The sequence below is a fragment of the Sinohyriopsis cumingii genome, chromosome 11 (genome assembly GCF_028554795.1).
Source record: "Sinohyriopsis cumingii isolate HCF-2022 chromosome 11, ASM2855479v2, whole genome shotgun sequence".
Taxonomy (NCBI): domain Eukaryota; kingdom Metazoa; phylum Mollusca; class Bivalvia; order Unionida; family Unionidae; genus Sinohyriopsis; species Sinohyriopsis cumingii.
Window position 1 is genome coordinate 73,619,261 of NC_142971.1, and position 121,896 is coordinate 73,741,156.

Consider the following 121,896-nt stretch of genomic DNA (forward strand, 5'->3'; position numbering starts at 1 on the left):
TGATATTCTGTTCCGATATTGAGGGCCTCATGAATGCTTTAAAAATCACTCATGACCCACAAGAATGGAGACTATTTGTGGACTCTTCGAAACTGAGTCTCAAGGCTGTGCTTTTGCACAATGGAAACATTCTTCCATCTATTCCAGTAGCGTATGCTGTCCACATGAAAGAGACATACGATAACTTAAGGCAGCTACTGAATTCCATTGAGTATAACATGTACAGCTGGCACCTCTGTGGTGATTTGAAGGTAGTTGCCCTTTTAATGGGACTGCAGCAAGGATATACAAAATACATGTGTTTCTTATGCGAGTGGGATAGCCGAGCAAGGGAAATGCACTACATGAGGAAGGAATGGACTCACAGGCAGAATGTAGCCATTGGAGAGAAGAATATCCAACACCCAGCTCTGGTTGAGGCTCAGAAAATCTTGCTACCACCCCTTCACATCAAACTAGGTTTGATGAAGAACTTCGTGAAAGCCATTGACCGGACTTTGCCAGCATTCTGATACCTGCATGAAAAATTCCCTCGACTCAGCGAAGCAAAGATTAAAGAGGGAGTTTTTGTGGGTCCTCAGATTCGAGAGCTTTTCAAAGATGACCGGTTCAACAACTTGCTGGAAGGTGACGCGAAACAAGCATGGAATGCTTTTCGCCTAGTTTCTACAAACTTCCTCGGAAATGTTAGGGCAGAAAACTATAAGGAACTAGTAGAAGACATGTTGATGAAGTATAAGAAACTTGGCTGCAATATGTCTCTAAAGATTCACTTCCTTCATTCCCATTTGGATTTCTTTCCTAGCAACTGTGGTATTGTTAGTGATGAACACGGCGAACGTTTTCATCAAGATATCGCAACAATGGAACAAAGATACCAGGGAAAATGGTCCACTACAATGCTGGCTGACTACTGCTGGACACTCCTCAGAGATGCTCCCGAACAGCTGTACAAGAGACAGGCGAAGAAATCTAAGATGTAGTCAATGACTTGATTTTTTATAGGTAGGCTATTACAGTTGACCTTTTACTATTGGAATGCATTTCGTTATGTAAACATTAATTTCTTGCAGATTACAAAAAAACTAGAGCCAATTTTGCAATTTGACTGTCATATTCGTGTTCAGCACATAAAAATTGATAAGAATTGACTAATTTTATTTCAGTAACATGACTTTTGTAAAAATTTGTTGTCCAGTGTAATAAGTGATCAATTTCGATCTCCACTTTCTCTTTGAATTTGTCAAAGAGGGTTTTGATGTAATGGATTTCTTGAGTCCTTAATGGAGGACAGAAATGTTCACGCAAGTCTTTATACCACCAACGTAACACGTCTTTTTTAAACAGACTCCAAGCTTCGTCCAGATATTCGTTGAATTTTTCTTCTTGACTGATGTTTTGACATTCATAGTAATCATGCTTCATCCATATCGTAACTGTGTATGCCAGGTATGTAGCACAGTAGGAGACTAATTGCTGTTCTTGTTCTGGACATCTCGACTTGATCATGATGTCCTTTTCGTCTTTGTCTTGGGATTCTCCTTCCACGGTCTCCTCAAATTTCATGTCTAAAGTTTCTCCACTAGGCAAAGAGGGATAACAGTCTCCCATGGCTTCTAATAGTCTAGAATGACTTCTCTCAAACTGTTGATTTCTATGGTATTGTCGAATTCTGCATGCAGGAGGACGTTCACTGTGTGATCTGGAGGTGGATTTGCAAACTGAAGTTCCACACGAATCTGGCCCGATTTTATAGGGTGGAAATGTCCCTCGTCGCTGCCTTGGTCTGGATTGAAATCAAAACCCCACAAAGCGTATCCTCCTGCATAATCGTCGTACGAAATACCGTGACTGGTGTTGGTTCCTAACTGTCCCGTGGCCTCGTACAGGGACAAGTACGATCTCAAATAATTCTTTGCGACACCAAAGTTGGGCTCAAAGGGTCGGGTACACAAGGTCTTGCCGTCGCGACTGACTTCGATCTTGGACACATTGTAATGTTGAAACTCAAAAGAATTTTGATCGTGGGTTCCGTTGAAGGCTGAATTCCTGACGATACCAACAATCAAACGCTTGGGTAACTGTCATTGGAACAGATGATCTTCGATCATAGATCGCTGTCCAGCGGGAATGGTGAACGTTTTCACTTCTACGCGTCGTATCGGATACTTGGCGGTCGTTCTGCTCAACGTCTGACTGACGTCGTTTCCCACTTTAGGTAACACTTCCACACGACGCACGTAAAGTCGGGCTTCTTGAATGATAGTTTTGTATTCGTTGGCATGGGCCATCAGATGGAAAGCGGCACTGCTACGATTCAGTCTCAGACGGATATCCACTCCGTTCAGCAAATACTTTTCTTGTAACCACATGTCCAAATGCAAACGATCCATCAGTTCTAAACTTCGCCCTTGCAGAATTTTCTTAAGACGGTCGTTAAACCCCACATTGTGAGGATTGTCATCTTCTGTCAGGACTGTCGCTAAACGTGCCTACACCTGCCGTGTCAGGTTTCCATACCACGCAAGCATCCGGATGAGTATTCTTGGCTTCTTTTCCGTACGTCAAGAGATTTTCCAAGTAGGCACGATATGGGTAAGTATCCATGCTGCTGCTGACCAGTTTGTTATTCAAGTACAAGTCCACTTCGCTGAACAAGGAATGCATGAAATTGTTGACAGGAGCTACTCTAGCATCGCCTCCTGGATTGGTGTTGTCCGTTTTGATCACTTTCACTTTCAAATATAGGTAACTGCTATTCAGATCGATGTAATCTTCGGGTTGTCCTTTGATTTCAAACTCGATGGGAGCGGAATCCGTCAAAGAGGAGACGGGATGAAATTCCACCCATTGCGATTCTTGCATCGTCATCATGGTAGGGGGCATGGCAAAGAGATCCAGTTCCGACTTGGAACAAGCACAAGACTCTCGGTGCATCATTTTGTTCTGTGTCTCAATAATCGAAAACGTCTAAGTCTCGAACGGTTCTTCTTTGCTTTGTCTTTCTCGCTTTAGACGTGTGAAGTCTGGTGAAAGGGTGTTTTCTTCGTCGTCTCTTTCTGTCTTGTCCTTCCTGAATGCTTGACTCGGTAGCGTGCAGGGCATTTATAGGTGTTTCGCGTCGGTTCAAAAGGTCTTTGCCCGTTTGCACCAAGACATTTTTGCCTGCCCTCATGAAGGCTTCTTTAGGGTTTTGTTTGTCGATGATGACATTTTGGAGAAATTCTTTGCCTTGCGTCAGTGTCGCATCTTTCAAGGCGCGCAATCCGCGTGTCACCATCGGTTTCAACACCGGGGCCACCGAACGAAAGGCCGATTTTAACATATCTCCTAAACCGTGTCCTCGCTGTCGAGCAACCCCTCGGTACACTGGATACATGACTTACGAGTCGTGAGAGAACCGTTTTCGAAAATGGAGTTTCACCGTGACTTTTCCTTTGGTGAATGGAATATTTTGTCCCAAATCTCCTTTTATAGCAATGTTGACCGTGTCCAAATACGACTTGCTGACAGGCAAATAGTGAGGATGGACAAATTCGCGGTGAACGTGATAAGTGTTTCCACCTTCCTCGTCAGTGACCGTGGCAGAATCCACTTTGAAAGGAATGACACGCAGTAACGGTGCGGAGGTGTGTCCCACCACGTTGTACTCCACCACATCGGAATACACGAACATCAAATTCAGTCCTTGGTTCAGTTCTACCGGGGCACGAAATAACTTGCTAAAAGACTCGTTGTCGTAAACGATTGGTAATTCGTTTTTCTTGAGCATGGCCATTCTCATGTCCATGTCTCCGCCCAACATGTCAACCAATTCAGGACAAAATAAAATGGACAGAATTTTACTCCCGTCAAATTTCATCAAGAAGCGACGAGTTGCTTTGTGGTATTCCATGGTGACACTTTTTTTGACACTCTCCAAAGCTTTCAGAAACACGACATTAAATCTGGAGGTTATGGTGCTCACCAAATGTTGACCACTAAAATAATAGCCTGGAGGAATGAACAAGTGATAGGTGGTGTACTTTTGATTTTTTGTGCCAGGGGTTTTCTTGTCATATTTGCCATAGGTATACAAGTACTGTTACAATTGTTCGCCATGAACTTCTACATCAAAAAAATTTTGATTGGGAAGGACATTGAGGACTTGGGTCGGGTGAATGATTTCTACTAAAGCCACTTCCCAATGGGCTTCGTGATCTAAAGGGATGGTCTGAGGTAATTTGGCCGCGTAACAGCACAACGTGTTGTTGGGAAACACCTCCATGGAACTGTCACTGGGTAAGGTTAAGTAAAATTGGTTTTGGTGACTCATAATTCCAGAGTTCTGTGGCTGTCCGAGGGGTTACTGAACGTCAGAGGCGTGTCTCCGCCCAAAATGGGGTTCTGGTTGTGGTTGTTGTTTGAGTGGTGACTGGCACTGGCACTGGACACAAGGTTCCCGTGGTTCCCGTTCGAAGAGAATTTCAGGGAGGGATTAGGAAGCAGGTAACCAATGCAACTGCTCAATAAAATGGTCCACAATTGTTTGTCTCCTTCTTGCAAACTCAAATTGGCAATGGCTGCCCCGATGACACAATACACCACGAAGATTTGGCAGAAAAAGACGATTTGCGTTTTAGGCACTCGTTCTCCGCACCACACCCACAAGGGTTGTTTTTGTAAATCTTGCAGAGAAGAACTGGGTGAAGGAGTGGTTGACGTAGCTGCGTCTGTGTGAAAGGCCATGATGGTCACTTCTTTTTATAGTCGATGACTTGCGAAGCGTCGATCCAAGAATCAAAACTGGGTGGATATCCTTTCCAACGTACTTTGACTTCTTTGACACGTCGTTTGCCTACTTTACGGGTTCTGCGTTCGAGAATGCTTTCGATGTCGTACACGTCGTCTTCTTTTTTGGTGACACGTTGTAACTCGGGCAAATAAAACGTTCCTTTGAGCACTTCTCCGTTCATGTCTTCCAATTTATAGACGGCAGGATGACGGCCATGTACTCGTCCAGTGACACGAAACAATTCGGTCGTCCAGTTAGGTAAGTAACCTTTGTCGAAAGTGCGTTTGGTTTTGCCAATGCGCACCCAATCTCCTACGGTCAACTCTCCACTTTTCTTGGGGACAGCCCTCGTCGGGGACGTACCAAACAGGCGCTCAAACACCAACACTTCGTTGTCGGGAGTCACTTCTTGCGGGGCACGTCCGATGCTTCGATGGTAAGATTGGTTGTACGCTTGCACCAGGTGCGGTAAGATGTCGATGTACTTCAGAGTGTGGTGATGCGTAAAATATTTCCACATGCGTTCTTTCAAAGTACGTTGAAAACGTTCCACGATGCTGGCTTTGGTTTCGGGATTCTCGGTGGTAAAAAAATGAATGTCACGTTTCTTTAATTCTTTTTGGAAAGCTTGGTTCAGAAATTCGGTACCTTTGTCCGTTTGCCATCGAAGAGGGTGACGACCACTTTGTTTCAACACTCGTTGCAGGGCTCGCACTAACTCGCTGCTCGATTTGGAAGTCAAGGGCACGACCCAGGCAAATTTGGAAAAGACGTCGATGACACAAAACAAATATTTGTAGCCACGATTGTAGCTGGCCAAATGAGAGACATCGGCTAAATCGGCTTGCCATTGATGATCGATGCCTTCCACTCGGGTGCGACTTCTGGCAAACTTGCATCGAATGGGTTTGTGTAAAGTTTAGGTAGCTTGTTCTTGTAACCATCGTTGCACTTGAGGTAAACGGAGACTTTTCAATCGAGTTTTGGTAGCACGATACAATTTTTGAACTCCTGCGTAACCTGCAGGATGAGAGGGATCGTAGTAAATGCTGGCTAAGACTTTTTCCATTTTGTGTGTGTGTGTGTTAATAAAACACCCACTCTTGGAGGATGCTACTCTTTTTCTCTTGGGGTACTTTCTTGGATTGCAATGCTTTGCGTGTGCGACCGGCAATAGGTGTTGAAGATGAGGATGTCTGAGCGGGGGATATCGGTTCTTGTTTCACTTCTGTCTTCACTTCTTTCTTCACTTTCTTTTTCTCTTGTGATGAAGAAGGGGTGGCCATCATCTTTTTAATCCATCCAATTCTGGAGGCAGGTGGTGTTGTTAACTTGCGTACTTCTCCTGGTGGAGTTTGAAACCCTTCTTCTTCTTCTTCTCCTTTTTCTGTCTTGGTCACGGGTACTGGTGGTACTGGTACTGGTACTGGTGATGGTGCTGGACTTTTCATCAAGGTCTTAAAATATTTCAGAGTGGGTAGAGCTGTTTCGTCTAAAGCTTTCTGGTGAAAGAGTTGCAGTCGTTGCAAGTGTTGACCGTACTTTTGCGATTTTTCTGTTTCGGACAAATCTTGGGGATCCATCAAGGACTGCAATTCGTGTTGCAACTGGGACATCTCGCTCAAATGGGGATTGGGAGGTAAATGCGGGGTGCGTTGTTCTTGCAACGATGGTATTCCATCCATCGTTTGTAAGGCACTAAAGCTAGTTTTCGTCCTTCCATGGGGTTGTCAGGGGTCAATTCTGAGATCTTGGGACTTCCGATGGCCTTTTTATCTTGCTCCCACCAGTCCTCCCAACATGGTCCCCAAGACTCCTTTCAGTAAGGGACCTAACAAGAGGGGTAAAATGCCTCCACGTTGGACCAACATCTTCTTCTTTTGACGAATGGGAATTTTCTTTTGAACCATTTGGCGAAGAACGTGACGATGTTTACCTAAGCATTGTTTCTGGTGTTTGGACAAAGGGATCGTGCCTTTCAAGACGTTCAAACAACATTCGCACACGGTATCGGTGACCTCTAAGGAGACCGATTGAATGAGTTTTTTTCGTAGGGGTGGAGAAGCTTTGGACAGGACAGATAACATGTCCCCATATTTAACTAAACGAGGAGGCAGACCTTTTCTTTTCTTTCCTTGGGGCTGTTTAGCAGAGGGATGTTTTCTGGAGGGTGACATCTTTGAGTCTTCAGCACCAAAAACACGGATACCCTTACTTCGTCACAGACCTTTTCTATACTGGAACGCGTCGCCACTGATTGTCTTTACGTCGTATCAGTTTGAGGATAGGCATGACACGTGGTGCAGGGGTACGTAACGGACTAAATCGAGCCAGTTCTTGCTTGGACAAATCCAGTAAACTTTGTAACATGCCCGATCTTTCTTGGACTTTGATTTTGGGAGAAGGTACTTTGTGAGCAGCAGCCACTGCCGCTAAATTGGAGGGTCCTGCCACTGGGGAAGTTCTTCTTGGGGTCATCAACGGGGATGTTCTTGGTGTGATCAACGTCTCCAAGTACTCTTCAGTTCTTGGTGTCATCAAAGGAGAAGTGGATGAACTTGAGGATGCCGAAGACGCAGTCACCGCCGTGGCAGGTCGTGGTTTGCGAGTGTAAAGTTGCGTCCTGGCCGAAGTGCCTCTCTTGCGACTAGTTTTCTTCTGTGGACTTTTCTTTTTCTGGGGGCTTCTTTTCTTTTTCTGGGGTGGCGTCTGGTAAGAGGACGGTCCCGCCACTGGAGACGTTCTCCTTGGGGACCTGGTCTTTTTCTTCTTCTTGGAGCATCGTTGGACTTTTTTCTTGGGGAGAAGTTTGGGGGCATTAGGATCCCATCTTAAGAGAGAGCGAATGATGACCCCTCCTAGAGTACCGCTTCCTCCATGTTTCAAAATGATTTGTTTTTTGGTTTGAGTGTCGATGCGGGGATCGGCCAGTTGGGTCAAAGCGACTTTGTTTCGATCGAAAAAGCGTTTGGTTTGATGAGGAATCTGAATGATTCCTCGGAGTAATTGACGTGCCGTCACCGTGAACTATCGTAAGACTTCTTTGAGACTAGCTTCTAAGACACGAGCTCGTGTTTGTGGATTTTTTTCTCGACTGATGCCATACAAGGCACGAATCAATTTGACGGGAAGATGCGACTGAAGGGACGTCATGTTCAAAATGTGTGTGAGACAGACGAAAAGGATCTGATGTTTTTATAGATTTTTTTTGTTGAGTGAAATTAAGTCGAGGACGGAGACGTGTACAGGACAGGCCCTCCGTCTTGGCACCAGTGGTGAAACAAGTGGGTACGAAATCGCAAATCCTCGGGGGTCGTAGGTTTCAAATCGACGAGTAAATAGGCGTGTGGAGTTTGAGTGGCATCGTCATACGCCTGAGTCAGCCAAGGTGTCCCTAACTGTTTGGCTAAGACTTGCACTTGCAATTTATCTCGAGGGCTTTTAAACAAGACCACGTAATGCGCATTGAGACTGATGATGCGATGGGCTTTACTTTGTTGAAACAAATTTTGGGTGATGTAAACGACACTGGCATTACGGTGATGCCCTTTGCGCGTGAACCACAGTTTAATTTCTTCTTCGTCTTCTCCTAACATGTCGTCGAAAATGACCAAATGGGTTTGACGGGAGTCAGAGACGATGCCGTCGTCTTCTTTAGGAATGCCTTCCACAAACACGATGGAATCGCCTTGACTTTCTCGCAAGAGGCTGTACGCCGATTGCCACTCTTTGTAACACCACACGATCCGTTGAGGTGGCCGATCGATCAAATGATGTTTATGTTCGATCAAACGTTTGACGAATTCGGTTTTGCCTGAACCGCTAGGTCCAGCAATGAGCATGTTAAAAGGATGGCGAAGATACAAAGCCTCCCAACTGGCACGATCTAAGTGTTCGTCGATGACTTTGACAGTGGAGGAAGAGGGAGCAGAGACAGCAGAGGTAGGCATAGTGTCTGGAATGTCACTTGTGACACGAAAACAAACAAGACGAGAGTTTATATACTTTATTCAGAACACGTTTATTGAATGTTCCAAACATGAATACGAAAGACAAAAGAATACATAAAAGCCAAAGGCTTAAGTACAAGGATAAAAGGCACATGATAACCATCAACGTGGAATAAACACAAGTGTCTGTACAACATGTTTTGGGTAATGTTCTGACCAGTTCTATAGGGGGTAAGGTCACACAAGTGTCCTCCCGAAAGGGTCTTTCAGCCCTGTCCACGACAGTCCTGTCCTGCGTGACGGGTTCTTCTGGCACCGTCAATAACACAGGTTGAAAAGTCGCAAGGCTCACAATCGCATTCCAATTCAGAAGCCCCACACTTGAATTGTGCCTGTCTAAACTTGTTTTGTGTTTCTCTGAAAGTATTCATCTTGTTCGCTCGGTCTTGGTAGTCACAATGAACTATTGATCTTGCCTAGGGTTCCTTTTTATATACAGACCAATACCGACGTGTCCATACGGTAAGGTGAAATGATTGGAAAGTCGCACTCGCTTCTGGTACACGATTTGATAGACTTTTTCCAAGGGTCGACTGACGATGTGGTGAGTGGGTAAACGTACAATCTTGTTGGGTTGATAGGTGGTCACTTTAAAGTTTCCATCCTCTCCCGATTGCAAGGCTTCTTTCAATACCCCAAAGTTCACCACACGACTGGTACGATAATTCAGAGTCAATCCTTTCACTTTACACGTCGTGTGCAATTCTCCTTGTGGGTCCCGGTATTCGTAGCCGTAATTTTTGGGACCACCACTGACGAAACTTAGAATCTTGTCGTCGGGATGTTCGTCTGTCCAGGCTCCTAAACGGTCTCCTTCGATGTCAGGGTGCTGTTGACTAGGGTGATGGATGTAAATGCAACTGTCCGTGTCAAAGTACAGGACACGTTCCCCTAACAGTTCTAAAGCTTCGTACAATTTTAAGCGAGCATGAGCTGTCACGTAAGCCGCAATGATGAAATTTCCAAAGGGGTCGTCTTGTACAAAGTCCAGATCTTCTTCGTCATTGACCAAGATCAAATCCTCGCGAACGACGTCCACGTGTTTCATGTATTTGGTTTTGTCGTGAATCATCTGAAAGTAGCGGGAAGGTTCTGTCAAATATTCCGTCTTGGGTAAACACGGTCGTTGTGCCATTTTACCCCACAAGCAATTTAACATCACTTTGGCAAACGACCGCCTGCCTTCGTTTTTCTCGATGTGGTCTAAAGAGATGCCTTCTTGTTCATAGTATTTCTCTTTGAATGTCTTTTCGTCTTCGGAAGTGTGACACCATAAGGATAGCCGCTGGTTTCTTGCTTCAGTTTCAAAAAGGCATCCACGTAGTCGGCGAAAATGCCTTTCTGCGTGGGGTCACCCATGTGGTATTGTTGTGTCTTGGGAAAGTGGCAAATTTCGTACACTTCTAACAGTTGGTATCCCATGTCCAGAGCTTTGAACAATTCTACGCTGACCCAGGTTCCCGTCAAGGCACGTTCTTCCTGGGTGTGCTGACAAGGTTGGTCTTGGTTGCACGTTTCGGCACAAGTACGGAACAAAGGAAACATCAGTTTGCCTTGACAATGGTGAGGTAAGACGGGATGGTATAGGTTCGTGGGAGGCAAAACTTTACACTTGATCAAGCCTTCGTATTGTCGAATGTTTTTTAGATCGATGTGTTCCGTTAACAATTGTGGGTGCCCTGCAGGAAAGCGACAATATTTCCACACGTAAGGATACAGCGAACACACGTCCAAGTATTTGATTTCTTCTCCTTTCTCTTCGTCGGCTTGGTACAGCAAACAGGTGGCATTGGTCCTTCCTCCGTACAAACTATCCCTCGGGTTCAGCGGGTCCATGAACTGGTAACTTTCCACGAGGCGTTTAAACTCGGGATCGGTTTTCATACGGTGATCGTACTCGTGTTCCCACATTTCCACCACTTGGTATCCTTGCTGTTCTAACTTTAGGCGTCGCTGACAAGTGTCCTGGTACAAGTCTTCCATGGTTCGTTGTAAAAACTGATTTTTAGTGCAACGATCAGGGTAACAGACGGGACATCCGTGAAATAAGCAACCGTTAAACTCGTACACGATCTTGGGGTTTTCTAAGTCCCAGCCATCGACCGAATACGTTCCGATGGTCTTTTCGCCTCCTCCGTTGCGGGCATGCTGAATCCATTTATCTTCCTTGTCGCACACGTAATGTAACCAAAGTAGGGCTTTGACCGAGTATTGACGTTTGACATAGTGGGTCGTTTGAGGACTGATGACAGCCACGGTGTTTTCAGGCATGAATCGTTGTCGATACACTAAGGAACACGCTTTGGCAATGGTGCAAGCTTCTTTCAAAGGATCGACCCCTCCGTGTTCCATGAACAGTTTTCGAAATTTTCCACAGCAATGCCGTGAAATGTCCACTTCGGAACGACAATACTTTAGCATTTCTTCCTGAAAGTCGAAAGGGTCGGAGGCGTGAGTCTGCTACCAAGCGTAGAAAGCTTCTCGTTGTTCGGTACGCATGTTGTCGGGGTCGTAATAGTGAGCCTCAGGCAAATGGGGTAGAACGGCGTGTTGATTGGCTTCCGTATTGAAAAAGTGTGGAAAGTACCCTTTAGCCATTTCTGTCATTCCAAACGTTTTAGGCATTCGACTCAAAGGCATGGCCAAATAGCTCATCGAATCTTTAAACTGCACTTGTCCCACTTGCATGAAAATGATTTTGGCTCCGTTCAAAGTGACTTTAGGACGTTCGGTGCCTTGTTCCGTATAGTATCTGAGAAGAAACTGTCCATCGTATCCGGAGAAATTGTGAGCCATCACTGTGGCATGACGATGACAATCTCCGTAACGTTCGATGTCCTCTTGGCTCCACGTCTTGTCGATGGGATCTAAGACCCATTGGGCAAAATCGGCTAACGTGTTCGATCCTCGAAAGATTTTTTCACGCCCTCCGGGAATCTTGCTGCAGTGAGGGCAATGACTGAAGATAGGTTCTTGAATGCACTTCTCGCACGCTCGATGAGCCACGCAGAAATTAGGAATGTGAATGCCAGTCTCTTGCATGCATTCGAAATCGAAAAAGATGAAATTGCCTTTCTTCTTGTGACCGTCCTCTTTCTCTGGTGGGGGTTGGTATTTTTGCACGTAGCATTCGTGTTGCAGGTCCACGATGTGGTGACAAATGTGACATTTTTTTTTCCTGAACATACGTGTGTCTTGGTACTGTTGGTACGTAGGCCTTGTCGACACGTAGGGCACAATCTCAGCAGTTGACAAGCACATTTCTGCTGTGAACCTTGCGTCTTCAGATGTTGTTGGTAACAGGTAGGGCTGACAAACGTGCGCAGACAAGCAGGACAATGTACTCTTTCTTGTCCTTCGCTCAGACAGGGTGGAGAGGCCAAACATCCTGGGCATTTCCATCCGCAATGTTTGTGTTGCTCTCGATTGTTATAGCCATAGTCACATTTCTCACAGTAATAACTGTATCCCAGGAATCCAGTGATAGTGGTAATGGTATCGAAATGGTCATCATGATAATAGACATGAATGTATTTTCCGTCCTTAAAGTCTTTCCCTCGAAACAACAGAGGTCCGCGCATTTCTTGAGGGTGCACTTTCAAGATGTAGAGTGGAGCTAGGACATCTTGCAATTTCTGCATCTCAGGAATGCCACAGGGTGTGTCTTTGGACAGTCCGGCTTGTTGTAACAGGAGTTCTGCTTCGTTTCGTTGTTTGGCTCGGTCGGATCGTTGAATAGTTTTCCAGGCTCTTTTCCATTCTACCGTGTCGTTCTTGTTGGCATAGGTTCGTCCCACAACGATGGCTCGGGCTAAACACATCTGGTCTTGAGAATTGTGAATTTGGACGAGACTCTTTTTGGTGTTGCGAAGGTCGTTCACCAATAACACCTTATTGCGTTGTCCGGTCCCTTGAGGAGGAGAGACGTGGGCCATTTTCAGTGTGGCTTTATCATCGGTCATGTCAAACTGGTCATTAGATTGTTGTACGTGTTGAATCTTGTCCATGACTTTGGAAGGGGTTAGTTCTGCCGGTCTGCTAAACTCGATCCAAACAGGGGATTTCAAGCTGTCGTGATCTATGGATAGTGTCAAGCGATCGTCTTCTTTGGGTTGACATTGTCGCTTGAGTGCGGTGAGCAAAGAATCCCACATCTCGGTGATAAACCCTTCTGCTTTCTCCAATGGTACGTCGGACTTGAAATCTTTAAACTTCACTGTGTAGGTGTAAGCCGTGGTTCTAAATTTTCTAGAGGAGCGCTTTTCCGTCTCTCGAATGGAATAGTACTTTTCAGGGTTGACTAAGGGTGGTGAACTTTGTTTAGAGGGTTCGGATTCTGGTTCACTCATGTCCTCTTCAAAATCACTGGCATGAATTTGTGCCAAGACTTCAGCTCTGGTACGAGGCGATAGATCACGTTTCTGCCTCTTACTTTCTTCTTCTTTCTTCTCGAATGAATATGATCGTTTCATCTTGAGTGCAAAACGTCAAATGACTCAAGTTTAAACACCATAGACTAATTTATAGTCATGGCAAACCAGCGTATATAAAAAGGGTGTGTGTCTTGTCCTTTCACTATTCATTTCACTCTCAAACCGAGCACAACGATGGAAGAGACTACCCAGATGGAACGTTTCATCAGAGCTTTGCGAGGGGTCATTAGAAAATTCTCTTCAGACCAGCCGACGGACTACTCTCCTTCCTTTCGAGATAAAAGTCAAGATACTTGCTATATCTGTCAGAAGAAAGGGCATTGGTCTTCGGAGTGTCCAGACCGTCAAAAAAGAAAAAAAACAGGGGCTAGAAAAGACAAAAGTCAAGATACCTGTTATTATTGTCAAGAAAAAGGACACTGGTCTCCAGATTGCCCAAAAAAGAAACAACAGGATTCGGTAGAAAAGAGGGATTCTTCAGAAGAAGAGAGAGATTCTTCAGAGGAAGAAAGCAGCCAGGTGAAGAAAAAGAAACAAGAGAAGAAAAGAAGAAGGGAAGAAAGTGAGGAGTAAGAGGAGGAAAAGACTGTGACGGTGAAGAAATTGAAAAAAAAGAGAGAGTAAAAAAAAGAAACAGAAGAAGTGAATGTAATTCATAAAGTGTTCTGTTGTGAATTGTGAATTGGATTGTAACTATGGAGAAAAGAATACATTAATTATATAAGGTAAGTGTCTTTGAGTTTTGATTTTAAATAAGAAGCTACACTCACGCACTCATACACAGACATGTACTATAAGGGTAAAATGGGGGGGGGGTTGTTGATTTTTGAGTTATTGGCAAATTGAAAGGCTATCTCTTTTCGAGAGAAGTGGGTGGCCCTGAAAAGGGCCTTTTTTGGTGTAGGGGTGAGTTTAAGCAATCAACTTTAACTGCCTTAAGCCTTTGCCACGGCCGAGGCCTACTTCTGATGATGATGATTGGGTTGAAATCACTAAGGGTGGTACGATAGGCTTAGTCACAGGGTTGGCGTGTTTAGCTCGGGAAGGTCGTATTCTCTTCGGTCGTGATAAAGAAGTCTGATACATTTGTTTCAGACTTCTTAACTCCGCTAAAATGTCCAACAGTACCGTGGCCGTTTGATTTTCACCCTCTTGTTTCTTTGCTGCTACTTCTTCTTCTTCTTGTTTTTTTTCTTACCTCTTCTTGTTGCTGTTGCTGTTGCTGTAGGAGAAAAGCTTGTTCCGCTTCCTTTTGTCGTTGCATAAATTTCTCCAATTCTTCTTTCTGTCTCTGTCTAAAATTCTCCACTTGCGGTAATGAAGAATGAGACGAAGGTTCCGGAACAAATTCTTGCGAGGTAAGAAAATCCACAAAATCCCAATGTACCTCTTCTGAAAGTAAGTCCGGGTTCCCTTGGGCGGTCTCCACTGCTGGTGCACCCCAGTGAATCGTTTTCTGAGTTTCCGTCATGTTGAATCACTGTCTCGCATCGATTGACTGCACACAGGCGCTAGCGAATCTATATAGACCACGTGACGTCACAGACTGCTCTCTTCGGATTGGATGCGGGCTGACTGAATTTTGTCACGCGTGTTTGGATTGGTCAATGAACTCAATCCGTTTCAATCCTTACTCTCCCTATAAATAAGCGCAGTTCAGTGCATTGATTCACCTGTTCTCGGAGCCTCACGATGTGGACCACAGTTGAATCATCCACCCTTGTGTCTTCAATGATGTTTAGGACGGACATACCCATGTATGTCCGATCCAAGTGGACTGTTGTTGATAGGACAAATACTAGTCTATGGATGAGAAGAGTTTACATAGAAAGACAAGGATGCCTCAAGAGGGTACTTGTGTATGGACCTGCAGTTAGAAGGAGTTTAAGAAGAAGATGTGACAGATGCCGTCTACGTTAATATTAATATTAACATAAAACCAAAGGCCCTTTGCAGGGCCACCCACATTTCTCGAAAAGAGATAGCCTTTCGATTGCCTACCCCTTTTTTAATTTTTTTTTTACAAAAAATCCCATGTTCAATTCCCCTTGTCCCTAAAGTAGTTTTTTTTTTTTCTAACATGTTCAATTCCCCTTTGTCCCTAGACAAACCCAAACTCTATTCCCATGTTCAATTCCCCTTGTCCCTAGACAGACCCAAACTCTATTCCCCATGTTCAATTGCCTTTGTCCCTAGAATCGATATTTTTTTCCATTGTTCGAATGCCTTTGTCGCTAAAATGGATATTTCCTTTTTTTTCCTTTCTCCAATGTTAAATTCCATTGTCGCTAATCTTACCCAGGGTTTTTTGCCCATGTTAAATTTCCATTGTCGCTAATCTTACCCAGGGTGGTTAATGTTAAATTTCCATTGTCGCTAATCTTACCCAAGGGGTGTTTTTAATGCTAATTCCCATTGTCGCTAATCTCACCCCATTCACTACTGTTACATTAGAAAACACGTTTGCTTTAAAATGTGGAAAGTAAAGCAAGAAATACTGGAACTTTCAAAGGTCCGAATAAAGAATAAATTAAATACTCTATTTTACCTGTTCGTACAAAACCCAGCTATTATCAAACTTTTTAAATGTTTTGTTTCTATAAGTGCTTCATATTTCGACATAAACATTAAAAGCAGCAATATGTTTGAACTGAGATAACATGGGATTGTCTCTATTCAATTTGAATTTATAAATAATTTATGTTTTGCGTGTATAGTTATTTAAAAAATCATCAGCCTGAGTTCTGTTCATATTTCAAACGTATTTTTTATTGTGCAAATTATAACTTGTTTTTGCAAGCTCGCTTGCTTTGTATCCACTGTAAATGAGTTTTATTTTAAATTATTAATGTGATATTGTATCTGCATGTAACAGACAATATAAACAGAACTTTTTTAAAATAATTCTAATTACTTTGAGAAGTACATTCGTAGTCAAAATCCTACGTAATATTTAAAGCCGCAACTATCTGAAATTTTGACATTTCGTATATATATATATATATATATATATATATATATATATATATATATATATATATATATATATATATATATATATATATATATATATATATGTGTGTGTGTGTGTGTGCGTGTGTGTTCTGTAGCAAGTGGGGTCTTTATTTAACACTCTCCCCCTTAACTGGGGTCTCATCACGCAAAGACCCCAGTTACAAAAGACCCCACTTCCGAAAACCATAAAAATAAAATCTACTATCCCTGTTTTATTATAAAAAATAGTTTTTAAAAATGACCCCTATTTCACCTTTTACTTCGCTATGATCTCACACCGAAAAAAAGCATACCGTCTTCTGACCACAAAATTAGATATCCCGTCTTCGCGCATGCGCGTCTTTTGTTTCCGGCACCATGCTATGGAACTAGGCGAGAAGAAAATTTCGGAAATTTAGGAGCGGGTAGGTGCTTTTAAAGTCTTTTGTTAATACGCCTTCATTTAAAAAAAAATCATCTATGTCTGCCTCATTTTTTAATTAGGTTGATGTTCATTCAAGCGGAAGAAATTATATTTTGATATTGACTTTGAACGGTTCATACTTTTACCGGCTTAAAACATTTGCCGGGCGCAATATTTGTATTTGAATAGATTTCGTCGTTTTCAATCTGAAGAACAATAAAACATAATTTTAAAAAATGGTGGGTCAAATATTTATTAATATTGCTTTTGCAACAAAAGAAATGCTATATTATATGCTGGTTATACAAAGAGAACAGTAATAAATTGGGTTTAAGTGTGTCTGTTAAGTGTTATACAAATAATACAGCGGTTCCTAACCGGCAGTTTGATGTGTTTTGGTCATTGTTATGCATAATGTACATATTTATGGGATTTAGACAAGCTCAAAGCATTTTCTATACTTGCAGCAAAGCGTGACATAACTGTCAAGGAAACTTACGAAAACTGCATTATCAGCTACGTGATATCATGTGATATCAGTGGAATACAATGGCTGCTCCGAAACTATGTCATGATGATACTCAAAGACATTCATCAAATACACATATTAAGTCTATCTTTAGAGGTATATTGATACATGTAGACTAGATTTGAATCAGTAATTGATGAATGTTAACACTTTAAGTCTCCATTTTCTCAGTTGTTGACTGCTCACATGATTTGTATACATTATTAATAACTACAAGCATGAGACATATCTAATTAACAATTCCAATGAACTGGACATGGATTACTCTTAAGTTAATTAAAGTGCATGTCAACGTGGTCATGTAAGCTCATTTACTCTTATTAAATTAAATATTACTTATAATTCTATATATTTAGTACTACTATATTGTAACCAAATCAATTCAGTCATGATTGTTGAATGCTCAGCACTACCAAATGTCATCAAAAAACTTTAAAAGGAAATTTGTCATCATATAGACTTTATAGATACTACATTGGGTCAAGAAAAGAGGACGTAAAATATTGACTCCTGATAATAGATTTATATAAATAAAATATTTAATATTTAGAGAAGAAAGAGAAGGAATAAGACAGTTCAAAGATACACAATGTTATGCTATACAAATTAATACATAAAAATCAGAAAAGTTTGCTTTATCTTTTTGCTTATCCTTATCTAAAAGAAAATATATTTAACTGAGTTAACATAGCAGCCTTACAAGGACAAAAATGTTTTTTTTCCTAGAATGCTGGAATATATTCACTATTGTGATAAAATTTAAGGTATATGGATGGAAAGTGCGACTGTAATCAGATTCACCTTCATCCACATATGCTTAAAATGACAAGTAATATTATAAATTATTTTAGACTACATTTTTGTTTTACCCAACTCAGAGTAGTATCGTCTGCAGAAAGTTCAGTGGAAGACATTGAATTCCTTAACTTAAGAAGTAAATCTTTGATAAATAGGAATCAAATAACAGAAGTCTGAGGAGCGCTGTGTGGTATGCCCATATTAATATTTTTACTTTCAGAAAGTTGACCATTTAAAGATACTTTTCGTACTTGGTTAAGTAATAAGTAAACACGTTTAGCGTGTTTTCATTATATTGATGGATTTTCAAGTGAAAGTTCATGGACTGTAAGATCAAATGTGTTTCTTATTAGTCAGCATGAAATAGTAAATCTTAACAAATAATGAAAAATCCTAGCTATGAGCTAACAATTATTTTTTTAAACCTATTGACTATTGAGATTAGAATTTTGACTTGAGATTATTGGGTCAAGGCTCAAATGACATGAGAAATTTTAAATAGATTAAGGACCCTGAAGTGGTTAAACACCTGTCCATTTGCACAGTGAGCATTTATTGTGCCATAAGTGCAGAATGTTGGTACTACTCAATTAACACAATCAACAAGTTGATTTACCATTTAAGGCATTGGCGACTTGAATTTTATTTGTTCAGTCTGACCAAAGTTCACTTGTTAACTGTTGTTATAGTGACTGATATTACTTTTCACTACTCCATTGCATCCATGACGGCTGTGGTTATTATGATAAGTTGGCAAATTTAGTAGCCACAGATTAGCGTTTATTTTTATTCCAGCAGAGTTGAAAAGTTTTAAGCTGTCATTTTATCGTACATCCATCACATACTTGACGTTAATATTAGACTGTAGGAGTGTTTGGCAAGGAGAGAATTTCCATTTTGTTCAGAGGATATAAAGGGTAACAAAAGATTTGGCAGGTAAACATGGATATTTCAGTTTCAGACTATTTTGTATGCATCACAAGTTGCTACAATCTTCTAAGCTGGAAATTTCTTCTTTTCAGAATCAAAATGACAGAGGCACTTACACGTGGTAAAAAGGCTGTAAGTTGACATTTTAAAGTTTTTAATGTTTCTGCAGTTTTGAACTTGCAAATTATGAATGGAGGCAATATGGAGAATGCAGCTGTTTTCTTTTCCGGCATTATATGTTGTGTTTCAGCAACTGACAGTTTATACCATGATAACTCTGAAGAAGAAAAAAGCAACATTAAACTGATAATTGCAATTGTTCATAACTTTACTTTTTTATTATTATTTTGCTTTTTTAAAGATATTTCCTAACAGTTTGAGAGCCTTATTTAAGCATATGAGTTCATTAGGGTTTTGACATAGCTATTTTTAGAATGGGAGATTTTCCATTAATAATATAGTGGCTATGCCAGCATGGTCATCAAACATGTAATTCCACCGGCAGATTCTGAACAGTCCACAGCATTGTCTTAATATTTATAAATAGTGTAGATTAATAAAAGTAAACATTTTAAGTCTTCCACTATTTTTTTTACCTATGAAAATATGGACCACAGACCTGCCAACTCTTATGATTTGGCCATAAGTCTTACGAAAGTTACCTTTAAAATACAAGCTTAAGGCATACTAGCAAAAACAACGGGAAAATGATTGTTACCGAAAAATCCGGATAATTGGTTCATTTTTGTTACAGAATTTTAAAAAAATGGCGTCCAGAAAGCAATGCAGGTTTAAATTGAAAGAGAAAATAAACTTCTAAACAAGTGTTAACCCTTTACCTCATACAAGCGTCTTTTGACACCTCTACTCCATTGGCATAGATGCACCTTTTGACGCCTCTACAAGATTGGCATGGAAGCGCCTTTTGACGCCTGCTGTAAACAAAAGCCATTTTGAGCTAGTTTTCGTAGCGCCACCTTCAGGGAAACCCCCTATTAGATACTACATTCATTTCTGTGAATGACAGTTACGTCAGATCACATGGTCACTATTCATGCACTGGTCGATATCAGCTATTTAAAGTAACTGGGTCGTAATCTCCTCTCTCCAAAATGGCAGCCATGGATTTCATTCAGTACGTACAAAGTTTTCACGATTAGAATAACAACCACGAAAGATTCAATAAATTAGGTAAAGTCTCTGATATTGATGTAGGCAGCAATTAGTTTTTATAAATTATCAAATTCAGATGACTTAGTGATATAGACACACGTGAAAACCTTGTAAATTTTGAGTATCGGAAATAGCAGCTACAGTTGGTCACGCAGCCTCACTGACATGACGGTGAACAAGTTCTCTCAAGATTTTGAAGCTCATACAAAAATTCTTCTGTGAAAAATAATTACACAGCTATAACAATCGGACTTTACTCTTAAAGTTTTCCACATATAATATATGTGTACCAAAAATGTAAAATGGTTAAAATTGATTTTAAACGTAACATACACTACATTGCTTAACAGTTCACAGGCAGGATTTTATTCAGTACTTACGAAGTTTCACGATTAGAATCACAACCACGAAAGATTCAGTAACTTAGGTAAAGGCTCTAATATTTATGTAAGCAGCAATTAGTTTTTATTGATTATCAAATTCAGATAACTTAGTGATGTAGACGCAGCAGACGAAAAACATGTAAATTTCGAGTATGGGAAATGGCAGCTATGATCGGTCACGCGGCCTCACTAACATGACGGTGAATGAGTTCTCTCTCGATTTTAAAGCACATAAAATATTCTTCCGTGAAAAATAATTACACATCTATAACAATCGGACTTCACTTAAATTTGTCCACATTTAATATGTGTGTGCCAAAAATGTCAAATGGTTAAAATTGATGTTAAGCGTAACACCACTCATTGCTTAACAATTCACAGGCATGCGTATGCGGTCGGCTAGGTAACAGGTGTTCTATTTATAGCGTGCTGCACTTTGTCACTACGCTTTATGAGGTAAAGGGTTAATAATCAACACTGAAGAATAAAAAAGAATATTCAGATTCTTGTGAATAAAAGCTGGAAAGGACACAGTTACATTTATTGGACATCACATGCCAATTTGAGTATGCCTTGAGTTGGGAGATATGATTGCCGTCATCATATGAAATGGAAAATAATTTCCAAGAATTATATCAAGCTGAGAGATAGCAACGAGCCATTGAGCTGCATAGGATTTGGAACTTGAGTTTGTGCAACTGTACTAGTGGTAAATAAAGTCGACTCATACTTAACAAACTTTTCGGTTGAACATAATGTTTATCGTTGATGCGTCGAACTTTTAATTACGTTTTCCAGCTATACAGTAGCAATGATTGATATTTTGTTACACCTTACTGAAAACTGGTCGATCTTACAGAAAAATATCAACTGCCTTACTGAGATGGACTTGTCAGGGTTGGCAGGTCTGGGACCAGCAGGTCTTTTATGCAAATACATTTTAAATTTACTTGATGGTGGACAACTTGATTTGGACAATATTTCAGCACTCCTGCCACTGTTTTGGGGAATTAGGCAAAAAAGGATAGTGGTACTTGGTACATATAAAATGCTATTTTATAATTTTATAATATTTGCTTGCCCTTCCATTTGTTTATAAACACACTACCCCTTACCGATTTTAAGAATGAAAAGTATCAAGCATATTTTAAAAAATGTACAAAACTTGGTCATTTCATTCCTAAGTATATAATTTCTAATCTTTCACTCGTAGGGCCCTAACACTGTCATCTTCTGTGTGTTTCAAACCAAACTAAACTATTGCATGGGACGGTCTATATTTTTTCAGACAATAGATGTGATGTAGTTTGTGGTTTTTGGTAATTGCACTGAATAATTCCTTAACTCTTCAATAACTCGTCTTACTCTACTCCCGCTATGCACTCTTTGCACAGTTTGCATTATATCCAGGTCACCACTTTTGAGCAATAGTCTAAGCCTACATCCCGCACAACAAGTTAAAATGGCACAAAACATTGGTTGATTTCATGCCATTTTCTCATTATGCAGGCAGTTCAAGCAATCAGATTTTAAATTACATAGATTCATGAAATGCTGAAGGAGAAATTTACCTTAGAGACCCTTGAGAATCTTGTAGATCTTTTGAAGAAAATTGTAAATAAATGTTTTAAGAAAATGAATTGAGTTAATCTGAGTGTACATGATTCTGAGTTTGTTTCAAGTCTTTTACTTTTTAAATGCTCAGCGGAGATTTCCAGCAAAGAAAGGAATGTAATGGGCAAGAAAAATATGCTACTCTATTTGCAGTTTCACACAGGGTTAAAGGTTGCAAGAGACATGACAAGTGGAATTAAAATTATTTCTTGAGCTGAAGTTTTGAATTGTTCAGTGTGAAGTCATAATGGATTTTATGGATTATAAATGACACAAGAAGCAAAATGGTTAATAAATTATTATTTTTCTCTTTATGCCTGAGTTTTGTTTCCGTGTGTTTCATACAATTTATACCATTATATACATAATTTTAATAACAACGTCTATGACAAATTTCAGCTTAATTGAGGAATACAAAGCCAAAAATAGCTGATTTACTATAAGTAGCCTCCTCTATAAAGATAGGCAAGTCAAAGTGCTATCATTGAGACTAATGGGATACTGGCACTGGTAAAACTAACAATTCTCTATGATCTCTCTGCATGTATGCTGTTGCGGAGCACCTAGCAGTTTGCCTCTGGAGTTAACTTTTGGGAGCTAAATTCCTTAGAACACTTTTATGCAAGAGTTGCACTTTTTTTAATTGTTCAATTCCATTTAGAAAAATATTGAAACTAGACATTACAAATATTGGATGCAGATAACAGTTTTTCTTGACAATGGACTGTAGTTGTTCTTGAAACCTGCAAAGGACAGTGAGCTGTCTGTCTGGTTGTTTACAGAGACATATGTTTGGTTTTAAACTCAAACAAGATGACAATATTAAGGCCCACCTGGCAACAACCGGGTTAGAAATTATAAATTGATAAATGAAATGAATTGCCTTGTTCTGCATTTTTTATATCCTTGATTCATTTTGATTTTAAAATTGGAGAGTAAGTGAATACTAGTATTAACATTCTTAATATCAAGCTGACAAAATATTTTGCAGCTAAAAGAAAGTTTGATGAGAAATTCTGCAGAGCCAAGATCAAAGGTAACTAATGATTTAACTAGCACAGTATATTTCCACTTTTATTATGCACTAATCTTAGGAAAAAACTTACCTTTATATTTGCAATGTTGCTTTCATTAGAATACTTTAGGTTCCTTGTTGACTTTGGATAATACATTTAATACTTCTTGTCCCTTTGCTTCAGTACATGTCAGTATATTATTGTAACATGCATCTGTGTAATATCCATGACTCCTACTTCATTGTTAAAGATTGAAACCAGATATGTATGTAGATTGTGCCAGCATGTTTGGAATTTTGATATTGGCCCTTAGGGTGGGTCTTTGGGCATGTGAGCCTGATATCCTTTGCATATAATACTATATATGATCTGGTGGTATCTTTGAAACTTTTGGTATCCCTCCCTGTAACCATGTTCAGAGATACTGCCAGTGCAAATCGTTCAAAATTTGTACTTGTTCATACATTTGCCTTGGAGATCAGTGATGTGCAAGAACTCTTGCAAATTACCGCATATACTTGTGAATAAGCCTGTTCACATATAAGCTGAAACCACCACCCATAACTGAACAGATAAAAACATAAAGTGCATGACTCATGTATAAGCTAACCCAAGATGACATCGATGCACACAGTAAGTTCTATATGCATTTATTTATGCTACCGTATGTTTTCGGACTGCAACAAATAATTAACAAGAACAAAGTTACTGTTAGTTCACATGACGACATGCAGCCATGAAGTAAAACAAGTATATTGTCTAATACCACGGAAAGGATAATGAATGAAAAACGGTCATTACTTGCCTATTTTGTCTATCTGATACATGTCCATCCACCAGAAAACACAGCCATACCTGTATTAGAGCCACGATTGTGTGCATATTTTCCAAAAGAACTGCCAATTTAGTAATCTTGCAATCCACTGTTTAACTATCTGCTAATCAGTGATCATTAAAGTCTACATTACAAACGCACGCAAGCTTTATTTCTGTGTAATTAAGATATTAATACAAGCGAAATAAAAAGACTTTGGAATTATAATTCTTAAGATATTTAGAACAGAAACATTTTAGTATCGAGAGTAGAAATACTGGTACATGTATGATTTCTAATCTTAGAGCACCAAGGGTGAGAGGCTCCATATGGGGTGAGTTGTAGGCATGCCTAGCAAGGGTAAAAATAACAAGAAAGTTGAAAAATATGAGTCAACGTGATTAATATGTTGTATTTTTTAATAAAAAAAGTGATGTATTTGTTGTGGTTCTCTCTTTTTTTCCCCACCTAACCGAGGGTAGCTTCAAAGTGAGCAGAGCTGTGACTTGAAACAATGACTGCTCAAAGATTGTTTTGATGCATGTCCAAGATTTCAAGGTTTCTAGATGATAATTGTTAATAATATAACTTGCAGGATTTCTTTGACAGGTGTGTTCAGAAATAAAAAGCAGCCATCTGGATTTCATTAAAACAGCACACGATGTACCAAACATTTAGCACCCACAATCAAATTTTTTTATTGTCTACAAAGAGGTTTATTACCTGTAGAAAAATAACTATGTTTAAACCTTGGTATATAATGCCTTAGGGATAAGGGGTTTGTTTTGTTGCACAATGCCAGTGAATTTTACTAATCCATATCGACTCTGATGTATTGTTTAATGATATAAAGCAGAGATCATGGTTTTTAATCAAAGCCATAACTGTCACACCTGTTTAAAGTGGTTTCATGTGTAACAATGTCTACACTGACCAATCATATTTTTGTTAGCCAAATCAAGCTATTAAAATATAAAGTATAAATAAAATACCCACCACTATCAAAAGTTTATATACTGGATAGCTGTCATTGTGAAACTTAATATTGTTAGTGCTGTAATAATTGAGATGGATAAGTTTATCATACGTTATGCAACAAGCGAGGAGGCACTGCCTAGTTCATGGAGAGACTCTCCCTTGCCAAAATTGTCTCCAAAGAGGCCAGTAGGCCATCCACAGAAGCGACCTCGAATTAATGATTATGAGGATGCATCACAAAAAGAACTGCCTACTAAGAAAGCTGCTCTAGAGAGTGCTCGACCTGGTTCTGTATGTGGTCACTATAAACATTATACATTAAAGCAAAAGCAGGATATCATTAACAATGCAAAACTTATGGGAATTAGACCTACAACGGAAAAATTCAAAATTCCAAAATCCGCTGTGAGTACCTGGATGAAAATTGACTTTTCTGCAGATCTGAACTTGAACAGACATTTGCCTAAGTGTGGATGAACCATTTCATATGTACAAGTTATGGTTGATGAGATAGCTCAATGGGTGCTCACTCAGTGTGACTTACAAATTCCAGCCAGTGTTGAGGAAATATGTATATATGCCAAGGAGCTTGTCTCAACAGAATTTCCGGAGAGCAAAATTCCGTGGCGACCAAATGAAGCAAAACTTTGTATCAGTTAAATAAACGGCAAACATGCTGTGAATTTTACATATAAAACGATGCAGCATATCTTCCTAGATTCCGTCCGAAAACATAAATTGTAGAAAAAATTATAGCAGAGCAATGTCCGAAAACTTACAAGGCATTTAAATATTATATTTCCCCGAAAACAATGGTGTCTGAAAACATAAGGTAAATACGGTAACTTATATTAGCAAAATTTATGTCTATGCCTTTTTCGGGGATGGAATTTGTGATTATTACAAGAATGTTATAAGTTTATATACTTTGCTTGAAAAGTCAGAAAATTTATTTGTTTCTGCCTAATTTAGATTTGTGTACAATTTAATCAGATGATGGCAAGATTTGGGCATTCACAGGTTGCTTTAACAGTAACCCGTACATTTTGACTCTACTTAATAGCTTGTTTATGCAGTATTGCATTAGAATTTTGTATCAATGCAGAAGTAATTACATCTTTATTTGCCTTGAAATTGTAAATACCTTCCATATTAAAATGTGCTTACAGTATGACAGCAACAATAGGGTTTGGTTACCGGTAAATGCTCACATTCAGGCTAGTGTGCATATTTATATTGAAGGTTTAAAGTTGCGCTGAATGAAGTACAGCCCTTGGATTCAAATCATAGGTACCACTGCACTAAACTTAAATAATATCTCCAAGTACAATAATGAAGTTTCAGAAATAATGTCGCAGAAATTATTACAGCAAAACCTGTTACGAGAGACAACCCCTTCTGCCAGCAAAAAACGGTCTCTCAAGACTGGTGGTTTCTCAACAGGTTTGTACAAAAAGACCAGTTTCCAAAGTCCAGTTGCAGAACAATTTCAAGAAAAATAACCAGTCACTGTACATATTCTATTCTTTATTAGAAGATCTTGCTAAACTATTGTATGCATTTATAAAGCAATAAAGATATCCTTCTATCATTAAACATGAAATCCCATAAAATTTTACATTTGATGATCACATGCACATGCATATCATACAGTTAATGAAATAAAAGAAAGCGTTATCTCATCCAGAAACATAATCATTTAAACAGAGACGAAAGTCAAAAGCTTAATTCAAAGAAGACACACAGAGATCAACTCTATAATAAACAAAGTGTGTAACCCAGTTGCACCAACTTGAATAGATGACAGCTTGTTGACTGGGATGTAATCACTATCACTGGGAATATATTAAAAAAATCACAAGCCAAGTTTAACACTATCAATCGAATCCCGCAGACAATTCTCACTTACTGGTTTAATAGTCGAGACCTTAGTCATCCCCATGCAATACGGATTAACTCTAAAGGGTTACGTATTAGAGAAATCATTATCGGGGTTTCAAAACCACCACCCCCCATTTCCTATGCGTACGTACATTATCAGTAGACCCCCCCCCCCCCCATACACAGGCGTACGCATTTGGGTTAACATCCCACCCCCACCATGCGTATGTACTAAAAATGGATGGCCCCTAACAGTAGACAAAGCAGAATACCATGCATAATTAACCGTTTACCTGATATGTATGGCTTTGTAGACAGATAATATACATTTAGCAAAGTTATACAGTGAAGTATGCTATAAATAGAATACCTATTATTTTGTAACCTAATTGACTTCATACACATAGGCCTACCAATTAATTGTTGACAAACATTTGCCCAGAATACACATTTAAAGGGGCTGGGGGCATGTAATTTAAAATAAGTTATAGCCCAATAAGTGCTATAGCCACCAATTATGAAATCTTTAAAAAAATGTAGACTAGTCTATTATGCAGATAATTCTGGATTCTGACCATTAGATGATTTTAAGTCTAGTTTGACTCTTTATTGGACCTTTTTTTTGTTTTAGGCTGGCATGAGAAACCTTTCACCCAAAGAATGGGCCCGGTACTGGTGTGAGACGGGGCTGGATCAAGATGGGTTCGAAAAAAGATACATATCCAGTTATGTTGGTGAGTAAATTTAAATTTACCTTGTATGTGACTAAAGACAGAATAATATAAACCTCCATGGGTCTTTTATGGCCATGTGTGCTTTCAACACTAATACAGTGTAATGTGTTTTATCCATGTTCATGATGATTGGGTTTTTGTGCAACTGAGTCACTATTTTGGGGACCCCAGTTTTAAGCATGTGCATACACTATAGGCATTTGGGACCCCAATTTTAAGAGTGTTATGGGACCCCATTTTCAGCTTTGTGTGTCTGGGGTGATGGGACCCCAATTTCCAGTTTTAACAGTTTTTTTTTATACATTTGGATTTGTGATCGAACTTTTAGCACTGTTTGGGATTTAAATCACATTATTATACTTTTTTTTCAATTTTCATTTTGTATTCTAGGGAAATAAACTATTTGTGCATACATGATATGCATTTGGGACCCCATTTTTAACTGGCGTTTATGGGACCCCAGTTTCAGCTTTGTGTGTCTGGGATAATGTGACCCCAATTTCCAGTTTGAACACTTTTTGTTTTTTTTCTTTCTTAAATTATTGCTTGTGTTAAAGCAGATACCTATTAAAAATGTCAACAAATGCCATGGGCTGGTGACTACAAAATAATCACAAGCCCCAACTAAAATTCCACAAGCCCGGATTACAATTAAATGCCTGTCGAGTACGGATAGTTAATCTTTTAAACAACACGAAGCAACTGTTCAAAAAACAAGCACATACGTATTATTGTCTGTCAGCCAATCTATTCCATTGATAAAATCATACTGAAAAGCATAGGTCAATTAACTAATTGGAAGGTTCAATTCAATGTGTCGAATATCTTAACATAAAGATGGTCTCCTGTTTGATGGTACACACAGAAATGACATCATTAGCCAATAAATTGTTTGCCATATGTGTCCAGAATCAAATCCTCCTCTCCTCCCCCCCCCCCTTCTTTTTGCTGGCATGCTTCACAAAGAAAACTGTCAAAGAAAGCGTTCTGAAATTTAGTTTTACTTGTTTTGCTTCCTAAATCACCTTCAACACTTGGACACTATTCAAGCTACTCACTGCCATAAAAATCATGCTTTTCATTTTATGTATATGGGGTAAAATCTGACTTCAAAAGAAAAGTTGTCGCCATTGACAAACTAGTCAGTATTCTTTAATACAGTTTGCTTAAGCACCTGTTACCCAAAAATCAGACCCAGCATTGATGTGAAACTGGGTTCAACCAAGATGTGTTAGAAACAAATATGTATATATATATATATATATATATATATATATATATATATCTGGTTATGTTGGTGAGTAGTTTAAATTTATCTTAGTGGTTGAGACAAAACAAAATAATATAAAACTCCAGGAGTCATTTAAGGCTTTGTGTTCTTTCAGCATTAATCATGTGCTTTATCCATGTTCATGGTGATCAGGTTTTGTTGCACTTGAGGCATTGCATTTAAAGTATGTGCAAACACTATATATTCATTTGGGACCCCAATTTTAAGTGTTGATGGGACCTCAGTTTCAACTTTGTGTGTCTGGGATGATGGGACCCCATTTTCCAGTTGGAACACTTTTTACATGCATCTAGCATCTGTTTGATTTACCTTTTTTAGGTTGTTCCATTTGGTTACCTTTTTTACCTGTGCGAATTAGCACAGTGGGATCACCCACTAGTCTTCAAATGCACCACATTAGCTATTGTGAGCCAGTTAAGTAAATCATGCAATAGTGGTTTATACCTGACCTTTTTGCCTTTTAATTGCCTTATTTAAACTGCCAGAAGGAGTTTTACATCAACTTTAGTCATGACTGCTTACCATTTATACATGCTACATGTAATGGGTATATGCTGAAGTATTTATTTTTGTTCTATTTTCGAAGATTACTTAAAATCATATTTTTTAAAACAAAGTGTCAGGGGTTTTGGGAATAGAAATCCTGGTTTTAGCATGACATGCTATGTTATGGCAGGTCAACATCTTAAAAATAAATTTCTACATTTCATCAGCATAATCTGAGCTTTATCAGGTAAAATTAGATTTTTTCAATACACCTGACGAGCTCCTCGCTTATTTGAAATTAGAGAGGTCCCGGGTGTCAGGCTATTGGATTTTTGAACTATGTGTAACATCCTTACAAAATAATGCTTAATTTTATTACACAAAATATATCCTCATAAAATTCTAGTTTTAAGCTTTGGTTATTAGGAACACCTTTGCATGCTTATTTTAATTTTTAATTTGTTGCTTTTGCCTTTTGCCCATTATAGGTTATGGTGTCTTTGCAAATGTGGCATTCAACAGAGGTGATTTTCTACTTGAGTATGTAGGGGAAAGGATTGACACATTAGAGGCTGAGAGAAGGGAGAAAAGATATAGCAGGAAACAACGAAATCATAAATACAACAGATGTTATCTCTTTGGCTTTAAATATCACCAGAAGACACATTAGTAAGTTTCAGCTAATATAATTATTATATATCTAAGATTTAATACAATTATCAGGGCTGAAACTGCAAGGATTTGTGGGCTAAAAAGTCTACAATTAAAACCTCATGCAGCAAGTACAGAGAGAAATTCAAATAGACGAAAATTGCTGATAACACCTAAAATTTCTCCATGTGATAGTAAATTGTTCCTTGAATCAGAACATAGCTTCAACCTTGAAATTGCAGGATAATATGAGTGCTATATGTAGGAATATTTTTTTGTACTTATTATTTAGTGTTTAGCATAAAACAGGCTTTTTTTTTGGTCTGTTTTATGTTGCAAATGAGAAATAAATCAATGCACAAATTCCAATTTCTGCAATCAGTTTAGTGAAAGTTGTATTGCTAGCTGGAAATTTGAATGGAAATGGAACCTATAATCAGCAATTAAGCTTTGATTCATTAGTGTTTGCTATAAACTGCCACACTGCAGACATTGTAGCGATATGACTGAAAAATTGTTAAAGCTACGTTAAAAATCCAAATCACACACACACACATTAGTGTTTGCTTACAATGAGTACACATTTTCACCAGCAGAGTGGCTCCATTAACCTGTGCAACCAATCAGGTGAAAGTGGCTTCTTCCCTGCATGCCATTCAAAACATGGTATAGAGTAGAGGTCATATCAGAGACAAAAAACAAATCCTTTCAGCCAAGTAATTTGTTTGGGAATTGTGTACTAATTGTTGTATATAATAGTTGCAATCTTTTAATTCAGTCTAATTAAATTAGATTTTTTGGGGCATGTTTAAATTAACTGGCTGTGTGCATGATGTTGAACACCTTTCAAGTTACACTGAAAGTCTCTTCATGCAATTTTCTTACAGCAAAAAGTTTTATACAATTTATTTATACATAATCCCCAAATTTAGCTGAACAAGAGTTACTGTCCTTTTTCACTCCTAGTAGATCTTCAGCACTTAACATTTTGGTCATACTTAGTTTGAAAATAAACGGAGAATAGCTTCTAGTGGTACATTCATTTGATTTTTAGTCGGAATTCAAAAGAACACTTTTTCAGGACCGCTTTAATTAAGATGACTGAGTTCACAGACTGATTTCAGTTTATCAGGGTTGTGGGTGTTGGCAATAATAGACCTCCTTCTCCACCAAATATTGAACTTGGATAAAGAGATCATGGGCTTATTATTGCTGATGAATATTCAGATTTTCTCCAGATACATGTCATAGACTAAGAAAATTTTGTATTCAATCAGCGGTGTAGAAAATTGCGTATTAACACTGGAAAGGATGATAATGAAGTATTTTTACAGCCCATTCTCTATATATTAGGATTATTTAGGCAAATGCAGATGAAAGTGAGATAAGAATGAGTAATAAGGACCATTCAGATGTTCTGAATTCAGTAAACAAACTCACCACCTTGCAGTGGTCCATAGCATCATTGAGGTGTAAAGCCCAACACTCTAAGACTTGCATTGTAAAGACATCTGCACAGAGACGTAATTATACATGTACTAAATTGAACTATTTCAGTGCATTAAAGATCAGACAAAAGGCCACTAGTGTCTTGCAGATCTGTCCCTTAAAATTTGATGTAGACATGTGGGCATTGTAATTATAATTTAAGAACTTGTTATGTCATAGGGTGGCTGGTATTCCCTATTCAGCTCTAGTATCTAGGTTAATGTGACTTGACAGTTTTGTTTTAGTAGATAGCATGGACAGATCTTTGCTATGATTGTTGATCTATTTAGAGGATTGGAAGATGTAGCTTTTTGTAAGTTGCATTTTCTTTTACTTTAGTATAGATGCAACATCTACAAGAGGACACGTGTGCCAATTTGTGAATGATGCTGCAGACCGCACAAAATCATGCAATGCACGTATGAAATTGGAGGTGTACAATTCTTACCCAAGGCTTTGTCTCTTTGCAACCAGAAATATTGACAGTGGTGAGGAGATTAGATATGACTATGGAGATGGAAAGAACTTGTACTGGCGGAATAAGGTAGCGCATTCATATTTAATTTATCCCCATCCCGCAAATTGTTGAGTGATATATATATATTGGGAAACTTCTTCAAAAGCTCATCATGTCTCTCTATAATTTATTGATACAGTTATGGCATTTTAATAAAGTCTTGTATTCAAGTTTATGACCACAAGACCTTATATAAGTTTCAGGGTCTTTGTCCTCAAAATTTTGTTAAATTAAAACATTTGCACAGTGTATTAATACTTGAGTTGTAAAGTGGTGGTTCTTATCAGGCTTTGGATAATTATGGAATACATATGTACATGTGTACCATTGAAACAAGTAGACAGAATTAACTTGTCCCGAAACAAGATCAATATTGTCCAAGACATAACAAAAGTGTAATTCTCCAACAACATAATGTATTAAATTGATAAACAAAATATGCGACTGATATGCTGGAGTGAACAGATACTATTTGATGTTTGCAATTTCAGATTGGTGTGTGAGTTTTCATCACTGTAATATAAATAAAATAAAATATGTACCATTGCAATTACTAGAGAGTTAACTCCTGATGAAAATAATAGTAAAGATTAAGAGAGTAGTTTTGATAAACCCTTGATTTTGATGTTTGGTCATGTAAACCCCTTGAACATGAAAAGTTGAAAAACTTACATTTGCGTTCACATCTCATTTATTAAAAATCTTGAAGTTTTCTAATATCTGATTTAGTACTATTAAAGTTTCATATTTACCTATTTAATCATTTTGGGATAAGTTGATAACTAACCGTCATTCTAATCCTTCTTTGCATGACACGTTAATTTCTTCAGATAAACATTGTCTTATCCCTGGCCTTATGGCCAGACCAATAGGTTTTTACTTGAAAATTTTCAAACCTAGTTTAGGTCACTATCAGTTAACCAGTCCATGCAAATTACTGATGAAGCATTGTGAATATTGACTTAGCTGTCTGTTTTGATGAGGAAATGCGTGTTCAGTTACAAATGGATCATGGATCCCAAATGCTCATGGAAGTCCAGATCAATGTGTGGTTTGTGTAATAACCTGGCTGTACATGTTCCGATGTTTACTAGGAAACCTTGGACAAATGTTCCTAGGAAAAACCTCGGAGTATTGGTTGCTGACTTTCCTATGTAATAGTCCAAGGACAAATTTTTTTTATACTAATGTCCACGATTTTTACTCTCAAAAGTCTAAGGTTGACCTCGGACTTCTAAAGTTTTTTGTAACCAATACTCTGAGGTTTCCTAGGAATCCTCAGAGATATCCATGGTTTCCAAGCATTCTGAGAATTCATCGGATATATTGTACAAGGATTACTTGTACATAGCATCTGAGGATTCCTCAGACATATTGTCCAAGGAATTCTCAGACAAGACAACTCCCTGACATAAAACATCAGACCAAGAATTGAATCAATATTACAGAATATAAAAATACATTTTATTGTCAGAAAACACTGAAGTGTTTGGTGCATTTTTCCAAAATCATTTTGAAAGGGATTAAACTTCATTGTAACTGTGCTTATTATCAGCTGTCATACGAAAAATGATAATTAAAAATAGTGCCATGCTAAACATCCATGTAATTTTTGCTCAAACTACGTTGTATATTTATAATTATTATTTTTGTAACTAATGTGACAAATAAACAGTGCCATGCAATTTTTCAGAAAACATTTGTACACTAACATTGTAATAGTGCATTATCCTTCTAAACTGGTATTTTAAATTATTATTCCTGTAACTAACAATCAAAAAAAATTGCGAAAAATGTCATGTGACCCTTTAAGCATTGAAGACTTTACTTTAGATTCAGTCATTAGAAAATATATTTTTTACAGTTGTCATGTGTGGTTACAGGGCATTAGAATTGGGACCACTGTGTTAAACTAATGTGATTGTATGAAGTGATTATGAATACTAAGAATTTTTCTAACTGGGGGATTGCAGCATGTATATAGGTTTCGGATCTTTATCTCATATTTTTGTCTCCAAAAATATGTGATCTGTTTGGCACCATGTTGCCTGAACTGAAATGGTACACTGTAAAACCCATATCAATCAGTCAACATTACTAAAGCCAAGTTTTTACTCAAATCCCTGACTTGTAAGTTGTTTTGGTAATGACAAACATTATTCATTTTAATAAACTGTTAAAATAAGTTCTGAATAAATATGTAGAAATCTCTTAGTGCACAGTTAAATCAGACCGAGTCCATTTCCTAGCTAAAAAAATGTTATCAGTCTACATTTCCGAGCTATGTCCAAGCTACAAAATGACTAAGTTCTTATTTCCTATGATTTTCCGAGCCAAAAATAAACATTATCATGTCCAAGGCTTTGTCCAAGGTATTTCCTTCTTTTTTTAAATTATATTTGAGATAATGTCTGAGGGTTGCTGATAAAACCATGGACAAAATATCAGCATTGTCCAAGGTTTTCCAGGTTTTCCTAGGAAAACCATAGAAAAACCTCGGACTTCCAAGGTTTTAGGTCAAAATTCCAAGTATAACCTCTGAAAATGTACAGCTGGTTAGATCTCATTTTCAGATGAGAGGAAGATTGGGGAGTAGGCTATTTTCTTACATATGGGAAGAAGAAAAAAATAAACCCGTCACATGCAAACAAGTTGGAATCCTGAACAATTATTCATACCTTCCTTGCATGAAGACAGATTCTGAGAAAATTTCTGTCAGCAGCAAATCCCCTCCAGGTGCAGCTGGTGGATCAAAACTCACATTTGAGACTGATCTACCTCCCAAGCAATCACAATTAAATGTCTTAAGGACTGATACAAATGAATGTCTTGAATCAAATTTGTGCAAAAAGTTAAAAGGTTAGTCCTTTTCTACATTAATTTTTTGTACACTTTTCATCACAGAACTACAAACAGAGTACCTCAAGAAGCATTCATGATACAGGTGACTTGGATGGTTTTTGTTTGTTTCTGTCTTGTACTTGTTGCATTTCTAAGCATAGCTTGCCAGTTTACTTTTTGAGTTAATTGAATTTGTTGTTAAGTTTTTGCTTTGGATACAAATGGATCGTTGTGTGCATGTTTAAGACTGAAAAATTATTTTATATCAGAGGTGACCTATAATTTTGTTCTTGGCAAGGTTGTAAAGTTGGTTCAAGTAGAACGGCAGCAATAAGTTGATGCAGTTTCTTCCTCGCTCTTCCACAATACCTGGAAGACTATAAAAATCTATCATGAAATGCAGATAGTGAAATGTATTGTTTGACATAGTCTTTTCAGTGGCTTAGTTTTTCCTGCTTTTTTGTCAGACTGCATATTTTCCCATACTTTTTTCAAAATGACCCTTCCATCCCAGTTTTGGTATGATTAAATTGGCTGTTAAGAACCTGTTTTGATTGAAAGTTATGAACATAGTTCAAATGAGGGTTTCATTACTCTCAGCTGTTAACAAAATTTGCTATTCTTGATAAAAAAATATCCCTATTTTCCACTATAATTTCTCTATTTTATTTTAAAACAACCCCCCTTTATCCCTTTTATTTCGCAAAGGGTTGCTGGAAAGACTTTATGCATGTTAAGAATGTCGTATTTAGGCTCCAAGAGAATACTGTCCATCAAGAAATGTAGGTAATATGATTTACTGACTGCAAGCATCTGACCAATCAGATGCAAGTTTTGAAATGAGCACGAGTTCAAGCATGATGATGATTTATAATCTTGAGGCCTAATGACAAATTTACATTCTGTCTCACCTATCTGAACTCTTATACATAACATTATGAATTTTATTAATATTTCATATTACTGTTTTGAAAGATCATATCTGATAAACACTCTACAATGGAGGTACCATTTTTGTCCATGTTGACAAGTGTGACATTCATATTTTCAGATGATGACTTGGATAAAGATATTGACTTGGACCCTTTTGATTTAAACTCCAGTCAAGGTATTTTTTAAATGATATTCTGGTGTATTTTCAACAATACATGTCTGTTTCTAAAGTTAATTTAATAAGTGTTTAATTTGCTAGTTAAATTGTTAGTAAGAACAAATATAATAGTCACATTTTCCATCACAACATGACATCATATATTTTGTCAGCATACTTTGCAATCTTCTGTTTCAGTTGGGTCTCTGTGTTATATTGCTTATGTTTATATATATCTGACCCGTTGGGTCTTCTTCTTGACCTGCTGGGGTCTCTGCTGCTACTGACCAGAGGCTTATCTTCTGGCTTCAAGGTGAGGGAGTTCAGTAGTTAAATATTTAAAGCACTAAGTCATTCTGGCAAACAACTGTTTATATCCAGATATTCACATACTAAAGTTCTGTCACTTATCCAAGTTCTACACTACAGTTTAGCTACATGGTTTCTTGATATAGTTGTCCAATCTCATAATATCTATCACTCCACTATATCTATTAGGTATTCTATCTCTTTTATCAAGTTCCCATCTTGTATATATCTATATCTTGTAAGTCCTTTTATGAAATTTCTCTATTAAGTTCCCATTTTCTATTTCAGATCTATTCTCTGTCTGGCATCCATATATATATATATACTATATCATATACCAACACCCACTTCCCCTGCATATAGAATATGATTGGCTAACCCTTACTTTCCCCCAGTGACCAACATCTTTATATATCACCCAGTTAACCCAGATTTGTCATGATGATGATGCTGACCCATTTCCAGTTTTGTCATAGCTTCCTGAATTCCACAAACTTTTCCAAATTCTCACTTATAAATTGTTCAGTAGAAACCAGATACTGGTAACTGGTTAATGTTTTTTTCCTGTCCATTCAAACTTGTATGTTTTACCTTTTTCCCCACACTAAACATTCTTTGGTCATATACCTATCAGTTTCTGGTAAAGGGCAGAAGGTACTTGTATCATTTTTCATTTGGTTGCTTTCAGGGGAACGTATATATCATGACAATATCTTAATTTTGGCCACTGATACTTTAGGAGATGTATATTGCAAATCACTTTGGTGACCTGTACTTGCTTTAGCAGCTTAAATAATCTGTACAGACAGCCACACAGGCATCAGTATGCTATTGTACTTAAATGACAAGTATGAGCAGCCACATACAATAATATGCCGACAATCTTAAATGACTAGTACAGAGAGCCACACAGGCATTTATATGCCCATGAACTTAGACGAAGAGAATGAGGATCAAGCTGAAGTTTTAGAAATCTTTGTTTTGGCCTGATAGTTTCATTTTTTGTTCTTGAAGGCTAAAAACTCGGTGTTGGGATATTCATGGGTACTTTTCTATTTAAATGCTTGTGTAGTAATACTGTCTTAGCTGTTTTCGCTCTTCAAACAAATGTATCTGAAATATCAGTTAAACTCTTAGCAAGACACCCATTTTATGTCTGACATGTTTTAGGAGTAACAAGCAGGGCAATTGATGTACAAGGTGATGGTAAATGACATGATTGGCCTTGTTATTTCTACTAATAATGGACAAAAAAAGAACAGTTCCAAAAAGCAAACATCACAACTTGTTGACATTAAAGTACTTGGAATGCTAGTGAAATACCTACCAGATGTTGACAGAATTGGTTGTAGTTAAATGTTATTATAGAGTCTCGATAAAGTCTGTTGAAACTGGAAATTACAACAAATTCACTAGTACTTTATTGTTAGTAACTTGATGATCCTAAACATTTTTGCATATTCAATATAAACTGCAAAGTAATTCCAGATTTTTTTTAATGTCTTGGTAAAGATTCTATATCACTTAACTTCAAGTTTAGAGTTTTCAGAGGTCTGATATTAGTGTCTTTTTCTCTGATTATGATGAATCAATGTTAGAACCACAATGCCATATATTCACATTAACTACCATTTTGGCTACAGTGTAATCATATCCATGTTCAGTAGCAAAATATATTTATGAATATACAAGCTGCACCTGTCCATTATTGGCAGATGACGTTTCAGTTTTGACCATATAAGACAAATGTTAGAAATGTCCTATTGATTTAACCCAAGAGAGGACTTGTGTCCTGTACTCTTATAATTCCAACAAATTAAATGTTATGTCCAACCAGCTGCTTATATTCCCATCCAGTTTTTGTAAAATGTTCTTTGCTTTGTGCGAATGTTAAGTGAATGTGGATTGGGTGTGTGTAAGGCTGACTTTGACAACATTAAATTCATTTACATCAGACTTTTAGTATCGATTGTTTTCTTATATTCTGAAGTAGCACAATATCAAGATCTAATACTTTCTTGAACTTCTCATTTTCTAGTGTTATGCAACCAGAATGAAACTGCTAGAAGCAGTGAAAAACAGCCACAGATTATACTTCCAGCAGATACTGAATACAAGGGGGTAGAAGATGAATCTTCAGAAGATGACAGGTCAGGTGACAACTCTGGTATAGATACAAATGGTAAGGGATAGTTCACATGGGGGGAGGGTATAGGCATCATTTTGTTTACATATTCACAAGTATGTCTGTTAAGGAATATTGTACAGTGATTCATACAACATTGAGTGTTAAACTTGTCCATGCTTCTGTATTGCTTTTCATTTTAATAGCGTTTGAAAAACAACCAGTTTTAACCAGATTTGTTGGGGAGTTTTAGGACAATATCTAGGCCAGGTTCTGATATAAACATTTGTATAATATATTTTACTAATATTTTTGGTTCGTGTTTGACTTTAATACATAAAAATAACTCGGTTTCCAATGGAAAACTTTTGAAACACTTCAATAAATTTAGTCAGGTTTGATATAGAGTTTTATTAGAGTAATATCAGTCAGGTTCTGTTATCGTCGATATATTTTATTTGGAAAGGTTGAGCCTGCTTATTGGAAGTGAAACATAGTGCTCTCTTTTGTGTCATTTGTCCATCCTTTTAATCAGTGTTTAATCAACTGATCCAATGAAGATTATCAATTTTTACTTGCATTTGAAGTAATGCCACCTGTAGGCTTTTGTCCTTGTGTCGTGAATTTGACTTATAATTGTGTAAGAAGAAGCCCATACAAGAGATTGGCTTCCTGGATCCAGAGAAGGCCCTAGCACCTGGTTTGTTAGAAAATCCTTCCCCATTTCCAGTTTCTTTGTAAAATGTTTTTGGATTGAGTGGATGTTAAGTAGATGGGGAGGATATAAAAAGACAATTTAAAGTTAGTTAATTATATCAGTTTTTGTTGAAAGTGATTTTATTCTTATTCTTTTATTCCAAGATCTAATACTTCATTGTATGTGAACTTCTGTACTGATAATTTCAGTTTACAGAGTTGGGTCAAGTGACAACTGTATGTACAGATATGAATAGTAAAGGACGCTTTATAGTACCTAACTTAAAATGTATGTATTTTATGGGAAACATTCTTGTATATTACTAGCCCTAAGAATTCAGCCAAATTCAGATAGATTTGTGTGTACGTGGTTTATCACAAGGCATATAGTATTTGGTTTGTCCTTCTGTTGGTGATCTTATGGGGGGTGGTATTAAATGTGTCCTAATTTTGTTTTTACACAATTATGTCTTGTTGAGAAATGTCGTAAAATGATTTTTAAAATTCATGTGTTAACACTGCGTGCTTTTATTCGGGGGGGGGGGGGGGGGGCATCTAATCTAAAGCAAAGACATCCCTCAAATTTGCTTAGAACAGTGTAACAAAAAAGCCTTAAAATCCAGGAGCATAATTGGGATTGGATTCTGAGATAAGTCCTAGAACTGGTTAACAGCTTTCCAGTTTAAAATTTCTGAATAATAACATCAATTTTAATATTTTTTCTACTGTAGGAGTTGCATCAGATTCAAATATTTTCTTCCTTCTTTGTTAGTAAATCAATGACACTGTTCCTAATGGTTATTATTGGTCTTCTTTTAAGCTTCCATTCTCAAATGGTTTACATATTTAGCTCGAATTTTTCTTAATATTTGATAGACAGTGATGCTGGTGATCCTACATGGTTCCCTTCAGATGATGGTCAAGGCAGTTACAGTGTTGACAGTTGGGAAGAGTTTCCAGCTCTAAACGGTGACAAACACTTTATAAAAATACAATTTGATAAGTGATAATATACAGCTGCCATCATTTCCTCTCCTTACTCCAGATAACTAGCCAGGAAGTCTTTTAAAAGCTATTTTATGGTTTCACAGAGTTGAGACAAAGTTAATCGTTCTGTTAAGTTGCCATCCAGATCTGCAAGTGAACACATTGTTAGGTTTTTAGGTTAAAGTTATTTCAATTTTCATAGCTTCAAAACCCTTCAAGCGATTGTTTGAGTTGACTTCACACTCGGACCTTTCAAAAGGTAAAGCAGGTATAGCTTGCAATTATTATTGACACGTTGAACTATATACATGTGTACATTTGATAGGTATGTGGTGAGTTTGCACATGCATTGATAGGACAAGGTGAATGTCATTTAGAATCTTTGTTAAGTGGGTTAAAAGTTTGCGAATGAAAATTCTCATGGTTCATGATGGCTTTTGAGCAGGCAACACAATTCATGTTGTACAAAAATATCAGGGACAAGTTAGTTTAAAAAAATCAAATCTCCAACCTAAGTTAAATTTCAGAATCACAATATGGCACGCTGAAATCTCGATAATACAGCATAATATTCCAAAAGTTGGCTATGTCAGAACTGTGGACCACAAATTTGCTCAGTGTTATAACAACATGCTGATGTGACTGATATTAGTTCATCTGTTTACAGGAATGTACACATGTAAGGAGTGGGAGTTTCCGAAAATCAATGAAGAACCATCTCATTTGAAATATCCAGTTGATGTTAAGTGCAAAGAGATTGTTAATGATGACTCAGATGATAACTGTAGTACCATAATCAGTGGTATGGGATTCTCCAACCAATGCAGTGAAGATCTGTCTCATTTGAAATATCCAGTTGATGTTCAGAGCAAAGAGATGGTTAATGACAATTCAGATGACCACTGTACTACCATATTCAGTGGTATGGGATTCTCCAATCAGAGCAGTGAAGAGCAGTCTCATTTGAAATATCCAGTAGATGCTCAGAGCAAAGACATGGTTAATGACAATTCAGATGATGACTGTAGTACCGTAATCAGCGGTATGGGATTCTCTAACCAACCTGGAATCATAATTCAGACCACAAATACTGATGAATCCAAAAAGCAGAAATGGGACAAAAAACATGCTTGCAGTTTCTGTGGTAAATTAATTGGGAAGATTGCACGTCATTATGAAGCATGTCATTCAGATGAACAGGAGGTTGTAAGCATCCTTTTGCTTCCAAAGAATTCACAGGAGCGTAGACGAGGTTGGAATGTGCTGTGCAACGAAGGTGACTTTAAACATAACTTAGATGTGTATAAAAAAGGTGAAGGAGTATTGATTCCTAAATATAGACCATCAAATTGTGCTTTGCCTGGCAGAAAACGTGATGCATCTGAGCTTGTTCCTTGTCCTTCTTGCAAAGGTTTATATTGCGAAAAGGAACTGGCAGAGCATCAGAAACAGTATTGCATTACCAAATCTTCAAGGAGTTTAAAGAAGAAAAGAAGTGCTGTGAAGGAAGGGAAATTATTGCTTCCTATTCCTAAAAATATGACAGAAACATTTTACTCTAATGTGATCAACAGTATGAAAAATGATGAAATCTCAAAAATAGTGAAAAATGACCTTCTCATAATTAACTATGGCCAACGCCTTTGGAACAAAAAGGATATTGAAGAGCACACAGCAAATTTTGTTTCAAACAAAATGCGGGAACTTGGTCGATTTTTGAAAGAGGTGAAGAAAATGGTAGGTGTTAGAACTTTAGAAGAATGTTTTGATTCTAGTCAATTTGAATCAGTCACGAAGAGTGTGAAAAAAATGGCAGAATATAGTGAAAAAACTAACGCATATAGAAAACCTAGCGTTGCATTGAAGCTTGGATATTCCCTGAAGAAGTGTGCCCAAATAATTCGAAGTGAGGGGCTAAAAGAGAAAAATCAGCAGAAAGTGGAAAAAGGAAATACATTTGTCCAGTTGTATGAAAGTGATTGGGGAGATCTTGTTTCATGTACAGCTCGTCAAAGTCTGGAAAGCAAGAAATTTAATAATCCTTTAACCATCCCATTCTGTGGAGATGTGAAGGAACTTTATGATTATGTAAAGAAAACTAGTACAGACCTCAGAGAGGAAATCAAGAGCAATACAGATGTTTATGCTAGTTTAGCCAAAGTAACCCTATGTGAAATCAACCTTTTTAACAGAAAAAGGGGAGGAGAAGTGCAGAGAATGAAAGTGTCAGAGTTTGAAAGAGCAGGTGAAGTATCATGCGCACCACTTAATGAAGAGGTCAGGACATCATTATCCGACATAGAACAAAGACTTTGTGATAGTCTGATGAGAGTTGAAGTGAGGGGTAAATTTGGAAAAAGAGTTGCCATCCTTCTGACTCCAAACATGATTGAAAATATAAGAACTCTTCTCAAATATAGAAAGGCAGCAAATGTTGACCAGTCCGAGTACTTGTTTGCAAGGCCAGGTAATGCCCAACATCCTTACAGAGGTCCAGATGTATTACGAGAACTGTGTAACAACTGTAACCTTGAGTATCCGGATGCAATAACATGGACAGGACTTAGAAAACATGTAGCAACCATTGCACAGGTTATGGAAATTACTGAAAGTATGCAAGATCAGCTTGCTGGATTTCTTGGCCATGATATACGCATTCATAGAGACTTTTACCGATTACCCTTGTCAGTCTTGCAGAAATCAAAGGTGGCCCAAGTTCTCATGAAGGCCAGCTCCCAAGAAGACTTAAAGGAATTGGAAAAGAGTCCAAAGGAGTGGAAAATTGAAACTGGTGGTAGGTAAAATTTTAGTTTTTCTGGCTGTAAGGCAAAGTGGGTTTATCGGTGACTGTGTCTGTTGTACTGTGAATGTTCATCTTTCAACTATTGCTTGTTACTTCTGTCCATATTCGGATCAGATTTCAGTCAGATATGGAATATGGGTTTATTTCGTCAGATTGAACCTGATTAAATGACTTGATTACACTTCGTAAGCCATATTCCTGATCCGATTTTGTTGAAACTTGGACGACATGCTTATATCTTTTAAGATCTCTGAAGAGTTCATTAATAAACGAGGTTAACAGTTTTTACCTCTGAATGCTATTTATCTTTAAAATTTGGAACATATCCTTATATCAAGTTCTTGCTTTGATGCGTTAGATGCACCCATATCAATAAGTTCATGTTGCATCTGTATTTTAATTTGGTTTGTCTACCTTTTCTACGTTGCATTGCGAAATACCTGCTGAAATGAGGGTTGACCAGTATGCAGTCTGTTTTTGTCCATCCAACATGAACACTGGATTCATATTTAATATACTTGTTTGGAACAAAGTCACTCACTGGTATCTCATTTAACACTTTTCCAGTTCCTATAATCTGATATACATAATAACTTTAAAAATAAATTGCTTTCATTTCTGTGATAAGCCAGATAAATGTCAGAGAAAGTGGCAACATTTGTCATGTTTGTCAACAAAGCACTATTAAGTAATGTGTAATTGCTAAATAAGACGCAGATCTGATATGGAAATGCTTATAGTGCATCCTTTTCGTGTTTAACAAGGTAATCAAGCAGTATTTCTTGGGGCAAAATTTGGTGCCTACCAATCAAATTCTAGCAGTTTAGCATTAATACATTTCAATTCTATTTCAGATTGTACCCCCTGTTAACTTCAATAATTAATAATGTTCTGAAGGATTAGATTTTAATTGTTAAATAGTTTTACAAACAAGTAAGATAGGATATGACACCAAATCTGGCAAGACTTTCAGTGACAGATTAAAAACATTAAACAGACCCTGCCAACCCTTATGATTTTGCCTTAAGTCTTACGAAAATGACCCTTCAAATACGGACTTGTGGAATAAAAGCAAGAACTACAGAAAAATGATTGTTGCTCAAAAATCTGGATAATTGGTTCATCTGCGTTTGAATTAGAATTAGAGGAATATGGGAACCAGACTAACTTTACTGCAGTACCTCAGACACTTTAAACTGCACATTTTTTTCATGATATGATTGCTGTTGTCATGGGAAATGGAAAATAATTCCAGGAATTATGTCAAGTTGAGATACAGCAACAGCCCATTGAGCTGCATCGGGTTTGGAACTGAAGTTTGTGCAACTGTACTAATGGTAAATAAGGTCTACTTTACAAAATTTTTAGTTGAACATAATGTTTACCAGTAGTAGTTTGTGATATTTTGTTATACCTTACTGAAAACTGGTTAAACTTACAGAAAAAATAAACTGCCTTACTGAGATGGTCTCATCAGGGTTGGCAGGTGGGATACTAGTTAGACAATTGGGAAGCATCTATTTATCTACCAACATATTTATAAATGTCTGAATTTGAAGTTTTACAATTTTTCATTAGGCCTAAACTGCTAAGGGAGGAAAATATTTCTTTCTGATTTCCAGATCAACCCTATTTTTCCCCTGCTGTTGCTATACATGTTTCCAACTATGACAAAAAGAAAATGAAAAAATTCTGGACTTTCTGAATGTTGTGACCATTTTTAAGAATGTGCATGTCAAACTATATACAGTATCATGTTCAATAATAATGACAAGTTCTTTAACCAAAAGGTTTAAAACAGATCATTCATCAGTTATTGGTAAATGTCAGGGGTTTGGTGTGGTGTGAAAATTCATGGTTTTCAACCATAACAAGAGTGGGGGTAGTGGAGGCTTTGTGTGATAATTGGGCCTTAGGGGCCGTCCATTTAGTACATACACATGGTGGGGGCAAGGAGGGTTAACTCAAATGCATATGCCTGCGTATAGGGTGGGGGTCTACTGATAATGTACATACGCATAGGAAACTTGAGTGGTGACACCTTGATGATAATTTGTCTAATACGTAAACTGTTCAATTGGGTTCAGTTGGCATTTGAATTTTAGCAGACACTAGACAAACTTTTTTAAAGGTACGAAGCTTATTTCTTTGATGCAGCCAGACATTCAACATCTGTGGACTGTTTTATTAAACACATTAATATCATCAATTCTTGATCGTTTCTGAATGGATTAAATATAGGCTGTTCTGTAGAATTAGGGGGGCAGTGCATCAAGCGTATGCAGGTGGGGGTGTGTAAAAAAGTATGCATGTGTACATGGAGGGGGAGGGGTTAAGCTTTTGCCAGATTTTTGCATACGTACTAAATGGATGGCCCCTTATGGGAAAGATTAATAGCGGATTGCAGTTGGAAATAACATGTCAGCCCAAGTACCATCCATTCCAATGCTGATCCCTTCAGTTATGACCCATGTCCCTATGAATGAAATGAGGGAATGATTTTTACTGGCCCTTGGTGGCAGATAGGTCTAAAGTTATACTGGCTGCCATATATAGCCTATCTTATGCTGAGAAATAGCATTAAACCCCAAAGCAACAACACACCTTTACTGATTGACTGGCCTAAGTTTTAATTTTGTGTTTGTATGAAACAGGAAACATGTTTTAATCTTATGAACATTGCAAAAATGAAACCAGTTGTTTATGAATTAACATAGCTTCTCGGTGAGTGTTGCAGGTAGAATTTAAATTACAATGATCCCTCAGGGGGCTGAGTGGTCTAAAGTGCTCTCCTTTACTGATCCCTGCCACCACACCTCTGTCCACATGGGATCAAGGATCGACCTTGGCCAATGCAAGTCAGTGAGAAAACTTTTCATTAGCTTCTCATGGGGTATGTGGTTCTTGCAGGGGTTTCCCCAGGTTCATCCTTCACCAGTTATACTGGCCACCATGTATAGTCTATCATGTGCTGAAAATGGCACTCACCCCTCCCCCCAAAAAAACCCTCCTAATATAAAGAATGATCCTTATTTTTAAGGTCACCGTGGGATATTTTAATTCATACCAATCATAATTTAATAGTAACAAGAAGAATTAAATAATGCAAGTCTGTCATTTGTATCTTATATCATGAAAATTATTTTGTCAGATATTATTGTGCCAGAAGAAGAAAATGGAGATATTGCAAAAGAAGAAATTAAAACAGGAAATGGGCCAACAGAGCAAGGGGAAATCTCAGATGAACTTAAAGAGAATGCAGAAATTCCAGGTAAAATGTGATGATAATATAAAAATATTGACATTGATAATTTTTAAACTCATTAATAAGGATAGAACTTTGTGATGTCATGGTTAAGGGTTTGGCGATAGACATACTTGAAGATTGATTGGTAAAATCAGATGAGCAAATCATGGATTGCAATTTTCATAATCTGTTATAAATGACTGTGGTAGTATTGGTTCTTGGGATATACTGTTCAGATTTGCCATTATTTTTCAATGTGTACACAGCACAGAAGTGAAATTAATGTTAATTTTTTGCATTAAAAATGTAATTAAAAATATGTAGCTTCTGTCACTAGAATCAACCAATAGATTTGTGAGATAATGTTGACTGGATAAACTTCAAATATCATTAAAAGCTGATGACTTTAATAATTTGTGTAATGTGTTTCTATTTAATGAAATTTCTCCAGGGTATATATGTAGATAAATACTTTCTCCATTTATCAATTTATGTTTATGTATAGTTGAAAGTTACAAAAAGTGGGGCAGATGACATATCCAACAAAACAGCTAGTTTACACTTTATCAGCTCTAATTTCACAATCTATTTTTAAATAAATATGAACTTATAAAATTATTCTGATTTTTGTAATGTAAAGCCATTACCAAAGTCTCTGCACTGAGAAGACCTCTGATGCGTGTATTGTTTTGGTAATGAGGATTGTTTTGCTTCCATTCTATTGTACAGTTGTTGTTTTGGGTCTAATGCCTATTTTCAATGCATGATATGCTATACATGGCAGTCATTATAACTGATAGAGGAAGAGCCCCCAAAACCCCTGGTAAGAACCACCAAGTCACTGGAAGCAACTGACATTGGCTGGACTTGAGATTGAGTCTCAAAGGTGAGATGGCAGTGATTGGTAAAGTTGAGTATTTTAGACCCCAGGCCCCACTTTCATTCTGCATTTTGTTACTTAAAATAGAGAAGCTGCCAGGGTACATGAGTGTGCAAATTGTGCAAAAATTTGTGTGAATTTGAAAGCAGTGAAGCGCAAGAACTCCCGCAAATTAGCTCAAGGGTCATGTGTATACTCAGCATGGTATAGAATTTTATTCATCTTCTAACCCTTGAAGCATTCCACAAAATATATGTTGTGCTGCTGGTCAAGATCTTGTATGCTTACTTACCAATGTTGTTTTTCAGGTAGGTAACTATTACACATCTGGGTACTTCAGCTTGACATGAAGGGTGTTAAGCTTAATTTAATAGGTACATTAGGCTTTGGAACAAGCATTTTGCTATAGTTTTAACTTTGCATTCATCAAGGCAGTTATACAGATTCTTGTTTAAAATATGGGCCACCTAGACAACCCCACATGGCGGACTATCAATATGGTTCATCATTAGGTGATGATTTCCTTTTTGCAAATAGTGGCTGAAGTTGGTGATGATGACAATGATTTTGAAAGTTTGAAGTATTTCATAACAGAGAATGTGTTACTGGAAATGATGTTGTATCAAGACAAATGTACGTTTGGTTTGGTGTTGTTGGTTTTAACACCATTTCAAGCATATGACAGGCTATACGTGGCAGTCAGTATATTTGGTGGAAGAAGAACCACCAACCCATGGAAAGCTACACATGTTGGTCAAGCCAAAAGTTGAACCCATGCGGACAAATGTGGATGAGCTGTAAAGAGGAGCATTTAGGTCAATGAGCCATCTGGAGCTCCCAACCAAAAGTGCTTCCATGAGAATGGTGTAGAGGTATCAGAACAGGTCCATGTTGTTGTATTACTTACTGGTATTTTAAAACTCCTATCCAGTATTACTTTAATGTTACCTTTTTAAGCCGATTTCCAACACTTCTGATGGTTAAAGTTAAAATAAATTAGTTTGTCCATGTAATTAAACTTGCCCCCCCCCCCCCATTATCTTCTGCAGATATTTTGTTGTGGCATGTGTGGCACCAGTTGTAGAGGATATGAATCTTAGTTGCTGTTTCCTCAGGTTAGTAGAGCATCATTCCCTTGGTGGAATTTTGTTTAAAGTTTTTCCTTAGTCTTATCAACATAATTATTTTGATATCTCAGAAATCATCTTATATTTTTCAGTTCTTGAATCTAGAAAGATATGTACCAGCACTATACCAGTTGCAGTATCGACAAAGAGACATAAAATCACCAAATCAAGAACTCGACGAAGACCTTGGACAAGTCAAGAAAGGAATGCTGTGCTCCAACACTTGGGTTGCTTCATCAGGATGCTCAAAGTGCCTAGGCAAGAAGATGTACTTAATGTTCTTGCAAAAGAACCATGCCTTGGATCAAGATCATGGCGAAATATTAAGGACTTTGTTTACTATCAGATACAAAGGGCCAAAATAAATATGAAGTTGTAATGTCATTTGCACAGCAAGTGATTATTTGTCTTTTAAGTTAAAATTGACAGTAAGTCACATTCACATTTATTTAAAAACCTATTTATTGCTGCATGTTAACTTGGCTGTTAGTTTTGAAAAGGGGCCCCGAGTGGCCGAGTGGTCTAAAGCGCTCTCCGTTACGGATCACTGCCATCTCACCTCTGTCTGCGTGGGTTCGAGTCTCGGATTCGGCCAATGTGGGTATGTGAGAAAGCTTGCCAGTAGCTTCTCGTGGGTCGGTGGTTCTTTCCGGGGTTTTCCCGGGTTCTTCCTCCACCATTAATACTGGCCGCCATGTATGGCCTATCGTGTGCTGAAAAGTGGCGTTAAACCCAACAACAACAACAGTTTTGAAAACTCTAAAAAAAAACAATGTGGAAATCTTGTGTATAATTAGAGACATCATTTTAGTTTCTATTGATATGTGAGCTTTTTGATAATTTGGTAGCAGTTTTGAATGAATTTTGTTACTGACATTTTTAAATCAGTTCACAAACAAAATAAAATCACTGGAAATGGATCTAAAACTTGTTTTGTCAAAGTTTATCCATCTTGAAAAGTAATTGCACCACCATCACTGCAATGATGTGCCCAGCAGCTGAAGCAAAAGTTTCAGTTTTGACATAATCTAAGGTGATTCCCATGATGATGAAGACGTAAGCCATTACATAATATGTGTGGCAAACATGACAGCGCTGTGGATAAAAACACATACACACATAATCAGATTTTGGAGATAATTTTTTTTTTTGTTCATTTTAATTTTGTCAGTAGGAGATGGGATGTCCAGCACAACCATATTAATGTTTCTGCAACTGTGCAGTTGTGTATATTTGAAATCATTAAAATCTATGTTGGAAATTAAAAATTAATAAAATTAATCCATAAACAACAACATGAAATATTTGTATTTATACTAAGTAGTTTGAATATATTTATAATAACGGGTATTTAGATTTTAGCTCTACTAGTCATAGACCAAGAGAGCTAACTAGATTGTCTGTTATCTTCTGTCTGTTAAGCACAAGTTTGTCAACAAGATCCCTAAACGTGTAATAGCCATGAAACATTACATGCAGTCATCCCTAAGTCTAGTTGGTCCTAAATGAAAATGGTACTGCTGAGGCATGACCATCTTGAAAATCTTGTTGCAACTTAACCCGAATGGATGGTCAATATATCAATACGGGGATTTCACTAAAAAAAACTTACGTCTTGAATGAAAATCATGCATGTCTACTGTCCCATTTGGCAGTCATCTTGAAAATCTTGTTGCTACTCAAGAAACGAAAATTTACATAAACTTTATACATAAGGAACTTGTATGATGTCTAGGTAGTCATAACGAAGACAGTTCTGTTTCTTTTTATTGCTACTTCTGAACATCACCATGGGGTTTTTACTATAGGACATTGTATGATGTTGACTTGGTCCTAAATCTAAATTGTGTCAAACTGACATCCAATTTAGCCACAAACATGAGTCATCTTTAGTCGTATCAACATGGTATTTTCACAAAAGGAATTGTTTCAGTATCTAGTTGCATTGTTAAGAAAATTTTGAAGATCTGACATACACTATGCCCACCACAGTGGCCAGTTTGAAAATATTTGTGTCCTTATTACTCCTTGATGCAAAGCCATGCAAACATTTGGTTATTACCAGGTCATTTTGTATATGGTGCTAAATGAAAATGGTGCATATCTGTTATCCACTATCTTGTTATTGCGACTCCTCGGTAAATAGAAAGTCGTTTTGACTGGGCGTGTGTGTGACAAGATTAATTATAATATCTATTTGTCCTTATTGAAAATGTGCTGATCTGGCTTCAAATATGGCCATCATGATAGCCATCTTGAAAATCGTATCCTTACTCCTCCTAAATGGAATCTCTTATGGGGTTTCTCATCAGAAGAAATCTTACAAAATTTAGTTAGGCCTGAATGTAAATTATGTTGGTATGATATCAATATGAAAACTTTGTAAATACTGTTATCACTACTACAGAAGAATTGATATCCACATAGGGTTTTCATCAAAAGACTTTTTACGATATCGCTACATGCCAACCATTGCATTTTATGCTTGCTTGTATATGGCTATGCTTTTTTCTGTACATTAGAAAATAAAATAAATGTAAAGCAATAACAAGTTGTTTTTATCATTTTTATTATCATCTTTTTAATTCCACTCATATATTATTTGGAATTTGTCATGGTGGCACAAAGCATTCTCAATAGAATAAGTAAACTGTACTAGGTGACAATCGACGATAAAACTATTAGAATGGCTGAGTTTGAAATTGTGCTAGTCAAAATGGAAAACCATCAGCTCCGAGCATAGACACAGAAGCGGGGCATTAGCGACCAAAAACCAGTACAATGCTTTTAAATGGCTGTACTGAAGCTCCTTATACGAATTTCACTTACAAGGCTACACTCGTATAGTTGTGGGATTTGGAAAAATAATCATCAGTTGTGTGGTTTCATAATTGTTTATTTGGTTACTGAATTAGGTTAATGTCTTCCATCCCACACGACTTAGCATGGGGACCTTTTGGTAACGTTGCTTCACAGGCTCGCACGCACTCGTGTAAATCATGTAATCGAGTGTGATTCGAGCATAGTCATGGGATAACAGAAGACTTTGACCTATATCAGGAACAAAGGTTCAAAAGTCCCATAATGATGCAACTCACGCGATCTTATGGGTGGTTTAGAACTAGTGCTTGACTAGAGAAAAGGTACATTATTGATAGGCATTGTAAAGTATTTTCATATCTTGCCTTGTCTGACCCTTTGTCAAACATAGGAACAAAAGTGTTGCATTTTGCAAATGTTTCGGCTTTTGGGGAAGGTATATATTCATTACATCTCGTATGGTCCACAAGTCCTGACTTTAACACAAATTGTACACCTTTGATTACAGAAGTGTTCTCTGACTCGTGCTTGTGAAATAGCGTGCAAAAGATCACGTTCACATTCAATGTTTTCTCACTATATCAGAGCGATGAGAACAGATTTGATCATATACAGTTGAAATATTTTGACTCCTTCAGGTTCAAATTTTCATCCCGATCACATTTCTTTCCCATATCCATGGTGGTTAATGCTGTTTTGGATGTTATTAATTGCTAAATAGTTGATCAGTCGCGATTTATAACTATCAAATTTATTTTATTGGACTTTTTTTGTTCGTTCGTTTTACTACTGAATAATAAATGAACAAACTCGTGTGTTCTGGTTACTTGACAATTTTACATTCTTATTGTTCTATCCGTAAAAATACTTCTGTTTTAATCGAAGCTGCAATGGTATTGTTATAAATATATAATATAAAGCTAGATATGCACCGTCAATCGATTTAGTTGATAAAAGACGATTGATGACGTTTGGCTAGGTAGGATATGCCAGCAGTTTAAAATAGAGACTCTGATGCCTGAAATAGTTTGTTTGAGTGTAGATCACATCAAAAGAAAACAAAAAGTACATTATTAGCAACAAACGGCTAAAGCAAAAAATTAAAAATATTGAATTATAATTTTTATGGAAATGTGTTGAAACTGGGTAAGAAAGGGTATTTTTTTACATAAAAAAACATAAGTAAATTCACTGATGAATGTTGGTGCAGACTTCAACATAATTTGTTGAGATATTAAAAAGATCTTAAAATAAAAAGCCTAAATTTGATATGATCTTCTGATTAATACTTGAAAAACCTATAAATGTTGCCATATTTGGCTGTCTCTTGTAATCCATGTAGCAGTGATATTTGAGTAGAAAGTGAAATTCATTATCGTATTACAAAAACGCCATGTTCAATTTTCTAATTGTACTGCACGCGCATCTTCATGTTTCAACAGGGCGTATATGAGATGATGCTCTGAATTTAGTTCACAGGCTTACCCAGAAATAAATGGGGGATGGGTGGGGTTAAAAAAACAAGTAGGCAAACTCACTGGGATAGAACCCTCACATTTTGAGCGTTTTTAGGTCATAATTTGAACCATCTAATTGTAATAAAAACCTGCTCTTTGGGACGAAAGGCGGACTTTTAACACATTATGGCAGCCAACTTTTGATATCGGAAACAGCCGACCTTTGGATTACGAGTATGACATTCTACCAGCTGATCTGCCATTAAATATTTGTATTGTATGTGAGTGAGCATGGGCATCTTTAGGGGCTCTACAGTAACGTATGTAATTGTGATAGACATGAAAACTTCTTACTATGGCACTTGACCTTCATTTGGAGTTATGACTATTAATCTAGAAGTATGGGTTTGGTTTGTGACATGTAGCCTAGAGGTAATACATTTTTGGTGTAAACTTTCAAAAATCTTTATCATTTCAAAACCTGGACACAAAATACATAAAACCGCAAGTTGTGAAAAAATTGGCTTGGATAAGTGATTGTGACTGTAGCTGTGTGCCAAACAATCATATTAGGTAACGAATAAAACACGAGATTTGTATACAGTTTCTAGATGTCTGTCAATGTTTTCGGCTTAAATATGGAGACAAAATTTCGACCTGAGAGAGAGAGAGCAAGGTTCTTCTTTTCTTTTCCATGATAGTTCTATACTTCAATGTGTCATACAATTGGAACTTCATGTACATTTTTTTCGTATTTGGTGTTATACTGGATATGTGAAAAAGACGTGTATTTGTATTATTCTATTACGTAATGTTGATATAATAGTTTAAAAAAAACCCAAAAAATTACATTCTTGGCACCAATGATGCTTTAAAATGCCGTTGAACAGTCGGTTGAAATGGCACCCGCTGTCGCAGACTGATTGGTGTGTTCCGGTATAAATTTTTCCGAAATAAAGCTTGAAACTTAGTTATTTTATCAATATGTTACGACCTTCATTCAAAAACGGCAAGAAAAAGGTCCAGGCCCTCTTTTTAACACGAAAATATACAAATGGATCAGAGAAAGAAAAGAAAACTCTGACATTTACAACCGTCAGCAAAGCGGTTAACATTTTAGCTAGTCCGATAAACCTAACCCCCAAATTTGTTGATACTGTTGGACTATATGTCGGTCTGATTTCACCTGGTCATTAAAATGTGCAAACCTGCATAAACTTTAGACACATACCAATAATTGGTAGCAACCATATTCCATATCTAGTGTGAAATTCAAAATGGACATATGGTTGTGCTATTGCACATGAATTTACAAGTCACCAAACAGTATTTGCTCTGGAAATATTATGCACATGTCACCAAAAGAACTCTTCAGCCGATGGTAGCTCCACAGCCGTGAGAAATGCCGATAAGTCTAGGTTCCAAGTTTTAATGAATAGCCTACATCAGCCTCTAAACCACCAATCATCAAGGGTGAGGGGCTGATTCATTGGCGTACATTTTAGCGTGGCCCTTGTTAAGGTAATACATATATAAGAACGAACCAAATTCAATCATCTTTCATTTCTTCTACACTATAAATTGATTATTTATTGCATTATATTGTTGCATTCTAAGATGATTTGCTTCATGACCCCAGTTTCAAGTGAGTGTTTTTGGACCCCATTTCGGGTGCGAGAGTATATCACGTGATTAGTGACTTCCAGGTCCCCAATTTCCAGGACTACTGTCAAAATCATCAAGAGCTATTATTTTAAAAATACAAATAATATCTTTAAATTTAAGTGTGTGTCTAATTTCAGAAGGCCAGGTTTTTGTTATTTTTGACAGTATTTAGTAGATACGACAATAAGAAACATGGGACCCCAGTTTCAGAGATATCTGTCAAAGACCCCACTTTGACGTTAAAACATGTATGTGTGTGTGTGTGTGTGTGTGTGTGTGTGTGTGTATTACCTATGAATGATGGTAAAGTTTAGTCAAACCATCCAAAGAAGAGAGAGAGAGAGAGAGAGAGAGAGTTGTATAGTCCTTAAAAATGTTAATTAAAGCAGAATAATGACTTAGACGAACTGTCAATATATTAAAATATTTTAATTACCTCTTGTTGGTTCGTCATTTCGCTTAGTTTCTATTCCATGTTAATTTCTATAGTCCAGTACGTCAATGCCTGACAGCTCAGGTTCAGTGTAAAAGACGCTAACCGTGTTTGTAGTGCACTACTCTCTTCATAAAAACCATATTTCATGTTTAAATCACGATTGTGACTTGTATTGATTTAATAAATGTGAATAAAAATAGAAACTCAAAAAGAAAACAATCAACTTCTCAAGTTGCATATATAATCGTGAATAACAAGAAAAATCGTACAACTACATTTTGTAGCGGAAACAATCGCAGGGATGTGAAGAGTTCATTCACTCGGTATATCCACATTTGCCCGGAGGATATCGTAACTCCATTCAAAGTGCAAATATGTGTATTTGTATGTGATATAAATAAAATGTATGTAACATATATATTAGTTGTATGAATTTTTCAAGCCTCGTTTCCTTTTAATGAAAAATGTATACATCATTGATAATAGCGTAGATACTATATATATATATATATATATATATATATATATATATATATATATATTATGTAACTTTTAAAGTAATTTGTTGTGCAATTTTGGTGAAATTTGGAGTCAAATTATTCTTTTTTTTTTTTTAAACCAAACCACTTTACTCTGAAATAAAATTGCTATGGTGGCCAGCTACCGTAGAGGACTACCTAGTACTGCTATTACACGCGGGACCAACCATTTAATGCGGAGGCCGGTGGTTGGAAATCGCTTAAAAATACATTATTTTGGAGTGGGATGGCACATGTATTCGACATGTAGGTAAGCTGTGAAAACAACAGTCACGTTGATCCAGTAGCTGTTTTACCCACAATGCACAGCTTGCACCGTTGTTTAGATTAAGATGGAAATGAAATAATGATTACCTCAAAGCATCTTTTGTTGATAATGAAGGCCGACGCAAAAAATGCGATAAAATGAGTGCCCAAATTGATGCTTGTGATGAAGACCATAGTGATCATGTCGTTGATACTGAATGTTTAAATAGAAATAATGACAAACAATACAATTGTGAAGTCTGCGATAAAGCGTTCAATGCAAACAAACGTCTTCAAGCACATCTGAGAGTACACACTGGAATAAAACCGTACGTATGAGGAGTTTGTAGGAAACCTTTTACACTGCGTGGAAATTTGGGAAAACACATGAGAAGACACACTAGGCCATACAAATACGAAGTGTGTGGAGAAAGTTTTGACCAAAAAACCACTTAAAGGAACACGTTGGAATACATACAAAGGTGATTGGAACTGCAATGCCGGGCGAAGATGACGACCGGACAGGCCACACGCAAAATCACTCTGAAGAAATGGGATACAAGTGTGAAATATGTGGCAGATTGTTTAGTCACCAGAGTAGCTTGATTAGACACAGGAGAGTTCATGCCGACAGAAAAACATACCCATGTGAAAAATGTTATAAGATTTTTTAAAGAAAACAGGTATCTACAACAGCATCTAAGAACTCATACTGAAGGCAAACAGTTCAAATGTGACATCTGTGGTCAAAAATTTACATTGAATGGAACTCTAAAACAGCATATGAAGATTCACACTGGCGATGTACCTTATAAATGTGAAATATGCGGGAAAATGTTCAGTCAGTATTTAAGTTTAAAAGAACACATAAGAATGCACAATGGTGACAAACCATACAAATGTGATTTATGTGACAAAATATTCATTTATTGCAGAAGTCTTACTAGGCATATGATTGTACACACTGGTGAAAAACCATACAAATGTGAAGCATGTGATAGAACATTTACGCAGAAAGGAGATTTAAAGAGACACATTAAAATTCACACAGGCGATAAACCATATAAATGTGAAGTTTGTGGTCAACTATTTAGAGAAAGTCGATATATGAAGAAGCATATGAGAATACATACGAGGCAAAGTGAATCAATGCAAATAGAATAAAATGCATGCAGTATATTACAACTTTCTGTAAATTAATCAAATCCGGCAGAAAATAATATGCAGAATTAATTTTTTTTAAAATGTAGATTAGGAACGATTAAATAAATGTATTACAAAATTGCTAAATCAATTGGCAACAATATATTTTATAAATTTTTGTAAGAGTGGTTAACAACATAATTGGAAGCACATCTGATTTATCAGATATCACACACAATTGGAAGTATCAATGACTCCAGAAGGTAGGCTACCAGGCAAATTGGGCAACTGTCTAAAAATGCAAAGTTTGCCTTTTTCTTCTTAGGAAAGTGAAAGTTTCTTTGTCCTGTGATTTTGAAACATACAATAAGTAACAGTTGTTATGAAATTTCAGATGCTTCCTCAATGTAGGCAAGTATTTAGGTTAGTTCAGACAGTGCTGTATTGTAGCCCAAGGCAAAATGTATATGGTGTTTGTAACAATTGTGTCTGCAATCTTTTGCATATTCACAGGCAAGTGTTTTAATAGCTGACTGACCATTAACTTTTACTGGGCATGTTATCACTGCCCAATTTCTACAAGTTCACATTTAGGCCTACTGTTTAATGATGAAAATATACATACTTCTGATTTGAAACCTAAACATCAATATGTAAATGGTAATTTTGTGTTTAAGAGTAGATAAGCAAAGAGTACTTCAAATTTTAATGTTAAAAAAATGAAGATTTTAACTGCCATGTTTGCATTATTTTCTTTATAAAATCAGTTTGAAATCATTAAGTGAAACTAGGCCTAATGGTTACATCATTGTATCTTGCAAATACTGCTTCATTAGGTTGTCTCTTTTCGTAAATAATTGGGTATATAGATTAAGTAAATATAAAATTCACTGAAAGCAAATTCTAAATTTTGAGAGAAGATTAAGCCTTCAGAAACAATACTGTGATGCACAATCTGAAAAGCGCCATTAGTAAGGTCATTGTTGCTTTCTGACGTCACTCATTTTTATGTAAAAGCAAGGATGCAACAACTGTTTAACCAATGCATGACTTTACTACATGTACATTGGCAAATAATGAAAACAAATTTGCAATCCTATCAGTGGATTATTGTAAAAAAGCTAGAAAGTGGTTATATCAAGAAAATCCCTCTTTCTAAAAATAGATACACATGTTATGTATGGCACGATATGTGATTTTGGTTGTGTCGATTGAGTTGGTCAAGTTCATTCATATATTGAATATATTGCTTCAGTCTGTGTGTGTGTTTGTGTATGTTTGTAATATTTACAGTAATGTTCTATCGGAAACAATAAAATTAGGGCGAACAGTATGTACCAAGTAATTTGTTCATTTGCTGCTATGTACATGTTTCAGGGGATGTTTCAAATCAATTTAGACATCATTTGCCAGTTATAGTGAACTTTCAGAAAGTATAAAAAAAAACTTATTTCAGAGACTGTTAATTAAGCAATCTTTCCTGCTTGCAATTACAAGAATGTAATCTCATTAGTCCTATCACTTATAATTAATTAGTGTATAGTTTCAGCTGTGCTCTTTTCTAGTCATATGGTCAAAAAACGGTGTATGTATCTCTCCATCCAAACACACACCGTCAAGTACAATGACAAATATAAATATAATAAGTTTTATGCACGTACAAAATGTGTTAATAATGAACATATAACACAGATTTTTCAAGTTGAAATATATATAACCTTTCTTCCATTTCTCCAAAGGCAAGAACCCTTTACCACTCCACCACCTACTGCCCCCCAGAAGTTGTTAACTGGCTTATATAATTTCATAGTATTACAGTTAGTTGAATTTCAAATACTCTTCTTTCAGCTATGATTTTTAAAATAAGTGGATAAAAAGGTTTAAATAGATTACAGTTTAGAGCCTTTATCTATCACCTGACCAACTGCCACTGTATATCATATAAAAAAAATTTACAAAAATTTTTCATCAGTTTTACAGCATACCGGGTACTCTAAAATATGAACACTAATTCACTTGAGGTAAGTGACATCATAAAGTCCCCTAATTGTATGTGATGTTACTTAACATTAGCCATGGTCGCCTCTGCTCCCCCAATAGGTTAATTATGTAATGCCTAACACCTTTTGCTAGTGGTAACATTGGTAGCCAATCCATAGGTGGTGGTAGGAGTTTAACTAAATTACTTTGATATTTTATCAGTCAGTGAGCCACTGCAAACTCATTGGTTCATGACATTGATATTGCCATGTAAAACTGTAGTGCGACAATTTGTGGTACAGAGTTAGGGTTGTTCTCCATGGCAGGTAATATTACTTTACAGGGTTGTACCTTTAGTAGAGTACTTCAAAGCAGTAGTCAGATTAAGCTCTTACAACTCTGAACAGTAGAATGTAGCCACATATTGGGGGGGGGGGAGAATCCAATTCTGTGCAAGATATCAGTAAGTTGTGATAGGGAGATCTGTAGTACTAAGGGTACACAACCACCACCTCCCCACCCTCCACATCACCAATAATAAGTAGTACCACTAATGTCTGGTGTGAAGATCTGAGAAAGACATTACAGATTGTATAACTTGTTACTGTGGAAGTGATATTACTGGCAAGGAAGATTACCTCAAAAACTAAATTTTGGCAAAGCATGCACAAAGAAACCAATGCAACCATTATGACGAGAAAATCAAATACATGTATAGGTTTCAAACCCAAATGCTATGGAAACCAGAACAATGAAAAGTCAACCTGCATCGTGTTCAGAAAGCTTGCCCAAGGGATAAGTCTTACCAAGTTTATTCAACAGGTCAGCTGTTGAAGAGAAAATACAGGCAGTTTTTGAGGGTTGCAAAAATGGACCATGCATTTAGATAATAATTTTGAGCAGTATATAAATCAAGACACAAAACAAAAAAAATTGCACTGAAAGCACAAAGTTTATTCACCATTTTCTACATTATAAAATTACAAGCTACATTACTGGGATGTCTAAAATTTCTATTAGAGTACATAGTGGTGGACGTTTTTCAGACAAATACATACTGTCAAACGATGTAGATTTTGTTTGTCTACATTTATTTCACAGTTTTACTATAACAAAAATATATCTGATGGACGGACTAGTATTTACATCCATATATGAATCATAAGAACTTTTGATAAAGCGAAAACTGCTAGCAGCAAAAAGTGTTTTTTCAAATACAAAAGCAAAAAATGCATTATTTAACTTGAACTAATCTGTAGTTCTTGAGTATATATCTGTAGCAATATGAAGGCAATTGTATAAATAAGGCAAGCATATACTGACCTAAATCACAGCTGTAAAATCTATATAAACATTAATAAATTGAGAATACAAAAATTTGATTGTTTATGTAAATATTCCTGTAAAAGATGGTCTATCCAGACTTTGCAGTAAGCAAGCCGTTTTGGTATCAAAAATAATATTTTATTACATGCTATTTGTGTAAGCAAGTTGGTGATACAGTCCTTGATTAATAACAGGAAGATTAAGTTGTTATCCCTGATATAAGCTTCTTTACATTTACAAGGGACTTGACTGTTGGTATAAAATAATGTAGAGTTATCTCCCTTGACATATAGATTATTTTCATTCCATCAGTAGTGCATTTAATACTGAAACACTTAGTGGTCTAAATAATACTGACACTGAATCAGTGAAGCATTATACTGTGTTTGGGACTGCCAATGCTCCAACACTGCCTTCAGGCATCATCTTAAGGGGATGACAGTGCTTCACTGATGCCATTTGGCATTAAGTATCCAATTGACACTGCTGCAAAGATACCATTGAGCATTATTATTTATGGGAATGACTCTGCTTCAGCAATGCCTTTGGGCATTATAGATGGGAATGACACTGGTCCAATGCTGCCCACAGGCATCATGTATAGGACAAACACTGATCCAAATGTTCATTATGAACATTACTGCATGGGTTCTTTATTTATTTTTCTTGGTTTTAATGGTACTTTTAACACATTATTAGCTATATCATGCTGAAAAATTTGAGACAAAAGCCATTCCTAAGGACACATCAAGGCATCCAACCTGGGCTGGCTTGATGTTGAACCTGAAACCACACGCCAGAAGCATGAAACTCATCCAAACTGAGCTACTACAGCTCCCAAAATAAAGTCCATAGAGGGACTCAAACATGGATCTTTGGTACAACAGGTTACCATGCTTCCACTGCATCATATATGGAACTGACTCTGATCCAAATCTTTGGGCATCATGTATGGGACAGACACTAAGCCAAAGCCTTTGGGCATCATGTATGGGACTGATACTGAGTCAAAGACATTTGGGCATGATGTATGGGACCAACATTGTGCCAAAGCCCTTGGGCATGATGCATGGGACCTCATGTATGGGACAGAGATTGTGCCAAAGCCCTTGGGCATCATGTATGGGACACAGATTGTGCCAAAGCCCTTGGGCATCATGTATGGGATAGACATTGTGCCAAAGCCCTTGGGTATCATGTATGGGACAGAGATTGTGCCAAAGACCTTGGGCATAATGTATGGGACTGACATTGTGCCAAAGCCCTTGGGCATCATGTATGGGACAGATATTGTGCCAAAGCCCTTGGGCATCATGTATGGGACAGAGATTGTGTCAAAGCTCCTGGGCATCATGTATGGGACTAACACTGATGCAAAGCCTTTGGGAATCACTTATGTGACACTTACACAGTTCAAAAGATGCCCTTTAATATATAAATAGATATATCATTACATTTGGATATTCTATGAAGATGCATCAATGAGATCTTAAACAAAGAAACTTAACTCTGAATATAAATATACAGTTTATGAGGGGACTACATACAGTAATTACACAGAATTTGAAATCAATGAAATACAGTTTAGGAGGGGACTACATGCGATAATTACACAGAATTTGTAATCAATGAAATACAGTTTAGGAGGGGACTACATGCGATAATTACACAGAATTTGTAATCAATGAAATACAGTTTAGGAGGGGACTACATGTGGTAATTACACAAAATTTGTAATCAATGAAATACAGTTTAGGAGGGGACTACATGCAGTAATTACACAAAATTTGTAATCAATGAAATACAGTTCAGGAGGGGACTACATGCAGTAATTACACAAAATTTGTAATCAATGAGCAATTAGTAAACAAGTTAATGGATATGATAATGATGCTACATGCAACACATCTGTACCATTTATATTCACAAACCTTTGCATCCTCTTTAAACAATGGAGACAAAAACAAACCTTTGCATCCTCTTTAAACAATGGAGACAAGGCAACCATCAATTTGTTTTTAAACAACAGGTTTTGCATGTTGAGGTAACAATAAACAATGAAAAATGTTTTTTTCTTCTCACACTTCTAAAACTTGTAAAAGCACAACCACACAATCATATTAAAAAAATCTAAAATTATAACCAAGCTCAACCAAAAGTATATGCATGTTTAATAAGAATATTAAAAACCAAAGCCTGCAAGGTACAGAACCAAGAAAACCTACAAGGCACTAATCAAGAATATAATCCTAAAAAGCACTGATTAAATACAAAAACAAAAAAGCTGGAATATGAGATAATACTTGTCTTCATGGTTGTGATAAGTACAAATTTGTTGTTTTCATAGTTTAACAAGGGAGACAAACTGCACTGTTTCTTAAAACTCCAAAATATTTCTGTTTTGTAATCCTCTACCACTGGCTCGAGTTAACTTCATCTTAATGAAGATTCATAGCACACCTGTAGTACAGAACTCATTAGTTCACATGATTGCATTTAACCCTATATGAAGACCTGTAGTACAGAACTCAGTACTTCTCATAATTGCATTTAACCCTATATGTAGACCTGTAGTACATAACTCGGTACTTCTCGTGATTGCATTTAACCCTATATATAGACCTGGAGTACAAAACTCAGTACGTGTCATGATTGCATTTAACCCTTTATGTAGACCAGTAGTACAGAACTCGGTACTTCTCATTATTGCATTTAACCCTATATATAGACCTGTAGTATAGAACTCGGTACTTCTCATGATTGCATTTAACCCTATATGTAGACCTATTGTACAGAACTCAGTACTTCTCATGATTGCATTTAACCCTATATGTAGACCTATAGTACAGAACTCAGGACATCTCACGATTGCATTTAACCCTATATGTAGACCTGTAACACAAAATTCAGTATTCACATGATTGCATTTAACCCTATATATAGACCTGTAGTATAGAACTCGGTACTTCTCATGATTGCATTTAACCCTATATGTAGACCTATTGTACAGAACTCAGTACGTCTCATGATTGCATTTAACCCTATATGTAGACCTGGAGTACAGAACTCAGTACTTCTCATGATTGCATTTAACCCTATTTGTAGACCTACTGTACAGAACTCAGTACTTCTCATGATTGCATTTAACCCTATATGTAGACCTACTGTACAGAACTCAGTACTTCTCATGATTGCATTTAACCCTATATGTAGACCTGTAACACAAAATTCAGTATTCACATGATTGCATTTAACCCTATATGTAGACCTGTAATACAAAATTCACTATTTAACCCTATATGTAGACCTGTAATACAAAATTCACTATTTAACCGTATATGTAGACCTGTAATACAAAATTCAGTACTTCACATGACTGTATTTAACCCTATATGTAGACCTGTAATACAAAATTCACTATTTAACCCTATATGTAGACCTGTAATACAAAATTCACTATTTAACCCTATATGTAGACCTGTAATACAAAATTCAGTACTTCACATGACTGCATTTAACCCTATATGTAGACCTGTAATACAAAATTCAGTATTCAGATGACTGCATTTAGCCCAATATGTAGACCTGTAGTACGGAACTCAGTACTTCTCATGACTGCATTTAACCCTATATTCCCTCAAACTTTATTCCAAATTTACAAGATAAAGCTGATGTTCAAAACATTCTAAAAACATGAATTAAAAAACGATTAGGTTTGCAACCTAATGATGAAAAGTTTAACATTCATTAAAAGAATAGAAAATTATAAAACTTTTGGCACAAAATATGTAAAAGGTGGATCAGTAAAGTAGGAGTGGGTACCTAGACAGTTTGTAATGCAGTATTTCTGAATATATCACAATGAGTACCATGGTTTACTGTGGTATTTCTTAACATTTTTCGGTAAGAACCATGATATTCTGCAATTATATTGGGGACCAGCACCATGGTATACTGCAATTATATTAGGGACCAGCACCATGGCATACTGCAATTATATCAGGGACCAGCACCATGGCATACTCCAATTATATTAGGGACAAGCACCATGGCATACTGCAATTATATTAGGGACCCGCACCATGGCATACTCCAATTATATTAGGGACAAGCACCATGGCATACTGCAATTATATTAGGGACCTGCACCATGGTATACTGCAATTATATTGGGGACCAGCAATTTCATCTTCTGGGGCAGGGGTCTGACACATACAATTTTATAAAATTTCCATCAATCAATGGCTGGGAAACATCTTAATCTGATTTATAGCAAACTAACACATTATATCCATTATACTATTTGAAATAATAAGAAAGATCTCAGAATAAAAGAAAAGAAAATAGCTCAAAAGACATTTGCAGTTACCCCACTCCCCTCCCAAAAAAGATAAATGGACAGTACTGTATAGGTGATAAATTCATTGTTTCTAAATGGGATGATTAAGCGGCCACCCTGTACAATAAACTGTTGACATTACAGAGTTTGATAAAAGAAGGAAGCGTTGACAATGAAGGCTAAAATTTACTAGCTACATTATTCATATAATAGGCATGGTCACATTAAGTGGGATGCTCACACCTGAACCAGATATTTATCAGAGAAGGTAAGTAAACATAAAACACACTGATCAACAAACAAGAAAATATTAGAAATTACATAAAGTTCAAATAGAAAATAATTGTCTAAAAATTTTAGAATGATTTGCAGTCTTATAAAGGAATACATATTCTTAACACATTCAAATATGGTAATAAATGATCAAAAAAATGACTGGTTTCCCAAAATGTTTGCCAATTTTTTTTGGGGGGGGTGATCTTGACTATGAATATCTTTCACAACATCCTACTATGCACACTGCATTCGCATACATGACATATATCAAACACATTATTAAAGAATTATCACTATAATTATATTTAAAATATTCAAAATTAATTTGTGACAAAATGCAACTGTTTAGTTTAAAAAAATTAAAAAATCTGAATTTACATTATTTATTATTTTATCATTTAAAATTTAAAAAATATGCTGTTAATATCACTAAATTTGTAACAAGATTACTCTGGAATTTCCATATATTCCTTACTGACATCAAAGTTGTTGTTGTAAGGTTTAACGCCATTTTTCAGCAAAAGATAGGTTATATATGGTGGCCAGTATAAATGGTGGAGGAAGAATCTGGAGAATCCCAGAAAGAACCATCAACCCATGAGAAATTACTGGCAACCTTTCTCACATTTCCACACTGGCCAAACCTGAGACTCAAACCCACGCAGAAAGAGGTGAGATGGCAATGATCCATAATGGTGAGCAGTTTAGACCACTCTGCCACTAGGGGCCCCCCACTATCAAATTAATGGTACAGTGAAAAGTACCATGGTGTGTACCACTTGAGAAAAAAAAATACAGTGGTAAACCGGTATACCAGTAACACTGTGCACCACTACTGTCTAGCACATCTACAGTATGTCCTTCATACAAATGAAAAATTTACATGTCCGAGTCCCTTCTGAAGGATAACATTTAGATCATAACATTTTGCATTATACCTCATGTTTCAGATCTTTGCGTCAAGTGTGTAAAATCACACTAATATGGTAAAATATCATACTGCCTGTTGTACAGTGGCAACACAACAATATGGGGAAATATACTGCCTATTGTACAGTGGCAACACAACAATATGGGGAAATATACTGCCTGTTGTACAGTGGCAACACAACAATATGGGGAAATATACTGCCTAATGTACAGTGGCAACACAACAATATGGGGAAATATACTGCCTGTTGTACAGAGGCAACAAAACAATATGGGAAATATACTGCCTTTTGTGCAGCGGCTACCCAAATAAAAAGTTCTGACCAAAAAAATGTTGCTGTACAATGCACAAGCAAAGTAACACATTTCACATAGCTCAAGTTTCACCAATATAAATCTTTAAGCTATTTTTTTACCTTGGACATTTAAATGATCAAATTAAACTTAAATTTCATTTAGTCTGATTGCTGGACTCCAAAGTCAAGTCTAAATGTCTGTTGTAAATCTAGACTCTGATCGCGCCTGGTTTAATCTACCAATGCATATGATGTGGAACGGTTAATTCAGAAAACAGTGAGCTGACTGCCGTGACAGATTTCAGCTTTCTTCTGATTTCTCTCAGACATATATATGTATAAGACAAAATATAATGTACTGGAATTCACCAATAATAATTGCCCATGGCCTACTGTGAACAAAGTGTTAACTTTTTTTCAACAAAAGCTTGTTCAACATGGCTTTCACACTTTTTTCACTAAATTTATATAGAAGGTCTCATGAGCTATACAGAACTATTACAGGCATGCAAATTCCTATATATGTATATATCAAATAAATCTAGGATAAATGGCTGAATAATGTAAATTACAAATGCTTTAGTATATATACAGAGGGAAAATGACATGTACAAAGCGCTGGGCTCAAACTAGCAGGCAAAAAAGTGAGTGACATCAATCACTTTTTGTGATGAGAAGTAACCTTTTCAACACTTATCTCAATTTCTGTTTTGCTTTTAAATTTGAGATGACCCCCACCCACTCCAATGGCTATTGAGTTGTACCATCTTATACTTTACACCCTACCATGTTACTCTTTGGTCAGAGATCCCTGAAGCAATTTATCTAGCTATCAATGCAAATGAAATAGCCAGTAACATACAACAAATTCAAAGCCAGGGCCCTTGTGGTACAAATAGACCCATTTTATCCGTCACCTGTAATTGGCTTGGAACTTTCTTTATGGCACAGCAACACAAGCAGGCTGTTTAGTGCTGAGGCAACTGAAGTAATGTGTCTTGTCAAAGGACACACCATGATAACTGAACCAGGCTGATCCGATGAAATGCTGAGCCATCATGGCTTCACACCAGTAATTAGTCCCATTGATTAGCTGTGCTTACAGATGAGCTTGTCAGCTAAACCTAAGATCCACTACACTGAGGGCAAAATCCAAGGTATTCCAAAATGTAAATATACCAGAAATCAACAGTCAAAACTGAGTAATGAACAATACAAACATGCAATCAAAACAAACAAAATCAAATGACAACTTGATAAAAAGATGAAGTGAGTCAAAAACCAAATACATTGATAAAAATATGAATAAACAACCTACCTTTTGTCAAATTTCTAATAGCTTTCATCAAACACTTGAGTTTATTTTCTCTTAAGATAAATACAGGTATTGCTACAATTACCTGATTCTTTATCATCACATTGATGAGTAGATTCTGTTCCTAAATGAATGTAACTATTTTTCTAAATACTAATGATTCTATTCATTCAATACATAGAAGAAAAATGTGCTGCAAAGTCATCACTTTTTTAATTTTAAAACACATGCAGAAAATTTCTTTTTGTTTGTTACATACCAGCAAGAGTGAGAGCATTACACCTACCCTAATAGTCAAAGTTAATCCTATTTCTCCCCATGTGATTCCTAAATAAAAAAATCATTTGTAGATAACCTGCTCTTCAATGTAAGTGGATAAGTAAATTTTCTGAGTGATAAATTTACACATGAATACTCAAAACAGGAAATTATGTCAATGATACATTTACACCTGAATACTCAGCATAGGAAATTATGCCAAAGATACATTTACACATGAATACTCAGAATAGGAAAGTATGCCAATGATACATTTACAGGTTGATACCCTAATTTTGAACTGACATCACTGGCATTCACCAATCAAACACTGCTATCTGACTCATTTGTGCAGGTGATTGCTTTTATCCTTTCATAGCAAACAAAAATTCTTCTAGCCTGCTATATTTGTTTTCAAACTAAATATTTACAACCAATAGCACGTTGAAATGTATTCCCAATATTTTCCCAGATTCATTTTGAGAAATTATATGATGATGAAATTAGACTACTGTAAGACAAAATGAAGGATAAGACCTGAGCAAACCAAATATTTTCACCTAATGGATACAGGCATCAAGCCCATTGTAGCCCATATGTAAAAATGATCAATAGAAAATTGCGCCAATCATACATTTACAGGTCAATACTCTAAATAGGAAATTATGCCAATGATACATTTACATGTTAATACTCTGAATAGGAAATTATGCCAACTGCTTAAAACATTTCTATAACAAAATAATTTTAAAAAATATAGTCTGATGATGTATTTTTGAATAAAACTGATTACAGTAATAGCAACAACAAAGCTGAACATCAACAACAACAACAACAAATAATAATAACAATCAATAACAATAATAACAATAGTGCCAGATGTATAATTGTTCTGAGAATGATCACTGACCATTCATTCTGAGTTCACCTGTGTTAATAGACCAATTTGGCATTTTCCCTATTTACAGGTTTGACTGTATGCAGCCAATCCTGTCTTAACATCCACTTATTATTATCATCAACAGATTTAGTTTAGTTAACTATTCAATAATAATATGAAATGCATGTATATGTTGTTCTCTCCCAAATTTATGTCCCACACAAAATTAATGTGTCCTGCTTAATTTAGTCCAGCCAATAAATTTAATTATCACAGAAAGATCACTGATTTTTGTTTTATGCATCATAAAATACCACTAATTTCATTACTAAGTGGACCCATTCCGGTGGCATTGTGGTTAGAGCATCCACCTTGGATGCAGGAGGTCATGGATTCGAACCCCAACTAAGTCATAAAAAAACACTTATACAAATGGAACTAACAGCTGACTCGCTCGGCACTCAGCATTAAGAGGTTAGTGTATGGACTGGTCAGCCTGGTGTCAGGATAATTTGACTGGATGGGACATCATGCTACATGTCTGCGACATGATGCCCCAGTGCAAGACATCACTATGGACTGCCAAACTGCAGACATTGTCATGATATGACTGAAAAATCATTAAAGCTACGTTAAAATTCCAAATCACACATACCCTCACACATTACTAAGTGACTGCTTATATATGACTGAAACAAAGGTCTGCTTCTTTGTTTGGCTAACTTTTATAATTAGGCTTAGAAACAGCTGTTCAAAATTTCAAACAATATCTGGATTAATAAGCTGCTCTTTTGACCAAGATCAAATGATAGTTGGTTTTCGTTAGAGACCTGTGGTGAATAGGGAATGAAAAGAAGCTTTATGTGGCTGTTATTAGCAATGCCTCAACTAAGACATCACCTGCCTTTACAGACAAGTTTTCATAAATACTCACTGACTGGTAGCCCAAGTGAAAAGGGATGCAACTCTTATTTCTCCTCATTTAACTTTTTTCCACAGACATAGTTTTATTTTATGGACAAAAAAATAGTCTAAGATATCAAACTATATGCCACACAGGCAAAACAAGTGTACTCCCGTTTCATGCTATAACAATATTTTTTATCATCATCAAGCAAATAGAATTACAATGACAATTTGAATGGAGTAGTGTTAGAAGACGTGAGATAAGATGTTTTTATTAAGTCATGTGATATGACTTTATTTGTACAACGCCTTCAACATGAAACAAAGTTTAATATAATGCGTAAGGCAGTCATGGCAGATACACCCTAATGAACACTCAAAGCAGAGAGAAACCATTATTTGGTTAAGAAACACCTTGTTACTGACTGCACTATTAAATACATGACTTACATTAGGAAATTTAACTTGAAAGGGAAAAAAAACCACTGAAACCAAATGAGCACAATATAAAGGTAACAATCTGGACACATATGACTGTATACAAAAAGAAAAAGTTTACTTGACATCTTCCTCAATACTCTGCCCGACTCTTACATCCCCAAATTTTACCTAGCAGGGTAAGTCACTTCTTAATATTTCTGACCCAACTTTGATTCCTGAATGAGCAAGCTTAGTCAATGATTGAAGACAGCACTACCCAAGTTTGATCCCCGAATGAGCAAGCTTAGTCAATGACTGAAGATGGCACTATTCAAGTTTGATCCCTGAATGAGCAAGCTTAGTCAATGATTGATGACAGCACTACCCAAGTTTGATCCCCAAATGAGCAAACTTAGTCAATGGTTGAAGACAGTACTATCAGAACAATGACATATATCCATTTGTGTACTTCTTTCTTTGATGTCATAAAATCTACTGCTTTTTCAAACTAACTCAATGAATACTTTTTTGATGTGTTATGAATGTAGTATGTAAACTCTACAACAGTAAACATCTGCACAGTCTTACATTGGCTTAAAAACTGATGTGGACTGAGAATGATCCAAGGAGAAAAGAATGAACATGGATACAGAAAATGCAAGTGATAAAAAGCAATCCAATATTACAATTCACAAATCTTCAAATGCATGGGATGAAAGGAATGCCAGTAAATGTGATTAAAGTAAAGGTGAAATATGTTATTCAGTACAAAAGCTTCTTAACTAATGGAAAGTGTAGCATCTATGTTGGGCATTAAATACAAAGGTAGGTAACTCTGTTCTATATGTGAGCATTAAATCAAAGCTATGTTGCTCTGGATACATTCAATAAAAAAAATAGTGAAATGTTACTGACTTAGACATCCCTTTTTCAAATATCAATATTATGAACAATATTCAATTTTAATAACACTTATTTTTTAAAAAATCCTTTGGCATATTCACTGCCTTTATCACTGTCATCCTCATCATTTTTCTTATCATTATTGTCTTCTTCCACTCAGATTGGTGACAAATTATGTCGCTGTTGTTGTGTCAGCTCAGGGTGCCAGAAATCTACAATCAGGACAAGACGCAAATCCTTTCCATTGTGCCATACCTCATGTTCAAAGGAGTCATCAAATATGATAAATTTTCCTTCAAGCCATTCCCTTAAAATAAAAGTTTTAAATTTTAATTTTAAAATCTATAAAATACTGCACAGGAGGAGGAAACTGATAAATGAAATCAATAAAAATATAAAGTACAATTGACTCGATATAAAAAATACTGGAAAGTATATACAAAGAAACAATGTCATTCATTCTTTAAAACATTTTAAAAACCTTGGAGATAAAAGTTTATTTTCTGTAAGTTAAAATTCTAAGGCACAAGTATTTTCACCACAGCATTCAATTTTAATAAATGTCTCTTATGGTAGATTTCATGTCATGGATATTAGCTACACATGAAAAAATAATAAAATTTTAAAGGTTCTTTCAAATGGAACATGAAACTACATTTCATCCATGTTTACCTGCCAACTGTGCCAGAACATGATCATAACAGCTGACAGACAGTATACTTGCACAATGAAGATTACAAATCACTGGTATTAAATAGAATGTGGCCTTATTTCAAATAAGACTACAAATGGGTGGTACTGATTGGGGAGTGGCCTTATTTCAATTAAGACTACAAATGCGTGGTACAGTCTGGGGAGTGGCCTGATTTCAATTAAATCTACAAATGGGTGGTACAGATTGGGGAGGGGGCCCAGAGTGGCCGAGTGGTCTAAAGCGCTCACCATTCCGGATCACTGCCATCTCACCTCTGTCTGCGTGGGTTTGAGTCCAAGGCTCGGCTAGTGTGGGTACATGGGAAAGCCTGCCAGTAGCTTCTCGTGGGTCAGTGATTCTTCCCTGGGTTTTCCAGGGTTCTTCCTCCACCAGTTATAATGGCCACCATGTATAGCCTATCCTGTGCTGAAAAATGGCGTTAAACCCTAGAACAACAACAACAACAACAGATTGGGGAGTGGCCTTATTTCAATTAAGACTACAAATGGGTGGTACTGTCTGGGGAGTGGCTGATTTCAATTAAGGCTACAAATGGCGGGTATTGATTTGGGAATGGCCTGATTTCAATTAAGACTATAAATGGGTGTAATGACTGTGCAGTGGCAATATTTCAATTAAGACTAAAAACTGGGCTTTATTGACTGAGAAGTGGTTTGTTTAGTGGTAAGACTACACATGGTCTGTACTGACCAGGGAGCAGTTTAATTTCAATAAAGACTAAATTTGGGTGGCATTAAATAGGCAGTGGCTTGATTTCAATTAAGATTACTGATGGATGGCACACCACTCCATCTGTAACTCACATCTGAATAACCTGTGATCCCGTTTATGATGTGTAGTAAGTCATGGATCCATATTTATTTGAAGGGAAATGCCCAACAATTATTAAAGTAAATTGCAATCAAAATTGGTAAAAACCTGAACCCTTGATATATAGCTCATTTGGTCATCGAAAATGGTTGTTAGTACCAAGAAATTTGAATCAATGACATTAAATTGCCAAATCTTGATAAGAAATCATATACTTTCTTAACTTTTATTTTTAAACAACGCTTTCAGTACACTGTAAAACTAATGATATTTGACAAAATTGTATCAATGAAAATATAATGAATGCCTACTGGTGGCAACTCTTTAATACATAAATACTAATGTAATAAGTTTTGGGAAGTGAAATTCACATTTTAATTGTATCTTTTAATTCAGTTTCATATGCTATATGCCGTCTTGAATCCAAATGTTAAAGGTGTCAATCTACTGTCACAGCTATGTCAGTGAACATTCCTGAGAGAACCTAATTAATAAGTCCTGACAATGTGTTCATCTCCAACTTGCAGAAGGATTTGTTTAGTTACATTCAATTTAAAGCATACCTGATTTGCATTATCTCATTAATGGTAATTAGGTCTGTTGTATCAAATTGAACAAATGTTGTGGAATACAAGAAAGGTTCAAATACATGCAGAAGAGCTGGTGATCAACTCGTTTCAATATGGACATAAAGTTAGAAAGGGTGTAATGGCATAATGTATGAGTCTGCAATTTATCTGAAGAATCTTACAAATTTTAAAATAACATTAGACCCAGACAGTACCAGTCGTGAACAGTACTAGCAGGCAGGCAGCAATCTCAACCTACCCACAGGCAGGAAACAATTTAAACTTCTTGCTGGACATGGCAGATTTGTACTAACATTGTCATATTCCAATGCAGTCGTTAAAAGGCCATTTTTCATTATAAAGGCAATTTTGGCTGATCCCAGAGGAAAACTGTATCAAGCACAAGTACACCATCTCCTTCAAGTGAAGATCAACCATGATGAGGACAACCACAATTATAATCCACTCAATGACCTCCTAAGAAGTGCTAAAAAAATTCTTGTTGGGTACAGATCAAAAAATACAGATAACGGCAACATGTTACTGTGAAGAAAATAATGATTTGATGCGATTATGTGCAAAATTAATATTAATAAAATGTAAATTTGTTCAACAGCTGTTTTGACCATTTGCAAGCTGAAAATCTGGTCGATGAAAATCCTCACTCATATGAAGTCAAAATTCCTGGCCAAATTTTAGAAATCTGATCTGTCCTGACTTGATCTGATATTTCTGAGACATGCATGAATTGATATATACTTCTTCTGACTCTTCGTCCCCATTACAAGAGCATGAATACCACATATACAAATAAGAACAATTATTCAGTAGTCTACATTCATATATGCATTTTAATTAGTACAACCAGTTTGTCTGACTTACCTAGTTTCATTCACCACTCTGATTTTAGGTCCAGGTGGCACAACCAGCCCTAGATGGGCCCGTATTCGACAGTTAGTGGGGCCACAGTGGGGCCAAACATGAACACCTGGATTCATGACTGAGAATTTAATCTGTAAAAAAAAAAGACATTGATTTTTATAATGGAGTATATTCAGATTCCATCTCTGGCAGCAATTTAACAGTAACAAATCTGCATATTTCCCTTATGATAACACTGTCGTTCCCTGGAATTTTACTAACAGAAATTTGTTCGTGATTATATGTACATGTTAACAGTTTATTTCTAGAGAATTTTGAATGTAGGGAAATATGTACATGATTGTAAAAAAATTGATTAGATATGAAGTAAAGATTTATTTAATTTAAACATATGGTTTGGCAAGGGCAATAACTTCTTTAAGTCAAAGGCATGATGGACTGGTAAGGGCAATAACTTCTATAAGTCAAAGGCATGATGGATTGGCAAGGGCAATAACTTCTCTAAGTCAAAGGCATGATGGACTGGCAAGGGCAATAACTTCTCTAAGTCAAAGGCAATCTGATGGATTGGCAAGGGCAATAACTTCTCTTAGTCAAAGGCATGATGGATTGGCAAGGGCAATAACTTCTCTATGTCAAAGGCATGATGGACTGGCAAGGGCAAGAACTTCTCTAAGTCAAAGGCATGATGGATTGGTAAGGGCAATAACTTCTCTAAGTCAAAGGCATGATCATTAAAGCAACAGATGCATTACTATAATAACATGGCTGGAAACAAACTTAGTGCTTGTAACAACAGCTGTCTGTACTATGAACACTATTGTTACATACAACAAAAATCAAAAGGTTTGGTATTGTATCCATTTTTAACACATGACTGATATAACACTTGTTTCAAGCTGTACTGGAAAAGTGACATGATTAACAATACATAATACAACTAAGAATACAGACAAATTTAGTAATCTTCTTTAAGATAAAATGTTACAATTACAATAGTCTTGCATAAAGAAATCTCCTCATTAGTCGGTAGTTTTGAGATAATAATAGTCTTGCATAATGAAATTTCACCATCTAGCCCCAAAAGTTGTGTTTATAACAATAGTCTTGCAGAATGAAGTCTCATCAGAAGGCCAAAACTTGATTACCCCAGTGCTGACAACAATAGTCATGCATATTTTGTCAGTAGTCCAGTGTCGTGTTAACAATAGCCATGCAGAAAGAAATCTTGTCAGTAGTACAAAATGCCAAGTTTACAACAGTCCTGCATAAAAGAATCACATCATTAGCTCAAAGTATTAAGTTAATAAGTGTCTTCCATAAAGAAATTTTGTCATCTAGCTGAAAGTGTTGAGATAACAATAGCCTTGCATTAAAAAAATCTCATTAATAGCTGAAAGTGTTGAGATAACAATAGCCTTGCATTACAAAATCTTATTAATACCTGGTAGTGTTGAGATAACAACAGCCTTGCATTAAAAATTTCATTAAAACCCCGAAGTGTTGAGATAACAATAATCTTGCAAAAAGATATCTTGTCACCTAGCCCATAATGCTGAGTTAACAACATTATTGTATAATGAAATCTATTCCTCTAGTACAGAGTGTTTAGATAACAACATTAATGCATACAGAAATATCATCTGCTAGCCCAAAGGGAATCATACAACATTACTGTAACCTGAATTACAGTATTTTTGAAGACATTTTGTACTTTAATTTTGTGCTTTCATGTTTTTTCTCTTTCTTTAGCTTTCTAGTCTCATCATCGTTAAACAAAACTTTTTATATCAAACATGTTGTAGTGCCTCAGTTATTTGGCAGCACTAATTTTTTACATTTGAAGTTCTGTTATTATTTGGCAATACTAATTAATTTTAATGTTTGAAAAACTCAGTTATAATTTAGCAATCCTTATTTTTATGTTTGAAGATCTCCGTTAATATTTGGCAATATTAATTTATTTTATGTCTCACAATCTGTTATTATTTGGCAATCCTTATTAATTTTTATGTTTGAAGATCTCAGTAATTATTTGGCAATTCTTATAATTTTTATGTCTGAAGATCTCAGTTATTATCTGGCAATACTTGTAAATTTTTTTGTCTCACAGTCTGTTATTATTTGACAATTCTTATTAATTTTTATGTTTGAAGATCTCAGTAATTATTTGACAATTCTTATTAATTTTGATGTCTGAAGATCTCAGTTATTGTCTGGCAATATTTGTTAATTTTTATGTTTGAAGATCTCAGTTATTATCTGGCAATACTTGTTAATTTTTATGTTTGAAGATATCAGTTATTATTTGGCAATACTTATTATCTTGATGATCTCAAGGATTGAGAAATAATAACTGCTCAGTAAGGAAGACAATTTTTTCTGCAAGTTGGACCGGTTTTCAGTAACATATAACAAATTATCATGTACTGCTATTGTCATAGAAAAATGCATTTAAAAGTCCAGAAGTATGCTTCAAGACTGATGCAGTGATGGTAAACATTGTGCTCAACTAAAAAGTTTCTAAAGTTTACTTGAACCTTAATTACCTCTAGCACAGTTTCACAAACTGCAGTTCCAAACCCTACATAGCTTAATGACTTATTGCTGTCTCTCAACTTGATATAATCCTTAAAAAAGTTTGAATATCATGTGGGCCTTGGAGACGGCAATAATCTTTCCTGCCATGTGACATAAACAAATGAACACATGATGTCTACTAAACTTAACTGTTGCCCTTCCGGCTATTTTCCCCATTCACCTGAATATATCCATTTCTTATTCTGTACAATTAAAACTTTTAATAAGCATATTATCTCTTTCATAATGACCTGTCGCTTGTTGAATGCCATTTATTAAAAAAGAAAATACACAACAGCTTGATCAGTCAGATGTTTTGCATCACAAAATAAATGCAGTTTAAAGTATCTGAGGTATTACTGCAAAGTTAGTATGGTTCCCTGACCAACTCCAATGAATCTACTATGAAACCTGGATCTAAATCAAACATGGACAAGACAGTATCCGGAATTCACCACAAACAATCGTATTTCCATAATTTGTGTTTTTATTCCTAAGTCCATATTTTAAGAGTCATTTCCATAAAATTGTAAGAGTCAGCCGGTATGGATTTAGGGTTACTGCATTTAAGCATACGTGGTCCCCTGAGAAGGCAGTGTTTTAAAAATATATGCCAAGGTATTCTGAATACACAAAGAGTTCGAATGAAAATTACACAAAATTATAAACAGTACCTATTGGCGACTACTCCACATTGAAAGTCCATTCTCTGAGTCTCAGGTATGTTTTACCGGAACATTTAGTTAAATAGTGCTTATGGTCACTTTTACTCATTGTATTGTCACCAAAATAGGATGAGAAAACCACAAACTGGAGAACATCACTTTGGTCCAACTTTGTTTTCCTTCAACTCATTAGGCCACAAAACATGATCACTGTATCTGATCTACTGTATTTGTGAAAACAGGGTCAGGATGGCCTTAACGAAACATGTGCATTTTATCTTTTAAAGCATATCATGTATATAGTAATGGTATGGAGAGACTATACTGCTTGTCATCATAAAATGTGTCATATTGGTTCAATTCAAGGCAAACATTTTAAAATGTCTCTCCTGAAATAAATTCAATTCAAAATCTAGATGGTACACCAAAAGTACAGGTACATGCAGCATAGCTCTAAATATTTAATTTCACAAGAGTCGTCTAATTCTCAAAGACACGAGTAGAGTGAATGGTGCAATCAGATTAATGACCAAATCATACACAAACCAATCGAGTATTTGATAGTCTCGTTTGCAAAATACTATAGTCTTGATGGTTGACTACAGTTACCACATTCTCTTTTAAGTTTTAATTGTAACTTGTGACAAGGGACATATTTACCTCAAACAGAGCTAATCAGGTGAATGTTTTTTTCTGTGTAAGAATTCATATTTGACAATGTCTATGTATGGTATTCTGTATCAGAATTTATATTTGTTAATATGTATGTCTGGTTTTCTGTGTCATAATTCATATTTCATAACATACGGTTTTCTGCATCAGAATTCATATTTGTTAATATGTATGTATGGTTTTCTGTGTCATAATTCATATTTCATAACACATATGGTTTTCTGCATCAGAATTCATATTTGTTAATTTGTATATATGGTTTTCTGTGTCAGAATTCATATTTGATAATGTCTGTTTCTTGTGTCAGAATTCATATTTAATAACATGTCTGTGTTTCCGTGTAATAATTCATATTTGATAATATGTACATTTTTCTGTGTCATAATTCATATTTAATAACATGTACAGGTTTTTTTTGTCTCCAAATTCATATCTGATAACATATATCTTTTTTGTGTCATGATTCATATTTGATAATATGTATAATGTGGGTTTTTATCTGTGACAGAGATTCATATCTGATCATTTAGATTATACATTGTTAATGAGTAACTCATCAATTTCCAAGTTATTACCCTGGAGAGAATTTATGTGTAGGTATATATGAACCCAGGGACCAATGTCAGCTACATGAATAAGTTTGTCTTTCTATACCAAGCAAGTGTATCTATGCTTGTAAGTTATTACTAGTTTCCCTGTTTTGACCCTAGGGTTATGTCATTGGGGTCAAGAAAGATCCCAAGGCAAGACAGAGGTTCAAATCTAGTTAGTACATATTGACACTTGCATGACTGAGCTTGTATGCTGATGCTCAGACATACGTGAAATACAATTCCATAGGTATTTGAAATTTATATAAAATCAGCCCTTCCACCCCCAATTACATGAAGGATACTGAAATTACAGAAATATTGGAACAATATGCACAAACACTGAGTGAGTTTCATCAGTCTAGTTTTCGTGATGTAGAAGGATTTCAATGACATTACATGCCAATGCACCTATATACGGGTAGACAATGACATTACACATCTATGTATCTGTATATGGGTAGACAATGACATTACACAACTATGTACCTACATATGGGTAGACAATGACATTACACAACTATGTATCTATATATAGGTAGACAATGACATTACACATCTATGTATCTATATATGGGTAGACAATGACATTACACAACTATGTATCTATATATGGGTAGACAATGACATTACACAACTATGTATCTATATATGGGTAGACAATGAAATTACACAACTATGTATGAATGTGTCTATCAAAAACATGGGGATGAAAGCTGTTACAATATCTAAGTAAATGATAAAATTAGACTCAGTATCTAACCTGCCCTCGTTTACAGGTGGTGGCATCAGGAATTCTATCAAGCAAAGCACAGGTCTTGGGAACTTTGGCACAATTCTGCTCATTCTTACGACCTAAAGAAAAGATTTCCAAAAAGCATTAATTGGGTTCTAATTCATTATTAAAATCAAAAAAGGCTACATTTCATCAAGATTGGGGTGAATGGATTATACATGTATTCAATCGAATTTCTGTGGAGATTCAATTATATAACACATTTAATTCTAATATTTAAAGATTAAATTTGGTGTTTCAAATCTTCTTGAAGAAATGGTGGCAAAATAGAATTTTTATGATCAAGTCTGAAAACAAACTTGGGGGAAAGAAAACTTTAGGAATACATGCATTGTAATGCTACATTATCACAGTGCTACTTCATTCCCATCCCTGCTGGAAATGGATGTCATAAAAGGAGTTATCTCTCTTGAATGGGGGCAAAAAGATAAACACTGTACTATTTTGTTGTCATGCAAGGAGACATAATCAGTGTGTGACTTTTGTAAGATGCATCCCTCATGTGGGAGACACTGTAAGAAAAGACAATAAGTTCAGCAGGATATTGAGCTGTCCTGGTATAAGTTACTTTGTTCGATAAGAATGACTTTTATCATTCATTAAAAAGTGTTTTAAATACATGCTGAGTGGCTGCTTATATGTTTTTGCCTCAGTAGAGTATAAAAAAGCAAAACAGGTGTTGAAACTACCACTCACAGTGCTCAAAGAAACATGTTTCAGACACAGGCTCAGGGTTGGTGACACATCCTGACTCAAATTCCGTAAGCCCTGACTCAAATTTACATATGCTCAAAATTGCCCAATCTTGTAAAACTATAATTTGTCATACAAAGTTGCATTTGCTGTACTTCAAATGTGAAAAGGTAAAAAAACAAAATGAAATTAATGTGTTTATTCAGATCTCAAAATATTTCACATACAGCAATGATTTCCTTCAAATCCTGAGGTCTGACATGCCTAATTGTTCTATTAATGTCCTCATTACTCTATCAATGTCCTCACTGCTCTATCAATGTCCTCATTACTCTATCAATGTCCTCATTGCTCTATCAATGTCCTCATTACTCTATCAATGTCCTCATTGCTCTATCAATGTCCTCATTTATCAATGTCCTCATTACTCTATCAATGTCCTCATTGCTCTATCAATGTCCTCATTGCTCTATCAATGTCCTCATTACTCTATCAATGTCATCATTGCTCTATCAATGTCCTCATTACTCTATCAATGTCCTCATTGCTCTATCAATGTCCTCACTGCTCTATCAATGTCCTCATTACTCTATCAATGTCCTCATTACTCACCAGATCAGTAGTGGTTATGTTCACTGGCATGAGAAGTATGCCTTGCTTTATAGTTTTTCCTTTCACTTTTAATATTTTTTGCGCATAGGTCTTTTACCAGTGTTGCATTACACTAGTGTCAGCGTGAGCAAGTAACAGCTCAACTAATATTTGTTAAACTTTCACCTGAAACATTTTTAACAATGCAATATCAATTGAACAAGGCCATAAAATACATCATACATAAAACCTCCCATATTAATTACAGCAGTAAAGTAATAAATTAACAACTTTTTGTATATACATACTAGCTTTAATCCCATTACTCAGCCACATATGACTACTTGAACAGTTCTAGTTCCCACTAGACTGGTTCTGGCTAGTAGGGGTGAAATGATTCATTGATATATCGATGCATCAATACTTTTGTTGTAATGATACACATATCAATACAAAAGACGGAGAATTTACACAAAATGATACTTACATATACAAGTTAAGTTAGTCTTCAGTAGTCATGAATAATTATTATTAGTTTGCCTTGTTATTCTGTAATATTCTAATTCATCAGAAACAGCATTTTCAGTCACAGGCACTCATTTACATTAGCAAAAATGAAATAGACCATTGATAATACTTGCTCGCCATCTACAAATTAACACAAAATGACATGGTTCATAATCCGCCCACCCACCCCCCATTCCATACTAATTATCTTAACCCAGCAGTATGTTCAGCATATAATATACATTCCAAACGTGTTACACGTGTATAATGAAGTTCTTTACTCATTATTTAATAACCACTTTTACGCAACATTTCTTTGCCTACTGTGGATGATTTGTAAGCTACACTAATGGTGCATCGCATGGTGAAATGTGTTACATTGAATTCTCATTGATGGTCATTGTTTGTTCCGGTCCTGGTCAAACAATAACCTGCAATCAGAAATTAATGTAGCTTTATGCCCTGTGTGGCAAACATTAAGTACTGGCAAATCTACAGAGAGATTCTGCGCAGAAGTCATTAATTGATATGTAAAGTACCTAAAGAGAGATGCTGTCAGGATGTGCAATTGCGAGAATCATGCAAAATTTTTACACATTCTCGCACTTGGAGAACAGTGATGCAGGAGAACTCAAATTTCTGGAAGTCCCCCATATGAAAATGTGCTTGGTGAAGTATACAATTTTTATTTAACCGTTCTTGTCGCAACATGTTTTTTTTAGGTAGGCAATTGTTTACACATCTGGGATCTTCAAGCATTACACAAATGCTTGTTAAACTAAATTTGATTGGCACAACTTGCCCAGGAATAAGCATTATGGCGTAGTTTCAACCTTTCATGATTAAGTTTTACAAATGCATGTTTAAAATACAGGCCACCTAGAAAACCCAAAATGTCTGATTTCTGGCATGGTTCATTATGATTTCATTCAGCCAATACTAGTTGATGATAGTGATGATGACAGTATTTTTGCAAGTTGTGAAGTATATTGGATTATTGGAGCTGGGAAAGTGTTAATGGAGCAAATATGAGCACGAAAACGGTGTTAAATATGAGTCATATGTACATGTTGGACAGATAAAAATAGACAGCATGATGGCCAACCTACCTTAAAGCTGTATACAGTATTTCAAAATTATACGTAGAAAGAGCAGAATATTGAGCCTCATTAAAATACAGAGAATTTGAAAGTATAATGCAATTTTCATTTTTTTAAATCAATCAATTTAGCTCTGTGGATCATATGCTAAAGAACCATATATCCATATCACTGTTACAATAAAATGAATAAATATAGGTAAAAAAATTAAATTAAGAAGTAAAGATATTTATTTAAATACTGCTGTCTGCACTGCTGGCATTATGGACTAAACCCTAGTACAGCATTATGGAACAGATAAAAAAAATCTGGTATAATAGTCAGTAAACTACTGATTCAACAAAGTCAGTTTATGTTGGTAAAAAATCATATTTTGGAGCTGATGTATCCAAAAGTTAATATTGTGATGTCTGGTATATTGTACATAATAGCCATATTCAAGCTGACATAGCTAGCCATCATATATGCCCTTTCAGAAGGAAGCACAGAATAATATTCATACACAGATTAGGAACAGAGCATGCTCAGAATTAGTTAAGATTAATGCTTATACAACTAGAGGTGACATCTTTTAAAGATGTTGATTTCAGTAGAGCTCTAAGAAAGTGGAGCAGGAAGAAAGAGAGATACTGAAGTTAAGGTAAGTACTGAACTATGGCCGTTTCTTCCTCATTCTCTTTTTTTAAACTCCCCCTTTTATCTTTGACAAAGGGGAGGTCTCCTTTAAGATAAAATCCTGGCAGCATCTTTACTTAAATTGTGCATGTGGAACAAATCTGGAATTTCTCTTTTTATGCAGAGATATTTAATCAGTGAATGAAGGTGCCAATGGAATAAATAAAATTAGCAGAGAATCAGCAATAGGGCAGGTTTCAAACCGCTCATTTTTTCACCTTGTGTAATATTTTTTTTACATTATAGAATAGGACTGGGTGTTAATAGTTTTCATTTGTCACTAACAAATAAAAAGTACCTGTTGCTTACAGCAATCTTTTACATCTGCAGGAATGGGATAGATTTTGTTGGTATTCATCCTCATTCAAATGCTTGGATTAGTTCTTGATGAGATTTTCTTTCCATGATGAAATTGCTTTATTTCTTCTGTTTTGAAGATAACAGCGTAATGTCTTCCAGGTTTAAGTGAGACATGAAATTAGTTATAAGATGTTTTCAAAGCATTCATGCAGTGCAAAACTAGGGTCCTGGTGGCTAAAGTGAGTTAAATGGAGCCACCATTAAACGGCCTAAAATGATGAATAAAACTCACTGACAACCAACAGGTAGTCTGTTTGAAAGTATTTTGGTTATCTTCTCATTGATGTGAATCTGCATATAAATCAATAATAACATTCTGTCTGTAATCTGCATACTGTAAATATAACCAGAATGTCAACATACCTAAGAGGGCACCACCTACCATCCAAAGATGGAAAGACCATGAAGTTCATATGTGTATCGATATGTCGTATTGCAAGCTGTGTATTGTGAACTGTATCAATACACAGCACACATGTATCATTTCACTCATGCTGGCTAGTTTCTGTAATGCACATAAGTATCACCGCTCCGGTGGCCTAGTGGTTAGAGTGTCCGCCTCGGATACGGGAGGTCGTGGGTTTGATCCCTGGCCGAGTCATACCAAAGGCTTACAAAAATGGTACTAACAGCTACCTCGTTTGGTGCTCAGCATTATAAGGTTAGTGTTAGCACTGGTCGGCCTGGTGTCAGGATAATGTGACTGCGTGGGACATCATGCTACATGTCTGCGGCATGATGCCCCAGTGCTAGACATCACTATAAACTGTCACACTGCAGACATTGTAGTGATATGACTGAAAAATTGTTAAAGCTACGTTAAAAATCCAAAGCACACACACATAAACACATAAATATCCAAAACAGTATTTTGTCCTACCTCTCTGGTAGAATCACATGTATATTAAAGCCAAGTGAGCTCTAATCATAGGTAACCCGGGGAATCTGTTCCCCATTCATAGCTCACATGCTTCGATTTGTGCAAACAGTTTACAGCTTTTGATATAAGTATAATAAGCAGATGACCTTCATAATGGTTAGAGGCATATGTTGGGACAAATAATTTACTAGTTTTTCAACATCTTGAAAATAAATTTCAGCATTTCATCAGCAAAAGCAAAGTTTCCTCACATAAATTATGTTTGTTTTGACAAGCCCTATGGGCACCTCACTTGGAATACAGGCCTAATCTAAAATTAGAGAGGCGCAAGGCATTCATATTTTTGAGCACTGACTCAGAAAAGATCTACATCATTGTAACCAAGGAAACGAAATGAGCAAAACAGAAATTAATACCATCATATATACGGGTTCTTTCTTATCCACTAAACAATGTGATACTAAAATTTCACTGACACTTTCAAAATTTCTCGGAAATGCTTTACAAAATAGCTATCACGGGGAAATAAACTGTCATTTACAGGCTGAGTTCTCATGAAGAATTGATGTAATATATTTGTCTCAATAGAAACAAGGTCTAAAGGTTAAGATCTCAAGGTTGAGATAAAAAAGCAGACAAAAGACAAGACTAAATAAGTGCCCAAGTAGTAAAATATGAACAATTTCCATTGTGATTCTTCTTCCTTCAGAGAACAGAAATCAATGGTCTGGTTTGAATTGGTCATGCAGTCCTCAAGCTTTTCTTACCTCTCTGGTACAGTGTGAACTGTTTCCAATCTCCCTTTTCACGTAGATTTTCCTCCTCAGGGATAAAAGCTCCTGTTTTTTGGTCCAACTGGGATAAACCCTCTTCCCGAATCATCTGCCAGTTATCCTCTAATAACTACAAATAGAAAAAGAAAAAACATAGTAAAAACTATTACCTTGATCTGTTATTAGCAGCCATCAGTTGTTCAACACTCTATGGTCAAGATACGAAAACAAAGGTGTTCCAGACTATGTCCTAGTTTCTAGGATTGTTGTCCCAAGCTGTTTTACTGCAAAAAGTGCCAACTATCAGTTATTTGATCCATTTCAAGTGTCTTTTTGTTGTAGTGTGTCAGCTTATTAATAACACGAAAAGTGCTAAAATATTTGTAGCCTAGCCTCTAGTTAGAAATGAAGAAAAACAACAATAATAGCCCTAATTATCATCCCTGAATCCATTTTTAAGAGCTAACTGACCAGATGGCACACCATAGTTGTACTTTTTCCATAAATCATCAGAATAATAAAAAAAGGTGAAATTCTATTTTGCTAAAGTTTTCTGAGATAAATCTTTATCAAAAACTAAATAGCTAAAGAACAAGTAAATAATGAAAACAAAATCCAAAAATTGATGCAATAACCAACCTGAAATGAAAAATGATAAATTCTGGTACTTCAACTAATGGAATACATCAATGTCTTGTTTTTTCTTTAAATTTATAACAACTGATATTACCTTATTTTAATGCATAAACAGAAAAAGACCATTCTGCATTCTATTGAATGGTTTCAAGGCAAAGTTTTTTAAATGTCTGTTTTCATTAATCTAATTTTAGTAACATAACCAGTTTTCAGAAAGATGTAACAAAATACCATGTAATGCTATTGTCAATCTGCATTCAAAAGTCCAGAAGTGTGAGTCAAGGATTATGCAGCGACAGTAAATATTGTGTTCATCTAAAACGTTTCTAAAACGCAATTGGACCTTAATTACCTTCAGTACAGTATCAAAAATTGCAGTTCCAAAACATATGGAGCTCTATAGTTTCTTGCTATCACTCAATCTGATGTAATCCTTAAAAAAAAATTTTAAATTCACATGACTAATGACAGCAATCATTTTTCCCACCGTGAGACATGCACAAATCCACAGACGATGTCCACTAAATGCAATTGTCACCCTTCCTGTTTGTTTTCCCCCCAAGAATCTTAATACAGTGTGACCCCGCTATAGCGTGCTTCATTATAACGCGAATTTGGATATAACGTGGTCATGGCATGGCTCCCGAAATTTCATATACACGTATTTTTCTTGTGCACACAAAAAAATCTTCAAAAGTACGAAAAAAACGTAAAAAGTTGCTTATCATTTTGGGGAAGAGATTGCATATGAATAATACAAGATGATCATGGCTTGGCTCTTGAAATTTTATATGCATTTTTCTTGTACACGAAAAATAATTTTTTTCTTCTTACAAGTAAGAAGAAAAAAAAATGCATAAAAAGTTTATTCTGGGATTGCGTAGGTCTTCGCCAATGTCGCAAAGGATTGTTTTTCCTTATTGGCTGCAAAACATACCACATGGCTTTTACTTATTGGCAACATTGTTGGCTGTTTAAACTTTTATATACGACCATTTGTTTGGAGTGCAGAAATTCAGAGGCCCATGAAAGGAAGCCACAAACTGGATATAAAATGTACTGAAATTTATCTATTGTTACATAAACAAATTCTTTGTCCATACTGACAAACCATCTAAACAGTGCATTGTTATATCATAATCTGCTTATCCTGACATAGCATGAGTTCTGTATGTTGTGAAATATCAGCTTTTTTTGTTGTTGACATTTCTGGTAATGGAGATCAACCGGATGAGGCATTGTCTCGTATTCTATCTTTCATCGGATTTTTGGCCGCTCACCAGTAATTAATATATTTACAAAAACTGACATTTGTATGTGGATGGTAAGTAAAATTACTCTTATTTTCACTCAGAATTAAATCCTTCAGAACACTAACATTTTCTGTAATAATAAGAACACCTGTGTCTCTATCATCCATTGACCCTTTGTTAATTTTCAGACGCATCGTGGAAGGCAGCATCACGCTGCTACCACAAATGTATAAAAAAAATACATTTTACTTATTGGTTTATTCAGTAGGCATGGAGGGACAGTAACTAGAATAGTCTAAATGATGGCCAATTCCTTTTTAAAAATGTACCCAGATAAAATTACCTCTGAAGTACCGACTGTTATAAAAACGTACTCAGCAAATGGAAAAAATACCAGTCTCAATCATGCAATACAATTATTTGATGTTGCCGCCACAATAAGAAATGGACATTCTTTTGGTTCTCCAAAGCCGTCCTTTAGCGGTGACTTCAATAGCGCATGCACCCTTCATCAAAGAAAGCTGACTACAATCTTTCAATAACAGCAAAGAACTTTTCTTCAAAGGATGTCAGTACCAAATTTAAATAAAAGTGATGGAATCTGATGGATTTTGCATTTTCCAACGTGACTGGAACACGTTAACTGTGCTGTGAAAGTTTCCTTTTTGCAGAGAAAAGTTTATGCATACGAACGCTACCAACGGCAGCTTAAAACGCAAACTAACTTTTACCAACTTGGAACATATTTTAAGGAAAATGTGTTTCATTATTCGTTACGTGATTGTGCTATGTTTTTCCAATGAATTCAGACCAATATGACTTGTTACAAAATTAATGAATATTTTAGAGCTGTGTGTGTGCATGTTTTCCATGGAATCACTTGTATTGTGGATTCAAAGTAGATCATGAGGCTCACAAGTGTATACACGGTGTTGATACTCTAGTCATGCTATACATTAGACATTTATATATAAACAGGATTCACGTATATGTACCAATTCATGGTTCTCTAAATAAAGTAAACTATTAGATTATGTCTTCTCTGTTTTTACTACAGGTGTATTTCTCATTTAATATGCATCAATTTAAGATGGTAACTGTGCTGACGAAGTACATAACTTACCACCTGCATTTATTACCCACCCACCCACCACCCACAATTTTTTGGGGGGATACATTTTCTTCAGCTAAATGACTTGGTTGCATATAACATGGTTTGGTATATAATGTGGTCGGGTTTTATGGCTCCCAACTACCATGTTATAGCGGGGTCACACTGTATGCATTTTATTTCTGATCTGACAATTAAAATGTTTTAAAAGGTATATTGTCCCTTTCAACCTGAAAATGTATTGCTTGTTGGATGCCATTTTTAGAAAACAAACAACATCTTGATCATGCAGACATTTTGCATCACAAAACGTGTCATTTAAAACATCTGGGATACTCATATAAAGTTAGTTGGGCCCTGAAAATATAACTAGAAATATCTAAAAACAAATATATATTTTTTTCTTTTCTTTTTTATTTTTGGGGGTTGGTTTATTGATTCTATCAAGATGTAGTCAACTGGGAATGTTTTCTTGTTGTGTTCAGCGACTACATGCGCCAAATATGTGTAAACTGACATTCAAATTGTTCAGAAGCAAAAACAACTCACTTAAATAAAGTTAAGTAATCTAATATACATGTTTTACCATTTTTTGCTTATAACATTTTCAATGCAATTTTTCTATCTGCAATATTCATTTTAATATATGTAAGTATAAAATTCTGGGAATTTAAGACAATTTAAGATGATAAAAAACAATAATCCATCAAGAATCTCAAAGAGTATTACAATTTTATTAAATTTACACACATGAAAATTGAAAAACAAGCAGAACAGATCCTTACTAGAAAGTCAACAAGGCTATTCTTTTTACATTATATAAATTGTAATGTGACAATATCAGTTTGATTAGGATTATTTTTGTTATTTCCAAAAATGCAGTAAAATTTTATATTAAGCACAAATATAAATATGTTATAAAACTAAATTGTTTGATAAATTGGAGTTGGCTCCCATGATTTATACTTCAAAAATGTTTACAAGGTAAGAAGTTCCATATTTAATTAATGTTATTTATACTAATTTTGAACATCTATTTTTTTGTCCCAATAGTCATTCATAGATGAGAAACATAAACAACCATCCAAAAATATATATAAAAAATCTATAAATGCCTTTACAGCTGGAGTACTGACTGGCATCAATTTTGGTGCAGAGGGTTGGAGCTCGTATTATGTGAAAATACTTATTTATGTATATAAATGTTGCCCAAGATTTTAATCTCCTTCAGACATAAAAATAATGACAAAGCAATCTCCTTCAGACCAAAATAATGACAAGGCAATCTCCATCAGACCAAAATAATGACAAGGTAATCTCCTTAAGATCAAAATAATGACAAGACAATCTCCTTCAAACCAAAATAATGACAAGGCAATCTCCTTCAGACCAAAATAATGACAAGGCAATCTCCTTCAGACCAAAATAATGACAAGACAATCTCCTTCAGACCAAGATTACAATATGCATTGCCTAAAATGTAATTTTCACCACAAAATCAGCTATATTTTTTATAAAATCTGCATAAACATTTCTGCAATCACTTGCTGCTACAGTGCTGTCCACTATATTGATTTCTGCAAATCAAAAGTTGTGTTTGACATCAAAGGTTCAAATAAACAGTTCTCAACAACTCCATTCATTTTGATCAAATAAAGAGTACGATTCCCACTGCTTAATATGTCAATTTTCCTCATGAAATTGTCTATATTCTGTCTATTTTTTATTTTATTGTCTATATGATCAATTACTTCAGCGAGTACATCAATGGATTCACTTGCTCTTCACTTCTGGCCACCGGCTTAATTTCCAAATGTTTGAGCTCAAATTTAGAAATCAAATTTTTACCAGTTTTGAAGATTTTTTAAAATCTTGATGCCACTGCAAGATACAGCATCTGTACCTTCATTTCCTTCTTTACAAAAGAGTGCCATACAATAATTATGTATTACACTGTTAAATGCACACTCTTAAATTGGTAGACAGAATGTAGTGAATATATGAAAAGAATCGCATCCCATATGGAAGTTAAGGCATGACTGGCACTGCATCCCATAAGGTAAGGTAAAGTACAACTGGAATTGCATCCCATAAGGTAAGGTAAAGTATGACTGGAATTGCATCCCATATGGTAAGGTAAAGTATGACTGGAATTGCATCCTATATGGTAAGGTAAAGTATGACTGGAATTGCATCCCATATGGTAAGGTAAAGTATGACTGGAATCATATCCCACATGAAATGGGTCAACATTAAAATCAAAGGAACAAGTATTTTCAAGACGTTCTCACCCCCTTCACTCAACTGTTAACTAAAATTTGAGTTTTCATCACTGTATTGTGGCCTTGCTTATGCCATGGACCCCACTGCTCTCAAGATTTTGAGACAGAGAGGTGTACACATACAAACAGAAAATGCTGCGAACCTGGTCTTTAACTTGCATACCTATGCTGATGTATACTCCTGTACCAGACTCTGAACACTTAAACATTCATGCTGCCGCTATGGCCACTAGAAACATGAAAGCTGTGTTCCTGCAGGTGAGACAAAAAGGTAAAACTTAAGAAAAATGTACAACTTTTTGACTGAATCTTCTTAGTCTTGATGAAGAAGGCAATAGGAGAATCACATTAACAACCACCACATATTCTGAGCAGTTTATGTGTAACTAACCTTCAGGTACTGTACATAGCCTGTTTGTTCTGGCTTCCACCAGGGCCGTCCTGTTAAACCCTCGCTGTTGTAGAGAGACCTTTGATATGTAGACAAAAAGAGTCCCTTCTCTGCCCCAAGACTGTAGATTCTGTAGGCCTATAAAGATAGCCAGAAAAAAGGGAAATAAGACCTTGTTTGATGGAACACTGTGGCCTATATTCTAAAAACTCGTTATGCAAAAAATTCTTGCTTGAATTCAATGTCTCCAGATTTATCAATTATAACCTACAAGAAACATGTAAGAAATGTTGCCAAACATAATTTCAATATACTAACTGAACTAAATGTCATAGGCCCAATTTTTCTTGTTATGGCATTTATGTAGTTTGTCCCAAATACTCGACTGATACTATGAGAAGGTCAGAATGTTAAATGTAACCAAACTGGTTAAAATCATTCATCTGGCGGACATTGATATAGAAGCAAACTTTATTTGTAACCACAACTGACCAGGAAATCTGAGTTAAAAATATTACCTCATGCTAGTGCCTTTTGATGCCTCTACCCAATTTCCATGGAAGTGCTTTTTGATGCCTCTACATCATTCTCATTGAAGCGCCTTTCAATGCCTGCTGTAAACATTAGCCATTTTGAGTGGTTTTTGTAGCGCCACCTTCAGGGAAAAACCCCTATTAGATACTACATTCACTGGTGTGAATGACCATTACGTCAGATCACATGGTCGCTGTTTCAGATCTGATCGAAATCTGCTATTTAAAGTAACCGGATTGTATTCTCCACTCTCCAAAATGGAGGCCGCGGATTTCGTTCGGTAATTACTTGAATATTCACAATTAGAATCACAATTATGAAAACTTCAATAACTTAAGTAAAGGCTCTAATATTGATGTAGGCAGCTATTAGTTTTTATAAATTATCAAATTCAGATGATTTAGTGATGTAGACATAGATAAAGAACTTGTAAATTTCAAGTATGAGAAATGGCAGCTGCAGTTGGTCACGCGGCTTCACTGATTTGATGGTGAAAGAGTTCTCTCAAGATTTTAAAGCACATAGAAAATTCTTCTATGAAAAACAATTATACAGCTATAACGATCGAATTTTACTCTAAAATATTTCTGTACATAATATATGTGTACCAAAAATGTAAAATGGTTCAATTTGCTGTTAAATGTAACATTTACTACACTGCTTAACAGTTAACAGGCAGGGCTATGTGTATGGAGCCAAATAGGTAACAGGTATTCTATTTATAGCACACTGCACTGGGTAACTTTGCTACATGTATATCAAATGGTTAAAAAGCCATACTCTCTATGAGGTAAAGGGTTAACACTAGATTAAAGGAAAGGTTTACTAGTTTTGGCAACAGCAGCTATATATATATAGCTGCAAATCAACATCTAATGTATGACTCTGAAAGGTTTTTATGACAAATGAAAAAACTTGCAAGTATCGTATCTCTGGTAATGAAATGGAAGAAAAATTTAAATTCATTAGTCTATGAGAACCTGTTCACAAGAGTCTCAGAGCTTGGAGAGCTAAAATATTTAAATGATTCATCTTCCCAATCCTTAAAACAACCTATTTACTTTTTCTCTACAGTTACAAACTTCACTTGTAATCCCATCTGCCAACTTCAATAAGCACCATGTTTTTTTCTTTATCAAACCATAAGCAATGCAAATACAGTTACGAGAAGAAAGAAACTTTATTTGTCAATGAGAGAATGAAACAAAACCTTTATTTGTTGATAGAAGACAGAAAACAAATGATATTCTGTGGAACAGTGTGAATTTATAATGCATAACATGGGATGTAATTATGAGCTCATCACCTGGATATTCTAAAACTATTTCTTTAAAAACAACATGCATTATAAGGCATCTTAAAATAGTCATTTGTTTGGTTACTAAATCCCACATCTTAAAGATATTAAATAAAAACGGCAAACACAACTTTTTATTGTTTCTTTTTATATTTTTGATGTATCGAAAACCATAATCTATTTCTCAGGTCAGTGCATGTTGTAATTAGGTGAAGAAAGGTGTAATGGTTAGCAGATATGAAATAAAGTATCTCAAGATGCTAATTGTTAGGCTAAATATTCCAGCCACATAAAGCATCACAAATGCTAAATATTCCAGCCACATAAAGCATCACAAATGCTAAATATTCCAGCCACATAAAGCATCACAAAATGCTGTTTATTTGGTTACTAAATTCCAGCCACATAAAACATCACAAAATGCTGATTATTTGGTTACTAAATTCCAGCCACATAAAGCATTACAAAATGATAAATTCCCGCCACATAAAACATAAAAAAATGCAATTATTTGGTTACTAAATTCCAGACACATAAAGCATTACAAAATGCTCAATTCCTGACAATTAAAACATCTGAAAATGTTAAATGTTTGGTTACTAGATTCCACACACATACAGCATGTCAAAATCCTAATTATCTGATTACTAAATTCAACACGTAAGTATCACAAAATGCTAATTATTTGCTTACCAAATCCCATACACACAAACTGTCCTAACTCAAGTCTTATGCAAGCAGAGGCTGGCTTCACATGCATAAAATGTCTCAACTGTGAGTAAAACTAATACTGAACATTATGACATTTTATAACTTAGAATATCAAACTATAAAGTTTTATTGTGTAATCTGCAGTCATAAAATGAAGAATTTTTTTTCAAATTTGATTTCATTACAGCTTAAAAAAAGAAACCAAATTCTGATTGTAGTCCATACCATCTTTGATATGCCTACCTCATCTGACTGATTTGTCCTCTGCAGTGCATCCCCAAGCTGGAAAAAGAATCTTCCATCAATTGTTCCTGGTGCCCCACTCTCAATTCCTGCCCTCAGGAGGGGAATAGCTGCTTGGGGGTTGTTGTCTGTTGTCTTAATAATAAATCCAAGGTGAACTTGAGCAAAACCATCACTGGGGTTCTTCTCTAACACCTACAGAATAATTTGCAAGAATTATATCAACATACATGGGATATTCATGTAGAAAGCCATAGCATTTCTTTGAGTATGTCTCAAATCTGAAATTAAAATTCTATTAATGTAAAACCATCCTTGCAAACATTCCAATGGCTGCTTTTTCTATAAGTGAAAGTGCATTCATCCACAGACAATATGATTATAACAACTGAAACCTCCTTTGTAACACTGAGCATAGTTACACAACAATTTAAATGAAAGATGATTTTCTTAAATAATACTTCACTTGCCTGGAAAAAATAACATTACTGCATAGATTCTACACTACATTCATAACATACAGATGATATTTAACTAATGCATGATGGCAGCCATTTTAAACTCTGATGTTGCTTCACAAAGAAGTACTCTGAAATATTTTTAAACAGCTTGCTAAGAAAAGCATGAAATTATCCTACAATTTTTTTTAAATTAAATAATTATTTAATTTTCTTATAACAACTTTAAAATAAAAACGCATGAAAAGAGAAATCATTCTTTAATTATATTTCTCAGATAAAATTTACCTCATGACATTAATATTAGGAAATAAACTACAATACCTCCCACATCTGTATTATATATTGAAGGGAAGTAACTCTTACAAATTATCTTCCCCCTTTTACCTCGCTAAGATGCCACCAATCCACTTGATGTTAACTAGTTAAAGCTTTAGCAAGACCAACAGGATGCTTGCATTATTTGGAATGATGGGAAGGACTGACAGTAATCTTGAAAGTATTCCTAGTCAAACAACAATTTATTAAACATTTTTTTCCCTCTATCAAATACATTACCTGATCTCAATAACATAAAGAATAGGTTACAGGAAACAAAAAAGCATCCAACCCATACTATCACCAGCTTCTACCTGAACCATTGAATAAAAAGGGTTAACTTTCTCTTAATATGAAGGTAACATAACGTGGAATGAATAAACTTAATATCAAATAAGCCACCGCCATCCCGACATATACTTGCTTTATCAACAAAAAATTTGATGGCAAATCCAGCATGAACTATACATCACATGCCTAGAATTTAGGTTATTCTATCATGAGCAGTGCCTGGCAGTCATTTGCGCAACAACCAAACACCTGACAAGATTAAATTCTTGCCTATATAATACCATGTCACATGGATAGAAGATGGAGAAAACAGACTTAGGTTGCTAAGCATTTGAATTCTTTATGTCACTGTGTCCATGGAAACATTACATTTAAATGTGTGACCATCAAAATCAATATAGTGTTATGAACTGAAATTTTCCTGAGGCATATTTGATTCTGAGAGTTCAAAATAAACTGATCAAATGAATAGTTCACATGAGACAGGAGGCCATCATTTGTGAGATTTTATCTTTCTTTCTAATTTCATTATGCTGAAAAAGTAATTGATGGGTGCAGCGGACATTGTGTGTGCCACAGATAGCACCTGGTATGCAGACTGTATCCTTCTACAGATCACAACTGGATAAGCAGACTCAATCCTGCCAGAGATAGCACCTGGGTAAGCAGACTGGATACTGCCACAAATAGCACCTGAGTATGTAAACTCAACCCTGCCTGAGAGCACCTGGGTATGTAGAATGGATCCTGCCACAGTCAGCATCTGGGTTAGCAGACAGACATGATTTTGGTCTTCCATAAAAAAAAGCTGAAAAAAGCCCTCAGCCAAAAACACATTTTAGACTCCTAAAAAACTGCTCCTGGTGCAGCTTATGATCATAAAATAAACCAAAATACATGTAATCATTTGAAAAACATAAACTTACCAAAAATGTTCAGCTTGACTTAATAATTTCACAATATTTATAGTGACATGAATTTGTTCTCTCTTTCATATTATACTTCTCTCTTTTCATATCAAATGTGTAAAATAAACACCCAAGTACATCAACTATATACAAATAATCCCATACATTCACTTGTCTTTTTCTCCACTGGACACAACCTGTTGATATGCCAGTTGAGCTCTTTTTGTGGCTTTGGCAAAGATTTCTTTAGCCTTCCTTTTTGTTAACTCTGACTTTTTGGCTCAATGTGCAATCATTTCTTTTCCTTCTCAATGAAAGCCTTTTTCCTCTCAAGCTGGTGCTTTGTATTGGTGACATCCAATGTACATATTCTGACAGAGGGCTACATCTGTTCTCTCATGGAAGAAATCTTTCTTCTTATAGTAATTAACTGCACTTTTTCCAGATGTCTTCGGTGCAGCTTCTTTTGTAGGTGCTGTTCCAAACTCTTCCAATCGCGATTAGGGGCCATCCATTGATACATACACAAAAATCTGGCAAAGCTGGACCCCTCCCCCCTCCCTGTACACATGCATACTTTTCTAACCCCGAACCCCACCCCAGCATATGTACTTTTGATAGGTTATGCATTAGACAAATGGACAAATTATTATCAAGGTTTCACACACACCCTGTTTCCTATGCATATGTACATTATCAGTAGACCCCCCCCCCATCATACACAAGCATATGCATTTGGGTTAAACCCCCAGAAGAACTCACATATCTTAATACACAGTTCCAGAGATTTTATCCTACCTGTTTGATGAAGTAATAAACCACCACCAAATTGTCCAACATTATCACAACTGTCTTTGTACATCTGAACCAAGTGTGGAAAGTGAAGAGAATGGTCTTAACTTTCAATAGATTGATATTAAGTACCTAGGTTTGTATCTAACCCTCTTGCCTGTCTGCCAGTGGCAATCTCAAATTAGCTTGATGATAAAAGGACTGCTGCTGTTAAGGCAATCTTCCGATATCCTTTTTGCTGATGATCATGCCTTCTCTGGTATGGTCCCTGATGATAATGCCTTATCTGGTATGGTCCCTGATGATCATGCCTTCTCTGGTGTGGTCCCTGATGATAATGCCTTCTCTGGTATGGTCACTGATGATCATGTCTTCTCTGGTGTGGTCCCTGATGATTATGCCATAGTTGGTATGGTCCCTGATGATTATGCTATATCCGGTATGGTCCCTGATGATCATGTCTTCTCTGATGTGATCACTGATGATAATGCCTTCTCCAGTATGCTCCGTGATGATCATGTCTGCTCTGCTGAGGTCCCTGATGATAATGCCTTCTCCAATATGGTCCCTGATGATCATGCCTTCTCTGGTGTGGTCACTGATGGTCATGTCTTCTCTGGGGTGGTCCCTGATGATTATGCCATATCCGGTATGGTCCCTGATGATAATGTCATATTCGGTATGGTCCCTGATGATCATGCCATATCCAGTATGGTCCCTGATGATTATGACTTCTCTAGTGTATGGTCCCTGATGATCATGCCATATCCAGTATGGTCCCTGATGATCATGTCTTCTCTGGCATGGTCCCTGATGATCATGCCTTCTCTGGTGTCATCCCTGATGATCATGCCTTCTCTGGTGTCATCTCTGATGATCATGCCTTCTTTGGTGTGGTCCCTGATGATCATGCCTTCTCTGGTATGGTCCCTGATGCAGCAAACATGAAAGATTCCAGCAATAAAAGCAGTAGCTCCTGTGCTGCTAGCTTCCAGATCATCTCAATGTGCCAAACAGAAGTGTTGAGACAAAAGCAAGAGAAAGTAGGGCTACTCTGTGATGCAATTCAAGTCAAGATTGACTAAATGACATGCTGACTCCCATACATGATCACTTCCTATCTTTTTATCAAACCTGCAGAAAGTGGACACGAGAACTAGGTCAAGTAACGACAAAGTCACTATTAATCATCATTTGCTTACATCTCAGAAGGTCAGACATATTCACATCCAAACTCAGGGCATCCCAGTGGTATATATCAGTTTGGGACTGGTACCAATGCAGGGAAAATGCTGTCAGTAGTTGACCCACTGAGAAAATGTGCACAAGATATTTAAAAAAATTCTAGGCAAAATGATTTGAGTATGTACAGTGCCCAAACACAAACTGACATAATATTATGAGATCTCCCCACATTTCTCCATATCCTCCACATCAAATATATGAGAACTCAAGAGTATAATCCATCTGAAATGAAAAAATTACATTTTAAATGTAAAACTTACTGTCTTAAAGGCATTCCTGGCTTTCTCATTCTGTCCAATCATGAGATAGCTGACTCCCAGTTGATTCTGGAATTCCAGGTTGTCTGGGAAACGCTGAATTATCTGTTTCCATGTCCCCACAGCCTTGCCACCCCAACCTGACAAACAAATTCAGTTAATTATTGTTACCATGACAAGTCACACCAAAAAAAATAATCCGATTAAATCTAACCTTGACATTTATGCCAGAGCATGTTGAGTAAACCAGATTTAGTGACTCTAAGGGTATTGGAGTAAAATTAGAGAAAAGTTGCAAGAATAACCAGTGACCTTGACATTGAGGATAACACAATGACTGTGAAATATGTAATTCCACCAGATACAGAATTGCAAATCTAATATAGACTTATTTATTTTGACAATATACAAGTGTAACATATATCACAAGTTACTGAGATAAAGTAAGAATGTTACTATAACCTACAATATTGACCTGTGACCTTGACCCAAAAGGAAGAAAATATTGACCTGTGACTTTGAATCTGATGACAGGATGCCAATATGATACATGAGACACCTTTTAATGATGATATAAAAGTATGCATTAAGTTTAATCTGTTAATGTCCAACAACTCCAAAGCATGGGTTGATCAATGCTAGTCTAATCACCCATAGCTGGTAAACTTGTTAGGAAACTGGTCAAATTTTACTTGGAGCTAGTCCATCAGGCTTATGAAAAAAAAAAAAATGAACCAAAAATAATAAAGAAATGGATACAACCATGTTTCTTCAGTCACTGCATGAAATAGTAAAAATACTAAAAGTCATAATAAAGTTTTAATAATCATTACAGGATGTAGCTAGTGCTCAAAAAATATTATAGCTAAACGCCCAGAGCTGCTCTGATTTCATAGTGAGGTGCCAGTCAGACTTGTTGAAAGAAAATCTAATTTGCTGAGAAAACTTAGATGCACTGATGAAATGCGGAAATGTGGAAAGATGGAACATGTTGCAAGAGTACCGTATATACTCGCATATAAGCCGAATAATTTAGGAATAAAATAAATGCCTGGAAGAAAGTGTGGCGGCTTATCCGTGGGTCAATGTCTAAACTTCACAGTTGTTAGGTCTTTTTGTTGACTGCTATAATGGTAGCAAATCTTGGAACACAAAACAATAATTTTTTCCGTGTCCTAAGATATAGGCATGAAAAAAAAAATGTTTGGTGACCCGACAATTATTAAACTGTTATAAAGTACTATGATTGATTTTTTTAATTATTTTGCATGTGCATATTTTCTGATTTCTCCAACACGAAGTAAAGATAAATACAGACTTCATAATTTGCGGGCCTGTTGAGTTTACCAGGGATACCATGCTGAACTATAATGTATAGTACTTAAAATGTACAAAGCATTCATAGCATCACTTAAATCCTTACTTATTCAACAACATTTTGCTTTATTCATTGTTTTGACCAAACTGCATTTTTCCAGATGATATTTCGGCTAGTCATTAATAGCTGTTTCAATTACACTGAATCATGCGCTCACGAGTTACTCATTTTCAATCCTACAAATTGAGGTAATATTTTTAAAATGGTACGCACATTTAATTGTACAAGGCACATAACCATCATAATTTACATGTTCACGAAGAGTGATAATAATAAAGGATAAAATTTTCATATAGCTCAACTAAGATGAACATCAATCAATTTTAGTTTTGTGTTCTAACTGAACAAACATCATAACTTTCCGCATAATGAAAAGTTTGATGTTTCAGCGTCTCCTTTGTTGATAGTCGGCAAATTTCTTTCGTTTTGCGAAAAAGTACAGGCCAGTTAAATGTTAAAACCCTGAAACTGGCTTGCGATAAGAGGTAATTCTGACCCGTAACTATACAAGTACATTGATGTGTAATTGCCTTTTATTCCTTAATATTAGCATAATTACTGTAATTTTGTAAAACAGGGTCAAAGGCATACCTATGAACTTTTCAAAAGCCAAGTAGGGAGACTAAATAAAATAAATTGAGATTGCAACCTAATATCGTGAGGTTTTTCGTGACATTTTAAAGCCCTGTTTTCACTAACTATTGATCGATCTTCCTGGTCCAATATGCATGAAATGCAGGATGTTTTTTCAAGGTATTATCAGTAATAAAGAGATCAAAAGTAGTCGTGTTGGCTTCTGAATCTTTTATTAAAAATCAACTATTCTTTGGCAGAAGTTGAGATAAAAAGAAAAGCCCCAGTAAAAATTATTTAGGCAAAACCACTTGAGTAAGTATTTTTCTAACGGCCTTGTTGAATTGCAATAGCTGCAGGTAAGATAGTACTGATGTAAACATTTTCAATTTTTTTCCCAGAAAAGTCATCCATATTGTATATTAATATCTCTGAAAACACCAGTGAGACCAAAATGCAAGATGAGACAAGAAGCGTAAAAGAAAGTGGTAATACCCCTAAACTGCTGTCTATCTGCAAGTTTACGACCTGCGGCAATGAAGAGTTCATCAGGAGTATCAGGAAGCTGAAGCACTCGACTCATTGTTTCAATGCTCTCCTCCAACACAGGGTTGCTTTGTCGCAGCTCAGCCAGCTTGTTCAATGTCTCTGCCTTGCCATACACTGCTCGTGGGCTGTCAGGATATTTGGCAAGGATACTATCGTAATGTTTCTGCGCCTCATTCAGTTCACCCTGCCAATATTAACAACAACTGTTTATCTCTATTAACACCTAGGAAATCATATGATTATGTTCATTCTATATATAGAATGCATTGAGAAAAACAACTATTCATTTTGCACAATCATGCCACATTTGGAGACCTACTTGTGTCATCAACAGTAACGATCTGCATGACCTGAACCCATGCCTGAAAGCGATTTAGATGAAAGTTGTCCAAGCACCAGTAATTTTGTCCAAATACATAGAAAAAGAGAAAATGACTTCACCTTTTTTTAAATTACACTATCCCCAACTCTATGGCCATTGTAAACTCATAAGCTGAACACACCTCTGGTCAAAGAGCAACGTAAAATCATTTTAATATTGCTTTATTGATCGCCTGTCAACTGTTGTGTTTGTTTAATGGTAATACATGTCTGCAATTACTACATTTTAATTTTACAAGATTTCAACTTAAATTCACACATCAAGTTTGAAAAACAGCTACAGCTATGGATATTTGTAACCTTGTCTATGGAAAGTTATTACTCTGGTATCAGATTCCTAGACCAACTTCTAAGGACTGGAAACAAATTTTTTATTCCATATCTGATCATGTAGCCACAAGAGAGGATATTTACATCAATACATATATATATTACCAACTTTGGTAGTAACCTATTTTCAAAGTTGCCGTCTCTTTCAAAAACAAGCTCAACAACAAATTTGCAGTCAAACTAAAAAATTGTTTCATAAAGTTCAAAGAATATTTGTATTTATATTTATTTCAATTGATTTCTCTCAAAACATTCTAAATGTTGACCTCTCTTCACTTACTTTTCCCTATTTTCCCAACATTTCACCTTCTTCTGGCAGGGGAGACAAGTTACTTTACCTATAATTCATGCCTATACTGGATGCAGATGATGCATCAAATGGTGCCAATGGTTTACAGCATACTTTAGCGCTATGTCAACTAAGTGAAATTTAATCAGTGTATTCAGTTTTTGCTTATGACATTAAAACTGAAATAATTACTTCAAATTAGAAATCTTATTCAGTTGATAAATACCTGTTTTCATGTTTCAATTTTTGAACAATATTCACATACAATACCATATATAGTCAGTTATAAGTAAAGTCCAAAGGCAAACTGAATCAACCCAGACCTGCCATTCCATATTGAGCCAGCAAATGAGTGTCTATGTTGTTTGTAGTTAGGCTGAAGAAAAAAAAGCATTTACTTGGTCAGCGGACCATTTGTTTTTGGCACTGACCCTAGTACTCCCCACCATCAACAATTAAAATAATAAATAAATAATTAAAATAATAGATAGTTTTTGGTGCTGACCCTAGTACCACCCATCATCATTTAAAAAACAATTAAAATAACAGATAGTTAACAATTTTAAAAAATCTAAATATTATTTGTGCATCTAATTGAGCCAGTTTAGACCAGTACTTGAAGTGCTTAGTACATTATATATATCAATCATTATTATTATTATTATTATTATATATATATATATATATATATATATATATATATATATATATATATATATATATATATATATATATATAATAATAATAATAATAATAAACTGCAAATGCAAATGCAAAACATAGACAAGACAAACAAATAAAAAAGAAAACCAGTTATGTTTGTGAAACTTTACATGGCTGTTTCTACAGGAATTAAAACTTTTAACTTTATCATGTTTCAACTGTTTTTGCATTTGCCTTTGAAAAAGACTCATTCAAGAGTCAAAAGCACTCAGGCTAGTAAGATACTAGTTTTGCATTGTACGTGGTCAGTTTATTGCTTTTATCTTAATTAATCCCTGACACCGTGATCCCTTGCTGGATTAAGTGCACTTGAAGTTGAAAGGATTGTCATTCGCCATATGATCTGTATTCTTTATATATATATATATATATATATATATATATATATATATATATATATATATATATATATATATATATATTATTTTAAAAAAGCCTACCCACCTATACTAATTTTTAAACCAGTGCAATAGGAAACACATTTAGAGGGCGGGGCTTAGGCTAGGCTTGTAAGATAGACAGCATGTACAGTTATATTGAATGCCAGTGGTAATTAAATATATACTGTTTAATTTCTGGTTTCACTCAACTTCTCATATTTTTTTAACGTTAAATTGAGATTTTTTCAATATCATTTTTATTTACCATTGATCACCGGTCAATTTTACACTAAACATCATTATCTATTCAGGAGGAATAACAATATCTTATCTACAGGTATATTATGCTATGACAGATCTCAGTCTACAATGTTCTCAATAAGGTATGTGTTATACATTGCAGACCCTTATCTCCTGGAATTATGGAATGACAGATCTCAATCTATCATGTTCTCAATAAGGTATGCGTTATACAGTATGGACCCTTATCTACTGGAATTATGGAATGACAGATCTCAGTCTACAATGTTCTCAATGAGGTATGTGTTATAGTGTAGACCAGGGGTCTCACGCACACGGCCCGCCAAGAAATATCCTGTGTCCCGCAAAATGATTGGCATCACAAGGTGTCATGAGAAATAACAAAGGTTGTGTGGTCCTTGGGCCATTGAAAATGTCCTCATGCGGCCCTCAGGGTGGTTTGAGTTTGCGACCCCTGGTGTAGACCCGTATTTACTGGAATTATGGAATGACAGATCTCAATCTACAATGTTTTCAATGAGCTATGTCTTATACAGTGTAGACCCTTATCTCCTGGAATTATGGAAGGTCATCTCAACCTACAATGTTATCAATAAGGTATGTGTTATACAGTGTAGACCCTTATCTACTGGAATTATGGAATGACAGATCTCAATCTACAATGTTATCAATGAGGTATGAGTTATACAGTGTAGACCCTTATCAACTGGTACAATGAATGACATATTTCAGTCTACACTGTTCACAGTTGGGTGCATGTCTGTATGAGGGCATGTATTAGAGTTAAATAGCAAATCAGCACAATAATGGCTATATGGTTCCAGTAAATTTCCAAAAATGTAAAGACAGAATTTATGGAATAAACGTTAGCACAGCTGAATGTCTAATTGTGAATTTTTACACAGAAATACCAAAATCCGCAACAAATTTCAGTATTGTATGGGACAGGTTGGATAGATATGGGCAACTCTATATGCCCTGTCCATAGATTGGGCAAAGGCGTAAAATATTTCTATATGACAAAACTGATCACTAAGAATTCACACACAGTTCAAATACTTCAGACTAACACAACTCTTACCTATGGGTTAAACCATATATACATACATGGTACCCAGGGAAGGCGGGTTTTTTAAAATATATGATAGGATAATTGGATTTCGCAGAGTTCATGTTAAAATTATAAGTTGCATCTATGGGTGAGTAACCCACATTAAAACTTCCTTCCCTGTGTCCCAGGTATGTTTTACTAGAAAAGCCCTAAATACACAAAGCATCCAAAATGAAGCTGCCAACTGGTACCCAGGTACTCGCCCACTGATAATAACCCAGGTAATAAAATGAACAACCGGGTACTCAATAAAAGAAGTTTTTCCAAGTTCAGATTGAGAAGTTTTTCCAAGTTCAGATTGAGACACAGAATAATTTTTACATTTCAAGGCTCGTTTCACGTTAGCATTTATTCATCATCACAGGGGCTTGTATGGTTCCTTACAATTTACTTGTTATACATAGACTATATAATAATACAAAGAAGGACACTTATCTCCTAACTCGAATGACCTATTTAAGAATCAATGCTGATATTTCAAGCTAGATCATCCTAATGTCGTGCCCATCCATGGTTCATGCATCATTTTTCTCACGATCTAGACATGCTTGTTTTCAGATCCTGATGACATTAACTGGGTCAATACCATTCATCAACAGCAACAGTAAGTACCGATTAAGAAATATTTGACAAAATAAAACTTAAATACATCCTACAATTCAAATAAAAGAAATCCCAATAGAAATGTCCGGTTTAACTAATGCCATTTTTGCCTCAAGTGTGTGGTCCTGGAACGAGTGTTAGCTGTTCAAGCCAGGGCCGAGGTTCTTATGTTTGTTTACTGAACTTTCTATTAGCAAGAAACCCAAGACAGATATTTTTGTCACAGCAAAGGTAACACAAAAACTTGGTTACCATAACATGCACTTTGTATACAATGTTAGGAAAAATTAACAAAATGGACAACTAAACAGAATCAAACTATTCACTAAAATATTTCAATACAAGGGAAATAAATCTTTGTTATTTAATAATATTGAAAATAAAGTCTATTAAAAATTCAACAAGTGTGTAAATGTGGTAATTTTTGCATGACCTTTACATGAATCAGTTCCAATAAAATAAACCAGTTTCTCAAATGTGAAACCACTTGTCATAGATTCATTCTATTTTGATTCTATGTAACGGACCAGTCTAAATTGAAAATAAATGCCACCAGATATCATTAAAAAAACCGGGCTGTATCGATAAGACTGATGGATGTTATATGACTTAAAAATGTTAGAGGAGAGGGATTTTGTTAAACTTAGAAACATGTTGCACCAGACTGTCATTAAGGGATGAACCATGGCAGGTCAAGGATAATACATCAGTCATCATTTGTGGACTTTACAACTATTCGCCAACATTACTGTAGACATGTAGACTAGTTAAAGTGAGTGTTATGCATAAATAATTTATCAATTTGTGACAAAAATTTTAACTGGAAATCCAAGTAACAGCAAAAATCAATGTATGGTTTTCAGTTTTCTGTAATTATGTCACGTGTTATATATAGTTTGCTCGTGTTATCCTCAAATTATGCTTTTTGCCACTTAGTAATAATTACGCTTATACCTCTTTTAGAGGTTGGCATGTTTGAACCTACAAGAAAGCAGTTCAGGTTCACATTTATTACAAATTCCCTTTGATCAGGTACCCGGGTAACCGATTGTTAGGACTGACAGGTACCTGGTAGAAATTCCCCTAAATTTTGACATCTCTAATTCAAATGTAAATAACAATGACTCATATCTGCACTTTTCTGTGCAATCTAAATCATAAATGGATCCTGACCTGTCAGTTGGTTTTGCACCAACAAAAAACATATTCAAGTTCGATGCATAACATGCACAAGCTAGTATGTACCATTAAATTACCTGTTCAAATAATGTGTCTGCGGTGTCCAGTTTTTTGCGGATTTTGTAGTCAGCCTTGCTGGTGATGGAGAATTTCCCATAGTCCTTCCTTCTTGGTTTCTTCTTTTTCTCTTCATCTGACTCTTTACCCTGTGTTCCTTGCACCTCCTCCTCTCCCAAGGAGTCACTTGTTTTATCTGGTTTACTCAAGTCCTGCTCCTTGGTTTCACTTGTAGTCTGTTCAACTGACTTGGCACCACCTCTATCTGACTCACTTTGTATTTTTTCCTTTTGTTCAGACTTAGGAGCAGATTCAAATTCTGCACTTGTCTTTGATTCAGTGGGCTGATTCACCTGCGCATCTTTCTCATCAGGTGTAATAGTGTCAATTGGATTTCCCGAGTTAGCTTCAGTAATCACAGGTTTTGATGGCAAAGACTCAGTTTGAATCTCACCTGATTTAAGTAAGTCTTCAAATTCTGATTCAATTTTGATCTCTTTCAATCTCACTGGAGAATTATCTTTTTGTTTCTCATGATCCTCAGCTGTTTGTGGAGTTACATCCCCTGAGCCAGGGGGAGATAATTTTTCCTGTTCTTCTGCAGCTGGTTGAGGAATAGGTTGTTTATCAACTTTATGGTAAATTGACTCCTCAAAATCTAGGTCATTAAATGGTTCCTCTCCATGGCTGTGTACTGGTTCAGGGGAATGTGAAACAGATTTCTTGGAACGATAAACGACTTCTGCCAGATGCTCAGGAAGGTATCTAGCAGCTGAAGAACCTACATTTAAAAATATAAAAATTAACAAAATTAAATTGTATATTTTATAATATAATATTGTCGTATATAGCATCAAGTTTCTGTGGTGGAGACACTTTGGAGTTAGATCAAGAAAATAAACATTTTTAAATATTGTAGCATCTCTAGATCTGCAATTTTAGCTAAAATACAAAATTAAAATTTGCTTTTGAACAAAATCAACCAATTTTACACCAATGCAAAAATACCAAATATACAGCAGTATTCCCATCTTAACATCACTATATACCCTAATTTATATATTGTGTGCAATACTATCACATGGCCTTGTTGGAATACACAACATTACAGATGACCTCACTTAACATTATTACATGGCCTTATCAAAATATACCACACTACAGATGACCTCACTTAACATTATTACATGGCCTTATCTGAATATACCACATTACAGATGACCTCACTTAACATTATTACATGGCCTTATCTGAATATACCACATTACAGATGACCTCACTTAACATTATTACATGGCCTTATCTGAATATACCACATTACAGATGACCTCACTTAACATTATTACATGGCCTTATCTGAATATACCACATTACAGATGACCTCACTTAACATTATTACATGGCCTTATCTGAATATACCACATTACAGATGACCTCACTTAACATTATTACATGGCCTTATCTGAATATACCACATTACAGATGACCTCACTTAACATTATTACATGGCCTTATCTGAATATACCACATTACAGATGACCTCACTTAACATTATTACATGGCCTTATCTGAATATACCACATTACAGATGACTTCACTTAACATTATTACATGGCCTTATCTGAATATACCACATTACAGATGACCTCACTTAACATTATTACATGGCCTTATCTGAATATACCACATTACAGATGACTTCACTTAACATTATTACATGGCCTTATCTGAATATACCACATCAGAGATGACCTCACTTAACATTATTACATGGCCTTATCTGAATATACCACATTACAGATGACTTCACTTAATATAATATTATTACATGGCCATGGTGGAATATATCACATTACAGATGACCTCACATAATATTATTACATGGCTTTATCCAAATATACCACATGACCATAAATGCCAACCCCTGGCGGGGGAAAAGTGTAATCCAAGTGGACAAAAAAGAGTAATCCGAGTAGAAAGAGAATAATCCACATGTAACATGATAAAAATTCCATAAGCATATGTGACAAAATGATTTATTTATTCCTCTGGACTTTTAACATCAATATCTGCTTCAAGTTTTCATGTATATATATACGAGTCTGCTGCTTTTTAAAGCTCAAAGTGTAATATATAACACTTTGAGCTTTAAAAAGCAACAGACTCTCATATTGCATTTCAAAACACTTTGTACCAGCTGAGACTATGCATATTTTGCACCACCAGTAGATCACTAAGTGCTGGTTTACAGAGACTGAATCTGAATTCAGATTTATTTTTGTTAACAATGCTGAACAATCTCTCAGTCAGCATTAGAATGGTAAAGAACCAATATTCCTTTCATAACCTGACAAAGAAGAGGAAATTTATATCTTCCAGTTATTGGGTCTTATAGCTGTGAAATAAGATGGAAAAGAATTCAACTCTGTCCACATGAAGTACATTGTCAGGTAGAATGCCCAATTGATACTTCAGCTCTCTTTCTAATTGATCAACAGCATTTCCTGCAGAATGGTGCAATATATGACAGACAACCTGATACATACAATGATGGAGACATTTTTCAAAATATAGAATGCAACTCCTTTATGAATTCCAGTCATCACTGATGCAGTATCAGCTGAAAACCCCATACAGTTCTGACAACTTATATTTATTCAAAGCATTATCAAGTTCTCCAGTAGAATCTACTGCTAATTCTGGTAATGAAAGAAGAGCTATCTGACTTTGCTATTTTTGTTGTCAAAGTCTCTTACACAGACTGGGTATAACTTTCTGTCCTCATAATCACTACCCCTGTCTGTTGCAATACTACACGGCCCAATTTTCATTGCTTCTGCAATTTTAAGTGAAGAATCTTCTGTTAAACACCTAACAATATTAGATGATTTTGTTCTTGCATATGCATATTTTCTGCAATTTTGGAATCAAGAAACATCCATTTGAACCAAGGACCAATGTAGTCTTCTACCGCTAGAGGTAGTCCAAGTTCTATTAAGAACTCGGCACATAACGCCTCTACATTTATAAAATTCGTGTCCACAATTTAGTTCTGCTGTAAAAAAAAAGTTACCTTAGTATTGGAGCTAGTAAAATGAGCTAATTCAAGGTTTCTTTGTTTTACCACCATGACCAATATTAAAATCCTTTCCACACAGCCTGCAAGGGGAGTGAAGCTGCCCTAGAATGGAACTCTTTATTGTGTAATTCATGAATTCATCTCTGAATCGGTTTTTCGTCTTTTCCTAATCCATCTGTGAAATTATTTGAAAAACATTTTGGTCTAACACACCATCAACTAGAATAAATCTACTTGAATTTTATTTCCAAAACCTACAGACTGGTTCTGTACCAGATATGAATTAGAACAAAAAATCTGCGAACAAAGATTAAAAGTTAGAAAACCAGTCTGTTCTCTCCTAAATAAGCCTTACAGATGCTATAAATAGAATCCGAGGTCAAAAATTTGTCATTAGAAACCAGCATGTTTCTTCAAAATAGGGCAGCTGCTATAAGTAGAATTTAATACTGTTAGGAAAGTGCATGCAAGTCTATGAACAAGTGTACTCTTATGTTGTAGTTACAAAGAAGCTGTGTTTTCAAGAACACGGTCTGTGGGATTAATGGAATGTTAATAAAAATGAGAAAACAAATTATTAATTTTTTTTCAGGAGGGAAAAATACCTGAGGGCCTCAAGGTAGATTAGTTCTTAGCTAATTGTGTTACCTTCTTTAAATAAGGTCATTATTATTATTATTATTATTATTATCATTCTTATTAATACAGAAAACACGCAATCCAAATACATTTAAACGTAAGGCATAACTGACTGAAAAAAAGGATAATGATTACGCCAGAAGTGTAATGGTTGGCATGTTTGCATTACAGATGACCTCACTTAATATTATTACATGGTTTGGTGGAATATACCACATTACAGATGACTTCACTTAATATTATTACATGGCCTTGTCAGAATATATCACATTACAGATGACCTCACTTAATATTATTACATGGCCTTGTCAGAATATATCACATTACAGATGACCTCACTTAATATTATTACATGGCCTTGTCAGAATATACCACATTACAGATGACCTCACTTAATATTATTACATGGCCTTAGTGGAATATACCACATTACAGTTTACTTCAGCTAATATTATTACATGGGTTTGGTGGAGTATAAATTATATGATGATTTCACTTAGTATGTGCATCTCTTTTATGGCTCATATTTAAAACAACCACTGTTACCTTGGTTACCTTAACAATAAGATTTTGAACAAACTTGACCTTTCCTCAAGGGCAAAAGAAAAGTGGGGGTAACATGAGAAAAAAGGCAAATTCTTACTAAATGTACATTCCAGGTATGAGACAATCCCAGTATAAGATAATCAAGGTATGAGACAATCCAAGTATGACATTACTAATATGAGATAATCCAAGTATGACAATGCAAATATGAGACAATCCAAGTATGAGACAATCCAAGTATGAGATAATCCAAGTATGACACAAGTATGAGACAAACAAAGAATGATGAAAACCAAGTGTGAGACAATCTAAGTACAAGAAAATCCAAGCATGAGAGCGACACCTTGGAAAGAATTAATCAAGACATCATCATAAACCTTGGCTTCTTTCTGATGTGGCTGCAATGGGTTAGTTAACTGTACATGTATATGGAATGACTGTTTATAAAATGTTGATGTTATCATTTCACAAAACATTCCAAAAATATTGTCCTGAAAAATACTTTTCTGTGTGAGTATCAAGTTTACCTGAAAAGACATATACTCTAGCATTTCTGTTATTTGTCTGATTCCTAACCCACCTTGCTTGAAGTTTTGAACAGAAGTACTATGCATTTCTACATTTTCCTTTTTGTAATAAATGTTATCGCAGACATTATGTTGCACACTTTTGAAAATATGTTACCCAACAGACATTCAGGAACATAATGGAGGAAAAAAAGAACAAGCCACTATATTTTCAGTGTTTTGTATATAAACTTGAAATGTCATTGGAGATTTTGGCAACTAGCAACAACTTCTGATGAAGCAGACTAGATAACACTTAAAGACAAATGACAGATGATGCAGACTAGATAACACTTCCACACAAATGACTGATGATGCAATCTAGATAACACTTCCAGACAAATGACTGATGATGCAGACTAGATAACACTTCCACACAAATGACTGATGATGCAGACTAGATAACACTTCCACACAAATGACAGATGATGCAGACTAGATAGCACTTCCAGACAAATGACAAATTATTCAGATTAGATAAGATTTCCATACAAACGACAGATTATGCAGACTAGATAACACTTCCAGACAAAACATAACATTTGATTAATGTAATCAGGAGACTGCTGGAAAAAAGTTCCAATGACCATTATAAATACAGCATTGGAACAATATCTTCAGTTCCCATACCAAGGAAATGTCATGCATCTTGAGGGAAAAATGATTGTATACTATGAAATGCCTAACATTTTCATGTCCCTTGTCAGGTAATTGTCATGGATATTGAGGGAACAGAAAATGACTGTGTACCTATGAAATGCCTAATATCTTCATTTACATATACTACTGCTACCACGGCAACAATGCTGCTGAGACCAATCAGAATCCATATAGGTTTCCATGAAAATGAGGTTTTGGATGAGGTTATTACTGGTGGCACCGATTTCTTCTCCACTCCTTTCTCTTTGGGTGTGCTAGGGATATTACTGTTGGCTGCTGTATTTCCATCTGAAAGTGCAAAAAAAGTATTAGAAAACAAGACCCAATTAAGGTACTGGCATTGTCCTGGCCAAAAAACCTGACCTTATCAGGGATCAAACTACAATTAGAAAAATGGGAGAAGTGACATCTTCCTTCAAAAAGGAGGAGATTTGTTGAGAGGTCCATTAAATTTAGTTTTCTCATAGTCATTCGTAATGATCTATGGGTCTGATTTCACCTGTTTATCAAAATATGCAATTTTGTTGCATGCATATCTTTCTGCGTACAGGTGAGACAAGTACCAGTGTTAGTACCAGTGTTTATTAACAGCCATATCTAGTACAAAAATTCAAAATGGCAAAGGAACAGAGGGTTGTATTATTCCATGTGGATTTTGAAGCTGCCAAAGATAGGATTTGATCCAGAAATAGTATATACATATCGCCGAACCCTTCAGCTGACAGTAGCTCAACAGCCGCAAGAAATACATGTAAGTGTATTAAATCTGCAGGTTTAAATGAGTAGGTGATATCAGCCCCTAAACTGCCAGTCAATATTATTTTAGGTAAGAGGTTGTTTTATCAACATACCCCGACAGCAGGGGACTATACTTTACATTGCATTTATATAAAATGCTCTTAACTCATTAACCCTGGAAATACTTTTCATTATTAGCTGAAATAGGGGTAAACAAATGCATTTTTGGGGTCGTTGCTGAACACATACAAATATTTCTGCTTCCGAGCGATTTTCCTGTATCCATAAGCCTAGGTGTATAAACAACATTGTATTTGACTATTTTCCTCATGCATGTGCAGAAAGCTAACAGACTTTTTGTGTATTGGACACATGATTTTCATGTCCCTGCCATTTGTTTTACTACAAATCTCAAAATGTTCCTACTTTTTGCAAAGTTAAAACGGTCTATGTGCAGATATGACCTATCTTTTTAGATTGCAGACACAAAAGTCTAAACTCTGGACAAAAACTCTGGTTCTGAAAAGCGGTACTTTTGCCTAAAAAATTGTCTCCAGCTGTCTTTTGTAATGCTGTTACTGTATGGTTTAATGCCATTCTTTAGCATACAATATGCTATAAATGGCAGCCAGTATAACTAGAGGAGGAAGAATCCAGGAAATCCACAGAATTTTATTTGTTTTGACAGTCAGCCATCTCAAATGCACTACTGTACTGCATTTTCCTTCGAGTCTTACCTTGTTACCATTTGTGAAAAATTGTCAGTGTTCACTCATTACTTACCCACATTTATTACAGAAAATACTCATGCTTCCTTACTTTTCTTTTCAAATTAATCAATCATTAATTAAATGACAAATTGTGTACAATAAATGCAGACCTTTTATGTCATTAATTCAAGCTCATTCTTACAGTGATGTGACTTTAACCTCAAAAATATTTTACACAGGCAGCCATTAACAATATATTGCAACTCTGACAACTACCAAATGCCTTTAATGCTTTAATTGCCCAATATTCTGTTTCAACAAAAAATACATCGCCATCTTAGTTTTCAAGACTTCAGAGATTAATAATACTAACACATCGACAAGTTAAAGAAACATTTTGGATGTATTTTTCAATATTTGCCACACAAAAACGTGGGCCGAGGGACACAAAAGGTCAAAATCTGGGTAACAAAGAACAGTAATATGCCAGTATCTTATTGGACAAGTATTGCTGTTGTTTTGGATTTAAAGCCATTTTGGGTTGTTGTTTTACCGTAAATGCCATTTTTTCATTACATGAAAGGCTATACAAGGCATAAACTTGAAAACATCCCTGAAAGAATCAGTAGTACAATGCCATAGCCACCAAAAAATGGCACTATAAAGTGACACTATATTTGTTAATGATATGACAAAATTATTCCACATCAGTGAAAACTTTGTCTTCTCTTACAAAGCAGTAGTACTTGATGTGTCGTACTCATCCAGCTGAATGGCATATTCAAATCTGTGGTCATTATATGCTTTGACAGACATTTTTAACATGACTATGCCTTTGTTTTAATATGGAATAAGCTACAGTCTGAAACTGTTGTTCTGGGTTTATAGCCGTTTTTCAGTAAAAGAAAAGCCAAACATGGCCAACAACATAAATGGATAATTTACAATGATTAGCTGATGATGATGGAGGAGTTCCAAATTGTATTTGGCAATGGCTATGAATTCTTGGACTTCGTACCTGATGACATCAGACATTGAACAGTGATATTTTAAATACAGAATATATTGTGAATCACAAAAATGTGGACTAGACTTTCATTGAAATCCGCATAATATGGAATATTCTATATTATGTCATTCTGAACTATTTTATATCAGTAAGTGACTTTGAACTCAAAGCATGGATTAATCACTGAAATATCAAACATGAATTTTAATTGACAAAACAAAACTCTCAAAAATGTGGCGTGGTTTATCATATCAAATGTAATGATTTTACGAATGATGATATTGGTTAAACAAGGATTAACGTCACCTGTAATACATGAACATTATAGCAATGTGCAACATTCTATCATTCCCAATTAGATCAAGATCATCACATCGGATGACAACACACGGAAAAGGAGGGTCAAGGAATCAAATGAAATAAGAAAGCAATGGCCAACGTTAAACAGGGACAAGTGATTTGAATTACCACCCATCTACACCAGTCTACTCATATCACATGACCATTATAAGTCAATTGATGAATATCAGTCGATGTATAGTGTGATATTGCCAAAAATTCTGAACCTTATAATATCTTTTTATTTAAGAGAAATTTCTAATAATCATAAATTTTAAGTTGTCAATTTATTTGACATATTCCACTCAATAACATAGCTTATTTTACACTGGCTTTGTTATGCCTGTCTGTAAACCTAATTAGTTTAACTTGCATAGTTTTCCAAAATACAAATCACCCCTTCAGATGGATCGACCTTGCAAAATTTACTCAGACTTACGGAAAGGCTAATTAGAAACTGGCAGCTTGTGAGTATACAGTGAAAAATAATTTTAAATTCTATATGGCTAAAAAATATGGAATTTTATGCAAAAATGTTTGCAGGGCACTTTATAAACATGCATTGAAGGACTTTAAAAGTATTTGGAACATGTAATAGTAAATTTATTTTTAAAGCCGAATGTTCACAAGACATTTCTGTAAAACCAGATATAAGAAATATGCAAATCTCAGCATGAAATAATGGGAGGTCAAGAATTTGCAAAAAGTGAACAAAAGACCAATATTAAAAATAGTGGACGGTGCATGTGTTTTAACCCAACCTGAGAATTTATCTGAAAAGATATTAAAGGAGTTCATTTTTTAATGCTGCCAATTTTGTTAAAATCACATATCATGGCGATCCAGCAGACACTAATAAAAGTCCATATCTGGTTACCTTTGGAATTTCACTTAGCCCATGAGACAAAACCTGCAAATTTGTGTTAGGGAGATTTTTAAGTTCCAATTATGTGTGTCACATTTACAAACTTGAAAGTTATGATATAACTGATGAACTAAAATGTCAACAGAATATGTCATCAGATCTTATCCATCAGATCTTTTGCAGCACTGTGGAAATCTGACTTTAATTCAACTGGAATTCTGAATATTTAATTATGCAAAAACATTCCGTTTTTCATATATTCCATAATCCTGAAAAAATCATCCCATTTCAAACAATAGTACTTAGGAATCTTATGTTCTATCTTTACATTCAATAATAATTAAACCGACAAGGATGCATCCCCAAGACATTTATCAAGGTAATGTTGTAAGTCAACGAAGAAAGAATGTCAAACCCCTTCTAGTCAAAGATGGATCCATGTATCTGCTGCTAACCACCACAAATCACCTTTAAAATGCACTATAATGCCACTTTATCAGTGAAAATATGTTGTATGTAAACAAAATGTATGAAACTTATCTTGTAAAATATTAATATGTGAAGAAATTTTGAATGAGATTTTTAATTTTACAACTATAAGTGTTGTCATGAAATGTACATTTCTTTTTTCATAATCATTATAACATCCATTACATTCATTAGAGGGGTCCCGAGTGGTCTAAAGCGCTCTCTGTTACGGATCACTGCCATCTCACCTCTGTCTGCGTGGGTTCGAGTCTCAGATTTGGCTAATGTGGGTACGTGAGAAAGCTTGCCAGTAGCTTCTTGTGGGTCGGTGGTTCTTTCCGGGGTTTTCCCGGGTTCTTCATCCACCATTAATACTGGATGCCATGTATAGCCTATTGAGTGCTGAAAAATGGCACTAAACCCTACAACAACATTCATTAGATAATTGAAATAAGCAACTTTATTTGAGTATATCTGAATGTACTTTAGCATATTTCAGTGCATTTTAGTAACTAGCTATGATTTTGTAACCTCAGTGTTCATGAAGTTGGGATACTAATATTAGTACTATTCAGTAACTAGATGTGCAATTCTTTTCGTATTTGTTATTATTTGATTTCCCGAAAAGTTTGATGGTGCTGACAATTTCATTTGAAATCATTTTTGTAACAAATTTAAGTGTCTACAAATTTTTCCTGCAATTCCATACTTTGCTGGCATGTAAGGGGAGGTAATTTAAACAGTATTTCACAACATATAGTATTTGCTGTCTTTTAAAAGTTGTAATATAAATTTTAAGAGTTTTCAAAAAAAGCTTGCCCCCTCCCCTTGAAATTTAGTAATGAAATTTAATTGATGTCAACAAATTAATTCTTTACAAACCATTTGAGACCGGGATATTGATTGTAATTCATCATATCAAAGACTTCCGGAAAGTACACTATATCAAAAGACCAGTTAGAAGAAAATTTCACTTTCAAATATATGTTTAATTTTAATGATTTTTATTTTCTATTTTGCGTTCTTGACTAGTTATATACAAGTACTTTCAGACATGTTCAAAGGGAACTAGCTCCTTGTATCTACCATCTCAAAGGGAACTAGCTCCTTGTATCTACCATCTCAAAGGGAACTAGCTCCTTGTATCTACCATCTCAAAGTGAACTAACACCTTGTATCTACCATCTTAACCTAAAGTTTCAGATCATCTGCCCATAAGTTGTACATCATTTTATTTAATGTCAATACCAGAGAAAAGAATATTTTTTAACAAGATGGATTTGCAATAACTAAACCTTACATAAGATGAAAAACTTTACACAAACACATACACAATAGTTACACATCAGCATGGATCCTCACGCAAAACATACACAAATACACTGCCTTTCTATGACCATCATTGTATCCCCTAGGAGTGTATGACTGAGGGTCAACAAAAAAAACTTTGGTGTCAGAACTTGGGGTCAAATGAAAAATGTGGGGATCAAGAACAAGCTGACAAATTTTCCTTTCACCACTAATCTTTTTTAGCTGAACATATGAAATAATAACATGTATTACATGCTCCCTGTATCTCATACTAAAATTAAAAATCAACAAACAAGCTCAATAATCAAACATTTTAATGATTCTTCAAAGGAAATTTACAATCTCACCATTGTTTCAATTTATTTCTTCCTAGAACAGATTTCTTGAAATTTGATGCACAAGTTTCCTTGCTTGTCAAAGTCAGGATGTTTGGCTTCATATCTAACAAACATTTTCTCAGGAAGAGACTTCAATGAAAGATTGTTTCTTTTGTGTGACTGTATGGCATTTTGGACAGAGAACCGTCTCTCACTAGGCAGAGAGGTAAATGGGATGGCCAGACTAATAGCAGTAAGCTGATCCAAGTTGTGAAAATATCCCCTCCTTCTTGAAGTAGTTCACTGATTTCAGCCAGCCCCTTCTCTTTATGTCTTGAAATGTAGCATTTGAAGCAAAGGAAAGATGCCTTGGTTTCCTCAGGGTCAATCAGCGGATTTTCCCCTGTTCCAAATTGTTTAATGAGCTTCTCCAACGACTTGGAACCATGGGTTCTTATTTCTTCAGTGCCTTGAGGTAACTTTCTAGGATAGAGTACTGTAAGAGAGGTCTTTCAAAATCTGCATATCATTTGGGGAGATTTTTTTCTTACCTCTGATTCAACACTTGCTACAAACTGTTTTCCAAGATTTTTGACAAGGCTCTTTAGTATGCTGATGATATTATTTGGGTTGTACACCTTGGTATTTTCCTGACATGTCAAGTTGCCTATTTAGTTCAGTCACACGTGGTGTGTATCCTTCTACATTGCTGACATGTTCTTTGAGTGTTTCCAGAGTAGCATCAAGCATATGTTCTACCTGATCAATGTCATTTGAAATACTTTGCTGCATCTGGTTACCTCTTGCAGGACATCAAGCAATAACAGTTGATGCTACAAACTTGTATGTATGTACCTCGGCTACAATGCCTTTTGATGCTGCAGCATTTGCAGTTGTTCTTTGCTGCTTCTTGCTCAAGTGCAAGAACTGAATATCTTCAACAGCTCTCACCTGGGTAGGTATTTGAACCTTTTTAAAAAAGCTTTCTCTCCCATGATCGGGCACATGTCTTTTATCCTCTGATATCTACAAGGTGAATATGAAAAGGTGTAGATTGTGACCAAAACAGACTGGTACTTTTTCACGTATTCTATGCTTAATGCAGCCCAGTATGCTACCAAGGTTAATCTATGAGCAATATACCAGATGCTCAAAATTCTTTTATTCTTCTCTTTGAGCCATACAACCACTCCAGATTTTGAACCCACCATGACACTTGTCCCATCAGTGCCCAAACCAATCAATTCTTAATATCAATATCATATTCCTGAAGAATATCCCTTAAGGCATTTGTGATTGTTTTAGCGTTCCCATCTTGCTCCTTAACATCAGCTAAATATTCAGTGTTTGCCTTCCCACCATGAACAGTTCGACAAAATATAACCGATTTGTTTGCACAACAATATCCAAAGACTCATCCAAAAGAATGCCACGATATGGTGAAGCATGGACCCCTTGTAGAACCCTATCCTTGCAAACTAAAGAGGCTGCTGCCTGCATCTTGGACACAATCCCATGCTTCTTGTATGTCAGGGTCTTATTCTTCAGGGCTGAACACCATTGTCCCACTAATAAAAAAAAATTAAAAACATAATAAAAACTTGCACATCATCCCCTGTCACAGAGCGCAAGTCAGCTGGTATGAGTTTACTAGGTAATGAGTTTACTAAGTATTGCTGAACCAATGTTAATCCTTTCATTAAGTGTTAGAGTTCTTTAACTGAAAATTCTATTTTAAAAAAGTAAACTGGAGTGGACTGATCAATGACCATTTCATTTTATAATTTAATTGGATCTTGATTAATAAGACATGAGACACATATACAGATACATGCAAGCAAAGACAGAAAGAGAGAGAGAGAGCGGGGGAGGGAGGAGAGATATTTTACCTTAAGTTCAACTAAACAAGGAAACTGAGGGTCTGGAATATTTATTTTGCACATGTGCACAGCCATTCTCATCTACGCCATGAGGCTAGCATCTACCTGCTCTTTTGCAGTTTTCTTGGCAAGCTTCCAGAATTCACTGTTGCAAAATAATCCCTTTTTCGATAATATGTTCCCCAGAATCTACATGGCGAACAAGAGCAGATTTTCGGTAGTTCATTGACCCAGTCACAAAAGAATTCTTCACTTCGGAAGTCTTTACACTTGCCCTAATACAAGTCAAGCATGTCATTCCAGCGGATGATTTGTATTCCATCCAGGGGAATTCTTTCTTCTATTTATCTTTAAAGCTACGTGCCGCAGTTTCTTTTATGTGTTCTTCATCCTTCACTTTCTTGGATGATGATTCTTGGTATGCATGGTTTTCCTCTGGAGGATTTTCTCTACTTGGAAAAACATCAATGTTCCTTTGCTTGCAAGACATGCTGCCAAGCTTGAAGGAAATCGCATAATCACGAGATCTGGGGAAGCTATTCCATCATAACAAAGCCTAGTATGGTATGAGCTCGCGAAATTATGGGAAGCTACTCTGTTATAACAATGCCTACACTCGAATTCTGATGCACAACTGTGTAAAAGGAAACAATGATCATTTCTAATAAATGAATCATTATGAATGATTTAAGAAGAAGCTACAACTATACTGACCGACACTAGACTGAGAAGAAAAAACATTAATGAAAGAAGAAGAAAATTAATAAAATGTCTTTTATATACATATAAATACACATGGCAGTAACTGTCCCCCTTTAAAATATTAAAGTTCAGCATTGCAAAAAGCAAGAGAATAAAAATTAATTAACAGATCACAGAATAAAGATACATTTAATTTAATAGTCAAAGTCATTCCCAGTTCAATTCATTCAAATTGCTTTTGTTTTTGACCTATCAGTCTTGTTCGTTGGTTTAGCTTTGGAGCAATATTCTTAGTGCCATTTGAAACAGAGAATTTTCCATTGGCTGAAACTGTCTGTTAGGTCTTGCACTTTGATTTCCAATTCTTAAGCAATTTCAGGAAAATATTTTTTATTCTCCTCAGTATAACGTCATATTATGCTGATGATGCAATATGTGGCATAATTTTTGTGCAAACAATAGGCCTAATTACTTTCACCATGTAGTACACATCTGAAATATTCAAAACTGGATGTCTACTGCTTGTAATAACCAGTTCATGGGTATGCCATGGCTTCCAGGCACTCTTTTGTTGTTCAAGTACTCGATCTTTTTCAGATATTTTGTTCTTAGTTCATTTCCTCGCTGTCATAATATGAAGAAGTTGCTTCATTTCCGAGGATTCTCCCCTCAAGACAATGGAGCTATCTGCATTAACCAACCCGGTGTCGCAATTTTTTTAATCTATAACTTAATAGTTATGATATATAATTCTTTTATCTATAACCATACAAAATCATTTTTTTATATGTATAACTGCTCTCTTAAGATTACCAGTCACACTAAATTCTCTTTGAAGTTGGAATTTATTTTTTTATTTTTATTTTCTCATTCATGTGTTCATGTGTTCATGTGCTTTGCACATTGCACACCAGACACATTTGGGACACATTGCACCCTAGACACATTTGGGACACACTGCACCCTTGATACATTTGGGACACACTGCACTCTAGACACATCTGGGACACATTGTAACCTAGACACATTTGGGACACATTGCACCCTAGACACATTTGGGACACATTGCACCCGAGACACATTTGGGACAAATTACACTTTAGACCCATTTTGGCCACATTGCACCCTGACCCATTTGGGACACATTGCACCCTAGACACATCACACCCTTTCCTTAATAAAAGTACAATCGTTATTTCTTTATACAAAATGGATTTTTGAACCAAATTAACATGTGATCCAATGTTTACATAAAATTAGGTATCATTGCGCAAAATTACTCGATGCGCAGAATTAGCCGACATGGTGGTACCTGAAGACCCATGTTTGTTGCTGAAACTGGAAACTGATGCAAAAAATGCATATATTAAGATTCAAATGAGATTTTCTGATCTGAGTCATTAAATACTTTATTGTATATATATATATATATATATATATATATATATATATATATATATATATATTAACTCCTTCATCCATATTTAATGAGATGAAGTTGAGTTAATATATTTATAAAAGTGGTTTGTGGTAGGCTTGTGGTGATTTGCAGTGGTTTGCGATAAATGCATGGATCGGTCAAAGGTCTCTAAGCACTCGTGCGTGACCGCACGTCAAACAGGAAGGTCATAATAGTGTCATAATTCCAAAAGATTGTCGCAAATCTGTTAAATGAGCACAAGCAAAAACGTGAATGGTACGACAATCGAACTTGTCCGTAGTTTTTCATTTAAAATCTTAAAAGTTAATGTTACATCACGCTGATGCATGGTTGCTGATGTTGGCAGAATTTCTGACCAATCAATAGGTCGACCTGCAAGTGAGCAATAAATGCGAAGCTCATACAGTGGCCAAGCATACTTACTTTGGGATTTTGAAGGTGACTTTTTATTTTGGCCATTCTTTTTCTTTGACATGTTGAAATCCGTGAAGTTTAATGCGCAATTAATAATCCAACTGAATAATTTTCTCAACGTGCACTTTCGAAAGCGGAAGTTGATTTAAAATACGCTTGCGCAATATTCCGCTAGGCCTCCCCGCAACGATGGGGACAACTTGAAATATCGCCTCAATTTGGGATCCGCGACCGTCTCACACTCTTTCCTGGGATATTGCACCCTTTCTTATTAAAAATACAACACCACAGAGAGCGATATAAATACGCCATCAATTTGCTGACAAAGTTATAGAATTCGAAGTACATGGCATTTCACTTTTTTCAACATTCTCACATCATCCCATTTGTTACAAGACCCACTACTGATTTTAAAAACGAAAAGCATCAAGGATAAAACAAAATACACAAAACTTAGTTATTTCAATCATTGATTTATAACACTGACGAATTTTTGGCGTTTCAGCGCAAACGGAAGTTCTCAGTGTAAACAAACAGTCAGGCTGCTCTCTGTCCATTTTCTGATTGTTAGAATAGTCTATTTCAGAAAAAATATACCACCTTTGTCCAGTATTTTGCAATGTCTAGTTATAATATTTAACAGACACGTTAAACAAATAAATAGTGGAATACTTCAATTTTGCCTCTAGAAAGATTTAAAGCCGTACCAAAAAGTTATAAGGATGTACTCAACTAATAAACCAAATTAATTTCATATATTATGGTTTAATTCAGTGCATGCGGCGAAATCAGCCCACTACACTACTAAGATCACAGAAAGTTCCAGCTCCAAAGAGCTCTTCGAGATTTCTAACAAGCTAATGTCAAGGAACAAATGTACACCATTTCCAACTACCTTCTCTCCAGTCGACCTTCCAGACTTCTTTGCAAATTTCTTTCGTGACAAAGTACAAACCATTAGAGATAAGCTTGCCAACACAATTTAAATGAACTCGTCGTCACCATAGACTTGCGATACAGAATTTCAGCGCCAACCGTTAGCAGCATTTAAACCTGTCTCTATGGAATTAGTACGTACAATCGTGATCACGAGTTTGCCAACGTCATGTGAACTTGATCCAATTACAATATCACTGATACTTAAGTGCTTAGATCCAGTATTGCCTTCACTAACTGATGTTATTAATATCTCTCTCTCTCTCTCTCTCTCATCTGGGGAATTCCCATCATTTTTCAAAACTGCCATTGTAAAGCCTCTGCTGAAGAAACCAACACTGGACCATAGGGATTTAAAGAACTACCGCCCAGTTTCTAATATCCCATTCATATCAAACATCTTAGAAAAGATTGTTCTATCCCAGCTTGTATTTCATCTAAATTCAAACAGTCTTTTCAGCAATGTACAGTCTGCATATCGCCCTTGCCACAGTATTTAAACAACTCTTCTAAAAGTAGTTAATGACATTTCTCTCTGCTTTGGATAGCGGAAAGATTTCAGCACTCACTCTCCTTGAATTGTCTGCAGCATTTGACAGAATAGACCACCGTCTCCAACATATATTTGGCATTCATGATACAGCCTTACTGTGGTTCAAGTCCTACTTGGTCAACAGGACGGAACTTGTGCCCAAAAATGGAATACACTCTAGCCCAGT

The 121,896-nt window shown here is 35.8% G+C and overlaps 2 protein-coding genes across 14 annotated transcripts; one reads left to right on the plus strand and one right to left on the minus strand.

Moving 5' to 3' along the window:
* The first annotated feature begins 16,327 nt into the window (after positions 1-16,327).
* LOC149788734 (uncharacterized) lies at positions 16,328-49,924 on the plus strand. Its single transcript, XM_089973545.1, has 11 exons — positions 16,328-19,024; positions 23,054-23,098; positions 27,383-27,485; positions 29,751-29,931; positions 31,741-31,945; positions 35,735-35,867; positions 38,197-38,340; positions 39,856-39,948; positions 40,634-42,760; positions 45,921-46,040; positions 48,116-49,924. The coding sequence occupies exons 1-11, from the start codon at positions 18,905-18,907 to the stop codon at positions 48,400-48,402; spliced, it is 3,558 nt and encodes a 1,185-aa protein (XP_089829671.1). The 5' UTR covers positions 16,328-18,904; the 3' UTR covers positions 48,403-49,924.
* A 9,318-nt stretch (positions 49,925-59,242) lies between these two features.
* LOC149788735 (aspartyl/asparaginyl beta-hydroxylase-like) lies at positions 59,243-120,413 on the minus strand. Of its 13 annotated transcripts, XM_089974827.1 has the most exons (14): positions 120,251-120,413; positions 110,138-110,335; positions 104,578-105,338; positions 99,190-99,427; positions 96,747-96,883; positions 92,475-92,669; positions 89,690-89,827; positions 84,011-84,146; positions 78,405-78,496; positions 73,135-73,265; positions 63,168-70,465; positions 63,036-63,113; positions 61,605-62,942; positions 59,243-61,566 (listed from the first exon to the last, which is right to left on the minus strand). In XM_089974827.1, the coding sequence occupies exons 1-11, from the start codon at positions 120,300-120,302 to the stop codon at positions 70,315-70,317; spliced, it is 2,229 nt and encodes a 742-aa protein (XP_089830953.1). In that variant the 5' UTR covers positions 120,303-120,413; the 3' UTR covers positions 59,243-61,566; positions 61,605-62,942; positions 63,036-63,113; positions 63,168-70,314. The 13 variants fall into 13 exon arrangements, with proteins under 13 accessions (XP_089830953.1, XP_089830951.1, XP_089830946.1 ...); XM_089974825.1 differs by having other exon boundaries at positions 61,605-63,074; XM_089974820.1 differs by having other exon boundaries at positions 61,605-63,113.
* Positions 120,414-121,896: the final 1,483 nt, after the last annotated feature.

Coding starts and splice junctions, on each gene's coding strand:
- LOC149788735 (XM_089974825.1), bottom strand. CDS start 120,302: ATGTCAAAGAAAAAGAATGGCCAAAATAAAAAGTCACCTTCAAAATCC. Junction 105,339..110,137: donor AGATATTAGGCATTTCATAG/GTACACAGTCAT, acceptor TTTTAAATGTAG/GTTCTTCAGCTGCTAGATAC. Junction 70,466..73,134: donor AGAGTGGTGAATGAAACTAG/GTAAGTCAGACA, acceptor TTTTATTTTAAG/GGAATGGCTTGAAGGAAAAT.
- LOC149788734 (XM_089973545.1), top strand. CDS start 18,905: ATGGATATTTCAGTTTCAGACTATTTTGTATGCATCACAAGTTGCTAC. Junction 19,025..23,053: donor TTACACGTGGTAAAAAGGCT/GTAAGTTGACAT, acceptor AATATTTTGCAG/CTAAAAGAAAGTTTGATGAG. Junction 23,099..27,382: donor CTGCAGAGCCAAGATCAAAG/GTAACTAATGAT, acceptor TTTTTGTTTTAG/GCTGGCATGAGAAACCTTTC.